This window comes from Bubalus kerabau, chromosome 3 (genome assembly GCF_029407905.1).
Source record: "Bubalus kerabau isolate K-KA32 ecotype Philippines breed swamp buffalo chromosome 3, PCC_UOA_SB_1v2, whole genome shotgun sequence".
Classification (NCBI taxonomy): Eukaryota; Metazoa; Chordata; class Mammalia; order Artiodactyla; family Bovidae; genus Bubalus; species Bubalus kerabau.
Window position 1 is genome coordinate 149,344,631 of NC_073626.1, and position 144,179 is coordinate 149,488,809.

At 41.7% G+C, this 144,179-nt stretch overlaps 1 protein-coding gene across 4 annotated transcripts; it reads right to left on the bottom strand.

Annotated features, from left to right (window-relative positions):
* Positions 1-15,801: 15,801 nt before the first annotated feature.
* On the bottom strand, positions 15,802-119,538 carry KLF7 (KLF transcription factor 7). 4 transcript variants are annotated; one of them, XM_055573271.1, is made up of 5 exons: positions 119,428-119,538; positions 118,037-118,276; positions 76,520-77,153; positions 27,806-27,929; positions 15,802-19,950 (listed from the first exon to the last, which is right to left on the bottom strand). In XM_055573271.1, the coding sequence occupies exons 2-5, from the start codon at positions 118,136-118,138 to the stop codon at positions 19,899-19,901; spliced, it is 912 nt and encodes a 303-aa protein (XP_055429246.1). In that variant the 5' UTR covers positions 118,139-118,276; positions 119,428-119,538; the 3' UTR covers positions 15,802-19,898. The 4 variants fall into 4 exon arrangements, with proteins under 4 accessions (XP_055429246.1, XP_055429247.1, XP_055429245.1 ...); XM_055573272.1 differs by lacking the exon at positions 119,428-119,538 and adding an exon at positions 118,495-118,605 and having other exon boundaries at positions 76,523-77,153; XM_055573270.1 differs by lacking the exon at positions 119,428-119,538 and adding an exon at positions 118,495-118,605.
* Between the last annotated feature and the right edge of the window lie 24,641 nt (positions 119,539-144,179).

Here is a 144,179-nt window from a genome sequence, read left to right on the forward strand (position 1 = left end):
CTGTGCAATGCAGGAGACCTGGGTTCGATTCCTGGGTGGGGGAGATCCCCTAGAGAAGGGAATGGCAACCCACCCCAGTATTCTTACCTGGAAAATTCCATGGACAGAGGAGCCTGGTGGGCTACAGTCCATGAGGTTGCAAAGAGTTGGACATGACTGAACAACACACATTAAGAAACTCTGCCCTGAAATATGTCAGCTTTCTGTTAGTACCGATAATGACTCCAGTACCTAGTGAGTAGGCAACATTCACCAGGCCCCACTCCCATCATTGCCATGGATTCATCTGTGTAATTCTTGAAATGATCTTCAAGTGGCTCAGAGAGACCAAGACAGTCCATGTGGGGAATAATTCGTAATTAGTGTCTGCTGGTGTTTCACAATGCTTTTATATTTATCCTTGAATATAAAGGCTTCCAATGTTTTTGGAACTTCCGAACCTAAAGAGAAAGTCTGCTTAGGAAGACCTGATACTGAAGAAGATGGAAAAGCAGGGAAATTTCTCTATCTGGTCATGGCCATGTTTTTCCTTAGCAGCTGAGTGTTAGGGTTTCAAAGTGTCTCACTGAGAGAGGGAAGGCTTCTAGCCCAGTTAGACAAAGAAAAAGAAGCCATATATCATCAATGTATGAAGAGTGCTACAGGAGAAAACAGCATTGTATTTACATAAAAGAAGGTTTATTGCAGAAATACTGCCATGCAGATGATAAAGATTTTCCTTAATGTGCTAAATTGTGCCTTTGGTGAGTATAGGGATCATATTTGCACATTGCCGTTTGCACATCTAGAGCCTAGCCCAGAGATGAGCTAGCACTAAAAAATTCCAGGCTCCTCTGTCCATGGGATTCTCCAGGCAAGAATACTGGAGTGGGTTGCCATTTCCTTCTCCAGGGGATCTTCCTGACCCAGGGATTGAACCCAGGTCTCCTGTATCTTAGTCAGGCCCTTTACCATCTGAGCCACCAGGGAAGGCCCTAATTAAATGAATTAAAACATGAAAAAACTAATTTTTGCCTAGTGAATTAAAAGAATGAAAGGAAAGAGGAATACCTCCTTAGAACCAATCAAATTCTTTGGCTGTCCTATAATTTCTGTATCAAATATTTCTTGAAGTTATATTATCCCAGAACTGAAGAAGAGGAAATGACTTAAAAATTCATCTAATTTATTCTTTTTTATTTTTCAAGAAAAGAAAAGTGAGGCCCAGAAAGGTTAAGTGATTTGCCTCAGGCCACACAGCTCATCAGAGGCCTAGTTAGCACCAGGAAAAGGTTTCCTGACTCCTCCCCTGTCCTTTCTGCCTGACCCCTTTTATGCTGCTTCAGAGATGAACTGATAAGGAAATCCATCTTTGTCTTTACTGTCATGGAATTATGCATTTTTTCCCTCTCATTGCTGCAGCTCTTCTCTTAATTCTCAGAGATCTGTCTTGAAGGATCTTCTGATTCCCGCTCTCCCCCTGCCTTTTAAATCTTTTGAAAGGAGATCTGGCGGAAGTATAGGTGGAGAGGCATTGGTTCTGGTAAAGTAAGTGGGTTAATGCAAGTACTGAACTATATTAAAAATTATGACACAGAAAACACAGAACTGTTTGCAAGGTCGTGTTGGATACTCTGAGATAGTTGATCCCAAAATGAAGAGGTTGGCTCTTGGACATTGCACCGGGTCTGCCATCTTTTCTACCTCCCCACTCTCAGCTCTGGAAAAGTGAACACTACATGCCTTGCCTCTGTTCCCCACTCCACCCCAGCAACAGCTGATGCAGCTAGTGACGAGCCCTAGATCTGAGCCTGGCCCATTAAATTCTTTCTCATGGGAAATTAGAATTAGGACCCTGAGACCATTGTTGGTTCCTGTGGGAAGCCAGGGGATAGGTTCTGCTGAGGCTGGAACTAAGGAATTTTTATTAATATTTGGGGGTGGCTCAGGTGAACGGGACACTGGACAGTATACAATGGATGAGGAAGCAAAGAAGCTTGTTTATGGAAGGAAGGACAGAGCAAACAGGCAAAGGAAAACAGAAATGAAATCTGAAGGAGGCTAAGTCTCTCCCGTTCTCTCAAGGACTATTTTTCCCACAGTGGGTTTTCATGTAAACCTCCTACAAAATTTTATTCCTCTTTTAATGTTGATACAATTCTACTGTTTTTGTGGTTTCCAGAGAGAGGCTGGCTTTTGAGTTAGAGAAAGCAAGAGAATAGAAGATTGTTTGCTTTTAAAGGGGCAGGCGAACTGGAGCTGGAAAGGGAATGTGACCTGGAGAACGAGGGGAAATGGAAGGGAAGAGAGCCTACAGAGACAGGAAAGGGGCAGAGAAGACAGGGCACTGGGAATGCCAGCACGTGAAAGGCTGGCGAGGCTGAGGGGAATTGGGTGACGGTGGCCGCCTTCCAGATACCCCATTGACTCGGTGCCCAGCCAGGCTCATTTTCCAACCCCAAGAGCCAATCAGCTGCTCATCACTGCTGCACAGGGAGAGCATCAAAGGGATTTAATAATGGTTGGCAAATGTCAAATTACATTGAATCTAAACCAAATTCCAGACATTTAGGGCTGCGTAGTCATTAACAATCAATTAGTGCACTCAGCTTTCAGTCAAAGCATTTTTCACACCCTTCCCTTTGCGTGACAAGGAAACACAGGCATGGCTTCTTCTCCCCTCGGGCTGAGCAGGGCCTCACTCCTTGAGTGCGGGCAGTGGAGGAACAAACCGCCTCCTGTTTTCATTGTTTGTATTTCCTCACTTTCAGGAGTGGAAGGAAGCGTTAAGTGCCATTTGTACATACCGTCCTGCAAGCAAGGGCTAAGGAAAGAGATGTTGGTCATTTTTCTCTTTCTGTGGAATCCTGAAGTAATAAAAGGGTAAAGAAGATGTCAAGAAACATCTAAAACCTTCTTTCTAGCTGGAAGCCAGGGACGTTGGGCTGCTGTTTGTGGAGGAGGGATGCATACCAATTACACACCGAGGGCATTAGGTGAACTCATTTCACCTCTAATGGTCCATGTTCTGATGCGGCAGGATTTCATTCCAGCAACAGAGCCGTAAACATTTACCGCAAAACAAGTCGTTGCTCTATCGATTGCTGAGTATCTGCTTCATCCTTCCCTTTCCAAATCAGCTCAGATTTATGGTGATTCCCTTCCCCCTTCCTGTTCCCTGAGTTACTCCCCACCCCACCCCACCCCCATCGGTGGGGTGCTGCAGGTCAGAGGAAGAAGATAAACAGGAATCTGTATCTGTACATTTTCAGGAAGAGATTTCACAATCATTTTTTAAAATGCCTTCTTTGCTCCTATTTTCCCTGCTAGGTCTTCCACAGGCCTATTTTTAGAACAACTTTCTCAGAATATAGAAAAGCCCATATTCTCCAACTGTGACATGGATTCCTTCCACTAGTTTAGTTGATAAAATCTGGATGGGAAACTGGGCTTAGCTCATGGGGCTTTGCTGACAGACAGCGAATTCCTACAGGCTCCTCCAAGCCCTTAGTCGCAGGGGACTTCTACTCTATGCATGAACTTCAATGGTGTAAAGGCTGCAAAGGTTTTAGAAACAAATAAGGCTTGATTCAGAGAGGGTGTCGTTGGTGTCTCAGAAGCCAGGGACAGGGCCCAGACTGGGGCCTTAAGCCCAAAGTGGGTAAGTTGTTAGGTCCTAATAACAGGCTGGTATTCCTATACCCCAGTTAGGAACTCTGCCAGGGACTGTCTCAACACGGGGCATGAGCTGCCAAGGCCAACTGAGAGGATTGAATCAAAACCAGCAAAATCAAAATGCACTATCCCAAAGAATTACCAAAGGCCTCCATCTCAACACATTTTCGGGAGAGGCTTCCTGGGACTTAATCTGATCTGCTACCTCCTTGGAAGTCACCCAGTGTAACTGATGACAGACAGGCTGTCCTTACTGTGACAGATCCCAAACATATGCAGTGTGATGAACAGCCATACCGCACTCGGAGCAAATCAGTCATAGGTACCTATGAAATCCATATTTTTAAGAATCAAAACTAAGAACATAGTAGCAAATCATCTACTTTTAAATGCGGCTTTGTTTCATATGTTTCTCAGACTCTGAGATGCTCTGAAAATGACCTTAAGAAAACCTCTCAAAGTGCAGATGTCCAGGCCTTCCCCCAAAGAATGTAATTCAGGTTTGGAAGGAGATTCAGAAAAGTGTCTCTTTAAGAAGCACACTTGGTCATTCTGATTCAGGTGGTCATTGGTTTGCACCCTGAGTAACACTACACACAGCTTCCGTGTACATTTAAGAGTCAATTTCTATTGTGGGGCCCTGCATCAGGAAGATTTCCCTGGAGAAGGGAATGGCTATCCATGCCAGTATTCTTGCCTGGAGAATCCCATGGACAGAGGAGCCTGGCAGGCTAAGTCCATGGGTCATGACTGAGCGACTAACACTTCTATTGGGGGTGGGGGCGGGATAATTATATTGCATAATCAAAACCCACCTATATTGTAGCGGGAAAAATTTATATTTGGTATTCTACAATCCTGACTGTCTAAGATTCATCAAGTAGTTATTTTATTATTATTTTATTATTGCACATGTGTCTTAGAAACATTCAAGTGGGTGTGTATATGGCTGACACGTCTTACACAATACACACAAAGCAGTCACTGACCTACTGCCTGGCAGATCATAGTGTTTAAAAAATGAGGATGTTCTGGAAACTTCCATGTCATCCTATAGTTTTCTGTTTCTAACTCTACCAAGGAAACCAGGAAAACAACCACAACCATTCTCTTAGTAGCACCATCTTAAATAATGCTGAACATGGATGCCATCCAACTGGGATATAGTGATACTACAAAGGAATGTAGGAGGGGAGGAGGAGAGAGGAACTTATGGGATGATGGGTCAGGTCTTTGGGATAGAACCAGAGAGAAGTCCAATATGGGCTTGGGAGCTACTTTCTAATATCAGATACTAGGAGGCAGAGAGGAGGGAGAAAGAAAAGAGGAAAAAAGAATAAATAGGAACAAAAATGAAAAGAAAAACATAAAGATTGGGAACAGAAAGATATTAAAAGTTCCATGAACCAAAGATAAGATTCAAATTTTGGCCATTCATTAATATAGTCATATTAACATGAGAAATAGAGTGTGGTTAGATATTTCTAAGCAGGAATAGAAAATGACTTTGTATGGATGTGACACTGAGTCAACTCATTTAAGATTTCCAGTGGCAAATCTTTCTTTATTTCTGTGAGCTCACCAGAGCATGTACGATTAGATGCTTATTTCTTACAGCCTGGGCTCTTTGAAAGTTAATCCCATCACCATGTACTTCTCAGAACAGTCTGCAGACTTAACCTTAAGAACATAGTATGGTGTAGAAATGCAGAATATATATTATCATTGTTTTGTCTCTTAGTGTCTGTTAGTGATGATTTTTTTAAAACTAGTTTCACAGAGACTCAAGTACATTTCCATTCTCATGAAGGGACCTTGACTTTCTGCTTACAAGACCAGGCCTCCAGAAGTAGTTGCTTCAAGGAACAGAATCAAGCCCAGCAACCAGTAATCTCTCATTGCTGTTGTATCTAAGGAGCGGCCACAAATTTGCTGGTAGCTGTTTCCTGTGTTTAGTTCTGCAGACCCAATTTCCTGCCAACTTTCATTTTGATCACATAGGAGACTTTTCTGGCAACAAAATAATTGCTTCCTTCTCTTTATGAAGTCATTTGCCTACCCTGTAGCTCTGCAGTGATGGACAGAGAACTGCTTGACTGACTGCTTCCCCCTCCCTACTCTTGAGTCCTGAGGTTAGCCACCGACTCTCCTATCCATGGGCCCCATGTCGCTCATCTTCTTTGCACTTGAAGTCTTTTCTTGTGAAATGACAGAATGCACTTATTCACATTAAAGTACAGATCATGGATAGAGTTACCTCCTCCTGGCTGGCTAAAATTTTAAAATGGAGAAAATAGAGAAGTGTTCAGGCAAATAAAAAGATTTTAATAGTGGAATATCAGGTGCCTGAAAGCCGATTGGAAGAATATTTTGGGGGTTGAATCGTGTGTATATGTACATATACATGTGGTGGGCAGGGAATCCCAGGAAACATGCCGTGAAGTTAAACACATCTTTGATGCCATATTTCATGGCATGCATTTGTTTCTAGGCATTGATTGTTGATTGAGGGACACAAGGAAAGGGTGATTTCCTTGATTCGGTCAACGCATGATGTTCAGGGCTCCATTCCCAGAATAATGGCATGACCTGGCCATGAGCCCGTCCACTGACAGTGCATTTCCATGAGGGAAGATGGGTGTCCCAAGGATGGGAAAGCAAGGCAGAGAATGCACTCACTCCACTCATGGCTGCATTATCTTCTTCCTCCTAAAAGACCTCTGGGTCCTTAAGTAACTTCCCAGTCATCAAATCAGTCTTTATTAAATTTTCACATGCACTTAGTCTTAGATTCAATTTGAAATGTGCTCCAAGGAGCATCATATGGACTAAATCATTAGCTAAAGAGAAATGGCACAGAATAGATTTTAGAGAATGGCACAGAATGATGCCTCTCCAATACTGCCAGTAGTAATTGAGTCTTACAATGTAACACAATTATGTGAATTTTTTTATTTTTGAGTTATACATTTATTGTCAATTATACTTAAAGGGGAAATAGTCAAATCAGTGTTTTTACTTAGGACAAAGGAAATTTTTGCCTAGGACAAAGCTAAAATAGGTGTTTACGATTTTAAAAATGGGGTTGACTTGAAGAAAAATATTAAGGAAGTATTTGTGCAAGGATATCACAAGAATCTCAAAGGCCATATTCAAGCGACTAAAGTTTAAGAAGCATGGCCAAGGCTAGTTGATCATTACTGCATATCAACAACCCTGGGTTGCCTCCTGTTCTGCAAAGGGTGTGCTGTATGACACTGGGAGGGTAAAAAACCTCTCTGAGCACCAGTATGTGCGTGCATGCCTGCCAAGTTGCTCTTTGCAACCCCATGGACTGCAGCCTGCCAGGCTTCTCTGTTCATAGGATTCTCTGGCAAGAACATTGGAGTGGGTTGCCATTTCCTCCTCTAGGAGCACCAGTATACTCAAACACAATGGTGGCATTAAAAGAGATCACCAAGATCTGTTCCAATTCTAGCAAGTGATGATGTATCTACACTATAGGTTACCATCTGTGACTAAAGGGAAGGAAACTGGGAAATTAAGTCATTGTTGTCAATGGGGATGTCATGGCTAGACATGCAGAAGCAGCAATTTGGTTCCTGGGTCACCAAAGAAGAGTAAGGGGTAGAGGAAAATCCAGAGTGAGAAGACCAACACTATGTGCCAACGCTGTCCCCTGGACCTTCATAAAGTCACATGCCCTCCATCAAAGTCACATGTCCTCTATCTATTGAGTCTTAGTGTCTCTGTTTAGGCAAAGGGCCATGGTAGTGAATGATACCTATGCCATTATCATGCAGTCTTGTTGCATGGCTCATATGCAGTGTATGTGAAGGGAAAGTTCTAATCAAATATAAATCTTGTTCTCCACTACCTCTTGTAGCTCTTTGTTGTTTCAGTATTTTTATTTTTTTTTTTTCTTTTTTTTTTTTTTTTAAATTTTATTTTATTTTTAAACTTTACATAACTGTATTAGATTTGCCAAATATCAAAATGAATCCGCCACAGGTATACATGTGTTCCCCATCCTGAACCCTCCTCCCTCCTCCCTCCCCATTCCATCCCTCTTGGTCGTTTCAGTATTTTTAAATATAGTGGGGTGGTATCTAACCATATAATGGTTAAGCAGGATTTTTAAGAAAACAATAGGTTACATTCAAGTGAGTCAATATTGATAGTTTTGAACAGCAGGGATAAAAGGTTTAATGCTGAAGAAGGAATCACCAATTGGTTCATAATGGGTAACCCCCAAAACCTTCATCATTCACCAATCACTTCAAAATCCTCTTTCAATTAAAAGTTTTAAACATGTCCTCTTCTAAACCTATAATCCTAAGTAGAAGATGAGCTAGCTATACTAAATTATTTATCCATTCCACTGAGCTTTGCTTTTTACAAGGCTCCTTTCTATTAGCACAGAATTTCCAATCAAATACATAACCTCAGATTAGAGCAGTCACAAAACCTATTCACTTTACTCCCCAGGTTACCCAGGGTACACTTTGTGATTACTGCCTATGAAATTAGAATTATAGTTACTTTTTGCACTTACTAAGTTATCAAGCTTGCTTTCTTGATCTGTGAGTTGAGGAAGAGATAAACATTGGTAGAGGGAAACACAAAGAACTTGTAATTTACAAATAGGGAGGATGTAACAGAGGAAGTAGAATCACTCATTGTTAAGACTGGAGTCATTTAGTGTTGGGTCAGACAACCTGACAGTCTGTACTCATACCTGAATTTACGTTATATGATAAAAACAGATGCTTAAAAGTGTTGTGAAGTGGGTAATGTATTTTTAGACATATTTTAAACAAAAGTTATAGCTCTAAATATGGAAAATTCAGTCATCTAGAATATTCAGACTAAGAAAGACTCATAATACTGGTGGTGGTGGTTTAGTCACTAAGTCCTGTCCAACTCTTGTGACCCACGGACTGTAGCCTGCCAGGCTCCTCTGTCCATGGGATCCTCCAGGCAAGAATACTAGAGTGGGCTGTCATTTCCTTCTCCAGGGGATCTTCCTGTCCCAGGGATTAAACCCAGGTCTCCTGCATTGTAGACAGATTCTTTACCAACCGAGCTATGAGGGAAGCCCTATACAGACGTCCATCAACAGAAAATTGGATTAAAGATTTACTGAGCATGGCCCTACTCATCAGAACAAGACCCAGTTTTCCCCCTTGGTCAGTCTCTCCCATCAGGAAGCTTTCATAAGCCTCTAATCCTTCTCCATCAGAGGGAAGACAGACTGAAAACCACAATCACAGAAAACTAACCAATCAGATCACATGGACCACAGTCTTGTCTAACTCAGTGAAACTATGAGCCATGCCGTGTAGGGCCACCCAATTTGAACAGATCATGGTGGAGAGTTCTGACAAAACATGGACCGCTGGAGAAGGGAATGGCAAACCACTTCAGTATTCTTTCCTTGAGAACCCCATGAACAGTATGAAAAGGCAAAAAGATAGGACTCTGAAAGATGAACTCCCCAGGTCGGTAGGTGCCCAGGAGATGCTACGGGAGATCAGTGGAGAAATAACACCAGAAAGAATGAAGAGACGGAGCGAAAGCAAAAACAACACCTAGTTCTGGATGTGACTGGTGATGGAAGTAAAGTCTGAAGCTGTAAAGAGCAATATTGCATAGAAACCTGGAATGTCAGGTCCATGAATCAAGGCAAATTGGAAGTGGTCAAATAGGAGATGGCAAGAGTGAATGTCGATATTTTAGGAATCAGAGAACTAAAATGGGCTGGAATGGATGAATTTAACTCAAATGACCATTATATCTACTACTGTGGGCAGGAATCCCTTAGAAGAAATGGAGTAGCCATCATAGTCAACAAGAGTCTGAAATGCAGTACTTGGATACAATCCCCAAAACAACAGAATGACCTCTGTTCATTTCCAAGGCAAACCATTCAATATCACAGTAATCCAAGCCTATGTCCTGACCAGTAATGCTGAAGAAGCTGAAGTTGAATGGTGCTATGAAGACCTACAATACCTTCTAGAACTAACACTCAAAAAAAGATGTCCTTTTCATTATAGGGGACTGGAATGCAAAAGTAGTAAGTCAAGAAACACCTGGAGTAACAGGAAAATTTGGCCTTGGAGTACAGAATGAAACATGGAAAAAGCTAATGGAGTTTTGCCAAGAGAACGCACTGGTCATAGCAAACACCCTCTTCCAACAACACAAGATAAGACTCTACACATGGACATCATCAGATGGTTGATACCAAGATCAGATTGATTATATTCTTTGCAGCCAAAGATGGAGAAGCTGTATACAGTCAGCAAAAATAAGACCAGGAGCTTGACTGTGGCTCAGATCATGAACTCCTTATTGCCAAATTCAGACTTAAATTGAAGAAAGTAGGGAAAACCACTAGACCATTCAGGTATGACCTAAAGCAAATCCCTTATGACTATACAGTGGAAGTGACATACAGATTCAAGGGTTAGATCTGATAGAGTGCCTGAAGAACTATGGACAGAGGTTCGTGACATTGTACAGGAGGCAGTGATCAAGACCATCCCCAAGAAAAAGAAATGCAAAAAGGCAAAATGGTTGTCTGAGAAGGCCTTACAAATAGCTATGAAGAGAAGAGACGTGAAAGGCAAAGAAGAAAAGGAAAAATCTACCCATTTGAATACAGAGTTCCAAAGAATAGCAAGGAGTGATAAGAAAGCCTTCCTTGGTGATCAGTGCAAAGAAATAGAGGAAAACAACAGAATGGGAAAGACTAGAGATCTCTTTGAGAAAATTAGATACCAAGGGAACATTTCATGTAAAGCTGGGCTCCATAAAGGACAGTGATAGTATGGACCTAACAGAAGCAGAAGATATTAAGAAGAGGTGGCAAGAATACACAGAACTATACAAACAAGATCTTCACGACCCAGATAATCATGATGGTGTGATCACTCACCTAGAGCCAGACACCCTGGAATGCGAACTCAAGTGGGCCTTAGGAAGCATCACTACGAACAAAGCTAGTGAAGGTGATGAAATTCCAGTTGAACTATTTCAAATCCTAAAGGATGAAGCTTGAAAGTGCTGCACTCAAAATGCCAGCAAATTTGGAAAACTCAGCAGTGGCCACAGGACTGGAAAAGGTCAGTTTTCATTCCAATCCCAAAGAAAGGCAATGCCAAAGAATGTTCAAACTACCACACAATTGCACTCATCTCACACCCTGGCAAAGTAATGCTCAAAATTCTCCAAGGCAGGCTTCAATCGTACATGAATTGTGAAATTCCAGATGTTCAAGCGGGGTTTAGAAAAGGCAGAGGAACCAGAGATCAAATTGTCAACATTTGTTGGATCATCGAAAAAGCAAGAGAGTTCCAGAAACACATCTACTTCTGCATTATTGACAATGCCAAAGCCTTTGACTGTGTGGATCACAACACACTGTGGAAAATTCTTAAAGAGATGAGAATAACAGGTCACCTGACCTGCCTCTTGAGAAACCTGTATGCAGGTCAAGAAGCAACAATTAGAGCTGGACATGGAACAACAGACTGGTTCCAAATGGGGAAAGGAGTACGTCAAGGCTGTATATTGTCACCCTGTCTATTTAACTTATATGCGGAGTACATCATGAGAAACACTGGCCTGGATGAAGCACAAGCTGGAATCAAGATTGCTGGGAGAAATATCAATAACCTCAGATATGCAGATGACACCACCCTTATGGCAGAAAGTGAAGAAGAACTAAAGAGCCTCTTGATGAAAGTGAAAGAGGAGAGTGAAAAAGTTGGCCTAAAACTCAACATTCAGAAAACTAAGATCATGTCATCTGGTCCCATCACTTCTTGGCAAATAGACAGGGAAACAGTGGAAACAGTGGCTGACTTTATTTTTGGGGGCTCTAAAAATCACTGCAGATAGTGATTGCAGCCATGAAATTAGAAGGCACTTGCCCCTTGGAAGAAAAGTTATGACCAACCTAGACAGCATATTCAAAAGCAGAGACATTACTTTGCCAACAAAGGTCCATCTAGTCAAAGCTATAGTTTTGCCAGTAGTCATGTATGGATATGAGAGTTGGACTCTAAAGAAGGCTGAGCACCAACGAATTGATGCTTTTGATCTCTAGTGCTTTTGATCTGTAGTGTTGGAGAAGACTCTTGAGAGTCCCTTGGACTGCAAGGAGATCCAACCAGTCCATCTTAAAGGAAATCAGTCTTGAACATGCATTGGAAGGACTGATGTTGAAGCTGAAACTCCAATACTTTGGCCACCTAATGTGAAGAACTGACTCATCTGAAAAGACCCTGATGCTGGGAAAGACTGAAGGCAGGAGGAGAAGGGGACAACAGAGGATGATATGGCTGGAGGGCATCACGGACTCAATGAACATGAGTTTGAGCAAACTCTGGGAGTTGGTGCTGGACAGGGAGGCCTGGTGTGCCGCAGTCCGTGGGGTCACAAAGAGTCAGACACGACTGAGTGACTGAAGTGAACTGAGAATATTCAATTATGTAAAGCATCTCCTTTCCTTATGGCAAAAAGATTAGACTTACCAGCTTCCCCTCTTATTATCTCCGCACAGTGATGCTGTTGCCCACTTGAAATGTTCAATTTGATATGCTTTGACATGTCAGGCTCATCCTTACAGAAAAATAAGCCTTGTTCTAAGTAATACAGCAATGTTATCCTATCCTTCCTTGAACAAACTGACTTCTAAGCCAATGACTTTGGTTATGAGACGGTTGAATGACTTCACAAGTCATGGATCTACTAAATGACCAGAGACCAGGAGGTAGGGCCATGGACTCTGGGGCCAGTGTTTTTTTCCCATTGGAGCCTGTAGTTTTTTGTCAGAAGGCTTTGAGTTGCCCGGTTGCCTTGTTGCCCAGCTCACCTGCCTACTTGAAAGATGTGGGCGCAGATGTTTACAACGGTCACAACCATTTTCCTGACCCCTGAAGCATCTACTGTTCTTTCCCCTTCAGTTTTATTAGAGGGAGGCCACAATCATTCAGTTTCCCTTCCCAGCTCACTGCAACACTCTTCACACCCATGTTCCTGTTCAGAAACATGCCTGTGCCCACACAGCAAGTTCAGTCACTATAGTCACGATCTTCAATGGGAAAATAGAAAACTCTCTCATCAGATTCATTGGAGGAGGGATAGAAGTGATTCGCCATTGTATTTTTCTGTAAACCGAAGTGTGAAAAGAAAGCTTGAGAGCCCTGTGGCCTTGGTAGGTGACAAGCGAGGGGTTCGTTGTTGCTCCCAGTTAACGATAGCACTTTTTCCAGAGATTTGCTCTGTGAGGGGTCCCAGGATTCTAACATCAACTAGGTTCTCTGCCTTCCTGCTAATGTGGATGTTCTTTCCTGGAAGTGTATGGAAGAAAAATTTTAGAAAGTATTGTTTTCTATTCTGAGACTCTTTCCCAGGCTCTCCAGCTCCTCCTCTTCAGTGTTGGAGGCTGCTTATGCTGGCACCTACCCTCTTGTACTATGCCTAGCCACATACATGGCTCCGTCTCTCGTGAGCCATCTTGTCCCCACTTTGTCATTGATCTTCCCCTTCAATTTATATTGACTCTCCAACCCCTTACCTCAATTATTCCTTCTCACTCACCTCTGTCCTTCTTCCCTCCTCCACCAACTGCTTCAAGTTATCCTTTCCAAAGCTGCTGTATTTAATGTCATCCCACAACAATCTTTCCCCTTCTCTCACCAAATAAACTGCTTTCAATAAGTTGCTTCTAACCCCCAAAACAAGTAACATCCCACAATCCACTTCGTTCTAAAATATTGCTTTTCATAACTTCCAACCATTTGCTGTCTTCCTCTCCTTGAAGAAATAAACTGCCTTCAGTGTTCCTTCTTGTTTGGGATCTGAGCTACCTCACTGAAACCATAAAATACACACACACACGTGCGCGTACACACACACACGCCCAACAGCCTCCCAAAACGAAGACAAATGATCTAATACAATCTTTCGCTTTCCTTTTCTCTCTCTGAGAAAGAAAACTCTCATGAGGCATATAAGGGCCCATTTTAGTCTCTTTGAGGGTTTTTTTTTCTCTCCAATGAAATAAGCTAAGGAGAAATACAGTAAGGCATTCCAAGGCCAAACACATTCTACTGTTTATTACACATATTACATTCTTAAATAAAAATGCGTCACATAACATTTTTTGCATAGATATCTTACAATATACCAATTTAAAAAAGAATTATGAAACAGACCAGTAACAAAAATAAATTTTTTCTTCATTAATAATTTTGTAACATTAACATACCACCATCATATAATACAAATAATAGTTTTAAATCTTAAGACTTTTGTACAGCAAAAAAACTTGACAAAGTAATATATTTATATATATATATATAAAAAGCTTAAAAAAAATAAAATGTCAAAAAAAGGCATAACCGAGGGCTATAAGACTGGGTACTTCTGTGATATATTATAAATACCAGAGAAGGCCTGAGAGCATGTGACCGAGGGAGGTGGGGGAGGGGTGGGGGCTGGGAGTAGGTCTCTCCAAACACACTTGTTAGACACATCTGGCAAAAGAAAATGTATAGTGCAAAAACAAAGTTCTTCAAGCAACTGTTAAGAGGATAAGAGAGATTTGAAAGAAAAGTGGTGGTGGCTAGGAAGCCATGTGGTGTGGGAGGAGGGAGCGGGTGACAAGAGAGGAGTTTGGGGAGATTTATGGAAAGGAAGGGGGAGGCTTCAAAAACATTAAACATTTATTTTTGCCTCTGTGTTATCAAGGAGATCTTGGCCATAACAGGTGTATTTTTCCTCCCTGGAATGAAGCAGAAGTGAAAGATAAAGAAATTCAACTAAGTCTGGGTTCAGATCGAAAATGCATGCTGAGAAAAACAAAAATGAAAAAGCTTGAGGACCAGCCAATGAGCCCCAAAGCCTTTCAGGACCGAGATCTGCAGAAATCATTCTGCCTGGGGTCCAAAGGCCTAGGGTTAAAATGTCCCCTCTCCCCACCCTCAGCCCCTCCCCTCTATGTGGAACTCCCAGTGTGTTTTCAATATACTGGCAATTATAAGCATCCATCCCCCCAAAAGATATTAGGCACTGGTGGCTACTCCTCGTAAACGTCAGTAGCCTAACTGTTTTCCTTCTGCGAAGGTACATTAGGTACACGTGCACACGTGTCTAGCTGCGTGCACACATACCACCCTCATTATTCTGATGTGGGGTCCTTTTTTATGGCAGTAGACAGAAGCTGGAGTCAAAGCAGTTTACGATTCCAAAGCTCACAGTTGAAAAAAAATTGTATAAACAGTCCCCAACAAAGAACGCATCAACGTCCCCTCGTGACTGCTGAGAGGGAGCCCTGTTTGAAAAAGAGTATCTCGTTTGGGATATTTGTGAAGTGACGGCCTGGGATTTCTCTCTCCATTTTTGATACCTGTTTCCCGAGCACTTATACGTAAATGCAAAACACCTGAAGAATACAGTACTATCTTGGAAGGGTGCACGTAAGAAAGTTAAATTGCAGCTTTATTTTTCCCTTTACCGGGATCCATTAGGAACCAACAGAGGAGATTTAAGCGAGTGTTAAAAGCAAGAGAAAACCCTGAAGTCTCAGGCAGTTAGTCATGGGATCTCACATTTACAAGGAGTTTTTGCTTCCTTTGACACATTTTCGTTGTTCCATCTCAAGTATTCCCAAAGATCCTCACTGAGGAAAGTAGACCATCAAAGAGGCATTGATGTATACTCAGAACAGCCCCTCTAGTTTTCAAACTGAGATATCACCATGTTTACCGAAACACATCCAGAGCTGGAATGCAAATTCTCTCCTTCTGCCTCTACCCCCGACTCGGCAGTGGCCACTTCAGGAAGATGCCAGGGAAAGCGTCCCCAGGTAGATGTCAACCAGGTTCTACTTAATGAATTTTCACTTTGGCAAAGATCTGGGTGCAAAACTGTGGCCAGAAATGCTGGACCTCATAAGATTTTTTTTTTTTAAAGAAACAATGAACCTGGTTTTTGTAGTTAATATGTTCCATCTCTGACTTTCCCAACCTTCCTTCTCCTAAAACCAACTCATGCAAAAGAGAAGCCATTTTGCACTTTGCACTGTATTTTATATTTTATGAAGTGACTTCCATACAGGAAACCATTATGAACCAGTAACGTTAATCACTGAGTCCTGTTGTTCTTGCCATTTGAGTTCACGTCTTTTGACTTTGCCATAGAATTCAGGAGTTGGGGCTATAGGCAGACATCCTGAATGCACTGGGTGAGCCGCCCTTTAAGTCCCATTTACTTCCCCTTTGATGCAAATAGACATGGCTAATCTGGAAGCTTATCCCAAACTGAAGTCCTTAAAAAAAATCTTCTCTGGCTTCTAGATTCAAAGAAGATTTTTTTTTAAACATAGGAATCAGTTCTACTAATCATGCGTGAGGTTGGCTGTCTTTTTTACCCTGTTATCGTCAGGCAATCAAAGATGTAAAAAGGGCACAAGAGGTGCAGGAAGGGTGGACAAGGGATACTTGAAGGGCTTTGTAAGGAAGAGCACAGAGAGGAGAAGGAAATGGTCAGCATGAAGTTCATTTTGGGGGGTCTCCGATATATTTATAAAATGCAGCTTTGTCATGGAATCCAAATATCTCTTTTTCTGGACATAATACTCATCAACCACCAGGCATTAAGCTGGGCCAATGAACCATCAGTGGGGCAGGAGGCCAGTAGCTAGGAGCAACATTATAATTTCAGGTTTCCACATCTTTGACTTACAGTCATGTGGTAGGAGAAAGAAGCACAAATTGAAATAAAGAAAACTGTCAATGGCTTCGAAACACTCTTTTTCTATACATTACACTCTGAACCCTGGATAAAGCGTGCTTCGGAGGACCACTACAAGAAACACCATGACAGGTTTTTCCTTTCAAATTGGAGATATCCTGGAATGCTGGGAGTTACCAATTTAAACGAGACAATGGTTTAATATGTTTCAACTGTCCACTAAAGCACTGCTTTGAATAACCTGTCCTCTTGGAAGCAAACTAGCTTCAGGTTATTTCCCAGAAAGCCTGTTCACTCCAGCAGGCTTCTTCCAACCATCTCTGCCATTTCAGAGAGGATGGATACTTGATAACATGCCCAAATGACTGGGGCTACCGCTCTCCCCACCCCACAACAGACAGGACTGGTTAGCGTTCAGAGGTGTCAATCGGGCTACACAAGAACAGTTTCAAAGCCATACGCTTAGCACCCACCAAATTCTCAGGCCAATTCTCGGTCAACAAATGCTTGGAGCCAGCAAGCCCCACCATCAAGGCTCAGTGCACCCTGCTTGGAGAAAGGTCAGGAGCAGATTACAAAGGACCTCACTGATATAAGAGAGAGAATTGCCCAATATTTCAGACACTGATGAAGACCCAAGGGCCTTTGTTCTGTCACATTCAAATGAGATCTTTTCAAGACCACAGATGACAACGGGGAGCGAACAAGCAATGATTACTCTTTTGCATTTTTTTAAACTTTCTTTTTAATAGAGCCTTGCATTGGTCAGTTCAAAAATTAAATTAAGTATTATAAACCCTTAATAATAGCATTTCGAGAGGCAAGAGCAGCTCCAGCGGGGGAGAGAACATTTGTAAATCGTGGCAGCCACGGCTAATGCCATCACTGGGACTGTGCGTGCAGTCATGCTGGAGGCTGCTCCAGAAAGGGAAATCAACGAACCAACAAAATCTGGGGTGTCTAAAGTTTCGTCTAGTGCACTGACTGGAGGCGCTACAGTTTAATACAGCTGAGGTTCAAGGTCCCTCACACATCCTTCATCCAGAAAGGATGAACCACACATTCAAATATAATCCCATGGTCCGCCCTGATGGACTGGCTACAAACGCACTCGAATGCAGTCGAGAACTACGAGATTGTCAGCAAGCAGTGCTCCAGAAATGTTTCTAAGTCATGTCTAGTTTTAAATCTTTGGAATAAAACTGATTTTTTAAAATACCCTCTGACTAACATATACATAATTGCCCCTGGCAAATGGGCAGATTTTGTGTGTGTGTTTAGGGTGGTTTTTCTTTTTTGTTTTTGTTTTTGGTCTAAATTGAAAAAAGGAAAAAAGAGAAAGAAAACTTGAAGGGCCAGACCTCAGAATGCCCCAAGTGTCCAATTGGCAGCTACAGCATTTGTGATAAGGAGGCTCCTCTGCCCTCAGACGAGTAGTTTCAACATTTCAGTGAAATCAAAGTTTGCAGAAAGCTGAGAAACCAAATGCCAAGGATCTTGAAGTTTGCTGTCATAAATGAATCTGTGTTTCTTATATTTCCTTTCAAAGACTTCAGTTTTGCATCCCAAATAGGTATGGGGTGGCATTTTAACAGTCAATGAGTCAAACAGTCAAAGGAGGGCAGGAGAGGAGCCAGCTGGTATGAAGGAGCAGCAACCATGGGCGGACCAAATGCCATTTTTGTTTTTTTAGACGTGTCTTGAAGGGATGGTCCCAGAATATACAAAATATACAATCTGCCCTAATAACCACCCCACTTGCTTGCATAGGCCATTTAATGGTCCTAAAGGCAGTCTTTGGAGTTGAGGCCAGTGCCAGCTAGCTAAGAATGCGGGTAGATGATGGAGACCGATATTGGATGTGTGTGGGGGATGGAAAGTGAGGCATGGAACCCCCTCGGAGTCAGCTTGCAGAGTAAAAGTGAGGCCTCTGTTGATCCCAGGTGCTCTAGGGCACAAGTCATGGTGGGCCTAGCCAAAAAAATTAAAAAATCAGAAATATGTCTCTCCTTTTACACAGACCATGAGAGAAATATCTCAACCCTTTCCTTAAATGTCCACCCTTTATTCCCACAACAGCATTTTGAATTGTGTGTTTTAACAAGTGGGGTGACATGACTCTGTGGGTATGAGACAGGAAGAGAGGGTGATGGTTTTTGAAGCCACTAGACTTGGGAGGCATCCTCCATTCTCCCCATTCCTGGAAAGAGGGATATTTTTGGCTTTTTTTGTCAGGTCATAACCCAGAGTTACGTTCAATATGCAGCTGCCCTTCGAGACTAGCGACATCTATGCTGAAACTGGTTGTCAGGGTAGCAGTGATACACAGCACGGGGCTGATCACTATGAGCTGAGGTCAGGACGCCTCAAGGGGGATGAAAAAAGTGTGATGTCCCATCTGATTGGCTGCTTCGAGAGCTGGACATCCAGGTGACGAGAGAGAGAGAGTCCTGGAGAGGTTTAGTCCATGGAGAAAAGATAAAACATTTAAGCTTCCAAATAAGCTTTTCAAGTTTTCGTTAGCAAAAAACAGAGAGATTAAAAAGAAAAAATCTAGCACTGGCAATAAGGTGAGGCTCAAGGGATACACTGTGATTGATCATCAAGGACTTTATTCTCTTGGCCACTTTGCAGTCATGCTAGAAGTTTCCAGAATCCCTAGTGCATATGGTGTGCAAGAGTCAAAAAGTAAGAAAAGAACACTCTTCCCTGGAGACCTGGAGAGTGAAGTCTAGAGAAATGCAGGCCAGAAAGGTGTAAGGTGTTATTCCGGAGTCTGCCGCCGCTAAGGCCGTTGGTATCGACTGGAAAGATCTCAATAGTACTAAGAACCAAAACTGATCAACAGTTCTGTGAGGAAGTCGGACGCACGGAATAGTAGGACTTTTCACACACAAAGGACAAATAAACCGAGAGTTAATTTTGGCTACCAAACTGCAATTTGGTTTGCTAGGTCATTTTCCCCCAACTATTGAAAAAGAAACATTAGTGCTACACATATGCAACTTTAAGACGTTGTATTCTCCTATCAAGTTGCACTGAGAAGCAAGTTAAATAAGCCCCTCTTACTGCCGTCCACCTGTAGAGACGTCACATCCATTTTCTTTGATTTCCATTGGCAACAGCGGGAAATAATTCCAATAGTGCTGAAGTAAGCAGCCAGACTGCCTTGCTGAGTTCACCTGGTTTCTTTCTTCTTCTTCTTCTACCATCTGGCTAGGGCAAGGCATAAAGATAGACGTATATATTTTAAATATAGCTGAGTGCATGACTGTGTGTGTGTGTCTGTGTGTGAGTGCGTGTGTGTGTGTGTGTGTGTGTGTGTGTCTGTGTGTGTGTGTACACAGAGGTTTAATAAGTGAGAACTTTCTTCTGCGAGGCAATGGGTCCCCGCCTGAAGTCCAGCCCCCTGCCTCGTGGCATTTCCTTCAGACAACGGCCGGCCGACGCCATGGCAACTCTGGCCTTCAGATTTTTTAGATATGTCTCTTCATATGGAGGGCAAGGTGGTCAGACCTGGAAAAACACCTAGGGAAGATAAGAAAAACAAGGATATTACAGAGATCTGCATAAAGAACTCAACTTCCATCACCCCTTAGAAAATGATTAGCCCTAAAAGAGAGAGAGAAGCAGTGCATGTGTACTGGGAAACAAGGTATATAGGGCAGGTGAGCTCAGCAGTCAGACTGCTTGGGCTCACCTCCTGCAATAGCTGTGTGACGGAGCAACTTAACCTCTCAGTGTCTTAAGTCTTAGTCGCTTAGTTCTGTCTGACTCTTTGCGACCCCACAGACTGTAGCCCATCAGGCTCCTCTGTCCATGGAATTCTCCAGGCAAGAATACTGGAGTAGGTAGCTATTCCCTTCTCCAGGGAATCTTCCTGATGCAGGGATTCAACCCGGATCTCCTGCACTGCAGGCAGATTACCATCTGAGCCATTAGGGAAGCCTGGTATCTTAATTCCTCCTCAATAAAATGTGGAAAATTGAGAGCACTTATTTCATAGATTGGTTGTGAGGATTAAGTGAGATGATCTATGTAAAGTGCTTAGAAAACTGCCCAGCCAATGGTAAAATCTTGATTAATATTAAATATTATTATTGCGATTGTCATCATTAAAGAAGAAACTAATGTAAAAGTGTTTTGGAAATAATATGTGTCATGCTCATACACTACAAAGAACGATTAGCCTGTACTATCAAATGATGACACTCTTAACATTTCAACACCCAGATTTCAGTCTTAAGTTTTACAATGGAAGCCCAGAAATGCTGCCTGTGATATCTGCAGGTCTATATAGGCACTCCACATTCAAAGGGAGGAAAAGCTCATGTTTATTAATAATGGCGTCATATGCAGGCATGTGCTTGGTGTTTCTCCAGTACTACCCTAGACTCAATGGACATAAGTTTAAGCAAACTCCAGCAGAGAGTGAAGGACCGGGAAGCCTGGCATGCTGCAGTCTATGGGGTCGCAAAGAGTCAAACACAACTTAGCGACTGAACAGAAACAACAACAATATCCTCAGCAACCTTCCATGGTAAATCTTCACACTCTTTTCGTGGGCATGCATGTGGTAGGGACCCTGAGGCTGCGGTCACACAGCCAATGAGTGGCAGTAGTGGGGTGAGAAGCCAGGCAGATGTGTAAACCCATTCTTTGAACTGCTTCTGGAACCCAAGGTTGGCCACTGAATCCCTTTGTCAGCCTCAGAGTGAAAGCAGTGGCTGTTTTCACTCCTTCCCTGCTTTAACACCACCCACTGGATTTTGCCCTGGGTGGTAACTCTTCCACATTCTCAGTTGTATGTGGCTAACCCACCTCCTAAGGCTGAAGTGATGGCCACAGTCATCTGCTGAGTGACAGTCATGTGATCCACAAAGGTCAACGGGAGTGAGTTCTGGGACATTTGCTGAAACTACTGGAAGAGAGACGCCCTCTTTCCACTGGGGCTTAGACACTAAGATAGGAGCTGCGGGTGTCCATGCGGCCACGGGGGAAAGAGCCTCTTTGAGAATGAAGTTAACAGAGAAAAACAGGCGAAGGGGTAGGAAGGAAGAGAGTTTCTAGTCCTGAGGACAACATCTAAGCAGCTGGACTCAGCCAAGTGTGAAGACAAATCGAATTCTGTTCATCTTAGTTATAGGAGCTAATAAAAAAACCCTGGAAGCTAACTCAAGACTGAGTCAGGGTTCTCTACTTATAACTAATAGAGTGGCCATTTCTGCATCTCCGAGGCCTACATACAGTCTCAGGTTCTTGGGCTGGAATCCCAGGGAAGTCAGTGCGTCAGACAGCAGTCATTCTGAGTTCTGGGTGTGAGTCCTCCCTTGGATCCAGCTCTAGACACTGGTCTCCATCCTACCTGGGAGAAAGTTACCAGGTCCCCCGAGACACTGCCTGAGCCATCCTTCCAGTTCAAAACTCTAGCTGGTGTGTTAGTAAGCTGTTCTGCTCAGGTCAGCAAGGGTTCCTGTTCAGGGCAGAATTTCCCTCTATTTGTTCATTACTAAAACAAAGAAAGAGAAAACCCCTGGCCCTATCTGCTGACCCCAGCACTCTCCACGCACTGTTTGCATTCATTTCTCAGATACACATGCCGGATAGAACCTCAAGAAAATGAAGCAAAATAGAACAAAGTAAAATGAAAAAATTATCATAACAGGAAAAATAAGAGTAGAAAGTGATCTAATTCAGTAACACATTGAATAACAGTAATTCTAACCATAACTGCTTATTTTGGGCTCTGATTTTGGTATAAGCAAGATACTTGAATAAATCCTTGGCATAGCATCTAAAGGGGATTTGATTTACTATAGAAGAGTGGTAAATTTTCTTTAAAAGCAAGTACTTGATGTCACCGGTATAAGAAAAAGCAGTACAGCCTGCGGGGAATTTTGTATTTGACTGTCCTGTGCCGAGGGCACACTTAGTACTATCCACTGCCTCTTCTCTTTCTTTCCCTTTCTCCTTTCCCTCCTCCTTTCTTCCTTCTCTCCTTCCTTCATCTCAACAGCGTAGAGAAAGAAGATCTAAGTCTGGAAGTTCTTTTTGTAGGTATTTCTCTGAAGTTAACATTCTTACAAGAACTCTATAAAGAAGGTACCATTCTTAGCCCCATTACCAGATGAGATATTCATCAAAAAGAAGCAAAGCCAAAATCTGAACCCAAGTAGCCTTGACTCCAGAGCCCATGCTTTCAGCCATATCCAGTTCTCAGGAGGCTAAGCAGAAGGTCAAGCTGAACTGTCCGTTTAAAGAACTGGTAGTAGTCAGAATTGATGGACGGTCTTCCCCAAATACCTGCACCTCATCCCCAGAACTTGTGAATATGTTATGTTCAAAGGCAAAGGGGAATTAAGGTTGTGGGTGGAATTAATTTGCTGGTCAGCCGACTTTCAAATGGGAAGCTTACTCTGGATTATCTGGGTAGACCCAATGTCACTTCAAGGGTCTTTAAAAATGGAAAAAGGAATTAAAAGAGAAAACCAGAGAGATGGAAGCATGAAAAGGACTCAATAGCTTTGATGATGAAGAAATGGGGTCAGGAGCCAAGGAACATGTACAAAGCTGAAAGCTGGAAAAGGCAAGGAAATGGGTTCTTCCCTTGAGCGTCAGGAAGGGAATGGAGAGCAACCCACATCTTGATTTTACCCCCAGGGAGATCTGTGTTGGACTTCTAACCCAAGGAACCGTAAGATGATAAATCTGTAAAGATAAATAAGGGTGATACTAAACTTGTGACAACTGGCAACGTCAGCAACTAGAAAATGAATCCAGAAGTTAATCTGGTCAAGCCTGAGCAGCAAGGCCCTGCAAGAAAGCCACAGAGCATGTACCAAGAACCCTGTGTGTTCAAAAGAGGCAAGTGGGGATTCGAGATGGTAAGGAGCAAAGCAGAAGTCTTTGCTACTAGTACAAAATCTTTCTCTTTTCTTTTCCACATCCTGAGAACATACGGGACAACAGTATTTTTAAAAAATTAATTAATGAATTAATTTTTGGCTGTGCTGGGTCTTTGCTGCTGCACGTGGGCTTTCTCTAGTTGCAGCAAATGGGAGCTACTCTCTAGTTGAGGTATGCAGGTTTCTTACTGCGGTAGCTTCTCTTTTTGCAAAGCACGAGCATTATTAGGTTTCATGGGACTCAGGAGCTGCTTCATGGCATGTGGAAATCTTTCCAGACCAGGGATTGAACCCATATCTCCTGCATTGGCAGGTGGATTCTTAACCACTGGATCACCAGGGAAGTCGCATGGGACAACAGCATTCTTGATTTAGGACTTCATTTGAAATAACCACTCAGTACTGTATGTGTTCCATACTTTCATTCTCCTTTAACCAACTGCTTAACCTGTGCTGAGTACCTAGCAATCTGTATAAGCATCTATCTTTACTCTTTAAATTCTTTCAGGAAAAAAAAAAAAAAGTGAAAACCCAACCAACTCTTTAACATGGTATAAAATATGATCACACCCCTCCTGAATCAAACTAGCATCATTATTTGTTAAAATTCTAGGAAGTGCATGGATTTAGAATGAGACTGGGTCCCTCACCATTGAGGTCTTATTTAAATCCAATATACCAGTAGGATACTGAGTCAAGATTAATTTATATCTATTAAATTATACTTACTGAGTTCCACATAGGAATAGTAAAGTAAAAAGTAATAGATAAACTCTGCATCTAGAAATGCAGAATCTAGTAATTCTAAGGGTAAAATACCCCCAGAGGGTATTTAGGACTGTACAGCAGTCAGATGACCTTAAATAAGAAAGTTCTTAATGACTAAAATTTGTTTACTGCAGAGAACTAGCTAAATCCCTATTTTCATTTCTCTTGCTGATGAAAAGGGCCCCCTAAAGTCACATGGGCATTGAGCCAACAGCAACGCACCAGGGCCCCAAAGGGCTAGATATAGGTTGATGTTGCTCACCACCTATAAGTGGGCTGACAAAGAGATCAAAGATCAAAATGCCTCCTCTGAACTTCTAGGATCTTGGAGGTACTACCGTGGGAGCAGGCTCCTTGGGTTATAGCTGCATATGGCTACCTGGGGAAACAGCCCTGCTTACTACCATCAGCAGCCTCTTGCTCTATGGGCTGAGAAACAACACTCATCCCTTTAAGCACCTGATCACCGAGTGGGCTGTACTGCGTAGTTTGATGGTAAGATAGCAGAAACACTTCATTGCTTTCTCCCCAAACCTGAAGCCAGAGGTCACAAAACTTAATGTCTTTATTAAGGCCAAGCAGATAAAGTAAATGGGTGCAATGGGTCAAGAGTAAGAAACACACAGCATTTTTAAACCATCTGATTCTACTTCTGTGAATATAAAGAAACGTTGCTCCTCATTAAGAGGAGATAACTGGACATGCTACACAGCAACTGATGCTCTGCCTTCATGCTGGGGAGACCGTGGTGAGGGAGGGGGAACAGAGAGAAACGAGTAATCACAGGACCATTACCAAAGGCAGTGATGACTATTCAGCTCCAGAAAATTATGGCCACCTGGGAATGTGAGTCCACTGTTACCAGATCTTCCAGTTTTTCAAAGCCAGGAACAGAGGTTTTTGTGACATTTAGCAATTTGAAATGTTAGCAAAACAAATAAGAACTCATGTATTTTTTAATTTACCCTATAGGCAAAATAAAGTATAAGTTAGACTTGGTACCTGCTTTAAGGTCAAGAAACCCCAATCTTACTTAGTTCAGCCTCTAAGTAGCATAGTCTGAGGGCTTCCCAGGTGGCGCTAGTGGTAAAGAACCCACCTTTCAATGCACGAGATCTAAGAGATACAGGTTTGATCCCTGGTTCAGGAAGATCCCCTGGAGGAGGAAATAGCAATCTGCTTCAGTAATCTTGCCTGGAAAATCCCATGGACAGAGGAGCCTGGTGGGCGATACAGTCTGTGGGATTGTAAAGGGTTGGGCATGACTGAAGTGACTTAGCACGCATGCTGACAAGGCAGTCTGATTATTCAATTATATGAGGCAAGAGATAGATTTCTCAGGCTCATACACATTGTGGCACCAACAGGATCCAGTGCTCTGCTAAGGGCTATAAATGTCCTCTTTTTCTGAAGGTAAAAGTCTTCTAAGGAATGCCAAGTCCACGGTCACTCCAGGCTTTCCTTCCATCACTTTGGGACCACTCCAGCTCCCTGCGCCACCTCCCAGACCTGCTCTATTTTCAGCACAGCTCCTGCAGCTGAAGTACAAGGTGCTGCCTGTCAGGAGACACTAACGAGGCTCCACCCCCTGGTTTCTGACACTGGTGAAAGGCACTGACTCTCCTGCCACAGAAGTTCGAGCTACTCGCCAGCTGCCCCAAATACCATGTCACAGAGTTTGTACCATCTGCTCAGCAAACTTCTAGCTCCAGAAACCAGAGTATATTTTGATGAGGAAAATCAAGCAAAAGACTAACTGAACTACCCATCCCTGACATCTCCTACACTGAAATATCCAGTCAGTTTGAAATTATTTCTCCATATACATCAGTCAGGTTTAATCCTAATAGGTTAAGTGCTGGAGAGATGCATTGCTGTTGTTCAGTCGCTCAGTCGTGTCTGACTATTTGTGACTCCATGGACTGCATGCCAGGTTTCCCTGTCCTTCACTATCTCCTGCAGCTTGCTCAAACTCATGTCCATTGACTTGATGATGCTATCCAACCATCTCATTCTCTGTCATCCCCTTCTCCAGCATAGACAGTTGAATACTGCTTAATAACTCAGTTGACTTAAGAGCAATACTAAGTCTGGCAATTTCCCCATAACAATTCGTTGCCTGTTTCCAAGGCTTATGGCTATCCATAAAGCACGATTTCCAAGTAATAGCCTCACCACCTTTCAGGGAAGGATGACTCATGTGTACCTACTACCACCACGCTCTGATAACTCACAAAGGATATATCTTCATCCCCACTGATATATTGCCCTTCCTCATAGGACTGTGGAGCAACATCAACATCACTGAAATATAGTCTATAGGAGAATAGCTGCTGATTTCTATAAATTCAGGGGGACTCTGAGGTGAATGGGGCAGAAATGACAAACAGGTTGTATTTTGGAGTAGCAGAAGAGAGCTCTAAGGGACGGACAGACAGTAGCTTCATGGAGTATACTTCCTCAGCCTTGGGTAGGAGGTTATCTTTGGGCTCCAGGAGGCATGGGGGCTTTATTTAGTTCTTCGAGAATGAAGATAAGAGGAAAATAGGCTCTTCAGGGAAAAGGAAAAAAAAAGGGGGGGAAGAACAACATGAATGCTTCTTTATAAGCATCTTAAAGGAGCACCAAGGCACTGGCCACCCATGAAACGTGGCCACTCCTGTCCTGCTCTGCACCAGAGGAAGGTCTGGTGAGGGGGCTGGGGGAGGCAGGATGCAAAAGCGATCGCATTTCCTCCACCGGAGAGCCAGGCCTCTGCGGACATCCTGCACACCCCTCCTGCCACCCTGCGAGCAAGGGGCTGAGCCGGGGAACCCTGAGGCTTTCAGGGCTTTTATCGTATTAGAAGCATTTTTCTCATCATAACCGAGACCTTTAATATTGCATTAAAAAGATGGTTAATTTTCTTAAGCTTCCTTTTAAACACAGAAATAGGATTAGAAGGATAACACGCTCAGATGCAAGCCCATTATTTGATTACGTCTAAACCTAATCCTGCCTTCACCTTGGCCTGCAGAGTCTCCATTTTGGGGTTTATTGGTTGATAATGCCAGGGCTGTCAGATACTATTACTTGTGTAGTGTCTGTTGCTACGTGCTCTTTCTTCCACTATCAAATGCTGAAGGTTTGAAATTGAATTATAGGATGAGTTCTCAAAGCCTCACCATCTTTTAGACCTTTGTACCTACTTTCAAAGAAGAAAGGATGGCTCAGGCCCCCCAAAACAATGGGAACTCTCTTCAGTAAATTCATTTCTAACAATGCTTCAAGAGTCTTATAACTAATTTCCCCTCCTTCATGCAGGCTTTCTACTTCTCACATTGAGAAAAATGGTATTGATATTAATAAAAAGATCAGAAACTACCAGCGACCATTCTCTAGTCTATTAATTTTCTTATTATACTAAAATTATCTGTCACATTATCCCCTCGAGGGTAGGAGTTAGGTCTCACTGATATCTAGAGACCATCACAGTTCTGGTGTTCATGAAATACTCATGTAACTGGCCTGAGAATCCATATCATCTCTTGATTGTATGCAAGGAGGCACCCTTATCTAATTGGTTTTCTCCATGGAGAAGTAAGAGGCATCCCCAGGCCCGATCTCTTCGAGAGAGGCTTGTGATGAAGCCAGGAGCGCACGACCAACCCAACCTCCCACCCACTTCACCATCTCCCTTTCCCTTCCCGCCAGCTTCTAAGTTTCTTTACCTGTCGCAGTGGTTGCATTTAAAGGGCTTTGCACCTGTGTGTTTCCTGTAGTGCCTTGTGAGCTCATCGCTTCGTGCAAAACGCCACTCACACCCTTCCCATGAGCACTTATAAGGCTTCTCACCTGCAAGGAGAGATGGAATGACCATGGTCAGTGACAGGAACAACATGATCTGGGTCTGTTACCTACTCTTCAGTCTTGGAAAAGGGCTATAAAATCATTCCTGAAAGGCTAAATTTCCTAACATAGCGTGTCACATTTTTTTTAAGCCTCTTAGTGCTTTTGTTGTTGTTATTTTTTTTTTAACCTTCAAAAGTGATTTCACAAGATCTTCAAATCTAGAGCTGTCATTTCAGTTCCCAGAGTCAAAGCATTTCCTTCGACTGGAGAGGGATCAATTTTTATTTATTTTCTACTCTCTGGAGCTCTCTGACCCCCCACATTCCAAGCAGAAAGGAAATGTGCTATTTTCATCAGAACCACAAATGCTTCTAATTCTATTTTTCTCCAGAACCTAGAGTAATTTACCATTTCAGCCTTTTTAGTCTTCTCCCCTCTCTTCTCTCCTACCACAAAGTGTAGCCAGGCAACTGACTGACAAGGCAAAGAGCTCAGGGCTCCCAGAACCTCGGTTCCTTCCAGTAAATGTGAGTGGATGGACACTCATGAGGAAAGGCTACAATTTAAGAGTAAAACAAAAAATCACTTAACGATTCCTGGTATTTATGTAAAATATAGTCACAAAAGTCCCATTTAAGAAGATCATCATTTAATGACTCCAGCAAATTCATATTCGAGAGCGATATGCATTATTACAAAATATTTTTAAAGTCAATTTGTAGAGCAAGGTTTCAGGCACGCTGAAGCTGCTTAGAAGCATGAAATCCAAGCTCTGTGCTCAAGTGACCTTTCTGAACAGTAAATACAGATGGAGGAATATGGGAGAGAAAGTACATGACTTTTCCTAAGACCTTTTTTATTTTAACCCATCAACGTCTGTCACCAAACATGACAAATATTTACCCTTCCAACTGTATGGTGGGCTGGTTCTAAAAAGAAGAAAAGTGATCTTTGAAATCATGAGAGTTACCAAGCCCTGTCACTGAGAGGCCGGTTAGCATAGAGGTCAACAGCCCTCTGAAGCCAACTTTCCTAGGCTCAACTTTTGGTTCTGCTCTTAACTATCTATCCTTGGGCAAGATGATAAACTTCTCTGTGCCTCTGTCTTCTTTTACAAATAATAGTAGTATGTACCTCAAAGGGAGAGGATAAATTAATATACACATGTACTATATATTAATCAGAACAATGCCTGGCATAGATACGATTAACATAACTGTAAAACAGTATAAATTACCAAACCCGAAATTTCCAGATACACAAGTGCCAAAGTAGTACGGCTGCCCCATTATTTCTCCATTTTTAATAGCTCAATCTTTCACCAGGCAGCAGTTTAGGAGACCTTGCCCAGATACTATACTTGACCCACTTTCTTCTTTCCACCTTTCTCCTTCCCTTTAAACCTAACTACAAAGTGTTCACAATTCTTTATTTGTATCACCTAGAATTGAACCAAACAGGATTGAAAATGTTATTTCATTAAATCGGTGCCCTAGTGAGCCGCTGCTCTGTAAGACCCATGGAGAAGAGGAATGAGAAATACAGGCATCTCTTTTCAACTGAACCAAGAGGACATGAAGGTGGGCCAGAGGCGCAGGAGGAAACCCATTCAGTTTTGGAAACCAGAAAAAAAAAAAAAAAAAAAAAGAATCACTAAGCGGAGTTAAAAGTTCACCTTCTAGATCCTTACAGCAACAATTTTAGAAAAGTGTGCCTGCTGCAGAGAGAGAAGGTGAAGCGTGATGGGGTCAGGGCAGCTTCAGAGTTAGCACACCTGGGATCTTATTCTGTTTGTTACAGACGGGAGGCCTCAGGGTCCCCATCTGTCAAATGGGGGTGAGATTCCTGTGTCTAATGTGAGGTTGACGTAAGGTGTTGTGTATCAGGCATTTCTGGAGCCTGGAGCAAGGTAAATGGTTAGTTAATCTGAACCCCCATTCCTCCCCATTCGCCTGTATTCTCAGAGGCAGCTGAGGAGACAGGTCTAAGTGGCAGTCAATACAAACTTCTAGGACTCAGGCTACAGCCTGCTGAGCCTGGAGTCACTCTGGGCAACCTAAATACTGAAAAATGGGAGAGTCTTTTTAAGTCTGAAGTGTTACCTCAGTATACTGACGGAGAATGGACCAGAAAGACCGTGCCCTTTAGATCTGCTCTGAATGAGTGGGATGTTGAAGGGGAACTAAAAGACCCAAGTTGGAGAGAGAAGTACCAGAGAGGACTGTTGGCATCATTTACTTAATGCTACTGATCACCCATGAGCCTCTGTTACTTCAAGGAAATCTGGCAAACACAACAACAAGAAATGGAGAATGAGGCACCAAAGACTTCAGAAATTCCAAATGCCCCTTACTCCCAAAGGCCTTCATGTACAAGTAACACTGGAGGGTCCTGGAACCTTGGGTACCAAGCACACCTCAAAAGCAACAACAAGGCATCTGGAAATGCCATGACATTCTGCAGCAACAAGCAGAGACATCCGGTCCCCAAAATCAATCCCACAATCGAACAGACCCATCCATCATAGGCAACCACACTCTGAAGGACACAGGAAGGACAGAGACAAAATGGAGATTAAAGTGGATGTCTTTGGGATTTTTTATTAATTTCTAAGTGTTTGCTTTTTCCCTTGCTGAATTTTTTAAAATTAGTTTCGTTCTGTTTTATGCTGACAAATAATGTCAAGGATTTAGTTATTTCCCAGAAGATAACGTGGATGCTCTGTTAATTCCTGGCACAAACCAAGCACCCTCTCCCCAGTAGCTATTTCACAGCATACTTCCAGTGGCTGTGTCCCTGTTGCAGCTGTAAGACAGAAACTACACGCAGCTGGACTTGGCTCTGAACCGTGTCGCCTAACACTGTCTCCTGCTTCAGCAGGTACTACACAGAGCAACACTGAGGACAAGCCCCCCCGCCCTGCCAGTTTAGCCAAGTTACGCTATCGCGATTCGTCAAGCTATTTTTCCAACATCTGATTGATTAACCCACAAGTTGCCATTTCTGCAAATGCTCATAAAAAATTTAAAATAATCAAGAAAAAACTCAACCAAATGAAGGAGTAGTGCCTGAAACAGGGGGAGTTCAGAAATCAGAGGGACAAGAAAAATAGAATGGGGAATGCAATTTCATGTTTAAAGCTCACTCATACTTCAGGGCACAAATTAATGCTTCCTCACAAAATGGCCTCTGAAATGCAATGTGGTCCAAAGCAGAGTGGCCTTCTACTCCATTTCTTACAGAGTAACTCTCCCTACATCGTGATCATCACATTTGATCAAAAAATACTGTCACCTTTGCCTTCTGAACATGCACCTCCAATACATGTACATTAATCCACGAATTATATAAATGTACTAATGTCCTACTACATTAGGACGTTATAAAACATAAACTCAATATAGACATTTAAAAGAATTAGGGTCATTTAAATATAAACAGGGTCTTCCCCGGTGGCAGAGCAGTAAAGAATCCACCTGTAATGAAGGAGACGCAGGTTCGATCCCTGGGTTGGGAAGATTCCCTGGAGAAGGAAATGGCAACCTACTCTAGAAACTCACCTGGAGAATTCCATGGACAGAGGAACATGGTGGGTTACGGTCCATGGGGTCACAAAGAGCTGGTCAAAACTGAGCGACTAACCGCCCCCCCCTCACACAAATATAAACAGAATTTATCAAATTTTCTCCCTGCATTCAAAACGACAGTGTTGCGCAACTGTACTTCGAGACCACTGCCCTACAGGGTAAATGAGAAGATCTTAGCTCCCTGCTCACTGGTGTCTGTGCTTCCAGCCTTAGTCCCTACAGTTTATTCTGCCTGCAGCAGCCAGAAGAACCTTTTGAAAATATAAATCGGAGCATGTATGTCCCTTACAGGGGACTTTAATCTTTCTATTTCCATATAATTATTTTCTTTAACACCCTCTGGGATTTTATTTTATGCATTGAAAAACATTATTCTGCAGAGGGTTCCACAGGCTTCACCAGACTGCTAAAGAAGTTCATGACCCAAAAAAGGTTAAGAAGAAATTAAAATGTAAATGTTCCAATGGTTTCCTATTGCTTTTAGGATAGAAGTCAAAAGCTTTTAAGGTCCTATTGTATAGAATCCCCATGATCTGCCCTGGCCAACTCGATTACTCATGCCCTACCTGACTGCTCCCACCTCAGAGCTTTTGCACTTGCTCCCTATTCTGCCTGGAATGCTCCTGTTCCCTCACTGCCATCAGGTCAATGCTCAACTGTCTCCACTTCAGAGAGATCTACCCTTGGCATTCTCTGTTGAGCAGCAGCATACTCTGTCACCTTCTGGGACCACTTAGTTGCATCAGATTTTGTTTTTGGGGGCTACAAAATCACTTCAGATGGTGACTGCAGCCATGAAATTAAAAGACACCTGCTCCTTGGAAGAGAAGTTATGACCAACCTAGACAGCATATTCAAAAGCAGAGACATTACTTTGCCAACAAAGGTCCGTCTAGTCAAGGCTATGGTTTTTCCAGTAGTCATGTATGGATGTGAGAGTTGGACTATAAAGAAAACTGAGTGCCAAAGAATTGATGTTTTTGAACTGTGGTATTGGAGAAGACTCTTGAGAGTCCCTTGAATTGCAAGGAGATCTAAACAGTGAATCCTCAAGGAAATCAGTCCTGAATATTCATTGGAAGGACTGATGCTGAAGCTGAAGTTCCAATACTCTGGCCACCTGATGCAAAGAACTGACTCATCTGAAAAGACCCTGACGCTGGTTAAGATTGAAGGTGGGAGGAGAAGGGGATGGGAGAGGATGAGATGGTTGGATGGCATCACTGACTCAATGGACATGAGCTTGAGTAAACTCCGGGAGTTGGCGATGAACAGGAAGGCTTGGTGTGCTGCAATCCATGGGGGTCACAAAGAGTTGGACACGACTGAGCAACTGAACTGAACTGAGTCACTTTGAAATGAGATTGCAAATGTTTGTGTGCCGTACTGTCTGCTTCCCCTAGGAGGGTATAAGCTTCATGCAGGCATCTCTTTTGTTCATTGTGATACCAACAGTACCAAAGTGGGGCCTGGCTCAACCCTGCAGAACACACTGCATGAATAAAGCATCTTTTCTGATTTGCAACGAAGACCCAAGTCCACACAGAGGAGCAGGACAGTCTAAGCGATCTCAGTCCCTCTCTATGTTCTGACCTGACTTAAGAGCAGAAAATAATTGCTGGCTTATTTAAACCCGGCCATACCTCTGTGTCAGGTACCACAGTGTGAAACTCGACCATGGATTAAGTATTCCTTCACCATCATAGATCACTCCCCACTTCTTCCCTATCCACCTGAGCCTAGAAAAGGAGTATCCTGAAAATCTTCCTGTAACCTTCAACTCACACCTGGGATCGGTCTCCTGAGCAACATCTCCTCTGGGAAACCACGTGCGTCATTTTATGGAATTCATTTGTACAGGTTCTCACTGAAGAAGACGCTGGGAGAGTGTAAGTGATATGTCAAATGTATTGCACTATACATTTGCCTCTAAGACAAAGACTGTAGCATGAAGTATGAACAGGGTCAGAATCTTGCATTAAAAGTCTTTTGAAAATAAACATCGCTAATGCAAATTTTCTGCATTCACATCCTGATCTGAAAAATTTCAAGTTCCTAATCCAATTCCTAAGGAGACTAGGACCTTGATGTACCCAGGTTTCAGTTAAAACTAATTTCATCTATTTACTTTTCTTTTTTAAAAAAATGTAGCTACTAGATTTCTGTTGTCTGGGCATGTTAGGGTCCTAGTTCCCTTAGGACTTGGATTAGGAATTTGTAATTCTGTGGATCAGGAAATAGAAAAGCAAAATAGAAAGGAGGAAAAACACTCTGTAATGGGTTTATATTGCTACTGAGTACATCTAGAGGGAACCAGCAAAGACCTATCAATTGCTTTCACATCACACTCAGCAGCACTAGAGAATTTAAGCTACCTGGGGAATAAAGACATTGAGAGAGAAAATGTCACTACGCTTTCTTAACATTGGAAAAAGAGTAACCAGTAAACATCACTCCATAGTTTGGCAATTCCTTCTCAGGGGGTACCTGCTACAACAAGAGAATACTCCAAGTTCTTAACTCTGCTTTGGAAAACTGTCTCAGAGTTCCTCTTAGATTCCAGATGAATCTTAAATACTTTCTTTAGCTGACTGATGGAAAAATGAGACACTGACTTTATTTCCCATAATTTCAAAAGCATTTATAATGACTACATAAAATAAAACACATACTCTTTTATTTACACTACATGTTGATTCTTTTCATTCATTAATTACTTGCTCATCCAAAGGCCAAATAGATGCTATGACCCGAGTTACTGAATTTACAAAAAGCACTTGTCACTTTACAGAGCATGTAAACATTTACTCTATTTTTTAAATTTTTAAAACAACTAATAAAATAAAAACTGGCCTAGGTTAGGTTAACTCCTCATCGCTTGGCGTGTGTGTGTCCTTAGTCGCTTCTGTTGTGTCTGACTTTTTGCAACCCCTTGGACTGTAGCCCATCAGGCTCTTCTGTCATGGGATTCTCCAGGCAAGAATACTGGAGTGGGTTGCCATGCCCTTCTCCAGGGGATCTTCCCAACCCAGGGATAGAACCCTCAACTCATGTCTCCTGCATTGGCAGGTGGGTTCTTTACCTCTAGTGCCTCCTGAGAAGCCCCTTCATTGCCTGTACAGGTTAAAATATATCTTCTATGTGGAATTTCCACCATTAATTCAAGTGTAAGGGCTCATCCTTTCTAAACTCTTCCCAATGTCCAGCCCAAAAGCTACATTCAGATCAGATCAGACCAGATCAGTCGCTCAGTCGTGTCCGACTCTTTGCCACCCCATGAACCGCAGCACGCCAGGACTCCCTGTCCATCACCAACTCCCGGAATTCACTCAGGCTCACGTCCATCAAGTCAGCGATGCCATCCAGCCATCTGATCCTCTGTCGTCCCTTCTCCTCTTGCCCCCAATCCCTCCCAGCATCAGAGTCTTTTCCAATGAGTTAACTCTTCACATGAGGTGGCCAAAGTACTGGAGTTTCAGCTTTAGCATCAGTCCTTCCAAAGAAATCCCAGGGCTGATCTCCTTCAGAATGGACTGGTTGGATCTCCTTGCAGTTGAAGGGACTCTCAAGAGTCTTCTCCAACACCACAGTTCAAAAGCATTAATTCTTCAGCGCTCAGCCTTCTTCACAGTCCAACTCTCACATCCATACATGACCACAGGAAAAACCATAGCCTTGACTAGACGAACCTTTGTTGGCAAAGTAATGTCTCTGCTTTTGAATATGCTATCTAGGTTGGTCATAACTTTCCATCCAAGTAGTAAGCGTCTTTTAATTTCATGGCTGCAGTCACCATCTGCAGTGATTTTGGAGCCCCAAAAAATAAAGTCTGACACTGTTTCCACTGTTTCCCCATCTATTTCCCATGAAGTGATGGGACCAGATGCCATGATCTTCGTTTTCTGAACGTTGAGCTTTAAGCCAACTTTTTCACTCTCCACTTTCACCTTCATCAAGAGGCGTTTTAGTTCCTCTTAAGTTTCTGCCATAAGGGTGGTGTCATCTGCATATCTGAGGTTACTGATATTTCTCCTGGCAATCTTGATTCAAGCTTGTGTTTCTTCTAGTCCAGCATTTCTCATGATGTACTCTGCATATAAGTTAAATAAGCAGGGTGACAATATACAGCCTTGACGAACTCCTTTTCCTATTTGGAACCAGTCTGTTGTTCCATGTCCAGTTCTAACTGTTGCTTCCTGGCCTGCATACAAATTTCTCAAGAGGCAGATCAGGTGGTCTGGTATTCCCATCTCTTGAAGAATTTTCCACAGTTTTTTGTGATCCACACAGTCAAAGGCTTTGGCATAGTCAATAAAGCAGAAATAGATATTTTTCTGGAACTCTCTTGCTTTTTCCATGATCCAGCGGATGTTGGCAATTTAAACTCTGGTTCCTCTGCCTTTTCAAAAACCAGCTTGAACATCAGGAAGTTCACGTTTCACATATTGCTGAAGCCTGGCTTGGAGAATTTTGAGCATTACTTTACTAGCGTGTGAGATGAGTGCAATTGTGCGGTAGTTTGAGCATTCTTTGGCATTGCCTTTCTTGGGATTGGAATGAAAACTGACCTTTTCCAGTCTGTGGCCACTGCTGAGTTTTCCAAATTTGCTGGCATATTGAGTGCAGCACTTTCACAGCATCATCTTTCAGGATTTGGAATAGCTCAAGTGGAATTCCATCACCTCCACTAGCTTTGTTCGTAATGATGCTTTCTAAGGCCCACTTGACTTCACATTCCAGGATGTCTGGCTCTAGGTCAGTGATCACACCATCGTGATTATCTGGGTTGTGAAGATCTTTTTTGTACAGTTCTTCTGTGTATTCTTGCCATCTCTTCTTAATATCTTCTACTTCTGTTAGGTCCATATCATTTTTGTCCTTTATCGAGCCCATCTTTGCAAGAAATGTTCCTTTGGTATCTCTGATTTTCTTGAAGAGATCCCTAGTCTTTCCCATTCTGTTGTTTTCCTCTATTTCTTTGCATTGATCGCTGAAGAAGGCTTTCTATCTCTTCTTGCTATTCTTTGGAACTCTGCATTCAGATGTTTATATCTTTCCTTTTCTCCTTTGCTTTTCACGTCTCTTCTTTTACAGCTATTTGTAAGGCCTCCCCAGACAGCCATTTTGCTTTTTTGCATTTCTTTTCCATGGGGATGGTCTTGATCCCTGTCTCCTGTACAATGTCACGAACCTCATTCCATAGCTCATCAGGCACTCTACCTATCAGATCTAGGTCCTTAAATCTATTTCTCACTTCCACTGTATAATCATTAAAGCTACGTTACTACCCTGCTTTCCAGATTCACAAACCCTAACATGCATCATCTCCAAAACACCTCATCTCTGTTCACGTGTGAGCAGGTCAAGTCAAATAATGAAACTTCTGATCTAACTCACTGATGGTGAAAATACCATCGCCCTCTTTGGTGTGACAATCTGGATGTCACTAACCTTGATTGTTGATTCTATTAATAAGATGCACTGAACAATGACAGTGTTGGAGATTAAAGTGAAAAAGTCTCAGCATTAGAGGCATTCCCAGGTTGGGAAACCCCATGTGTACACACAAATAATACAAACCCAATGTGTCTGATAAACACCTGTGTATGGATATGTGGAGACCATCCCTAAGACTCTCTAGGACCATCAGGGTAGGCATCCCTTGATGTCTCAGTGAAACCTGAATTACTGGTTTGGTGGAGAAAAATGGACTAGACATCCAAAAACAGATTCTTCTAATTCTGGCTTTGCTACATATCAGCAATATGGCCTGTACAGTCAGTTAACTTCTTCATCCCGACTTACTGCTCTTCACTGTGTGGAAAAGATATTTTAAAAGATCTGTCCTGCTTCCCTTGTTGTTATGAAGATTCAGTTGAATCCAATACATAGAAGTGATTGGTCAATTACAAAGTCCTAGATGGATAAAAGGTTTTGACGATGATGGCGCTATCAAAAGGGAGTTCACAGATGTGCAGGAGGCCAGGGAAGACTATGGGAATAGAGACCATTGTCACCTCTATGTGCAAGGCAAAGGCACAAGGGCTCCTCCACGAGACTTAAGCTGGAGCCTAAGCATCACACCAAATTACTCCTCAGACCCACCAAGCTTTGTGAATCACAGCCAGGAAATACACAGGATGAAACAAATCTTTGGGGACTTCTTCCCAGGTGGTGCTAGTGGTCAAGAATCACCTGCCAATGCAGGAGACATAAGAGACTCGTGTTTGGTCTCTGGGTGGAGAAGATCCCCTGGAAAAGGGAATGGCGACCCACTCCAGTATTCTTGCCTGAAGAATTCCATGGACAGAAGAGCCTGGCGGGCTACAGTCCATGGGGTCACAAAGAATCAGACACAAATGAACAACTAACACACTTTTTCCAAAACATTCCTTTTGGAGGTGAACTGTTAGATTCTTGGTGAATTTGTCTGAAATGCTGAAGGAAGAGTGGATTGGTCATGAAACTGGCAACCATCACAGATGCTGGAGCAAGTACAGCTCTCAGCAATTAGAATTTTTGCAAGTGTGCAACCTGTGATTCCAATATAAGTATTTTTAGATACTGCAGCATGTTTCCCATAGCTCAGTTGGTAAAGAATCCGCCTGCAATGCAGGAGACCCTGGTTTAATTCCTGGGACAGGAAGATCGCTGAAGAAGGGATAGGCTACCCACTCCAGTATTCTTGGGCTTCCCTTGTGGCTCAGCTAGTAAAGAATCCGCCTGCAATGCGGGAGACCTGGGTTTGATCCCTGAGCTGGGAAGATCCCCTGAAGAAGGGAAAGGCTACCCACTCCAGTATTCTGGCCTGGAGAATTCCATGGATTATAGTCCATGGGGTCACAAAGAGTCAGACACGACTGAGCCACTTTCACTTTCCCCTAAGGCTAGGGGTATCATGATATTCTCAAATTGATTTTTTTTTAATTTCATCAAAATGTGTATAGTATTCTAATATTTTCAGTGAGGTACAATTAATTCCGTTCCCCCAACAAAACAAACTCCTGCAACTCTTAAGAGAATAATTCTCATATGATTATAAACTCATTTAAAAATTTAGACCTCAACACTCATACCTTAAATTATATGAGCTCAAGTTTTAAAACAAGTAGTTTCTCATATTTTACTCATGGGGATCTAAACTATTTTCTGGCAACATGGTTAATGTTTTCTGTATTTTTTTTTTTGCTTTGATTCTCACTGGTTTAATTTGGTTGCTATCACCCAATATTAATTTTTAAAAATAGTTTTATCAGCTTTTTAAGGATAAATTCAAAGAAAGTTTAATACCAATTTGAAAATTGAAGTACATTTTAGTGATTACCAAAGTTACAACAAAGTTAAAAGCTAGAGAGAAATTAGATTTGAAAAGTTGTTAAAACATTCCTCTCTTTGTCACCATAACTACACATAATTCACATGGTGATGTGAATTATTTGAAACTAATTCATAGGACATTTCTTCCATTTAGCAGTAAAGATATTACTCTGTAAATCAGGTTCCTACAATTCAATGTGATATTTAGGTAGGAATTTGATTAAGACCTATGAATCTCAAACTCAAGGCCAATCTTCAATTTTCGCATTCAAATATAAAGATAGCATGATTGCAAAGGATACATGCAGGAACAGTCTATTACTACAACCATGACTAAAGTATTCATTTTTTAATCATTTTAAAAAATTTAAAGAATGACATGGAAAACACTGTAACTTTAGCCACAAACAACATGTTCCAAGCTTAAGTGACATGAAAAGTATCACCAAGCCACTGTAAGAGTAACAGTATTTCTAATACAAGAGTGTGCCCTTCAGAAGCAAACCTAGACCAGGACCCATTCCCCCCAAAGATCCAGTATGTTTCAGAGGCTGGGAACTCAGGTGTAAAACTTCAAGTGAAAATCGGCAGGAATTTATTCTTCTTGCATGGAGGGAAGTAGTAAGACAAAGAGTAACTGTGGAGCACAGAGCTTTGAAGGAGAGTAGACCTGATATTGGGGAGGATTTGGGGGAGCCTGAGGACAGTGGGAGAGGATTGTGTATCTGGGATTCATGGCAAAAATAGATATATGGAGGTCCAGTACCAGTGTGTAGGCAGGGGAGGCTAAAACACATCTGACCAGATCCCAGACACACGGCAGTCATCAATTGGTACATATCACATTAGTTGATGATGCCCAGTCTACTGTCTTAGAATAACTGTAATTTTCTGTTATTCCTAATGAAAAATTGGATAATATAAGCTCAAAACACTTACTATTAGAATACAGAATTAATTTTCTGCTACACAGGTTGTATACATGAAAAGAGAGGAACCAATGGTATAGAAAACCCATAAAAGTGGATAATCCAAAAACCATGTTAGGTCTGACTTTGGTAGTTATCTAATGACTAGTGTCAGCATTTTGAATTTGCTCTGATTAAGCTAATGCAATCATTAATTGTTATTCCCTAATGTAGATGGTAGAGATGGTAGAGAAGTGGCCTAAGCAAATCAATATTTGATAAGGTAATTTGCCTTAAATCAATAAACAAAAAGGTAACTTTATCAATCCTCAAAAAGCCCAAATTTGATCATTCACATACAGGTGATGGAGATATGGGCCCTCCCCTGGACCAGTTACCATTCAAGTTGAATAGATATGAATCCAATTCCCTAGAGATTTTGAGTCAAGATTTAAAAACGTCAATTTGTCTATATAACTTAACTCTCTTCCAAGATTAACCCCAGGTTTGTTTGTTTTTTTCCCCCAGAGGCTGAATTTTCCCACTAAATAAGGCATCCCAAATATATACCTTATCCAGGTATAAAGTTTAAGAAAAGACTAACACAAAAGGAAAATATTAGTTTCTTATTTTGACAACTGATAACTTAAACAAGATGCTCTTCAAATACCAATGCCTGGATTTAAGAAGAAATGTCCACAAAACCATCTTACTTCTTTTTCTACCCTCATCTATCCACTACTCTTTCCACAAACCCCTCACTCTCCAGCATCCCCAAGCAGCCTTCCCCAGCGCATCCTGCTTACTGGGATGTCATCTACTCAGGACATGTCTTCTACACGTCACCCCAGCCCAAGCATTTCTTCCCCTCAGAAACCTATAGCTTTGTCTAAGCTTTCATTCTCTGGCAACTTTTTGCTATTTCCTGTAGATATTTACCCTTTTATGCCTTGATCATTTGCCCTACTTTTCCCTACCCACATTACATGGAAATTGCTTTTAAAGCAGGGACATCCTACACCTCCAACTCAATAAATTCAACTGAGTATCCAATGTGTATCTGGGTACAGGGCCGGATGCTTTCTCACTTGCCTCTTCGTCATCACCCACTGTCCAGCACCAGCTCAGGCACATTATATGCACTCAGTATGACACCTGTTAATGAATGGGTCCGTGATCAATCAGAAATCAACAGTAACATACTGTCTTCCAGATGAACAAACCCTAACATGCATTGTTTCCGACACACCTCATCTCTGTTTGCAGGTGAGCAGGCAAAGTTAAATAGCAAGACTTCTGGTCTAACTCACTGATGGTGAAAAATACATTGGCCTCTTCAGCGTGACAACATGGATCTAACCAATATTAAGTCTTGATTTTAATATGCACTGAGCAATGAAAGTGCTGGAGATTAAAGAAGCAAGGGTCCCTGTGTCAGAAGAGTTCCCAGGTGGGGAAGCCCTACAAGTGCACACAAATGACACAAGGTCAGCTGTGTCTGATCAGTGCGTGGATGGGTGGAAAAGGCCATCCCCAAGACTCTGCAGAACAATCGGGGAAGGCTTCCCAGAGAAGAGACGTCTCACTCAAACTTGAAGGATGTCAGGGACAAGGGCAGTGGACATTTCAGGGAGCAGGAACATGAGATGCAAAGGGCCGGAGATGAGGAACAGGGGCTTGTCACAGCTGAGGTGAAGGATGAGGATATGAAGAATTGCAAGAATGACCTGGAGCGGTGGTAAGAACCACACCCTTCGCGGCCTTGATGACACACTCCCACCCCCTCACAGGAGGCTGACTGCCTTGAGGACAGAGCCCATGTCTTTACATAGCCGGATCCTCAGAGCTTCATCTAATGTGCAGCACAAGGACCTCACAAAGCACCTTCTTGGGGAAGTGATTCTATGTCAGCTCTGATAGAGGTGGGCACCCCTTCTTCTCTGCTCCTGTAACTTCTTTTAGAAGAGTCTTATCTTACTACTTGAGTGATTTGTTTACATTCTGTAGCTTCACAGATTGGTCTCTTCAAGGGCAGAGGCTGGGTGTATTCACCTTAGTATTTCCAAGACTTAGAATACTGGAGACATTCCACACACTCTTGATGAATTTGATTGAACAAACATGCATTCTATGACTAGTCCTTATTCAAACCTTCCTTCAAAACTCTGTAACCTAGATCCTCCTACACTCTCTTTCTGTTGCTCTGTAGTAGGAATTAGGAAGAAAACACAATGATTGAAGCTACCCATGGAGTCTATATTCACACACACACACACACACACACAACCACCTCCCCTCAAATCCGCAAACAATTCAGCACAAACATATTGACACCCACATACGTAAAAACACCCCCACACAATCTGTCAGCCTATATACCCCTAACCTCAAACAGTCTTAATTTTGTCTGTGCTAAACCCATAGCTACAAAATACTTTTCATTCTCCTACTACATTTTCATCCTGGGACGAAAATGTCAATGCAATGTGACTTTATACTTTGGAAGGGAAAAAATGTGCAAGAATATTAAGATGAGGTTAATTTGACCCTACAGGCTTACTATCTCAAAGTTATTCATTTCCCAGTCGCTTCATATTATGCCAATAATGCAATATTCTCATAAAATGCAAAATGTAAATTAAATTTCCATTCAGAACTTCTGGCATATCACAGGAACCTAGTTTTCCTGCAGTTATTTGGATTGTGCAATGTGCTACAAACTAAAACGCACTAGGATTTTTTTTTCTTACCCTATTATACGTTTAGAATTTCTGAACCCAAGTGACTCATGCTTAAATGTCTTTAAAAGAGACTATTCTTAAGACTAAGGGCAGAGAAGCAACAGCCAGTTGTCCTTCTATATTCATTCTCCCCTTTTTTTATCATAATAGACTCCCCAGATTTTAGCTGGGCTCCTTGCCACCTACAATGAGGATTCCATTTCCCAACTTCTTTGCAGTTGCATGTCAACATATAACCAAGTTCTGGCCAGTGAAGTGTGAGTGGAAGTGAAAAGTGCCACTCCATGTTGTACCTAAAGGCTGGGACATCCTTTCCCCTTCCCACTCTCCAAATAGTTGCATGAAAACTAGATGCCTGGAAAGCAGGCCTGGGAATAGCCATCTTGAACTGCATGGATATTGGCTATTTCTTAAGGGCAGAAACCCCAGGGATGGGAACCAACAGGACAGAAGGAGTCTGGGCTTTTGACTGCTTCTCAGAAAACACCTGTCTGGGAGCCTGGACTCTTATATGAAAGAGAAAAAAAATCTTCCATCTTCTTTAAAATCTCTGTTAGCTTGGGTCTCTGTCACAAATAGCTTCATTTATGTTCTTATTAATTCAAAGGGTAACAGAAACCAATGAATGAAAATGATACATGCCCAAATGGAAAACCCGCAGTACAAACCTTATTTTACATCTCAAAATTTTTTTAATTCAGAAAGGTTGCCACAACTTCTGAAAATGGAGTATCATGCTTTCAAGTACAGTTTAGCGTAAATACACACATAACACACTTACACTCACATACATGACTTGCAATCAGGAGACCTGGGTTCTAACCTGACTCTTTCTACTTACTATTTCATTTTAGAAAGTTACATACTCTCACTTTCTTCCTCTGTCAAATGGGGCTAACTTCTTTGATTTTGGCCTCACAGGATACTATGAAGTCTAAGACAGATGACGTCCGGGCAAGTGCTTTGTATACTATAAAACACCATGTAAACAAAGTTATCGGAGAAGGCAATGGCACCCCACTCCAGTACTCTTGCCTGGAAAATCCCATGGGTGGAGGAGCCTGGTAGGCTGCGGTCCATGGGGTTGCTAAGAGTCGGACACGACTGAGCGACTTCACTTTCACTTTTCACTTTCATGCATTGGAGAAGGAAATGGCAACCCACTCCAGTGTTCTTGCCTGGAGAATCTCAGGGATGGGGGAGCCTGGTGGGCTGCCATCTATGGGGTTGCACAGAGTCAGACATGACTGAAGTGACTTAGCAGTAGCAGCAAACAAAGTTATTATTAAAATATTCCCAAATAAACTTCCTTCTTTATGCAAGGTGGCTCATACCAATGCTGAGTGCCCAGACATACCATCCTGGTAAGTAAAAGGCCTGCAATCACCTGTTTCTACCTAAGATGGTTAGAGGTCAGTGTTACAGTATTACGAGCAGACCACCTCCTAGGGCTAGTCTTTCATTTAATGATCAGAGATATCACCCTAAGCCCCCCCTTCTCAACTGGTACTGTGTCATTGATTAGAAAGACAAAGTGTTTGGACTAAAGAGCAGAAGTTTTTTAATAGAAAAAGAGTCATAGTCCATATACCACTAATACATAGTATATATTTCACCATGTCTCACATCTCATCCACTGAAATATGTTTGACTTGTTCTACTGGATACACAGATGGCAGAATCAAACCCTGATGAGATGTCTCTATTTCCCTTCCTCACACACACACACACATATATATATAGTAGGGAACCAAGTGAGAGAGAAAAACACAAAACATTTGTATATACAATCAATAAATGTATCTTCCCTGAGAAAACATCTTGAATGATCATCCTGAGCCAAGACTTGTGGCCCAATTCTATCAATCTTCAATTGATAATGATGGTTTATAAATCCTGGGGAAACAGGATTGGCTTATATTTACTATAAACTATTGGCTAATATTTACTGAGCACTCATGATGTGTTGTCACTTCAAGGCACCAAGGGCTATTCTCTACTTTAATCCTCTCAACAGCCCTGTGAGATACAGGCCATTATCCTCCCCCATTTTATAGCTGAGAAACTGAGAGTCCAAGAAATTCAGCCCAAGTTCATCAGCTTGAAAGTGGCACAGATTTAAACCCAGGCAATCTCACCTTCAGAGTCCACATGATATCTTCTATCTCACTCGGCCTCTTATTTAAATGTCAACAATAAAGATAAATGTTCATATTCCTTTTGGAAATATTTTCTGATAAAATAAATCTTTCAACTGAAAGAATGTCACAAATCTTTAGAGGCACCCACACAATAGCTGTTCTAACTATTTTAAAATGAATAAATGAAGGAATATTATCTATTGAAACTAGAAGCCAGAGGTGTGAACCACCCCTTGTTCACTCCTGTCAGGTCCCATGGTCTCATCTTTAGCTCATATAATGCTACTACTCACTGCAGGACCTCTGTGTGGGGTAGGCAGTCAAAGTTGATACCATGTATCAACTGTACCAGTGGTTTTCCATTTCATTCCCTTCACTTTCCCCAAAAAGCATCAGTTTAGCCCTAGATAAACCAAAATGGAAACCCACAAGGCCAATGACAAGGGAGGACTTCATTCTTAACCCATACCTCTGACTTTCTGAAGGCCCTGCAGGTTCAAAGGTAGCCTGAAGAAGGCTCCATATTGGGCTAGTTCCTCAAACTCTTACCTTCTGGCATATCTCCCACATCTAGCCTAGAAAGCCAAAGACAGGTATGTGGAGTGTGAGTCCAGCAGGGAGAGAGCGACACAACGGGGAGAGAGAATCAGGCAGCGGCCAGACCGCTTGGTCCAATTTGGAAGCCATTTATCCCATCTGGCTCACATTTGAAATGTGAGCAATATGAATAAAGATCGCTCTAAATGTAATATACATGCTGGATATCAAAGACTTACTATGGCAAGAAATGTAAAGTGTTCATTAATAAATGTTAATATTGATGATGTGGAAATTAAAGTCTAGTACTAAAACTAATTAGTATAGTTAATTACTTTTTAAATAAAGTACACGTGGCTTATATTACATATTTCTATCGGACAGTGATCTCATACACCACGTTTAAGAATCTGGACAGGATCCTAAAAACAATGGCAGCCACTGTGAGCTGTTAAGCAGAGGCATAGAGCACAATCAGATTTGAATCTTTAAAATATCACCCTGGCTACAAAACGGAGAAGGGGCTGCAGAGGGAAATGAGATGATGAAATAGACGCTCTTGGATGCTCTACAACCATCTGGGAGAAAGAAGATGGTGGCTGGAACATGGATGGCACTAATCCTAGCAGCAGAGAGGCAGAGAGCTGAACAAATAAAAAACAGTTAGAAAATAGTGCCAACAAGCTATAGAAAACTACTGAATAAGGGGGAAACAAAAGGTTGTGTACAGGGATGCTTCCCAAGGCTCTGCTATGAATAGAATGGCTGGGCCATTTGGTGCCACCCTCTAGTAATTATACATCCAAGAAAAAACGGCCCATCCAGTCATCCCAGGGCCTCAGCGCTGTGGCTGCATGAAGCTTCCTCTGCAGGAGGCATGAATCATGGATGCTCTGAGTACTTGGGAACTAGCGCATGCTGTTCCAAAGTGCTTTCCTTCTGAAGAGCTCCCAGAAGAAGTAACTCAAGATTCTGCCAAGATGAGAATCACTTGGGAAAGCTGTAGGAAATGATGATAATTGCTGCTAAGATCAGGAAATGGGCTGAATGCAGAGCAAATGGGATGGACTGCAGTGGAGGTGGGGGAGGGGGGGAGGTGGTTTGCTCCTGTGCCCCTTCCTGGCTTCTTTCCTAGAAAACCCTGCAGAATATTGCAGGAGAATGGGCTCTGGAGTCAGACTCTGACTCAGAAGTTAGCTCAGCCCCTCACTAGTTGGGTACCCCTGGGCTTTCCCAGCCTTCTGTTTCTCATCCCTTGGATGGGAAAATCACCACCCACCCTGGGAAGGTTCAGGGTGATTTGATTTGCACAGGAGTGCCCCAAACTGGGGCTGGGACCTCCCCTCTTTTCTCCTCTCCTCCAGCCCACTCAACACCCACCATCCCCAGACCTGTCTTCACCTCTCACAGATGAAAGCACGATACCATCTCAAGAAAAGCTGGGCTGGGTGTTTTGGCATTAATCTCCCAGAGCACCCAGCACTGAGCCAGGCTGCCAGGACACGTGAGGGACACTCCTCTCAGAGCAAGCATTAGCGTGAATAATTAAGGCGAAGCTCTGCTTATCAAAATAAATGAACAAAGGATGCCTCTGACATAGCAGCCACGTTTTTTTTGGTTGTTTTAGACCATTTTTTCTCAGTTACTGCTCCTTCCAGTTTGATCTTCTTCAGAGTCCTCCCTATCAATTTGGGTGAATTAGCAAGTTTCTCCTCCATACAGAGCTGCAGCCATAAATCACCGATATGAGTATGTGTAAAATTATATAGCATGGGGCCCAGTGTAATAATAAACACATTTATATTTTATAACTGCTGTTTTCTCCACGCTCAAACCAGTTCACTGCTTGGGCCCCATGGGCCGGGAGGCACCAATGTCTTCCCCGCTACACACACACCCCCATGCCCCGTGGGAAGCATTCCGGCTTTGTGTGCTGGTCTCAGACCCACAATCTGCCAAATGCCAGCCGGCTCCTCTTTGTGCCGCAGGGGGGAAAGGAATCAGACCCGCTCCTGGCCCTGTGCGTGCAGCACAGCGGAGACACAAATGAGCAGGTGACTTTTCAAACCGTGTCAAAATGGGCCCTTGACCCAGAGACCTCAAAACTTCAGTGGTTTCACTGTCTAAATCAGCCAAGTGAAAAGACCCATGTTTGCACAATATGACTGTGTTTACACAAAGGTTTAACGCCTCAATAGAGCAAAAGCTGTTCAGTTAATTTTAATTATTGCTTTATTCTTCTCACAACAGATTTAGAAAAAAAAAATGTTTAACAGTGAGCTCGTTGTAATTGATCCTGCAAACTTGGTGCCCATGGTTCTTCTAACTTGTGCAATGACAGCAAGTGGGAAGGATGCATGAAAGGTTTTCCTCAGTTGAAAGGATTATTTCCAGTTCCTGTCACTGCTTATTTAACATTCTTTGGGGAGAAGATGGACACCAAGGAAAATCACACAAAAAAATTCAAGATCTGACTGTGGGGGAGTGGAAAAACACACATGGGTTAGAAAGCATTCTAATGCTTAGCAGCAAATTCTAAGTAAGCAAGAAACGCATATTAAGTGAGGATGAGGGCCCTGCCAGTTCTAATGATTTATTAGGTTAATTCTTTGGCAGGTAGAATAAATAGAAGGGGGAAATAAATCTGAAAATATAAAGATGCACAGGAACCCAGTGTCAGACAAAGGAAAATCCACAGGCAAACAATCTGCTAAAAGCAGAGCCCTCTGGGGTCACGTGTGCTGTTCCCTCCACCTTCCAGGAATTTGTCTTTCAGTGTTGAAACCATTTCATTCTTCAGATCTCCAGAAGACAATGCAAGTGCCTGTCACTCGGAGGTTCCTGTAGATCCTTAAGGCAGAATGCTAGAGAGCAGCTATTCTTTTCCACCACATGCTCTCCTGAATACAGAGGGAAGATCGTTGCACACCGCAGCAGAATCTTCACCTGCGTTGGGATCTCTGCTAACTAGAGGATTTCTAATTTCTGTATCGACCACGTGTTTTTCTCCTTAAGATATTTTACACATCCATAAACATCCTCCAAAAAGTGTGGCCAAAAAAAAAATAGATAAACAGAATTATTTTTAACTCCACGAGGATCATACAAATAAAAATGAGAGCACAAATTATTTGTTCAAACTCCCCAAAGCCCTGGTATGCTTAAGACAGCAACGTGCAACCTACACACCAAGGTCTATCCATCCATAGCCTCTCCCACCTCTTCTCTAAGGCACCTCCACTTGGATTTTCCAGCTTAGTTAAGGAAAGAGGACTGCTAAGGTGCATTCTTTTAAGGGATTGGAGAGAAGTTCCTATTTATGATTTATTTCTCTCCTCAACTTTTCTTAAATATGTAAGTGTATTAGCACTGGGCTATCATCTCGAGAATCAATGCCTTGCATTTGTTGGGTTCTTCAAAACTAGCTTTATTTCTTAAAATAGAAAAAAAAAAAACCACCCAAAAACCAAGATCAAAGATCGTTAAGTTCAATCAAGACCGAATATAGGACTAGATGAGACAATCATTCAGTTTTCTTAACTATTCTAACTTTGTCATATTGGATCCAAGATAACAACTCATCTCTCATATGTGTGAGACAAGAAGGATGGTAAGTATTAGGCCATTTACTTTGCTAAACAACTAAACTCATTTATATTCTGTCTGAATTTAGTCCCTTCCCTCTAGCCCCACAAAAAACCTGATTTCCAAAGGACAAATAGAATGGGGTACGCACTAGGCTTCATCACAGAAATCTTTGAAAAATCATTCTCAGAGCCACAGTTTCCTCATCTATAAAATGGGAATGCGAACACCTCACAGGTGAATGAGGGTTAAATAAAATGAGGTAAGTGAAAGCACTTGGTGAGCTGCGACCATCAGTGTGATATCTTCCCGCTCACTTCCTTGGATAAAGCAATCAAGCGCAGGCAACCATTCCCAGGCTTGGTCCCCACCTGCCTTCATCATTTCCAATCTGAGTAGGAATGTCTCAGCCTACCCTTTCTTTAGCACATCTGCTCTGGGGAGCTGACTAAATAACCCTGCCTCTTCAGGTCATCAAGATAAATCTTACTAATTCCCTACTGAACCTAAAACTAAGGTCCGATAACAACTGTGATCCAAAACATGGCACTCACCATGACCCCAGGAGGCTAGCTCACTAATCGCAGTCCCTCCAAGTGGCAAGGGATAAGCTAATCTGTGTGAAAGACACAGATGTCACGTCCTCCCTACAGCCACATTCACATGTATGAGAGGAATAATGTCAGCAGTATTATCTCCAAACAGCAAGGACAATGCCACACAATTATAATAGCATATTGTCCATTGTATCTGGGGATGACACGTCTGACAATGTTATTTTCTATGCATGTGAATGCAGCTGAAAGGGCCAATGCATAATTCACATCTCCTGACAAAATGCAAGCCTGAAGTATGTGTCCATTAGATAATGCCACTTAAAATCCTTTTACCTCAGGTAGCACCTTTCTCCTTGAGAACTCAAAATGCCTCACGGTACTGGTGTGAACCCAACAGTGAACGACAGGAAATGCACTGAGAGAGCACACATCAATTTTTCCCAGTAAAATTCTGGTCTACTTTCTGACTAAAAATATTTATTCTCAGCTTTATTTCTGCCCTAACAATCAACCTTCTCTTTGACAATAAGGAAGCAATTGTTACAGTTGGGCGAGACTGCTGTACATGAGAGGACGGGTAGAGAAGGATCGTTAGTGCCTGGTCAGATGGACCCATTTCCTGGCTAAAAGCCTCTCCTCCACCTACCAGACCAGCAGCCCATGTGATTTAAACCCCTGCCTCAGCAAAATCTCAAATTATTACAGGTCAGAAGCCTTCAGCAAGAAGGGAGGGGATGTTGCCTGTGAGCAGCTACAATAATGAATGTTAATTCAAGGAAGTTAAGCATTGGGTAGAGGTGGAGAGACTTCCCTCATATTGTAAGGGGAGTGGGGGGACAGCCCATCTTCTAAGACCCAAAAGAAATAATTATACAATAGACATATTTCGTCGATTTTTAAAAGAGCACAAAAGGGGGACTTCCCTGACAGACCAGTGGTTCGGGGCTTCGCCTTCCAATGCAGGGGGTGCAAATTCGATCCCTGGTTGGGGAGCTAAGATCACACATGCCTCTCGGCCGAAAAACCAAAAAAAAAAAACAGAAGCAATATTTTAACAAATTCAATCAAGACTTTAAAAAAAGGTCCACATCAAAAAAAAAAAAAAAAAAAAGCACAAAAGGGAAGGCAAGACCTGGTCAGTAACCTTAAAAGGATGAAGAAATATTTTGCAAGTGGTGCAGAGGAGCCCAAAGAGAAGAAGCGAAAGCCAGCTAAAGTTGCACGAGGCCAGGGTTTCTCAATCTCGGCCCTGTGGACACTTGGGGCCCAGCGAGGGTCTGCTGTGGAAGCTGTCCTGGGCACTGAATTGCACTGTGTAGTGGACTGACCAGCATCCCTGCCCTCCACCTACCAGAAGCCAGTAGCAACCACCTCCTCCTCAAAGATGTGAAAATCCAAAGTATCTCCAGACATCATCCAATGTCCCCAGGGGGGGAGGAAATGGGCCCAAGTTGAGAATCACAACATTAGGTAACTAATGATCTCATATTTGGGGCTAGTGGCTGGGCTGAAAGGTTTGCTCTCACACATACGGCCGGCCTCTTTCGCCACTGAGTTTCCTACGTGCTCAGTTGTGTCTGACTCTTTGAGACCCCTTGGACTGTAGCCCACCAGGCTCAGGCCAAGGCTACTGGAGTGGGTTGCCATTTTCTACTTCAGGGGATCTTCCCGACCCAGGGATGGAACCTGCCTCTCTTGTGTCTCCTTCATTGCGGGCAGATCCTTTACCACACTGCACCACCTTGGAAGCAAACCACTGAAGAGAAGGTCCCAATATCCACCCTTGAACAGTCATGGGACTTTCATGTTCCTGCCGGAACCTCATTAACTTCTCAAGTTCATGGAGGGTTAGGGAAGGCCGGCCAAGTGGATCAGCTCCTGTGGTGAGGAGGCAGCCATGTGAGGCAGTGGGCACCGGGTGTCCAGCTGAAGGGTGGAGCGGGGCTGACCCTAGCTCTGCCACCCAAGTACAGGTTGCACCTGCTCCACGGAAGGGCACCTTTTTCTGATTCACACAAAAGCAAGATCTGGGACAGCAGCAGCCCTGCGGGGTGGCTAGCAGCCATGGGATTCCTCTTCTCCAGGTCTGTCAACTGATGCACCTCATACAGGAAGTAATACTGTTATGCAGATGAGAATTAGCAAAGCCGGGGTGTTTTGTGATTGAGGAGAACGCAAAGTTTGAAATAGCTTTGTGGAATATCTCCTTCCCTCAACCCCCAAAGCATGCTTATGTGTGTTGGTGTGTGTGTGTGTGTGCGCTCTACGCCGCTTTAGTCATGTCCAATTCTGTGCAACCCCATGGACTGCAGCCCTCCAGGCTCCTCTGTCTACAGAATTCTTCAGGTAAGAATACTGGAGTGGGTTGCCATGCCCTCCTCCAGGGATCCTCCTGACCTACGGATCGAACCCGCATCTCCTATATCTGCTGCACTGGAGGTGGATTCTTTACCCGCTGAGCCGTGGGGGAAGCCCTAAGAACTATAAACACTGCACTCTTCTCTCCATCATCCTTGTGTGAGGCCTTCTACCTATTTTAAGGATAATTTGAGCAGAAATGATTCTATAGAGTCTGGTCTGATCTACTAGTGACAAGGTTGCTGCTCAGAATAGAGCTTCTCCTGCTTCACTTTCAACAGTGGAGGGTAGATCTCATTAATATGGGAAGCCAGTACCAGCCATTAGCGCCGAGTAAGAGTTGCCTTTGCTAACTATTTCTGTGCACAGTCACACAACATGCTCTGAGTTTTCTCAATAAAACAGCTCCTTCCCAGGGGGACAAAGTTGCCTCTTCAAGGGACCTCAATTTACATACACTTTCTCAACCATTTAAAGTGAAACCTCCTTGAAGCGTCACTTCACTTCTGAAGAATCTTCCTTCCCACACTTCCAGGGAGAATTTCAATAATGATGAAATAGAAACCTCTACTTAGACAGGAAATGCAATGATATGGAAAGTAATTACACTTAAAAAAAATCACAAAACTGACTCTAGGTTTACTTTGCACCACATTTGTTTGTTTCCTATAAGGAAAGACAAATAAGGTATGCAAACATATTTATTTCTATGTCGATGTAATGTATCAGCAAAAAGCACTTAGGACATGTGCTGCACACATCAGACGAATGATATCCATAATGGAAAGTCATGGGTCTGGAAGCTTCTCTCTACTCCTTCTTCATGAATAAAACAGTTGGGAAAATCCTATAGTTGCTTTTAGTCCATTTGATTTCTTACTTTATACTCTGTGTGATATATCAAGAATGTCTATAAAAAATTTGGTCCATTTAAGAGATAAAGCGGCACTCTCCTTAAGATGTTAAAGATGCTGCTTTGTTACTAAGTTAGGAAAGTTCACGTTTGCGCAAATTCTATTAGTGCCCGTATCAACTATAGATGTGTAATGACTTGCCAGTTCTTTCTTAAGAAGATCCAATCCATCATTGAAGTAATAAGTCTTCAAATGTCTTGTTTCTTTTAAACGATATTCAAAAGGTAAGCAGAAGAAAGACTTCAAGATTCTAATGTGTTTTCACAGCAAAAGGATTTAGTTGAGAAAGCAGGCTGAGGGGACGCAGGTGCCAGACACTGTGTAGAATTTGCACTTATGCTCCATTAATTGCCAGCATATCTTCCTTTCCCTCTTTCCTCCCTTCCCCCCATTAAATCCCTTTGGAAAACAGCAGAGCAGCAGGCCCAGACTGGTACCCAGCAGCAACACCAGGAGCAGAAGTAGCCAATTAGCCTCCAGAATACAAAGAGGGAGAAAAAAATTGATGCAGTTACCTAGCAACCAGAAGGAGCAGAAACAGCTGTGTAGCAGGCCCAGGCTGGTACCCAGGCAGAAAAAGGATAGCCAATTAGCACACTGTATTTAATGCTGATGTGGTTTCCTAGTAACAGGCTGTACAAGTCTGTCTGTTGCATTTTCTCCCTCCTTTCCTCACATTTTCCTCAATCATGCACAGTATTACTATTTGCCCTAATTACTGTTTCTCCACTGCTTCAAGCAGCCATTATTTTGTCCCCAGAGAAATTGGAAGAACTCAGAAAAAAATCTTCTGTAATGACAGTATTTAGTTTCAAATTCAGATTAGCTGTAAGCCTTGAGACACTAAACAACAACAACAAAGAACGGAAAAAACAAAAAAGCCAGCAAATCGCCTTCTGCCTAAATTCTTAAGTAACCCATGGCACCTTTTCTTCATGCTAATATCTACATGTGAGTGAAGCAAAAAACATTTAATAATGCATACCGTCATTCTGCTACACACATTTTTGAAGAGGCTGAATCCTCTGTGTACTTGAATTTATTCATATTGATTTTCTGACACTCTCTCCTGAGCATGAGGAACATAAAATGTCTTATTACCTATATCAGAGAAGGGAGATGTATCTTTTGTTGCTCTTTTTAAAATACCGATACTGGATTCAATAAGCTCATGACCAACTGAGAATTCGACATGAGGAATCATTCTTTCCTTGCTACAACAGAAGCGGAGTACAGATGAAGAGTGTGTATACTGCAGTAAGGGGATTCAAACACCATGTGTAGGTTCATAATCACACTAATGAATTCCAGTGAGGTGATGTTAAACCACACGAACATACAAAATGAAGACAAAAAATGTTTAAACATGCCTACTGCACCACTATTCTAAAACATTTTCTACTGCATGCTGCGCCTCTTATAAACTAGGACATGTAGTGGCATCAACCATTTTCCTGGGTTTTAGTCATCAGGGCACAGTTTATGTAAGTCTACATTTTATTTAAGGCATCCATTAGACTCCTAGAACCTCTCTCACGTAACGGTGTCTTCTTAGAACCAGCTATTATCCTCCTTACAAAATTATCCTGTTCTGAACACTGCAAAGGCTCCAGAAGATGTTAGACACGGTAACACACTTAACCGGGCAATGCTCTCCCATGAAGGAAAAGAACCTTCCCCACTGAGGACAGTGTTTAGCTTCCTGCCCACCACCAAAGGATTGATGGCTTTTGTCAGCTCTAGCTCACTAGTGAAATGGTTCAAACTATTCTATCCCAATAAATTTGGGATTTAAAAAAATTTTACCTTGTTTGACAACAGTATGCACAATGCTGAACTCCATAAATTAAATGTCAAACCTGTTTCTAAAACAGGGAATTTTCACTTTACTGAACTCCATAAATTAAATGTCAATTACAGTAACGGAGAGAAGATACACTCTAAAGACAGAAACAACAAAAGAAGCTTAAAGTATATGTCTGCTGAAAGCAGATGAGTGACTTACAGAAAATGAATTTTAAATTATAAGTTCTATTTATTTTTCAAATAAAATAAAAGGAATCTAACCTGAATGCAGATAACTTTTGAAGGGAAGAGAGGAAAAGACCCAAGGCTCAAAAAGGAAGAAAGTCTGCCAAGCAGGCCTGGTTTAAGACAAAGCTGGACCTAGGCTCCATAAGGAACTAGTAATGGGGTGCCCTAGTCTTCTACCTGTAAAATCTTATTGGGTCCAATCCTGCATCTGTGACCAACTCACCTACCTCAATAAGCATAGATGGTAAAGGAGGAGGCAAAGTGAAGAGAAATATGGGAAAGACCAAGGAAAGCATATTCTCTCTGCAGACACCCTTAAATAATTTAAATGGGCTGACCTCCATTATATAAGCGAGGCAGGTCCTTACACTGGCAACCAAATATGGGGACACTGCAGAAATGGGCAGTGACTCTGTCACTGGTGGCCCAAATAGCCAGCACATTAAAAAGCCACTACCCTTCTGATTATTTTGAATGGTCTTGCTTCTATTAACATTCAATATATTATTTTTTCAAATGGCTGAAAATAGGTTACTCTTAGAAAATGTAGAAAATCTGGTAGCAGGGGGAAGGGAATGAGTGGGAAGTGGAGAATGCTGCTCCAGCTTCGAACAGCTCCCCCCGTCTTGTCTGCCTACTTGCCTGCAGATTCCTGAAATTCCATGAAGAGGCTCCTAGAATTGAAGAATAAAAAAGTAATAAAAGATTTCTTATTCTTATTTTATAAAATACTGGTTAATGGATATGTAATCTATCAATCAATAGTGTACCAAATACTTTCTGATGTAAAGGAGAGTGTTGCTGCTCTCAGTCGTGTCCCACTCCTTGTGACCTTGTGGACTGTAGCCCACTGGGCTCCTCTGTCCATGGGATTTTCCAGGCAAGAATACTGGAGTGAGTTGTCATTTCCTCCTCCAGGGGATCTTCCCAACCCAGAGATTGAACCCTCGTCTCTTGAGTCTCCTGCATTGGCCAGAGGGATTCTTTATCACTGAGCCTCCTGGGAAGCCCCAAAGAGATCAAAGGCAGGCCAAAAAGGCAGGAAGTGACCCAGTATAGGAAAGCATCAAGTATAAGATTCTTGGGTGGGCCATGAAGAAGGAAGGAACTAAAATTTTTAGGAAACAGGTTTGCCCAAGGCCAGCGAGTTCACCTCCATTGGTGCGGGAAAAACTGAAACTGCCTTGTTGGAAATGGCCAGACCTTCTTCATCTGGTACCTGAGGAGTCTGGCTTTGAGTCCCACTACTCCAGTGTTCTTGCCTGGAGAATCCCAGGGACGGGGGAGCCTGGTGGGCTGCCGTCTATGGGGTTGCACAGAGTCAGACACAACTAAAGCAACTTAGCAGCAGCAGCAGCATACATATAATGCTGTACATATGCTGTACATATAATATACATATACATATGATGCTGTGAAAGTGCTGCACTCAATATGCCAGCAAACTTGGAAAATTCAGCAGTGGCCACAGGACTGGAAAAGGTCAGTTTTCATTCCAATCCCAAAGAAGGGCAATGCCAAAGAATGCTCAAACTATCGCACAATTGTGCTCATCTCACACGCTAGTGAAGTAATGTTCAAAATTCTCCAAGCCAGGCTTCAGCAATACATGAACCAGGAACTTCCAGATGTTCAAGCTGGTTTTAGAAAAGGCAGAGGAACCAGAGATCGAATTGCCAACATCCGCTGGATCATCGAAAAAGCAAGAGAGTTCCATAAAAACATCTATTCCTGCTTTGACTATGCCAAAGCCTTTGACTGTGTGGATCACAATAAACTGTGGAAAATTCTGAAAGAGATGGGAATACCAGACCACCTGACCTGCCTCTTGAGAAACCTATATGCAGGTCAAGAAGCAACAGTTAGAACTGGACATGGAACAACAGACTGGTTCCAAATAGGAGAAGGAGTACGTCAAGGCTGTATATTGTCACCCTGCTTATTTATCTTATACCCAGAGTACATCATGAGAAACTCTGGGCTGGAAGAAACACAAGCTGGAATCAAGATTGCCGGGAGAATTATCAATAACCTCAGATATGCATATGACACCACCTTTACGGCAAAAGTGAAGAGGAACTAAAGAGCCTCTTGATGAAAGTGAAAGAGGAGAGTGAAAAAGTTGGCTTAAAGCTCAACATTCAGAAAACGAAGATCATGGCATCTGGTCCCATCACTTCATGGCAAATAGCTGGGGAAACAGTGGAAACAGTGTCAGACTTTATTTTTTGGGGGGCTCCCAAATCACTGCAGATGGTGACTGCAGCCATGAAATTAAAAGACGCTTACTCCTTGGAAGGAAAGTTATGACCAACCTAGATAGCATATTCAAAAGCAGAGACATTACTTTGCCAACAAAGGTTCGTCTAGTCAAGGCTATGGTTTTTCCAGTGGTCATGTACGGATGTGAGAGTTGGACTGTGAAGAAAGCTGAGCGCCAAAGAATTGATGCTTTTGAACTGTGGTGTCGGAGAAGACTCTTGAGAGTCCCTTAGACTGCAAGGAGATCCAACCAGTCCATTCTAAAGGAGATCAGCCCTGGGTGTTCTTTGGAAGGAATGATGCTAAAGCTGAAACTCCAATACTTTGGCCACCTGATGCAAAGAGTTAACTCATTGGAAAAGACTCTGATGCTGGGAGGGATTGGGGGCAGGAGGAGAAGGGGACAACAGAGGATGAGATGGCTGGGTGGCATCACTGACTCGATGGACATGAGTTTGAGTTAACTCCCGGAGTTGGCAATGGACAGGGAGGCCTGGTGTGCTGTGATTCATGGGGTCACAAAGAGTCGGACACGACTGAGCGACTGAACTGAACTGAACTGAACTGAATACATATAACCAAAGTAGCCTGGACTCCCAGAGCTCCATTTACTGCCCAGAATTAGTTTCTTTATATGAAAAGCTTGTTTCCTCATGATTTATTTATGGGGCTTCAACTATAATTTCTACAGAATTGAAAGTGTATATTTTTCAAAGAAAGACACATCATTTAACAAATATTTTTTCATCTGTGCTTGTATTTCAAATAATTTTTTTCAAAAGTTATTCCAAAGTTTAAGGGAAAGAAGGGTTTTGGTTTTATTACACATCACTGTCTTACACTCCCCTTGGTTTCCTGATTCAAACAGAATCACTCCACTACTGTTTCAGCTTCAAGAGACAGAAGTATTGCCTACCACCAATGGATTTTAACAATATTCTCTTCACCTGTAGTCTTTACAAAGGCTCTATTTAACTTTCTCCCAACCTCTCACTATAATATATACACGATAACCCTGATGGTCATGGTTATTAATACTCTTATTATATTAGAAACAACTTCTATACATTATTTATTTATTAAAGGGAACACTTTAAGTTGGCCTTCCCAATGCCAAGCCGTCATTGGCACAGACTTCTTGTGACCCTCTTTTCCTCTTCTAGAGCAAACAGAGCTGGCCTAACTTTTAAATCTTAGAATTTATAACATTCCATTACTTCCACAGCCTTTTCTAAAATGAGGTTCCTCTTTTCCCTTTTCCTACCTCCCAACCCCAATCCATGCTCTCTTTTGAAATCAGGTTCTAAATATTATATTTAGACTTTATGAAACCATATTTCAGGCTTTTGCATCAAAAAATGAGGTTCTCAGAGATGGGGAAGGAATAATGTCTAGTACAGTGAGTGTTCCATAAATACTGTCTATGGTGCGGTATTTATTTCACGGTTTTTCCTTTCTCTTCAATTCTTATTTTAACACTTTGTGACTACCAATTATCCTTTAAAAGGACATCTGGAACAGGCATCCTACAAAGCCTATGTTTATTACTGTATTATAATAATAAAATAAATGTGTTTGTTGTGTATATGCTGAGTTTAAGCCATTCGACTCGATATACATTTACCTAAATTTATCTTCATAAATAGTATGAAGATTTAGCATATTGCTAAATCATCATATGGTGAAGCTCTAAGATTCTCTCATCAATTGTTTTCCACCACCTCATTCACACCCCTTCTTTCAAACTCTTTCTCCCAAGTCCCTGAATATGCTAAATCCAAACTATCAAACCCTCCTATTAAACTCTCTCCACCTTGTGAACTGAACAGTTAACCCCTATGCTAGTTTCCATCCCATAATAGGGGTTTAATGAGTTTCTGTCTCAACACATGGATAAACTTCATTAGCAGCCATGTGTCTCAGCATATTAAAGGCCTTTTAATGTCTTAAAATTGCCCTATTTCAGTTGCTATTGTATAAATTCAAAGAATTCTTATCTATAGAGCTGAGGAGGTTGAAAGTGGTCGATGGGCCCCCTACAGTTCCAGACTGAAGTATTTAATTTCATCCTGCTGATATGCCTGACCTTGAATTAGGGCTTCTATTTATATAAATTAATGTATTATCACATTGGCATAATTTTAAAAGATGAACAGCATCAATAAAAAACACCCTTTCCAGAGGAGAAAAGTGACTTTGTATCTCAGAATCATCCATGCTGCTTCTGACCACTGACAGGAGCCCTAATCTCATTTAATGTCCTGTCTTTCTTTAGCCTTCCTTATCTGAACAGCCCTTCCTATCTTACCTGCTGGTTATTCCATAGCACAGCACCTGAAATCTACGGGCACTTAATACCTAATTGTAAGATGGCTGAGTGAACAAAGTAAGAATACTACTAAATTATATTAATGCTAAATAGAATACAAGCTGAAGGGACATGGGACAAATTTTAATTTAATGGAAGGTTGTATAGCCTGGGTTAAGGTATTTACATATTTTTGGTCCTCAGTTTTCCCTATAGGTGATAACGCTTGTTTATATTATTTCATATGAATAGAGTACTAACATTTATCATTTTAATGAGTGAATTGAGAATATTACAAGAGTCTCTTTAATACTAAAGTAAAAAAAATGGTTTCATAGTAATGATCATAATAATAGTAACTATTGCAGCAACAATAATGGGACTGGAAACGGAAGATCATTCCTTCGTAATTTCCTTGTTCTGGTTCTTAGTCACTTGATGAGGCAATATGTTTAAGGATCCTCCTAGTTCTTATCTGTTTAGAAGATACTTAAAGTAGTTTCACTGTCAATTTGTATTTAAACTATAAGTTTCTCATTTCCTCTAAATAATGGGTTATTAAGAAAAATATCTAAATGACAGCATTTCCCCTTATGACTTAGCAAAGAAGTTAAAAGCTCAAAATGGAGAAACAAAATCAAACAGGATTTGATTCAAACCCTGGCCCAACCACCTAGGAGCTGTGTGATATTGGGCAAGTTACTTGACCTCTCCTGGTCTCATTTTTCTCATCTGTGAAATGAGAATAGTACCGGTGTCATTAGATTAATGTGGCTTAAAGGATTATATTCATAAAAAAACTTCTGTTTAGAAAAAAGACAGCAGGCCAAAATGGAGTCATTTGTGCTAAGCCCCGTATCATCAAACCAAGACTTAATACCTAACTTAAGTACAGTTTCCTAAAGGAAATCAACCCCGAATATTCATTGGAAGGCCTGATGCTGAAGCTCTAATACTCTGGCCTCCTGATGCGAAGACCATGAAGCTGGAAAAGACCATTAAGCTGGGAAAGATTGAGGGCATGAGGAGAAGAGAATGAGATGAATGAGACAAAGAATGAGATGGCTGGATGCCATCACCAACTCAATGGACATGAGTTTGAGCAAACTCCAGGAGACGGTGAAGGACAGGGAAGCCTGGCATGCTGCAGTCAGTGGGGTCGCAAAGAGTTGGACACAACTGAGTGACTGAATAACAACAACAACAACAACAAAGTACAGTTTCATCCTCCTTAGAGAATGAAATCTCAAACCAGCCAATCTGGAATTACCTGGTGAGCCCTAGCGAGGTCATCCGCTTGATAGACCCCAGCCATCTTCTGCAAGGAAGATGATGACCTTGCCATAAACAATCAGCTCTTTGCTGGTATAACTTCCTTGTCCTGCCATCTTCTGCCTATAAAAGTCTCATATTTTGCTCAGCTCTTCAGAGCTCCTTTCTATTTGTTAGATGGGATGCCACTCAATTTATGAATCATTGAATAAAGCCAATAAGATCGTAAATTTACTCAGTTGAATTTTTTTGAAAAACAAATTTGGGGGCAGTGGTGGGATCCAGTGGAAACTTCAGCCAGTTTCAGAGAACGAGAAACACAGGTGCTGGTACCTGTAAACTTCGAGTTCTTTATCTTTCTTATAATTTCCAAGTGCTGTGGGTAAGTTCCTCTGGGCTCTGAGGTCCACTTTCTTTGCGTTGAGCTCCTGATCTAATTAGCTTTCCAGACTAGGGTTAATGGGCCAGTCTAGACTGACAGGGGGCTTCCCTGGTGGCTCAGCTGGTAAAGAACTGAAGTGAAAGTTGCTCAGTCATGTCCAACTCTTTGCAACCCCAGGGACTATATAGTCCATGGAATTCTCCAGGCCAGAATACTGGAGTGGGTAGCCATTCCCTTCTCCAGGGGATCTTCCCAACCCAGGGGTTGAACCCAGGTGTCTCATAATGTGGCGGATTCTTTACCAGCTGAGCCACCAGGGAAGCCAGCTGGTAAAGAATCTGCATGCAATGCGGGAAGCCTGGGTTCGATCCCTGGGTGGGGAAGATGCCCTGGAGATTGACAGGAGGCTCTAACAGGGTGTCAGTCCTCAGCCCTTGGTGAGTCCACGGTCCCAGGCCAGGCCTTAGTGGGTCACTCAAGTCCCTAGCCCTTGGCTAGTCCACAGTCCCCATTTGTTAGGGTCTGTTAGTTTAGCCTGTAGTTCCTCATTGAGAACAGCTGGAGGTGTGCACCTAAAGCTTTCTCTTGGCCAGCTTACTGTACCATCAGTTTGGTTACTGCTGGTATGTTAATGTGCATGTAAAGACTATTGTTGTCTAGGTTGGTCAAAACTATCCTTCAAAGGAGTAAGCATCTTTTAATTTCATGGCTGCAATCACCATCTGCAGTGATTTTGGAGCCCAAAAAAATGAAGTCAGCCTTACTCCTTGGAAGGAAAATTATGACCAACCTAGACATCATATTAAAAAGCAGAGACATTACTTGGTCAACAAAGGTCCGTCTAGTCAAGGCTACGGTTTTTCCAGTAGTCATGTAGGGATGTGAGAGTTGGACTACAAAGAAAGCTGAGCGCCAAAGAATTGATGCTTTTGAACTGTGGTGTTGGAGAAGACTCTTGAGAGTCCCTTGGACTGCAAGGAGATCCAACCAGTCCATCCTAAAGGAGATCAGCCCTGGGTGTTCATTGGAAGGACTGATGTTGAAGCTGAAACGCCAATATTTTGGCCACCTAATGTGAAGAGCTGACTCATCTGAAAAGACCCTGATGCTGGGAAAGATTGGGGGCAGGAGGAGAAGGGGACGACAGAGGATGAGATGGTTGGATGGCATCACTGACTCAACGGACATGAATCTGGGTGAACTCCGGGAGTTGGTGATGGACAGGGAGGCCTGGCGTGCTGCAGCTCATGGGGTTGCAAAGAGTTGGACACGACTGAGTGACTGAACTGAACTGAAAGACTATTGCTAATGGGAATCTCAGAAGACCAAAGTCACAAAATTGATGGGTATGGTTGAGCACTTAAAATCTGTTAGAGCACTTGTCACCTACCTCAAAAGACTCCTGTGTTAGGACAAACTGGTCACAAAACGGGTTAGGCTGATACCAGGTCACCTGCCAATCCCAAGGAAATTTCCACACAACAAGGTAGGCTGTAAAATACCACACAATCCCCAGTCCAGAGCCCCATTCCTCTTAGGTATTAATTCTGGCTGCAAGAGACCCAAGGCTTAGCTAAAAAAACTGAGATCCTTAAGTTTCAAAGAATTAAGTACACTACATTCTGGCACACCTGCTTATTTTAAGTCTAAGAACTGTGGTCCCAGAAGCTATGAATATCTTACAACAATGGCTGCCAGGCTCCTCTATCCATGGAATTCTCCAGGCAAGATACTGTAGTGGGTAGCCATTCTCTTCTCCAAGGAATCTTCCCAACCCAGGGATCAAACCAGCATCTTACGCATTGCAGACATTCTTTACTATCTGAACCACCAGCGAAGCCTGCAGATGGGTTTATGGGAAAACTGGGAGACCAGCAAAGGGTGAGAATGCTTAACAGAATCAGCTCTCCTGAATGCCTGTTATGCCCAGATGAAAAAGGAAACTAAAATTTAACATGGTCCTTTCCTTTCTAAATCCAGATACATTGGTTATTGATTCTTTCTCTCCCAAGGACAGCTGTTACCTTCTTGTTTGTCTTGTTTTACATCCTGAGAGCTTGGTTTGTCAATTTGGTGGTGGTTTAGGCTTCCCCGATAGCTCAGTTGATAAAGAATCCACCTACAATGCAGGAGACCCCAGTTTGATTCCTGGGTCCGGAAGATCTGCTGGAGAAGGGATAGGCTACCCACTCCAGAAGATCCCCTTGAGAAGGGAAAGGCTACCCACTCCAGTATTCTGGCCTGGAGAATTCCATGGACTGTATAGTTCATGGAGTCACAAAGAGTCGGACACGACTGAACAACTTTCACTTTAGTTACTAGGTTGTATCCAACTCTTGCGACCCCACAGACTGTAGCCTGCCAGGCTCCTCTGTCCATAGGATTTTCTATGCAAGAATACTGGAGTGGGTTGCCATTTCCTTTTCCAGGGGATCTTCCTGACTCAGAGATGGAACCGGGATCTCCTGCACTGCAAGCAGATTTTTACTGACTGAGCTACCACGGAATTTGGGTGCCCCAAAATATGAGCAGGCAAAAAATGTAGGTTATATCCCCATTTGCAGTTAGATATGGTTGGACAGAAATATGGTTGAACTTCATTTGCAGCTCCAGTATATGGCCAGTCCTCAGGGGAATTGTATTTTTTTTTTTCCCTTCTTTTTTTTCCTTTGGCTATCTTTGGCTCTGGATCTTGGGAGGGTATATCTTTTGCCCTCTCTTTGGGGACATCTCTTGAGTCCATAGGATTATTCAATACTGCCAGTATTTATTTATTTATATTTATTGTTTGTTTCAGCTGAAAATTGACAAAATATTTGAAAGCATTTTTTAAGTAGCTCTGTGATCAGAGGTTGGCCAAACTAGAAGCTTATATTCAGAACCTAATGGAAAAAAAATTTTAAACTTTCTCTCCTAAGATTAAATGAAACCATGTACCCAGAAGGAGGAAAAAAATTAAAAAAACAAAATTCTGATGGTTTTATGGAAGGATTTACTAAAATGTTCCAAAGATTTTCATTTCCATCTTAGTTGGAAATCTTCTCCCCAATATAAAAAAAGTAAATTGAAGATAATGTGATTGGATAAGCAAATCAACCCTTTAATAAAATCATTTAGGCTATAACTTCTTTAGAGAAATAGAAATTAAAAGCAACTGTCTACATCTTACAAATTTTTGCAAAACCAGAAATGCAGCTCTAGAAACAATATGAAGTCCAATCCCCAAACCTCTCTTATTCATCTCAAAAGACTTGCAGGTTCCCCAGTCCTGGCCTTCGAAAACAAGAGTCCTTGGAGGAACTTGCATTCTTTCCCTGGGCTTTGAGATGTAAATGTTCTACCTGGTCATCTCTAGGAAATCTTATCTAGGCCATCTCTTTTAAATGAAAACTCCAGGGAGGTAATTCCTATTAAAGGAAAAAAAGGGGGGAGGGGTATGTAGTTATTTGGAACTTAGACAAATGAAAAACCCTAATTGTCTTCTCCACCAATATTAGTAAAAAGCTTTAGCCACTTGAGCCGTTAATTTATTTCACCTGGCAAATACACAATTTGGATCCAACTTATTTTATATAACTAGTGAGTTTTATATTATTGTACTTGATTCGTGGCTAAAATTTGAGAATGGAAGCTAGACCCTGATGATGGGAAAGACTGAAGACAGGAAGAGAAGGGGATGACAGAGGATGAGATGGCTGGATGGCATCACCGACTCAATGGACATGAATTTGAGTAAACTCCAGGAGTTGGCGATGCACAGCGAGGCCTGGTGTGCTGCAGTCCATGGGGTCGCAGAGTCGGACACGACTGAGCGACTGAACTGAACTGATCTGTCTTTATGTGTATCTACACACACAGTTGACACTTGAACAACACAGATTTGAACTGTGTGGATCCACTTATGTATAGGTTTTTTCCAATAGTTGGTATTACAGTACTACATGATCTGCACTTAGTTGAATCTGCAGATATACTGGAACCATGTAGAGAGGGCAGACTATAAGTTATACACAGATTTTAGACTATGCAGAGAGTCAGCTCTCTTTAATCCCACATTGTTCAAAGGTCAACTGTATATGTGTTATAGATGTGTGGTATTATCTACCTTTGGATAGTAAGGCTAAAATTAATTTGTAAAGGGCTTTATTCAATTGCTTTTAAAACAAACAAATGCTACATAAATTAAGTATAGTCTCAGAAATAAAAAAACTATCCCAAATGTTTCAAGTTCACAACCTAGTATTATCTCCACTAAATAAAGGGTAGTTTAAGTTTGTTGGTTTAATTAAAATAGACATGTCTATAAAGTTATCAACACTGAAAATAATGCAGGCATACCATTTTTATTCTACTTGGGTTATCTCTATTACAGAATTTTTCACCAAGAAAAATAATTTGGTATACTAAAATTTTCATGAGTAATCTAAACATAACTATTAAGAACAAGTGATTTGAATAGATATAAGTGTGATAACTATTTCCACTTTCCAGTAATAACTATAGTTTATGGTATGTTTATTTAAATATATTCCCCAAATTTTTTTGGTAACTTGAAACCTTAGAGTTTTTCTATGTTAATTTAAATGATGAATATTTAATTGAATACCTAGATTGTTTCCAAATAAATATTGGAACATTAGTCCTGAATGTAGGTTTGTCTACTTTTGGCTTCCTATTACTGAGAAACTTAAGATATTTGGGTTTATTAGTAAACTTTTTTTTTGTTTGCCACATTGGAAAATTTATTATGAGGAAGAATGTATTTCTAGAAATTATGACGTGTATTTCTAAATTTGCCAATCCACAGAATGCCCATGTAAGAGATAGTCCACAACTTCCTACATCTCAGTTTTCACTATGAATTAACCATTCTAAGAGTCATTCTAATCATGTATGTAGTTAAAACTACTTAGAAAAATAAAGGTGAAGGAAAATAACTGTGTATGAAAAGTAGGTAAGGAAAGTAAAATGACTCATTGTTTTAGAATAAGAAAGAGGAAAAAAATGGAACAAAATTGTAGACAGTTTGTGTAAGAGGAACCTTGGTTTTATGTGTAGTCAGGATGGCTAGGATTAAAATAAATTTATTTAATTGTTTAAAAAATGAGTTTTACTATCAAAAGTACACTGGTGCAAAATTAGAATTTTATTCTCTGTTAACATTACTAAGGTGTTGGACTTTTGGTCTACTTTTGATAACAGACTGTGAAATTTTCTTTATTTTTTAAGTAATCTGCCTGAACAGTGAAGATTTTATGTCATACCAAAATAACTTACTGTGCTTCACACTGTCTTTATCAGGTCTTTTACTTAAGAAAACCCAATCTTCTCAAAATTAAAGAGCTAAGATTTGCTCACAATTATGTAACTTTCTGTTTTGCCTTTAACAATATCTACTGTCATTTTATTAAATGGATATTTTTGACAAACTTCCCCCAAACCAAATTCTAAATGAAGTTTTTTGACTTCAAACTTTTTTGGAATTTTCTAGAGGGCTCCTGGAACATCTCAGGAGATTTGTTCTCTTTCTTTATAAAAAAAGAGATGTTAAACTAAATAGGCTTATTTACTGTGTTAAATTAACCAAGAAGCACTGTCAAATAGGTAATATTAAGTCTTCTTTATTTTGTACTTGTATAGGTATATGTTATAAGTGTTCCAGAAACTGTGTAACATTCCTGGAACTCTCATATGTTCTGGTAAAATATTATCAGTCACAATTTTAGTTACTATCTTAAAATGCTGTATATCACAGAAATAAATATACTTCTTTAGCAAATGAGTTGGCATCAGATCTTCAACAATGGGCATTTTAAAGTCTTTTGTAACTTACAGACAGCTACTGTTTTACTCTAATATTTTCGCAAAAATGAGACTCATGGAAAGGACTTTACCAGGTGCTCCTGACCACTGACACTGCTACAAAACTAGAAAGTAATAAACCTTGAGTACATACCCTACAGCTGAAGAAGGCTCCACATGACATCTAGAATTGGGCAAACTCTGGAGACAGCAAATAAAACTGACTAGGAAGAGAAGTAGCTGAAATCAGTGTAGACTGCCTCTACCCAAGATGCTGGATCAAGACTTCATACTTTAACTAAACAACAAAAATCTTTTCTTCTTTTCTTTCTTTTACTTTGGCATTGTCCTAAAAAGATAACACTATCATCCATATCTCCCAGGCCATTACTAAGGGGGATAACCTTTTAGACTACTGGATCTGCCAGTAAAAATACCAATCTATTGGTAATACTAAAGAACCATTGGTCTTCCCTATGACCACTTTTTCATCTATTCCGAATGTCCTGTAAACTACCATTGAACCTCCCTTAGAAATCATTTAGAGGGTCTGATTTTAATGGCCAGAACAACTAGTGCCTCATTTTTACTTTTCTCTTATTATAGGTGCACTAGACACAACTATACACAATGCCTAGAGAAATCACAGTATATCTGCACTCCCATGTTCTATCTAACTATGATTCTTCCCCAGTTATGAAAAGATCTTACCAGCAGCACCCATTTTTGCCAGAAATTTAGAACAACATTTTATTTTGAGCTAGATTTACTTTCCAAATGCACTGAAAACCTAACTGATCCCTGGTTTGAATGGGCAAATGTAACAAATGCCTGCAAATGAATCCATCAGTAGGAATGGTTTGTGCCCCAACATGATTAATCTTTGTCTGTGTTGATTATCATTCTCCTTGGGCTTATACATGCCTTGATGGCTGGTGTGTAACCAGGCAATGCCTCTTAGGTTGTCTCTCTATGCCCGTGTGTGTGTGTATGCTCAGTTGCTTCAGTCATGTCCGACTCTTTGCAGCCCTATGGACTATAACCTGCCATGAATTCCAATTCATGGAATTTTCTAGGCAAGAATGCTGGGGTCGGTTGCCATGCCCTCCTCCAGGGGATCTTACCAACTCACAGACTGAACCCTACTTCCTTGGTTAGGAGTGAGTACAAATGATCAGAAACTGTCATTAACTCAGAATCCACTGCTAAAGCTGCCCCCCAAAAATCCTTAGACAGTCTGACCAATGTTGCTGTTAATGATGGGATGGCCACTGATTATCTTGTAGCTTAACCAGAAGGTGTCTATGTCGCATCCAACACCACTTGCTGCACTTGCACTAACCCTTCTGGGGAAGCTGAAACTCAGCTTCATAAAATCACTGAACAAGCCACTTGGCTTTAAAAAGTGATTGCTTTAACAAGATCTTTCTTTGACATATTTAGTTTTGATTGGCTTGGGTCTTGGGGACCGTGGCTCTGAAGTGCCACTCCAGACACTGGGAAGTGTCTTGCTTATAATAATCATAATAGTCTTCCTGGGGTACTGTAAATGTGTGTTTAAGTGCATGTTTGTAGCCACTAACCACCAAACAATACCCTAAGACTGAAATGTCAGAAAACGCATGAAGAGAATGACCAACTTAAAACATGTGAACCTTAAGTCATGATCTGTGAATAGCACACAGAGAATCAGCAAAAACTGGGAGATCTTCAGAGCAGTAGCTGGGAGTGGCATTTGATGCCTTAAATTTTTATCACATCTCTCAGGCTAAGTCTGATCAAAATAGGAGAACTGTTAAAAAAGACACAACTGGCCCAAAATGGAGTCACTTGTGCTAAGCCCATGAAATTGGAAGGAAAGTTATGACCAACCTAGATAGCATATTCAAAAGCAGAGACATTACTTTGCCAACAAAGGTCCGTCTAGTCAAGGCTATGGTTTTTCCAGTAGTCATGTATGGATGTGAGAGTTGGACTGTGAAGAAAGCTGAGCGCCGAAGAACTGACGCTTTTGAACTGTGGCGTTGGAGAAGACTCTTGAGAATCCCTTGCACTGCAAGGAGATCCAACCAGTCCATTCTGAATGAGATCAGCCCTGGGATTTCTTTGGAAGGAATGATGCGAAAGATGAAACTCCAGTACTTTGGCCACCTCATGTGAAGAGTTGACTCATTGGAAAAGACTCTGATGCTGGGAGGGATTGGGGGCAGGAGGAGAAGGGGACGACAGAGGATGAGATGGGTGGATGGCATCACCAACTCGATGGACGTGAGTTTGAGTGAACTCCGGGAGTTGGTGATGGACAGGGAAGCCAGGCGTGCTGCAATTCATGGGGTCATAAAGAGTCGGACATGACTGAGTGACTGAACTGAACTGAACAGAACTGTGCTAAGCCCTACTTCAACAAGCTGAAACTTATAAATTTAATATAGATTCAGCCTCTCCCAGGAATAGAATATTAAACCAGGCAATCTGAAATGGCCAGGTCAGAACTAGTGAGGTTATCTGCCTCACAGACCCCTACCATTCCCTCAAGGAAGGTGACCCTGCCACAAACCATCAGCTCTTTTCTGGTATAACTTCCTTGTCCAGGTTTCCGCCTATAAAAGTCTTTCACTTTGCATAGCATATCAGAAAGAAAATGAAGTCATTCAGTCGTGTCTGACTCTTTGTGACCCCATGGACTGTAGCCTATCAGGCTCCTCCGTCCATGGGATTTTTCAGGCAAGAGTACTGGAGTGGGTTGCCATTTCTTTCTCCAAGGGATATTCCCAAACCAGGAATCAAATCCGGGTCTCCTGCATTGTAGGCAGACGCTTTTACCGTCTGAGCCACCAGGGAAGTCCCTTATAGCATTTCAGAGCTCCTTCCTATAAATGCTAGATGAGATGCTGCCCAATTCATGAATCACTGAATAAAGCCAGTGAGATCTTTAAAATTTACTCAGTTGAATTTTGTTTCTTAATACTCTGAACATTATCTGACATATAACAAGTTTTTATAAGTGTTTGTTGAATAAATAAATTATATTTCAAGCTTTCATTAAAGCACTTTCGTTTATCTCTTAAACACTATACCCATCCTGACACTACAGGAGGCAGGGATCAAGACCATCCCCAAGAAAAAGAAATGCAAAAAGGCAAAATGGTTGTCTGAGGAGGCCTTACAAATAGCTGAGAAAAGAAGAGAAGCAAAAGGCAAAGAAGAAAAGGAAAAATATACCCATCTGAATGCAGAGTTCCAAAGAATAGCAAGGAGAGAAGAAAGCCTTCCTCAGTGATTAGCGCAAAGAAATAGAGGAAAACAATAGAATAAGAAAGACTAGAGATCTCGTCAAGATAATTAGAGATACCAAGGGAACATTTCATGCAAAGATGGGCTCAATAAAGGACAGAAATGGTATGGACCTAACAGAAGTAGAAGATATTAAGAAGAGGTGGCAAGAATACACAGAAGAACTGTACAAACTAGATCTTCATGACCCAGATAATCATGATGGTGTGATCACTCACCTAGAGCCAGATATCCTGGAATGTGAAGTCAAGTGGGCCTTAGGAAGCATCACCATGAACAAAGCTAGTGGCAGTGATGGAATTCCAGTTGAGCTATTTCAAATCCTAAAAATGATGCTGTTAAAGTGCTGCACTCAATATGCCAGTAAGTTTGGGAAACTCAGCAGTGGCCACAGGACTGGAAAAGGTCAGTTTTCATTCCAATCCCAAAGAATGCTCAAACTACCACATAATTGCACTCATCTCACACGCTAGAAAAGTAATGCTCAAAATTCTCCAAGGCAACCTTCAACAGTATGTGAACCATAAACTTTCAGATATTCAAGTTGGATTTAGAAAAGGCAGAGGAACCAGAGATAAAATTGCCAATATCCACTGGAGCATCACAAAAGCAAGAGAGTTACAGAAAAACATCTACTTCTGCTTTATTGACTAGGCCAAAGCCTTTGACTGTGTGGATCACAACAAACTGTGGAAAATTCTGAAAGAGATGGGAATACCAGACCACCTGACCTGCCTCCTGAGAAATCTGTATGCAGGTCAGGAAGCAACAGTTAGAACTGGACATGGAACAACAGATTGGTTCCAAATAGGAAAAGGAGTATGTCAAGGCTGTATATTGTCACCCTGCCTATTTAACTTATATGCCGAGTACATCATGAGAAATGCTGGACTGGATGAAGCACAAACTGGAATCAACACTGCCGGGAGAAATATCAATAATCTCAGATATGCAGATGACACCACACTTAAGGCAGAAAGTGAAGAACTCTTGATGAAAGTGAAAGAGGAGAGTGAAAAAGCTGGCTTAAAACTCAACATTCAGAAAACTAAGATCATGGCATCTGGTCCCATCACTTCATGGCAAATAGATGGGGAAACAATGGAAACGGTGAGAGACTTTATTTTGGGCGGGGTCCAAAATCACTGCAGAAGGTGACTGCAGCCATGAAATGAAAAGATGCTTGCTCCTTGGAAGAAAAGTTATGACCAACCTAGACAGCATATTAAAAAGCAGAGACGTTACTTTGCCAACAAAGGTCCGTCTAGTCAAAGCTATGGTTTTTCCAGTAGTCGTGTATGGATGTGAGAGTTGGACTATAAAGAAAGCTGAGCAGCGAAGAATTGATGCTTTTAAACTGTGGTGTTGGAGAAGACTCTTGAGAGTTCCTTGGACAGCAAGGAGATCCAACCAGTCCATCCTAAAGGAAATCAGTCCTGAACATTCATTGGAAGGACTGATGCTAAAGCTGAAACTCCAATACTTTGGCTACCTAATGCAAACAACTGACTCATTTGAAAAGACCTTGATGCTGGGAAAGATTGAAGGTGGGAGGAGAAGGGGATGACAGACAATGAGATGGTTGGAAGGAATCGTGGAGTCAATGGACCTGAGTTTGAGTAAACTCCAGGAGTCGGCGATGGACAGGGAGGCCTGGTGTGCTGCAGTCCATGGGGTCGCAAAAAACTGGATACAACTGAGCAACTAAACTGAACTGATACCCATCTTTTTGTTCATAATGTTTTTAGCCACCTTTCCATTTAAAAATAAACTATTTCCCTAAATCCTAATTAAACTTAGAGATTGTGCCACATTATGATTCATTATGACCTGCCTCAAAGCAGGTATCAGATACTAAGAAAATTGCACGGTCATTTTATCTTTTCACCTAAAAAGCATATCTTTACATCTTTCAGTGCAAAACCTAGAATGTTCTATCATCACCCATGGATTAGGCAAAAGCAACTCCAGTCTATGGAGAGCCCTTGTCCAAGTAGCAGAAGACAGGACATGGCCTCTTTGCTCCTTCCTTTATGACCAACAATCAGAGATTTCACTGCTGGCCTCTGTCCTAACTTTACCAACATGACTCATCTTAACAGTGTAAATGTGAATGTGATTTTATATGAATTTTCATATTAGAGAAGTCTGCCCACTTAACATAAAGCTCCATTTCAACCACAGGCTTTTTTTCCTTCTCAGAAATGATCAAGAAGAAATGTGGAAAATTATTCTTTGTTTTTTTGAATAGAAACTACCAACATTTTAGCAAATTGATTTTTGCTGAAAATAAACATAATAAAGTAGTATTTTAAAACCTGAAAGTGAGGGATTCCCCTGCAACAAAATTTTAGGATTATTTAGCTGTCTCCAAGAGGACAAATAAAACTGTGAACATAATGGCTGACTTACTGAGAAAGAAAAATATATTATACAAAGACCAGAAAACAGTGGAAGAGAAAGGTCTGTAATGGCTTGGCTGCTAAAGGACATTTCTACCCTCATGCCAGCACTAAGTGCTCTTCCCAATGAATAAACCATATGTCCATTTTTATATGCTTCCTTTCACTTAGATTCTGCTACTTCACAATATTCCCTTTGTCCCAGCCCCTGCCTCATCTTCAGCCATCCCCAGCCTGGCTCCCCCATCCCTCACTTCAGCTCCTTGGGCAACCAGTATTTGTGCCCTAGCTACCAATTTGAACATCTGCTACCTGAAAAAAAGAAAAATCACCTCATTGCCTAACATCCTCCAGGGCAAAAAGTTTGAAGGATTCAGCATCCTCAAAAAAACAGCCACAGAAGGACAAAAAAAGCAGCAGCAGCAGCATATCTTTTCCAGCTCAGTAAATTCTATCTATATAAAGATGAGATGAATAACACTTTTAAAAATTATTCATTGCAAGGAAATCCATGTTACCAACAACGTATTGTCTGTCTTTATGCATAGACTGAGACCCACACAGTTTATTTCATTTTTGCAAGTGTGTCTCTTTTTCAACATATTACCATATAGAAGAGATAGAGCATATATATAACTCCAGAGAACAAAATGCCAGTATTTCCTCTCTTTCTCTTGGATTTTTTTTTCCCTCTCTCTCTCTTTTTTATGTCCCAAAACACTTCCCCAGCTGAAAGATAAGAAAATATTTTCATTGAATTAAAGTGAGCCCTGTGTTAAAACAGCTTGCCTGAATCCAACCAGAGCTTCATTTCAACACTTGGTCAGCAGCCCTCCCTTATTCATTTCTTTCTATCAATGGCCTCATCTCCAACCTGAATTCTCATCACCATATACCTCTGCCCCCAAGCTTTTGCTAGTCCACTTCCTTGATATGTTTGCACTTAATTTGATTCCATCCTTCATGCTTTTTTCATTATTCTTAGTTCATCCACACCACATAAATTATCACTTGTGTTTTCAGTTCCCCTGTGCCCCCTTCACACCAATTCCAAATAAATACTTCTGATTCTCATCTATTTAATCCAAATTAATTCAGATTCCCTTTCCTCATTGCCCATCTCCACCTCTGCCTCCCCTCCTGTCTGTTTCTCTTTCTTATAGCACCTACTTTTCCCTCCATGTTTGTCTCTGCAGAAGGTTTTACTGGCAAAACGCTTCTGGAGGGTGCAAGGTCATTGCTTCCTGTCTTGTTTTAGGAAAGCTGTGCTCTACATTACTGCCAACTTCAGTGGGTCAATGCCTGCATGTCCAACTTAATCCTCTATGACGAGTGGCTGTGCATCACCACCCTGACACTGAAATTACGGAAGTAGGAAAGAAAAGCTTCTTGCTTTTTAGTGGGATTTAACTTTAAGTGATTTATTTCTAGTTTATATAAAGCTGTTTTTCTTTTTTTCCACAAAATCATCTTTAATCAATATCATCAGCAATAGTCAGGACTACAACCAACCCTATTACTCTCTTTAATGAGCTCTTACCATCTGCCAAGTAATTCACATATATTTGGGCTTCCCTGGTGGCTCAAGGTAAAGCATCTGCCTGCGATGCAGGAGACCTGGTTTCAATCCGCGGGCTGGGAAGATCCCCTGGAGGGAAGAAATGGCGACCCATTCCAGTACTCCTGCCTAGAGAATTCCATGGACAGGGGAGCCTAGCAGGTGACAGTCCATGGGATCCCAAAGAGTCGGGCACAACTGGGCGACTAACTTTCACTTTACATATATTTACTCATTTAATTTTCAAAACAATCTAGGAGGTAAATTATCCCTGTTTTACAGATGAGGAAACTGAGACTCAGGGAAGATGCATCAGGTATCCAGGTCATAAATCTAGGAAGTTGTAGAGCCAGAATTCAAACCTGAGTCTCCCTGACTGCAAAGCCCTGCTCTTAACCGCTCTGCAGTACTGCCTTTCCAATAATGCAAGGTGCCTTCTTGGCTAAATTCCCCACAGGGAGGATTCTTTCCACTTTAATCCACTATAGGGCAAGTGGTTGCAGGTGCTGGGAAACATAATGAGCTCCACCTTGATAATCACTCTGAGTAGACAATGCCCAAAAAAACAAACCACAGAAGATGCATCACTTCTCAGAGTTATCCTCTTAACATATCCATTAGAAAAAGGGGACAGGAAAAGGAAGCAAATGCTCTGGACTCACCCCCCCAAAAAAGAATCTCTGCTTTCCCAGAGATGCCCAGCCTCCAAACTAGGCAGGACATAGCCTGTCTTCGTGTCAATAATTTAAAAAATGTGCTCATAATCATGAATTCCATACCCTCAACAAAGCTCAACCTTCTCGCCTCATCCTGCCTTCTCTGGTTTCCTGGGGGGAACAGGAGATGAGTCACGGCCGAAGCCTGGGAGCACTGTAATGTCTTCTAGTTATTTTACTCACCGACTTGAGAAAGACAAATAAATGAAACTAACCTCCAGAACAATACCAGACAGGTGAAAAAAAGCAAAAGCTGACAGTAGCAAGAAGCTTTTGCCTTGAAGTATGTGGACTAGAGGACTCGAACTCAAACTCCAAAAGGAACCATGAATGGGACTTGAACCTGAGCCATGGGTTCAAAAGTAACCTTAGGATAACTTTCCATGAAGCAAGCAAGGACCACAAGCAAAAGTCAGTTTGAAATGAGAGGAGAACATGCCTAAGTCTTATGCTGTGAGGAAACACTGTCCGCTATCATCCTCCCATGGGAATGACTTTGAAATTCAAGGTGGTGATGGTTTCTACACACACATTATACACTCCTATCTCAGGGAAGCTCCTCTGTTCTACACAAAGACATTTCCCAAAACCGCCTCCCCCAAGAACATTAGAGCTGAGTGGGGCCTCAAAAGCCAAATTGTTTGGAAGATGTAGAAAATGAGGCCACCAGTGAGGTAAAAGGATGTGCTCAGGGTGACAAAGCTAGTTAGGGACAGCACTAGAACTAGAACCTAGGTTTCCCCGTTTTCCAACCAGTGATCCTTGCACTGCACACTTCTCTGGTGACACAGTCCTCAAGTCACCACAGAGCACCCGGAAGGCCAGCAGCAAGCCCAAGAAGAAGAACGCTCTCCAGACACATCTCCCAGCCTAGATCTAATCACCCATTTCTTCCCAGCAACACTCTGATTCTACTGCTTACACTTTCGGAGCTCTTCCCAGTTCAGTTGGTATTGTGCAGCAGATTGAAAAAACCATACTGGCAATATACTTTCAGGGACTCATTTAAAAACCACTAAAGACAGTAATTGCTCCTACAATGCTAACCCCAAGAAGAGACACCAGCCCTAAGTTTCTGCCTCAAAGCAGAGGACAAAGACCAGATTCAAGGAAAATGCTAATCTCATTCTTTTCTTCACAAACCCCCCTCTTCTAAATTATCCCATTGCTCCCAAGATCAGTATGAGTCCTGGGAGTCACCACAGAAGTCCTGAGTAAACTATACAGTCCCTGCCGGTCCCCACCGCCCTTACCACACACATAGCAATGTAATCACTTTAGCAACTTCGCAGTAACAAGCTCATTAAAAAGCAATTCTGCCATCTCTCCATAAAGCACGCGCCAGAGAACAATGCAAAAGAGGAGATGCCAATTAATTACAGAATGATCACATCTAATGAACTCTGAAACCCTCCTGCTGTTGGTGACTTTGATGAAAAATCAGGGATGCTGGAAAAAGAGTAAATAGGGACACCCTGGCTACCTTGTTCAATTGCAATTCTCTCCAAGGTAATGTCTCAGATTCCAGTGTTAATCAAAACCGCCGAATCACACCGGTAAAACAACGAAAAGTGTCAGGGAAGTGACAGGTGCATACATCACGTACGGCTGTGAGTCACACCACCAGAACCCCTGTTCAGGCATCCTCAGCAGTGTCTGATACTACACCAAGGCTGGCACTGCCCTCTGAAAGAATCTCCAAGCCAGCGAGTGACAAACCCATGTCTGGTGTCCAAGACACCTGGAGATCCTAAGGTTAATGGGTGAGTCACTCAGCTTCCCTCCCAGGCCTGCCTGCCTCTCTATACCTCCTCGTTGGCATGGATGCCACTTCTCAGAACAGAGAGAAGCCCTCCCCCCCTCCCCCCGAGGCTAAAGGACGAAAAAGAAGAAACCACGTGCGGCCAACTTGTACCACTACCTGTGTGAGTCCTCTGGTGGGCCTTTAAGTGGGAGCTTTTTGTATAAACTTTCCGGCACCCGTTAAACTGACAGCGATGAACCCTCTTCTTGTTTTCGGGGCACGCCTCAGCCCCTACCCCTCCTTGCTCACTGTCGCTGTGTCCACTCTTAACTGTCCCAGCTGCTGCCACGGCTGCCGCTGCTGTTGCCACCCCTCCCACCTTGACTGAGCCGAGCGCAGCCTTCTTGGCCACCAGTTTCAACGTCACTGTGCCGTCCACGGCTGAGAGAGTCTGTGAGGTTTTCACCAGATGGCGGCTGAGCTCAGGGGACGATGGGGGCGTTAATGAGGTCACTGCGTTGAGCTGGGCCTGGTTGACGGCTGTGTAGCTGTCTAGAGAAGAGCTGGTTGGCTGGAGGCTGAGGCAGGTCTCAGATAGCAACTTGTCCCGAGAGAGCAGAATGTCCACGGCCGAGCTCTTCTCGCAGATGGTCGCTTCCACGGGGAGCAGCAGGGGGTCTAAGCGCCGGAAGCTTTCTTCGATGCACGGGGGAGGAGAAGCACGGAGGAAACAGTCCAAGTCCTCACCGAAGGTCTCCGAGATCCTCCTGGGCTCCGTCTGCAGGTAGCGTTCCAATTCAAGGCATGTCTGCAGAGGGCAAGGAGGGAGGGAGAGAAACAGCCATCAGAAGCAAAGAACACCAGGGGACCACATGTTGACAGGCTGAGGAGCAATCTACAGGAAGGAACAGAGGATGTTTCCTGGCTCATATCTGAAATCTTCCTGGTGAAAGGTCTGACCTTGTTATTTTTCTCCCTGGACACTTCTGAAGGGTTCACAAGGGTCACATCATATGAGCTCAACTACTACAGTTAATGGGGAACTAGAAACCCAGAAGGGCTATCTCACACCATCAAGTTCCCTGAGAACATTCAATGTTAAAATGATCTCATATCCCACAATCCAATTCGGTAGGTGAGATGCTCTTAGCCTCCCTAGGAGCCCCTATGCAAGCAGGAAGCAAACAAAATCAGATGAGGTTTTCATAGCAAGTGACTCCCCACAGTCCAACTTCATTTTTCAAACAGACTTTGGCAAATCACTAAGCACAATCATTACGTATTGCAAGGCAAGAAGCATGAGTCCCATTACAATAGTTTGACATCTGTCTACGTGATAAAAATAAGTTCAAACACAGCTATTTGAATTGTTAAAGAAAAAGACACTAATCTATTTCAATATAAGTTTTCACCTGGTAAAGAAGTGAGGCAAGAAAAATATAATCAGAAAAGTTCAGAGTTTCAACAAATCTTCATCCACGGCGCTCGTAAGTCTTTGTAAGATGGTAGAAGTGTTTTTATGGCAAAAATGGATATTTAAGTTTATAACCTGAAAGCTCTCCTCACTTAATCCTGCTCTTTCAGAATCTGGTAGAAAACCATAGTCCTAACTTATGTGTTTTGGAGAAGGCAATGGCATCCCACTCCAGTACTCTTGCCTGGAGCATGGACAGAGGAGCCTGGTGGGCTGCAGTCCATGGGGTCGCTAAGAGTCGGACATGACTGAGCAACTTCACTTTCCCTTTTCACTTTCATGCATTGGAGAAGGAAATGGCAACCCACTCCAATGTTCTTGCCTGGAGAATCCCAGGGACGGAGGAGCCTGGTGGGCTGCCGTCTATGGGGTCGCACAGAGTCGGCCACGACTGAAACGACTTAGCAGCAACTGATGTGTGCTAAGTTACTTCAGTTGTGTCTGACACTTTGTGACCCTATGGACAGTAGCCTGCCAGGCTCCTCTGTCTATGGGATTCTCCAGGCCAGAATACTGGAGTGGGGGGTCATGCCCTCCTCTAGGGGATCTTCCTGACCCAGGGATTGAACCCGTGTCTCTTATGTCTCCTGCACTGGCTGGCAGGTTCTTTACCACTAGTGCAACCTGGGAAGCCCAGTCCTAATTTATGCCATCAGTTCAACTTGTTGTAACTTCTGGGGCTTCAACAAAGAAACACTGCTGGCAAATTTCAAACCTGACTAGCTCCTAATTCTCTGGCTCTCTAGCACTTCTATGTTTTCAACCGGTGTTCTGATTCTAGGCTTTTATTCTGTTAAGAATATATTTTAATGATATACCTGGTTGTGTTGTATCTGTCAACGATTTTATTTTGGTGACATTTCAAAAGATTGGTTTTTAATCAGCCTTCTGGTAAAACTGCATTACTGAATAAGAAAAGCAGATTTTTAATGATGAATCACCTTTGGGTCTCACTGCTAATTTTTAATAGTATAAACTAATGAATGGTTCCAATCTTCATTCAATACTTATGTCACAAGTGTTCATTCAACTACTGTGTTCACAGCAAGGTGCAAGGCTTTCTGTGTTAGAGGATGACACAGTAACAGATCCATGTGACGTACATACAGAGTAAACAACTGCAAGCTAAAATTTACATGCATTTACAAGCAAAGTGATACCAAATAATACAACAATAAAGTATGTTGACAAGTTCTTAAAGGATGAGTGGACAATGAATTCTGTACTCTTATGTTATGTAGGTGTTAATCAAGGAAAGCTTATTGGAAAACTAAGCTTGATTCTATTTTGCTTATTGATTAAATAATAGCTCTTGCTGAGTAGCTTTCCACCACTTTATATCTAAAACCAATACTGCCACCTTCTCAGGTCTAGAAATTTCTCTTATCCTTATTTGTCCCTTTTCTGAATTCTATGTTTCAAAGATTTCTCCTTTCCTTTTTCCATCTCATTGCTAAAAATTATCATTTACTTCTTTCCAGTATTAAAACCCCCAGTCTAAGCCCCAGTCAATTCACTTCTGAATTATATTACCCCCAAAAAACCTCCCTTTAATCTTCCCTTCTCTTTTTAAACCATCACCTACCAAGAACAGTGTCTGGTACCCATCAGGTACATAATGTCTATCAACCAAAGATAAATCAACTATATACTATTATTTTTAATCATTCTATTCCACTCCACTGTACAAAAGCTACCTGCTGACCTTAATCTGGAATACGAGGAAGCTAGATATGACCACTAATACATGTCTTCTAGAACATAATGCTCCTTTAGCTTTGTTCAAAGAGTAGAACCAGACCTTTGAGACACAAATACGTTCCAGGGGGAAGTCAGCCGAACCATGGGTTAGAAGAGGTCCTTGAGACAGGTCCTCACACACAGGACTATTTCACAGTCACCAGTGTCTATCGACAGGGCTTTTGGATGTCATATCCTCTTTTATAGTTTTTAGCTCAAAGGTTCAAAAGTCACTAAGAAATTGTGATTGTTACTAACAGGAGGCTTAGATCTCTTCATATTCAAAGTTCTGAGGAACTGAGACATTCTAAAAGCATTTACACATGCTTCAGGGAGGATACAAATTAACCTACCCAGTATGCCCTAGTTTGAATCCCAGAACACATGGATCATGCTAATCATCTAAGGATGGAGATACTTCTCATCACTTAAATATGGGGAAATTTGGATCACTAAGAGAGGCTATCTCTTGCAATCCTAATACAAGGCATTCTATTCCATCTGAGAGCTATAGAACCATGAGAACCCGTCAAAATATGCTGGATAGCCCTCTGAAATCATTATGGAATATTATTGTCTTGAGAAATCTACTTCTTGTAATATCTGCTGGTAATGAAGCTTAGATAGAAAAGAAGATTTTGTCAATTAGAAACTCATCAGGAGTGCTGGAGAATAAAATGTTAAGGATGAGGATTATTTATTTCATTGTTAGATTATTTCCAAGCAAAAGAGGTAGTTTATCTCCCATATTTAAAAAAAATAATTACAAGAAGTCCCATAAGAAACACCTATGATGTTTAACTGGAATTTGTGGTTTCAGTATTTATTTAGAGATTTCAATACATATACACACAGAGATTTTTATAGTAACAAAGGTGTGTTTGCATGTATGTGTATACATGTATGTACTTCCTGGCTCTGTCAATCAGAAGAATCCACAAGCAAAGACACCCCAATAGTAGTTAGCACACTTGGCATCAAGATCTTGGTTTCTAAATATCATTATCCAATAAAGAGAACCTGGGAGGGAAAAGTTGATTGAAAGGCCTGAGGCAAAGAAAATAAAGATGAGTCTGGAATATCTTGTTGTATCATAAGGTAAAAAAGTGCTCATAAAGTGATGAGTGTATGTCAAAAAGACACATGAGCCAACTTGAAGGAGTTCTCAAAGCCCAAATCTAGGGAATTTGAGCAATAAAAATGAATAATGATACTAACAGATTCTAACCCATGGAATAAAATTAATATTCAAGAAATTCAGTGACATAAAAAAATGGTTGAATAAAAAAATGGAGGAGACAGATCAGCTCCTCCTTATAGTAAAATAACAATTAATAAACATAAGTATTGATGGAAATAGAAGATCACTACTAGTCAAATAACAAAGAAATAATGACTTCCAGCAAGAATCACCAAAGGATGTTCAAATTAATAGATGAAGGTATAATGAGAAACAAGATATTTGTCTAGTCTCAAAGTATCCCCTCCCAATAAGACATTTATTAATTATAAGGACAAAACATAATAATTTTATAGCAGAGAAACCTGGCATGCACCATCTTAACCATATGATGAAATTTAGCAGCATATTGATATCATATTCCACTGGTATGATAGGCTGAAAAGGGCATAACATTACTCTATGCCACTCTTGCCAAAAGTTCAATAACCTCAATCTTATCATGAGAAAACATCAGACCAATACAAACTGAGGGCCATTCTACAGAATACCTGGCCAATATTCTTTAAAAGTACCAAGGTCATGAGGAGCAAAGATTGAGAAGCTGTCACATACTGGAGGAAACTAAGACGATAAGACAACCAAATGCAATAGGTCCCTGTCTGGATCCTGGATGAGAAAAAGAACAGGGGTGGGAAAACAATGTAATTCAAAGAAAGCATATAGATTTAGTTCATGGTATTTTATCAGTGTCAATTTCTTATTCTGATATCTGTACTATGGTTATGTAATATTAAGGTAAGCTAGGAATATGTATACAGCAACTCTATGTACAATTTTTGCAACTTCTGTAAATGTAAATAATTTCAAATGAGAGAGAAAAAGGAAATACCGACTGGCAAACCAGGAGTGTCTCCAGATTGCAAATTTTGATACAGAGTTTGAATGTCTATTTTTCTATCAGAACCAGAGATTTGCAAGCATGCATGAGTGCGTGCTGTCGCTTCAGCGGCATTCAACTCTTTGAAACCCTGTGGACCATAGTCCATCAGGGTCCTCTGTCCATGGGACTCTCCAGGCAAGAATACTGGAGTGGGGATGCCATGCCCTTCTCCACGGGACTTGTACTACAGTTATGTAATATCAAAGTAAATTAGGAATATGTATACAGGAATTCTATGTACAATTTTTTCAACTTCTGTTAAGTCTAAATTATTTCAAATGAGAAAGAAAGAAAAAAAGAAATACCCATCAGCAAACTAGGAACATCTCCAGATTGTCCATTTTGATATAGTTTGAATACTTGTTTTTCTACCAGACACAGAGATTTACTCTGTCCCGAAGACACTCTAGCCAGCAAACTCCAAACTGGAGTCAGCAGATGTCAATTTAACGACATAAATCATGGCTGTCTGGTACCTCACCTTGGAGAAATGAGGCTTTGCTTAGCCTGAGCTTACAGTACAGCTAAAGGCTTGAGACACTGTATCAGCCTCCACCATCTCAAAAATCTACTATCGTCAGCAGTGAGAAGGAAAGGTGCGCAAGTGCAAAGTGACTTTCTTATTATTTATGAGTCACAAATGAGTCACTAATATCTTGATTTCAAAATGTATGGCTTCTTTGAGTTTTCTAACAAATATCACCTGAATTTGGCTTTGAACTGATCACTCTGAAATATTTTAATATGCTCTCTCCATTCTCTTCATAGCCCTCTTGTTGAAACATGCTTATTAAAAACCATCATCCAAGACCCATTGTTATTAGTGTTATTCGCTCAGTCGTGTCTGACTCTTTGTGGCCCCAAAGACTGTAGCTGGCCAGGCTCCTCTGTCCATGGAATTCTCTAGGCAAGAATACTGGATCGAACCTGGGTCACCTGCCTTGCAAGTGGATTCTTTACCATCTGAGCCACCAAGGAAGCCCCAATCCAAGACCTAGTCTCTAAAAAAGAAAAAAAAATTCAAATCTATTACTGCCATATCTGCAACTTCTATGATAGGATCCAAAGGCATAAGTTGATAGAAAACAAGATAATCCAAGTCTTGCAGCACAAATTCAGTTCACCAAAATCTCCCTGCGGTAGTTACTTTCAGAGGATCAAGAAGTATGCAAGAAACTTGTCATATGCAGGCAAGATGATGCCAAGGTTACCAAACGGCTCTTTTTCAACCAGTCCTTATCTTGACATAATTTACACGAAACTTGCCAGGGAAGACGACAAACATCTCCAGGCACTTTTGCCATCTCTCCTAAAGGGTTTTCCTCACCTATTTTTCCTCTCCTTAACTTTCCCTCAGGCCTATATACCTGACACAATCTTTCGTTTTCTCCCCAACTAATTATCCTTTCATTCAAAGTTCAACATAAAGTCTATCTCTTTAAGGAGCCTGGTCTAGGAAATACAGTTATGAAAATATGCTGGCTGTCAAGTGCTTAAAAACATTCCTCTTCAATTCTGGGCAATTAAATAGTATCTCCAAAATGAATCTAAGGGGTCACAAATTGGTGACATGTCTGGTTTATTAAGATTTATGATCTCCTTAAAAGCAATAATCATATTGTTTAAATCACTTAAGCCTCAAACAATATAAATAATCTTTTAGAGCTAAACACTACCTTTGTTATCTCAGATGGGAGATATATCTAAGTATCTGAAGTGGTGTAGAGTTGTTAAGAACTTTCTAAAAATTAAGCTGACCTCACAACCCCCATCCATCACCACCACTGTAAATATTTGTCTTTTAATTAGAACATAAGACAAAGTCAGTGGTCCAATACTCTTGGCACTGCTCAATAGCTGTGTCATTAGGAATATTTATTTGTAGTCTTTGTACTTTTACTCAAGTATCCACACATACTTGAGTTAGTGAGTAAAAAAGAAATTGCATTTTGCTAATGATTTCTTTCTGGAAACATACAGTCATCAAAATAAAATGCTACCTACTACTACCTATGTTTATAATCAATCATCAGTCATTTGTGTTCCCGTTAGCCATCTGCCCTTCATTCTAAGGATCCCACTTACTTCATTCATCTAAAATACAAACAGATAAAACAATCTGGGGAAAGAATATAGATGCAAAATATGGGGAGACACAGCATTCTCCTTTGCAGAAACTTGCAAAGTCATGCTTCTTCTGAGATCAGACCTTGACCTGCAGATGTTGATGGTTATGATGATGACGATGCTTCTAGGAAGAAAGGGGTAAACTTTGGTTCCCAGAAAGAATGCTCACCCAGGTAACTGCACACACAAGTGAACTGTACTTGGCTGCCCGTGAGAGTCCCTCCCTGTGACATTTATTATGTGTGGCTTTGTCACATGCTATTAACCATGGTGCCATAGTCCCCAAAGAATCTGAAGTGTAGAAACAGGGAGAAGAACCTCTTACCTTTCTCCTGGGAGTATCCCAAAGCTTAATTACTTTTCTGTGATTTGAAATCGTCACACACATCCCAGAATGGAAATTCAAAGTGACACAAAACAAGCGACTTGTAGTAGGGTAATCTGGCCTTCTTCTGTAAAGCAATCTCTTAAAATGCTCATTCTTTCTAACATATTATTAGCTATGCTCACACTTTACACTTTTTAGCAAAATCTTTATTCTTCTAACTCCTACAGCCAACTTGAAAACTTTATAGGATTGCAAAGTTGATATTTATGGGAACTTTGTGATTTCTTTTTTCCCTTCAAAGGATGATATGATGTAATGGTTCTGTCATATTTCTAGTCTTTTAAAATTAGGTCAGAGTTTAGAAAAGGAAGTGGAAAGCATGGCCAGAGAGTTCTGGTACCATTTTTCTCAGGAACTAGAAAGGGGAAAGAAAGCACCATGATTGATAAGCTCTGTAAGCATATAGGAGAACCTTACAAAACAAGCACCTCAACTCTTTGCCCATCTTCCTGGGTTTCAACATTTCAAAGCAGGTTTGAGGAGGAGAAGGTAACACTGAACCTAATTCATGGCAGGCAGGATGCATGAACCAGTGACAAGAATTAACCTTGTAAGATCTAGAAAGTGATTTCTTTGATGATTTTAAACCAACATCCACTTTTTCTTGACTTCTACTGGGGGAAAACATTAGGGTGGAAGGGTAGGGGAGAATAAATTTTATCTAGATATTGTGGGTAAGCAAGTATATGGTGTAAGTGAAAATCTCTTACTGCATTTTTCAGTTATTAGGTTAAAAAAAAAAAAAAGAACCCACATCAATAGCACACCCCAGAGGTACAACAGAATTACACATCACTACCAGAACTGCTGAACTCCACAAAATAACCACAGTACTAAAATCACTGTTAACATCGCATTCCTTTCCACTGTTTCTCACATCAACTGGTTGCTGGAGCTGAAACCAAATTAAATATTTCCCTCTAGTAATTTGTACACTCTGAGAGACAGTACTATGAAAATTAATTGAATTCTAAACAAACATCAAAGTTGGGAGATTTCTACCAAAACCTCTTCAGTGTTTCTCCTCCCCAAACTATTTTCAACATACAAAAAAAGTATTTATTGTATGTTTTTCAATGGGGAGTCTGGGGAGAAAGGAGACCAGATTAAAGGCTTGGGGAGAGGGTGATGTCTTTGAAATCAACAGCCTCAAATACTCGTTTCATCTCCCAAGGATGTCTTAGTTGTGGTACATTAAAAACAAAACAAAACAAAACAAAACACCTCAACATAAATCCAAATTAAGTGTTAAGGCGAGTTTTAAAGTCACATAACCTAGGCAGAGTTGGGATCCAGGTCTTATGCTCCTTGAAGGAAGGCTCCCCACACCTCCAACAACTTAGAATAGCACTTTCTTCCTTCAGTGTCTGTAATCCTTAAAATTAAGTGTCCACTAGGGAGAAGGCAATGGCACCCCACTCCAGTACTCTTGCCTGGAAAATCCCATGGACGGAGGAGCCTGGTAGGCTGCAGTCCATGGGGTCGCTAAGAGTCGGACACGACTGAGGGACTTTACTTTCCCTTTTCGCTTTCATGCATTGGAGAAGGAAATGGCAACCCACTCCAGTGTTCTTGCCTGGAGAATCCCAGGGACAGGGGAGCCTGGTGGCTGCCGTCTATGGGGTCACACAGAGTCGGATACGACTGAAGTGACTTAGCATAACATAGCATAGCATAGGGATAAGGAGGTCTATGCATAAGAAGTCTTCCTATCTTGGCTCAGGGTTTTTTTCCCACACGTTACTTTTCATAACACACCAATTAGAAGTCTATCACTCTGGCTTCTATCCACAATTACTGCAACTACCCTCTATCAGCCCTTTAGGAGAGGCACTGAACTGAAACTAAATTCAACTTACAAGTGGTAGAAAGACACCACTGCTCATCACAGCTATATCACTGAAGATGCTTGGGTCTGCTATCAACATACTTATACTTCCCAAAGTAGCCTCAATTTAGCTTGACACACACTGTAGGAAATCCCATTTGTTACTTTATAGCTTGAAAAGAAGTTTCATTAGATATCTCTGCTTCAGTCATCACACTTTCATGGACAAAATAAAATTCATGCCTTAATAATAGTCAATTAAAAATCATCCTCCATTAGAGCAAAGACCTAGCTCTGGGCTGAGTGTGTGGATTAAGAAAGACAAAACTGCAGAAGAGATACCCCTAAAGGAAAAGCCCATCCCCATGTAGGGGAGTGCCAACAGTCCTTGCTTTAAGTCCTGTCCCAGCAACTCACAAGAGCCCACGGACCTGGGAGAAGGCATGCTGTCCAAGGAGTGATGCTTCCTGGGAATAACAGTGATCCTGACAGTTGCTCAGCTTCACCATTAATTTTCCATAAAGAGCAGTTTTTGCAACGAGCGCTTGTGTCAGGAGGGGCCTGATGCTTCAAAAACCTGTAATTATTCTTGGCTCCCCACCCCCTACAGCCTCTGCACCTGCGTCAGTTCAAGGCACCAGCTGGCCATGTCTTGCCTCCTGCCTCTTAAAGGGGTGGGTTGGGGCTGAGGGGCGGGGTGGGCAGGGGAGCCTTCATTGAAAACCCAGACTCACATTACTTGCCTCTTCTTCCAAAATGCAAAAACAAAACAAAAATGTTTCAACTCACCAATCTCATCCCTTCCCCCAACGGGTCTTGCCAAAAGAAACAAATAAACATTAATTGGCTAGAGAGCCTTCATTCAAACCAAGATTGCTGAAAAACACAGTAACAGAGAAAGGTCTGACAAGGGGTTATTAATGCTGTTTCACAACCGCACTCTCACTCACTCCCCCACTCACTCCTGTAAACTCTGCACACACATGCACACACCCTCCCCAAACTCCCCGGGCCCCTCTGCACTGAGTGGCCAAGATGGGAACATGCCGAACCCATGACATCATCTCCCCTTCCTCTCCCAAATCACTTGCACAGGCTGACTCAGGCTACTGGGATTTTTTTTTTCTTTAAAGCAAACTCATTTTATGGACTCCCTTCTGGACAATTGTTATATCCTCCTCAGTCGGGTAAATTAAATATATCCTTTCTCCACCTCCCATAAAAATGACATGTATGTACATATATGATTGCTTCTTTTTACCCTGAAACACAGTTGCCCGTGTGTACAATGTACACACACATACACATACCCAGTCAAAGCTTGAATTTCCTGAAAACAACAGGTTCAGTTCTCATCAGGGCCCTCAGTGGTAGATGCAATGTAGTGATTGGTGATCACAGAGGATATTTTCAAAACCAAGAGAGTTTTCAACAACTTCCACTGTGGAATGTTAAAGGTGGAGGTACTAAGGAATGTTTGTTCTGCTCCTCAGACTGCAAAAGTGACAACCAAAAACATAATGAAAACCAAGCCCTGAGCTGCTTTTCCTGACACAGAAGGTTGTACATTGACTTCATTTGAGGTACTTGGAATCCACTTCTCAAAATATTTCAGGTGGCAGCGGGGGTGTGCCACATGGCTGCTCACCCCAGTTAAAGAAACTGGCCCCGTGTGCTCTGAAAGGCAGAAGAGAAGGAGTGAAGAGTCGGCCCTGGAGAGAGACTGCCGAGGGCCAATATCAGGCTGCACTACTTACTAGCTCAACTCACTGCTGGGCAAGTTACTCGACCCCTCTGCCTCGCTTTCCTCATCTGTAAAATGAGATAACAGAAAAACCTACAGCACAGAAGTGCGTGCGAGTTCCATCCCTCTCAAGTGCCGAGTGCCTAGAACAGGGCCTGAAACACACACTCTCTAGCCAGTATAATGTGTTCTTTTTATTACATGTCTAAGAACATTGAGGGCATGGAAAGGGAAAATAAAAACAGCAAATAATTATCCAAGTAAAGCAACGCTGTTTAGTAGGAAAGATTAAGTGATCTACCTCATGGGGCTGTTTTCTCACCTACCAGGTGAACGGATGGGGGGTCTTAGGAACCTACTCGTCTGGCGGTTCCAGGATGCCATGAAATAGTGGTGAAAGGGTAAAAGTGGTGAAAGGTGGGAATGGCTCATTGAGAACAGGTTCAAAGGAACAGACACGTGGCTCTGCTGCCCAAGTGGCTGGTGAAAGGAAGGAGGCTGAGAACCCAGAAAAAAGGCGGTCTTTGGCCTCTTCACAGGGGACTCAGGAAGCTTATGACACTCTCTAACCCATGTTTCCAGATACCGTGAAACTAATCCTCTGCTTCACCGTGGGTATCGGCCTCACTAGCATTTAGTCTTCACTAGAATGTGGATTCCTCAGATACCTGGACTTGTTTTTGTCTCATGGTCCGTTTGTCTTGTTGAATGAATGAATGAGTCAATGAATAAATGAATGAAGCAACTTTCAAACAATTCCATCAAAATGTCAACATATTTGAGCACAATTCTTGTCAGGCAGGGGTCCAAGAGTATGATAAAAGCCAAAATTCTTCCTCCTTCACCAAAAGAACATCAGAAAAAGTATGTATGCATATATAATCAACAACAGTCCTTGTAGGATTCCACAGTATTTTAATGATTAAATTTTTCATTAAAAAAGTAAAGTTTTAAATGCTTACTGTCTGGGATACACCCAGCATTCCTAAAGGAGAGGCATATTTAGATTCCTAAAAGGCCATAGCGCAGCCCTGTGTAGGAAGTAAAAGTCATTTCATCATCTCAGAGAATGTTCCTCTTCCTTTGGCCACTTCATCTTTTCTCCTCTGGCCTCCGGAAACCACCAGGAAGAGACGCCAGAAAAACACAAGTGGACAAGCTGCTATGTCCAATTCTTGCTTTTTGTTGGTAAAAGGGCCTGGTCTGGGAATCAGGTTCAATGTCTCCCTTTCTGATGCTGCCTCTCCCCTTCCCACTAAACTACTAACCCGGAGCAGAGAGTTCATTTCCTTCTCTGCAAAATGAGTGAACCATCCTCGCAAAGACTCCTTCCAGCTCAAATTCTTGCTGACAATCCTGGCCTGCCATCACATTTACTTACTTGCCATGGCCAGTCACTTGTCTTGCCTTCCTCACCTCTTACCCTTCTCCCATGCACACAAACACACCAAGTTCAGAGCCGCAGTGCCTGCTGTTACCTGCTTTCTTTTAACCTATGATGTTCTGGTTTAATTGCCACCTATTCAGAGTCCTTTGATCTGCCTAAATAACTCAAACATCCTATTCATTCTCTATCAGACTTACCTTGTTTTATTTGCTTTTCAGTTACTTGCCAAGCCCTGGAAAGATCCAAATTATTTGTTTTCATATTTACTGTCCATCTTCCCTACTATTAAGGAAGTTCCAGCAGAGTAGGGACCTCCAGCTTATGTGCCAGTGAATCTCCACACTCAGCACAGGGCTTGGAAAAGCCATCTACACATACTAGTTTAATGGGTAAAGGAATCAATGAAGCCATTAGTCAATGCCGAATTCTACGGAGAATGATAGCTGGTTTCTCTAGCCAAGAAATCTATTCTAAAAGGTGTACCTTACTAAGTCAAAGGGCTCCATCAACATTTCTCCTCCATTCACACATTAGCACCGAGAAAGCATGTGCTGACGATTCATTCTCATTGGACTGAGCAGAATGGAGTCTCTGCTCAAGACAAAGGGGATCAGTCTTGGGTCCTCACACTTGCCCATTTCAAACAGATGCAAGGAGGGCATTTCTTCTCAGAAGTCGGTATTGCATCATGTGTTCCGAGTGTCACTCAGATGAGCAAACCCACCCTCTCCTGGCTTTCCGCACCAGGAGCTTGTTAACTGGTGCCCTGAGGGAACAGACTTAAGGGTAGAGGCTCAAGCCTCTTATATCATTTATTCCCATTTCTACACCCAAAAGGGCCTCCCTGGGAAAGGCAACTCTGGTCACTGGTCTCTGCAGCCCTTGAGGGTCACAACCATTTGGTCCCCAGTGTGGGTCTCCCCATATTCACTGGTCTTTCCACAAAAGAGTGTATTCCAATTTCACAGGCAGTGAGGATCCTGTTTTTTGTCATCTTAAATAGCCTCACACTCCACTTATATAGGTGAGGTCCTGGGAAATTCCTGTTTTGGCCCCTTCTGGTGACTTTCCCATAAATTCCTAAACACAAAACATTTCGTTCCTCTCCATTCCCTTTAAGAATTTTACATAAAAAGATATCTCTACTGAGAGATGCTATTTATTTCAGGATCATTATCTCAGAGATACGGAGCTCTCAAATACTGAACCTGGAAGTAAGCCAAAATCCAATTAAGAGGGTATGGCGTTTGAACTAGGCAAGAGCTAAGGGTGAAAATATTGAATATAAGCTGTACAGGGTCCCGTTGTATGTGAGCGTGTGTGCACATGTCACTGACAATGAAATGTAGATTCTTTTTCATGTCTTTCAGATGCTTTTCCCTAAACTCATTGTTGTTTCCAGAATCCCAGAGCCAGTCCCTTTCTTGTTTATTATGTTAGGCAATAGGAAGCTTTCAATGATGGCTGGGAACAGAGGAGGGAGAAAGGAAGAGACAGTTTTCCATCATGTAAAGAAAAGAAAAACTGTGCCCGGCCCATTTCTGAACCACAATCCAATGTTGCAAATTTCAAATTAACAATTCAACCCAACTTGACAGGGAAGAATCAAGTGTTGAGGCCCTGAAGTTTGGTTTCCAGTAGCTCTGGCATCTCATTTAACCCTAGGTGGCTCGCCCGGTACGGCATGACATGCACTTTCAGGCGCACCCGTCTTCTCACTGAAGAAGAGACACTAATTTGAATCATCACTGCCATCCCCTCTCCTCTTTGTTCCTGTCTGAACCAATTTCCATACAGTTTCAAAGAAATCATCAGCCCATGCAAAGGGGAAGTCCCAATGGAACAAGAACTACATTAGCAGCATAAGGGGGAAAATCTAATTTCCAATCCAGTTGCTTTGTTGTTTCAACCTCCAAGGAAGGTTGCTACATATGCACAACATAAATTAAGTTTTAAAACGCCACCGTGATTTAAAATTAATAAAAACTCTCATGGGGAAAAGGTGGTTTTTGGTACAAATCTCCTCACACAATTGAAGGTCAACTCCACCAGAGCTTGTGGGTGGTCTCGGTCTTTGAGATCTCAATCATATCAGCCAACAAAATATTTCAAAATGGCATATATTCACTGACATCAATGCACATGCTTTTAAATAGTTTATGGTGGATGAAATCTCAGTGTAAGGTGGTATCCACATTAAAAATTCTTCAACTACCTTGTTGACAGACCTCACTGAGATGTATTTTAATGCTTCAAATTAAGGATTCCATTTTGGCATGACAGGATATGCCAATGAGATTTCCTAGTGCCCTGCTTACTGGGATAAAACTCATGGCAAGACACCAGTGTGACTACATCATTAATTAACCTGAACCACATACCGGAACATTGCTGCTAATAAAACTCCCCTATAAAGAAAACATGTTTTCTCAACTGAGAATCCTGGAATGTGGGCCCCAGCAGAGCCACAGCCTTAATTAAGGAGCTTTCTGATGTTGTGTCTATATTTGCAATTGTCATAAGATTTGGTCATGTTTGGCTTGCTCTTCAACAAATTGAGATCTTGAATGTGCTTTTTGGAAAAAGAAAATAAAAATGACATCTACACCATCAGGATTTGCAAACAACTATATGAAAGAAAGGATTACTTTTGCTGAGGCAGGGATGTACTATCTCTGTCGTTCTTGAAAACACACTCTGAGCTCTGAAACCACGATTCACTGAATCAGAGATCCATAGAAACCCTCCATTTTCTCTAGAAAACAGGCTGACAGAATCAGGAACAAATCATAAATATAGCAGCCAGGTGAAACTGGGACTTTTCCAATCCAATCCATATGAAATGACATATAACTTTTTTATAGAGAACTGTTTTGCGCAAAGCTTCTGAAAATGGTTGTCAATGTTTTCATGTACCCTTCAAGTCCTCCTATGAGTCTAACTAGACAACAAGGATTAAAATTCCCTTCCTATTAATGGGGAAGCCTTTCTGGTAAAGAAAACTGGGTTTTCCATACGTCTATAGCCGTACTACCAACAAAACCAGAAACAGAACCAAAGGATTCTTGGGCTTTTCCCTTAGGCTCTTTTTCTGGTCCAACTCTGAACCCTCTATCATGATCTCAAAACATAGAAAGTTCAACAAACCATCTGCAGTAAGCTTGAAGGAACAGATTCCTGACAAAGGCTCAGGATCTTCCCAAATTGTAAGCACAATACCCAAATTTCATTCCACAAGCTTTTCAAATATTTGTGTAATTTCTGTGTAATTTCTTCTGGTAAGAAGGAAACAAGAGGTCTTAGTTTTGACGACATCCTTTATTAGGAAATGTCTGAATTTTCTCTGGCTGTTCCAAACCTTGGTTGGATTGTTAAAAGTAATTAGAATTTTAGTCATTCCAATTTATCAATATCAAGTGTCATCAATGAAACAGAAAGAAATGGAATCAGTATCATTAAGATCTGAACTAAGAAAATTTATAATTATGGTTTACTAAGAACCTAATTTTATTTTTTTATTGGATTAATGACAAGTATATGGAAACTATAAGTGATTCATTTTTTTAAAAGGAGTAGTTGAACCTGCCATTCAACATCTTTTTAAAAATTTTCCTAGTTTTAATAAACATAAAAATGCATATTTGACCAAACCAGATTCAACATCCCTCTCAACCAGTGCCCTTCAGAATACTCAAGCTATTTTCAACACCAGTACTATCAATCACTCATTTCTTTTGTTTAAGATTCAAATAAAAAATGCAGCCTGAAAAAGGACATAGAAGGAATAGAAGCAGCAAGAAGAGGAAAAATAGCAGCAAGCAAAACAGATGAACAGCAAGCATTTCACTCCTGTGTAAAAACCCTGGATGCCAATACCTCTTCTCAGGTGACACACCTCTAACCAAGGAGATCCATCAAACTTTGGGCAGCAAATCAACTCAAGGGTAAAAGAGACACTTGGCCCTGCTCCCTACATGGAAACTAAACCTTAATTTTAAAGTGCTTTTGTCTATAATCATTTGGTAGTCAGCTAAGAAGAAAGATGGCTGGAACATTATTGTGATTCAGAAAGGCGTGGTTGTGGAAGACCATCTTTATTAAAAAATCAAGGAATTAAGCATCTTATTGGGATGGGCACCTAATCAATCTTGGATATCACAACCTTTCCACTTTGGGACTTTTTACAGATATCAAAGGCAATGTGGGGTCACAGAGAGAACACAGACCAAAGTCAGGAGGACTTTAACCAGCTCCTCCCATGTAATTAGCTTTGAGGCCTTCTTCAAGTCACCTCCTGTTTGGTCCTTGCTTTCTCATGGCCAAATCTTGCTTGTCTAAAGGAAGCAAAGCATGTGGAAGATGAAATTTTACTATTCGGATCCCTCCGCTTATAGGAGTCTTCTGGTATCTCCATTTCAGATTGTGGACCTCAGTTTCTGCCCAATCTCCCACGTGAGATCCCAGGAAACAAGGCCACACAGTTGTCCTTGAGGTGATGGGGTAGACAGGTGTTGTTTTTAAGGATCCCCAGGTGACTCAGTGGTAAAGAATCCGCCTGTCAATGCAGGAGCCGTAGGAGAACCAGGTTTGATCCCTGGGTCAGGAAGATTCCCTAGAGGAGGAAAATGGCTACCTACTTCAGTATTTTTGCCTGGGAAATCCCATGGACAGAGGAGCCTGATGGGCTACAGTCCATACAATCACAGAGAGTCGGACATGACTGAAAAACTGAGCATGCACGCGGGCATACACACACACACACACACACACACACACACTTCAAGTAGGTATCAATGCCCTTCCTGATAAATCTAGGTCAGGATTCACACACTCAAACACCTACAGGGGCCAGGATTTAGTGGAAAGAATATGACAACAGAAATGGGTGGGAACTGCAGTAAACCTTCCTCCAAGTTTTCCTATGAAACTGCTCACTTGAGGAGAGACCCATCTGGAGGAAATCACAAATGAGCAGCACTTTCATTCATCTTCTGCTCAGCTACCCTTGCCCAGCACCACACAGCTGGAATCCCTGCTCTCGAGAAGAATCTTGACACAAGAAAGGGAAATGTGCAGAGACGTCACCAAGAAATGTCAAGCAGGAGAGGACAAGCGTGGACAAATCTACAGAAGCCTGGAGGCCAGGCACCAAGTTTTAAACCTCCCTTGGGCTAAGCACAGCGCTCGGTATCATCAGCAGTTGCTCAGTAAATTCTTCTTAAGTGAATTTTTTTTAAAAGAAATCTTGATTAGGAGCCACTATAACTTATCATTCTGTGTTCTTCTCAGAAGTGACCAGATCAAACTGGTTGCTTTGATGAGCAGGATAACAGCCAGGGAGAAAGAACTTTGCTGGGATATGCAGGGTACACCCATTTGAACTCTGCTGGCCTTTCAGGGGCAGGTACTGTGTCTTGTCCTTCTTTTAAATTAATTGAACAATTATTTACTGAGTCTCCGCTTTACATCAGACACTTTACTAGAGATTTCGGGGAGTCCTAGGGCTCAAAACCTGCCTACAAGATGCCCACAGTATAGCAGGGACAGAGGGATAGAAATATGCTCAACTCTAAGAGAGTATGTGTGTGACTGATAATTAGGACAAACCACGTATGATGGCACCGCAGCAAAAGAACCAGCTCACTTTCCTGGTGAGGTTGGTAAAGGCCACGTGAAAAAGTCACATTTGAGCTGGACCTTGAAAAATGAGCAGGCTTCTGTTAAGTGGAGAAAGGGGATCGTGACATTCCAGAAAGAGCACACGGATACATGAAAGCCCCACTGTGTGCCTGGAAGAGGATGAGCAGACTCATGGTTCTGATACACAGCGGTAGCTATAAAGGTAGCTATAAAGGGGCAGCAACAGCATCCCCAGGGCCTAGAAAATGCAGTTTTCGGCTGAAAATGATGTTGCCTGTTTGCTCTGGGCTCAGTTTTACCAGTATAATTTACTAAACAGCAATGGCTGTTTCTCTAGCGCATCAGGGATAATTCAGGGAAAGATGAAGAGCTCAAAAAACACTAGTGAGGCCCACTGGTCATATTAATGCTACCAAGTAATACTTCCGAACCAAATGTTTTACAAAGTCCTCTGAGGCTTTTTCCATTTCAGATTTATACTCCTAGTTTAAGACACACATATAATAAGCCTTCAAATGAGAATAAAAGAAGAGATAAATATTATTAAAAAGAAAGCTTAAAAAATGCTAGTATATCAAGCACAAAATGAAATTCAGCCCTGAGTTTCCTGGTAGCCAAGGTAAAATGATCAACAATAAGTTAAGAACTTCTCATCATCAAGAAAAAGAAACATCAGTTCCTCAGAAATCAGTTGATCTGTGTATGCCAGGTTTAAAGCAAGAGCTGGAAGAAGACAAAATATGGAATAAAAGAGAAAGAACAAGAGGAAAAAAGGAGATGATTAAAAAGTATATCTCCCTATTTTTTTAAGGAAAAAAAAAAAGTGGAATTTCCTCACTAAAACCATCAAATGTTTTGCTGGTGAGGGGACCAAAGGTTCAGCGCCTGGATGTGTTTTTCTCCTTTGTAGCCCCTTTCTGTTGATGTTTTTCTGGCTTTCTAAGCAAAGAGGAAACCTCACCCATTCCTGTAGACATGCATTTATGACCACATTCTCCTGGCCAATAACACTAAGCGGCTCCTTTTGGCACCTCTCAAGGGTGGAGCGTCAAGCAATTGGACCTGGTTATGAAGTTGCTGTTGCTACCACTCAGGTTGAACGCTGGCAAGTTCAGGGAGGACTCCAGGGCAGAGCTAACTCATTAAGGACAAAATGTGCAGGCACATTTGACCTTTGGAAATCCAGCCCTGGTTAGAAGCTTCCAGATTCAAAACAACAGCTCCAGGCTGGAAAGAGAGCTGGAGGAAGCGTACTATGAGCGCTGGACCCATCCCCGCCCCCACATTCCCCTGTGACTGAGAGGCTCACAAAATCAATACAGCAGCATTATTAACTCTGCAATATCATAAGAGAAGGCTCTGCTCTCTGCCTTAGTGGAGAGTGAAGACAGCAGAAAGGCAGGCTGGCTCCAAGGGAAAGGATGCTTCATTAAAGTATGAACTCTCGGGAGGCAAATTCATCTAAGCTCTACAGATGAACCCAGTATTGATATAGCACCTCCTCCACTCCCATAAAAATTGTGCCCTTGGTCAAGGAGAAGTCACAGAGGGAGACAAGCTAGTCTGAATGACAAGGAGTTATTGTTTGGTTTAGATTTCCAAAAAGTCACGCCAGGGGGCTAACCCAAGGCAAAAGTTTCAAAAACATCATAGATATGTTCAGTCACAAGCTTTATAGCATCCCACCGTTGCTAATTTTTCACCTTGTTTTCCTGGGTCACCGACAAGTACCAAAATGAACATTTTCAAATGTCAGCAGAGGAGAACACAGAGCCTCTGTTATACCTGCAGGGAAATGAAACCACCAGCCCTATCCTTGCGTCCCTTCTGATTTGCTTAGGACTCCCAACCAGCTGGGTCACGGCTTCCCTCGCATCGGTCACATGACCTAGTTCAACTGCCTCTATCACCAAGTCAGTATCAGCAACACATTTCATGCATGCCTGAGGGAACAGGGTTCATTTCAACCTTCCCTTCATGTGAGGCTGTACCTTGGTCTCTACAGTATCCTGCCACCATCCCTCAGGAATGCCTGTAACTGTCACTACAAGGCTGAAAGGTGCCTCAGACGCCCGGAGCAGGGAATGGCAATCCACTCCAGTATTCTCGCCTGGAGAATCCTATGGACAGAGGAGGCTGGCGGGCTATATATAGTCCATGGGATCGCAGAGTCAGACACGACTGGGCGACTAAGCACACAGCACAAAGGTAAGCAAAGTAAGTTTTCAGATGCATCTTCATCCCCAAAGCCTTCCTCCAATCATGCAGATTAAGCAAAAGTCTTCTCTGTAAAGTCGTTGTTATCTTCAGCGTCTCTGATTCTCGCATTTGATTCTAGATAGAAGGTTAAATATCCCTTGTTGCAAACCATACTTACATCAATTCAATCCATTTGCTATTAAAGAAGCATCACTCTTTCCAGAAAGGTTTTTTTCCTTTAGCTGGAATCAAATAAATACGACCTGATATGTTTTTCAGTATTGTTCACATCACTCAACACAATGGCAACTCACCAATCAGTCCTAAGGCAGAACTTAAGGAACAGAATGCTTATCACATCTATATTTTTTAAAACTGCCACCACTGATGACCATAAATTACCTACTGCTTTTACGTATACAGATTTTAGAAGGAAGTGCTGCATAGTAACGTACCATTAAAGGTTTAACTGATGTGCTTAGTCAGAATCTCCTGGCTGCCATGATTTGCTATGACATGAAAAGACCATTAGCTTTTCCTTTTCTTTACTTCCCTCACTTTTTCCTATGAAAGGAATAAAACAAATCTATTGGAAAAGAAGATGAGGTTAAAAAAAACAAAACCTTCAAATGATAATACAGTTACTCAAACACTGACAATACATACAGTATATGGAGTGTGACAGCCTTTTTGTTTAGCAAGATTAAAACTCCAGCTACATACACAGAAGAGAATTTACACACTCAAGAGGAGACTCATGATAAATGAAATATATGCAATAAACGAAACAAAGATCATAAGTATATTAAACCCAAAATGTTTGTTCCATTTTAGATTTCTTTTTTTTGATTGTCAACTACATACTTCCAGGAAAAAGTTTTGAGAACATTTTGGGGAGTATATAAAAAAGCTATGAGATGAGCAGGAAAATTCCTTAACTATTTCAGATGTGACTGGGAAAATCACTGAAGAAATATTCTCTCCTGACACCCTGTTCTTTTCCTTATATGCCAATCACAATGCATACGTCCATATGTATTTATCTTGTGGGTCCACTCTAGATTCTAGCAAGGACAGTATCTGTTTGGGTCATTAATACATTCTCAGCACCGAGTACAATGCTTGGCATATCAAAAGCCTTCAAGAAAAGAAGAGAGGAAGGAAGAGAAAGAGGGATGGATGAATTAAATTAATCAATTAAAGAAAAGGAACCAAGAGAGTGATGTCACCAGGATAGCAACATAGGTGGTTCCTGGCTTCACAAGAAGAGCAACTATCAACTATTCATGAGATAATAGTCGTTATCTGAGAAATCTGATAGAAACTGAGTAAATCACAAAGAAAGAGAACCAAACAAAAATCATAGAAGAAAAATGAGGCATAACTACAAAACTGAGCACTCCCTACTTCCTTCTCAAGCATCCCAATGGTTAATTACAGAGGAGTGTGACTGTTTCGACTCCTTCACCCCTTGTTAGTGGATGACAGACTCTGATCAGCAAGAGCCAGCTGACTTCCGGGACTAGGAGTGAGTTCTATTCTGATGTGAAGTGGCCAAGAAGAGGCAAGTGGACAGGTGGACAGGTAAGGGACAAAGCAGTCTCCACACCAGCATTTTTGGAGACTCAGGATTCTTCTGTTTTCATCTCTCTACCTCCACCACTCTTCCTTGAGGCTACCTGCCTGCAGTCCTCAAATTCTTTCCATTTTTACTTGCAGGGTGAGGTTGGGGGAATTCAGGACAGACTAGAACTGAACACACCCAGGGTTACTCCCCTTCCCTAGCTGCTCCCAGTCCCTTTCTGGCCAGTGTTCCTCAAGGAGCAGGGCCTAGGACCAAGGTCCCTTGAGCCCCTTCCCCTGAGTCAGACCAAGATACAACTTCTGTCTTCCTTCTACCCTGGATCCTGTCCCCGTGCTATACTAGACTCCTCCCTTCCTCCGCTGGAATTCCTCAGAGGCACAGGGCTCCCTCTTCCAAGTAAGTATCTCCCAGGATGTCCTGCAAGTAGAGCTTCCAAACTTCTTTTTATCACCTTCCCTCACTCCTGCCCAAGAAAGCGATTATAAGAGAAAAGATTAAAGAAAAGAAAAAAGAAAAAAACACTATAGCCCGTGCTCCTCTCTGGTCATCCTAAGCCCTTCCTGGAAAGCTTTGCCCCCTGCTGTGGGGGAAACCCTGAGGGGCCAGGCAGGCAGTGCGGTGCTGGACGCACATTTCCTTCCCCTGGATGAGCAGCCTACAAGCCGTGGGGTGGGGGTGGGGAGAGGATTCCACAGTAGCTACTGGGACACCAGAATGAGATAGCACTTCCTAACTGGGTCTCAATCCAGTTTTATCCACTTGAAACCTGATATTTAACCTCTAATCTGTCTGGTTCCTGTATCTATTTTCTCAAATGGGTTGGGGAGGGGAGAAGGGGAGTTCATTTATTGGCCCCACTAAAAGAGGAGCAATCATGGTATAATTATAGACAATTGTCAGCAGTCCAAATTATTGATCCTCTCAAGAGGCTGGGTATTCTTTTAAATGAACATAAGACTGAAAGAAAAAAAAAATCACAAAGAAAAGGCAAGAGGCCCATCACTTCATCACAGGATCGCTCTTAAAAAAATTGAAAGTAATGAACACAGGTGAAGGTCAAAAACATTTAAACAGAACAGAAAAGGTTTAAAAAATAAAATCTCCCTTTCTAATTCCCAGCACCCTCTCCTCCTTCCCCCTCAAACTGTCAATAAGTATATCCTTTTATTTGAATGTATATAGAGAGAGACAATTGTATTTCTTCTTTTTTCTCATTTACACAAAAGCTAATTGGCTTTTTAACAGCTGAGAGGCCCCAGCTACAAACAAGCTGGGGAGGTATGACCTGGATTCCTTCTCAATTCCCCCTGCCTTCAGCCCCTTTTGCCCCATAAGAACATCATCCCTGTATTCCAAGGTATCCCCACTTACCACACCCACCCCACTCCCTCAGAGCAAGTCCCTCAAAAAGAACTAAGTCATCTGATGGCTATGGAGTAAGATGCCCTCACTGTGGGGAACACAGGACTCTGTATTATTTCTGCAACTTACTGTGAGTCTATAATTATTTCAAAATAAAAGGCATTTCTAAAATGAAATAAGTTACCACTCGACAGGGAAAACCACAGTGGAAGAACCTGAAAGTAAGAGGACAGTAAGCAACAGATGATGGCAAATTTCTCTGATAATACAATGTGCCAACATCAGCCCCAGCCTCTGTTGCTTCTTTCCACCGTGGTCACTGGCCAGGGTTGTAGCATCGGCCAGTTCTTGCAATGTCTTAGGACAGGTTTGATTTTCTTTAACAAACAAAACATTATTTTCCAATAAAACTGTTTGTTGCAAACTTGAAAATGTTACCACTAGATCTGAAGCAATTTTTGTTTTGTTCTGTTTTTTTCTTAATAGCTGATAAAGTTTCTATCCTCTTTTTTAAAAATCAAAACTAAACTTTAAAAGTACATAAGTATTTAAGTTTGCAGAGAAAGGTATGGCTCTCCAGATGGGGAGTCCATCCAATTCATGATCTCAAGCATTTTATGGCCACACTTCCCTGCAAATCATATTGATGGTAAAAATCCAGCTGCATACTCAAGTGTTTTGTCACATTCCTGACCCCAGAATCAAATTTCTCATGTGGGAGGTTGAGCCAAAGGTATGTCCTGACAAATCCCTACAGAAGTAGATTCCTGTCCCTCTCCATCTCCACTTCCGCTTAAAAGTCCGAAGAAGCGCAAACTGGAAGCTCCGAGTTTTAAGAAGCCCCTTAACAGAGAAGGCAATGGCACCCCACTCAAGTACTCTTGACTGGAAAATCCCATGGACAGAGGAGCCTGGCAGGCTGCAGTCCATGGGGTCACGAAGAGTCGGACACAACTGAACAACTTCACTTTCACTTTTCACTTTCATGCACTGGAGAAGGAAATGGCAACCCACTCCAGTGTTCTTGCCTGGAGAATCCCAGGGACGGCGGACCCTGGTAGGCTGCCATCTATGGGGTCGCACAGAGTTGGACATGACTGAAGCAACTTAGCAGCAGCAGCAGTAGCAGTAACTCTATCAAGGCTGAGAAGAGGGCCATGTCTGCCATCCAACCCTGATGAGAGAGAGAGAGGCCTGTGCTAAGCCACTACATGGGCTGCTCCTGAAAACCTTCGCTTTGAATGGAGGTCTTTGAATAAGGACAGAGCTACTCAATCCCCTAAAACAGGGATGGGCTAAAACCCTAGTGGCCGTCTCTTAGACAGGGATCCAGATACTCCCTCATTCCCAACTTCAGGATGAGGCAGTATGAGAGAGGGCCTTTGGACCTCACACTCTGAGTTCCTAAATTCTTGTCAAAATGGCACCCATCTGAAGCAGCATGGAGATCTGAGCATCCTGAGTTGAAGAGTTCATGGAGCTTGACCAACTCAGTCAGTGTGGTCCTCAAGTCAGAGAGATCAACCTCTCTTCTTATCTACAGTTATCTCCGACCTGGGTTGTCTAGGGTGGGATAAAAGTCCATGTCCCTGAGACCATGAATGCTGCTCTGTCACTCCAATCCCTGTGCAGCATAAGCTAGGCTTTTCTGGAAGTCAGCTGAAAGGTCCTGGTAAGTCCAGGACTTCCTAACCAGGCCAAGTTCCCATCTTATCATTGAACCACATGTGACAGACATTGTTAATGAGTCACTTTAGCCACACAGACTTCTACTTTCAGGAGCAAACTGTCCCCAAGGTTCTCCTTTCTACACAAAACCCAAACTTCCTTCATCTCTGGGCATCAACTCACACACACACACCCAATTCTTTCATGAGTGTGATAAAATATTTTAAGTTTTAAAAATTTATCTGGAAAGAATCAATTAAGCTAAACGTATTATCTTAATCTAGCTTTGACATACTATAATATTTACTAAATTTACTTTTTTCAAAATTTATTTAAAAGCTAACACACACACAAAGAAATTAGAAATTATGTCCCCACTTTTAGAAAACCAGTAGGAAGATTTTTCAAAGTGCTGCAAGTAAGGGACAAGAGCCCACTTGAACAAGTAAGAAGCTACTATATCCATGCTCAGAACACTGAATAGAAATCATAAGAAGAAGAAAGTCAACAGAGAGTGCTAGTTTAAGTCTGAAACTAAAGCCTCCGCTACCACAGAATAGAAAACAATAACATTATGTAGCATATGATAGTTTACAAAGCACTTTCACAGCCATGTATCATTTGATTATAATAATCCTATTATTATAAACCCCACACTGCAGATGGGAAAATGCAGTTTAGCAATTTGCCCTGGTTTATATTTACAAAGTCAGGACTAAATTCCAGTTTTCTGACTCCAAGTCCCTTGAATTCTCTACCACATGAGTGTTCTTCATATTTCACTTCATCCCACGTTCATACATTTTTACCAAATCAGCTTTCCATCTGTATAATCATTTCCCTATTATTTACATTTATAACTGCCTCATGAAGGCATTGAATCTTGTAATGATCTGTAACAGAAATGTGTCTGAAAAAGCATACGTGTGTGTATGTGTGTATAGGTATCTGAACCGCTTTGCTGTACACCTGAAACTAACATCACATTGTAAACCAGTTATACTACAGTAAAAATTTAAGGCTGCATATATTTTAAAATACTTTTCCTATAAATGATCATCAATAAAAAATAACCACAAAATTAAAAACAATATAACCAAAATGATAATATTAACTTTTAGCTGGACGTTTGACTGTCAAAAACTCTGGGTTTGGTTTCTGTTTTCTCTTCATTAAAAATAAAGAAAGGAAGAAAAATGAAAAAAAGGAAGGAATAAAGAGAGGGCAGGATGGAGGACAGGACAGACAAGAAGGAGGAAGAGAAGGAAAAGATTATCAAGCCTTAAGGACACAAAGCTGAGACTTTCTCCTAGAGTTAGTCAGAAGGATTGAAAGAAAACTGAAACGGGAATAATAATAAGGCCTCCCAAGGTGATTCTGTAGTTATTTAACGCTGTGCTCCTGAGCCCACAGAGGGTAGCTCACCCTTTGAGAAGCACTGCCTTGAGCCATGCTTCACCACACATTATGTTAACATGGGAAGACATCTGAAATATTGAAATGGGATAAGTTAGGAGTTTGGGATTAATATATACAAACTACTATATATAAAATAGATAACCAACAAGGACCTACTATATAGCACAGGAAACTATACTCAGTATCATATAACAATCTATAATGGAAAAGTGTCTGAAAATGTATATGCATGTATATATGGATATATATATCTGAACCACTTTGCTATACACGTGAAACTAACACCACATTGTAAATCAACTATACTACAATAAAAATTTAAAAATAAAGTATTTCAAGTAAAGCAAATTACTTGAAGGTCCAATACTGGCTTGGACTTAAATAATGCTCTCTAAAGCTCAGGCTTTACAGCAAACTCCGGGAGATAATGGAGGCCAGGGAAGCCTGGTGTGCTGCAGTTCATGGGGTCGCAACGAGTCAGACACAACTTTGCGACTGAAACAACAGAGCTCAGGCAGGTTATCTGCAAATCGAGGAGAAAGAAAAGAGATTGCGATGAGATGGCTAATAGTCCTCAGATTCTAATATTTGTAAAATCTTAAACTCTTTGAAGAGGGTGCATAAAAAAAGAGATCATGAATGCAGAAACAAGAGGAAAAGACACATCTTGGATAGGAAGACAAACGATTTGCATTCTGCTTCTCTTTCACAGAAGAACTGTGACATTTGTCACAGGACATTTGAGGGCCACATAAGGTCTGCCTGCTTTTTTCTTCTTGCTTTTATTTTCTACCTTTCTTTCTTCCTTTCTAAAGATACTTTCCAGAAATATTTTAATAGCTGTCAATTCACATAGTAAGATAAACAACTATTTAGTTTTCAAAAATTAATTAATACATATGCTAACAAGATAATAAGGCTGGACCTTTACTTAACCCTCAGAGTTTTTTAAAAAGAAAAAGTAATTGGAGATTGTAGCAAAGGAGGTATACCCAGCATCAAGTAATTCAATGGAATGACTGGCTTTTTTAACAGGAAAAGAATGACTTGAAAATCACCAGCCAGTCAACCTAAATGATATCCTTAGTAATATCAGGGAACCAATACAAAAGAATAAATTTTTTTAAACACCCCTAATGCAGAATAGCATCCTGAAAGCATTAGAAAATGAAGGCCAAGTGCCTTGCTGGCAGTATTTGAGTGCCAAGGGCCAAAAAAAAAAAAAAGCCAATTACTTGATTCTCAGGAAAGTACTTTATTATAATGCCCTAGAGTTCTTCACACAAAAAGCATCACTTCCTCAGTGAAACAAGTCATATAAAATCCACTTCCACAAAAAATTAGCAGTTAAAGCAGATAATGGGGTTCTATACAACATGCTTCTATATCAAGACTATGAAACCTCAGCAATGGATACACGTTTTTCTTCCACAAAAAGGACTTTTCCCCACCACTGATCAGTTGTGTGTCATGAGTGACAAAAGAAACCCAGACAATGGCAGTCATTTGTTAATGAGGGTTGTCTGACCAGAAGAACTTTTTTTTTTTGGTATTATTTCACTCCCATTTCCACCAAGAAGACGCTGCAAGCTCAGGAAACTTAAGAGTCAGTTTCCAAATTGGAAAATGTTGCAAATACCAATAAGGAATAAACATGCTCGGCAGCAACTGCTCAGCCCAGGCGGGGAGAGGGGTAAACCAGATGGTCTTTTCCAACCCAGATTTCGATGATCTACAACAGAACCTGGATGACTCGGAGAAATTGAGATGCAATTTGGAATCTGCTTTATAAAATAGAATCCCAAACAAAGACATTCAACAAGGCAGCGAAGTCTAAAAAGGAATGAAAATGGATTCCGGGTAAGAACAGAAATCAAGCCAGCTTGAGACTCCTGAAGAAATAACGGCTGTCCCCCAAATCACAGCATTTTTGGAGGGGAAGGTGACTTAGAGAGCTGACAGTCTGGGGGTCACAAACTCAAATGCATGCTCACCTGGCTAGAGATCAGAAACAAAGCAAGGTAGAAATAGTGGAGACAAGGTTAATTGAAGAGTGCATGATGTGTCTGAAAGCATTCCAATTAAAAAGAAAACTGAAATAGGTATGCTGGCCAAATAAAACAGCTCTTGAAGCCAGTTTAGCCTAGGAGCTTCCTGTTTGTATCTGATCATCTGACTGTTCCTAACTCTACCCTACTGTCTACACATGAGGAAACTGAAGACCAGAGAACTCATATCATTTGATGATAAGCATGCAATAGTGTTTGCTTGTAGCAGAGCCAAAATGCTAGGATTATATTACACACTGAGATGATGTTAAATGGAAAAAAATGAAATGACATTAAGGCAAAAATCCTGCATGCCTTTAGGTCAGGTGTACTAAGTTCACCGAGTTTATTTTTTCAGAGGCCAAATTATATCATCTAGTTAAAACATAAAGCTACTGAGAATTGATGGAAGATGTATGCAAGCAGAGGTTGTGCAAAAAAACAAAACAAAAATCCTAAGTAGTCAGAGTCAGATATTCAGTTTTTCAAAAACCAGTGTTAAGTCCATAATTATCTTTGTCACAACAGTCCTGAGTAAGATGGCAAGTGGAGTTCCTGACTTCTATTTTCCAGGCAGTAAAAACGAGGGACAAAGAACCCTCACAGTTTTATTTTTAATGGATTCTTTAAAGTTACATGCTCAAGGTTCCTTCTAGATACTCCTCAAAAAGCAAGGTAAGAAAAATCCTTTCCATTCTTGGTATTGGGGAAAGTACATTTTTAAAAAATTGGGTAAGCTTAAGACTCTTATAAAAAAAAAAGTGAAATTCCAAGGGAAAAAATTTCATTGAGATATATTAAGTGGTGTGAAATCTCCCTAGGAAATTCATGAAGTCCAGAGAAGGATGACGAGATCCTCCCCTAGGGCAGCTAGAAGCAGATGAGACAAAGAACTGGAAATCTTCTTTCTGGGAGCCCCCCCTTCTGTCAGCCAACGGGACTTTCCTTCCCTGGTTTCTGTGTGTCTAAGAAACACACAAACACACACTCCTCAGAAGGAGGAGATGCAGTCTGTACACACAGCTGGCATCTCTTGACATAAATCTCTCCATAGGTACTGGGCTAAACCTTCAATATGAGGAAATAATCTTCAAGTTTTATAGCAGCATATGCATGATTCTTCCCCCTCCCCCATAAAACTCCCAACATGAACAACCACATCATGAACAACATCAAATTATTGCTTTTCAGAGGCCAATTCAAAAACACCCACTTTATCACAGAAAGAATATTCCTTGTGTATTTGAGTGCTTCCATTATGTCTTATTTGAAGGGGGAAAATGAAATAAAAATCCTATCGGAGATATTTATAGATCTCATAAAACCTGATTCACTCTCATAAGCTGCTGTAAGCTCAGTCATCAGGTAAGGCAGAAAAGGCAGGTGTAGTAACCGGCACTGTATTACAGTGTATGTGCCTAATTCTGACTCACAAAGAAAAATATCCACATGCCGGGAAAACTTAGGAAAAGTCCTAAGTAAGACTGGAAAGAAAGGGAATGAGTTGGACATGGGCGTGAGCAAGCCAAGCAAATTCCAACAGTATCAAAAGAAGCTGACTTTTGGGGGGCAATGGATATTGCGAGTATTTCCCTACTACTAAGCGCAAGTGATTTCATGAAAGCTGCTCTGGTGGGATGGATAAAGGATATACCATGCCTTCCCATCATTCACCTTCTCTTAGACACTCAAGGTGACTAGGGCCTTAGAGAAACCAGTGATACTATTTAGAAAAAGAGCACTGTTTTCAATGGAAGGAAGAATGGTTGAAAATGGGAAAAGAATTTGTTGAGTGGATCCTATGTGTCAGACACTGGGCCAGAGAGCCAACATGCCTGCTCTTACTTAGGCATTATTGTCTCCATTCCACCCACGACAGAATAGACTCAGAGATGTTGGATGACTTTCTCAAGGCTCCAGCTCTGCCTGATTTCAACACCTCATGTAATTTGACTAATACAAACACTATGATCTTAAGGAACCCTAGCAAAAGTGTTAGTCACTCAGTCATCGACTCTTTGCGACCCCATGGACTGTGGCCCACCAGGATCCTCTGTCCACGGGATTCTCCAGGCAAGAATACTGGAGTAGATTGCCATGCCCTTCTACGGGGGATCTTTCTGATCCAGGGATCAAACAAGGTCTCCTGTACTGCAGGTAGATTCTTTACTATCTGAGCCATTATAGGGCTCTTTTTCAGATGAGAAAACCAAGTCCCAGAAAGATAGGCCAGAAAGCCTTCAAATCCATACAGTTCCACTGAGTCCCAAGCCATGACCTTCGGCTTCTGCCTTGGTGTCTCCTTCCTAACTAGGAGTCAGTATAAATGTAGAAATTCAGAGTCCTGAGCATACTGCTTGGGCTCATTCTGAGACCAATCTGGCTCAACCAGACTTACAAGTTGTGTGACTTTAGGCAAGTCATTTAATAACTCTCACCTCAATGTATCCATCTGTAAAAGGAGGATTAAGCAGAACATGTATCTCACAGGGTTGGTGTGAGAGTTAAATGAAATGATGTATATAACGTGCTCAGATGAGATCATCTCTAGGAAGTATCTGATATCTATTAGATATTATTCCTAGAGGAGGGCATGGCAACCCACTCCAGTATTCTTGCCTGGAGAATCCCATGGACAGAGGAGGCTGGTAGGCTACAGTCCACAGGGTCACAAAGAGTCGGACATGAGTAAAGCAACTTAGCACAGGTATTATTATGATGCTTGTTATGGTGACAGACAGAATGGCCAAGTTTAAAGAAGGAAGAGGAAAGAATGTTCCACCATGGGTTTTGCAACTCATCTGCTTTGCAGCCACATGAATACAACTTGCTTCATCTTCCTCTGCCCCATTTTTCTCACCTCTGAATGGGAAATTCTGTAATATCTGCCTGTTCCTTAGTTACAGAAAGAATGTGCCAGTGACAAGAGATCCTGATCAAAACACCTTGAGTCCTTGAGAACAAAAGCTCAATACAGATGTCTGCTAGACTCTTACAAGCCAATGTGAACATCCCCATCACAGAGGAAACCATCTCTTGGTCCATATTAAAGAAAGAAACTTAATACAGGGAGGTAAATGCACAGGGCAGGGCTGGGTCATCTTGGAATGCAGAAGGCAAAGCCAAAGACTCAGTGTGACACTGAGCAGCATCTCAGGGAGCTCACAGGAGAATCAGCTCTGCACAAGGGGCTCCTCGCAGATGACATCCTTCACCTCTTAGACAGGAGCTGTGCTCTATGAACAGGGTCTACAGTGGCCCTATGAACAAACACTAAGAGCTCAAAAGGGAGGGATGGGGCCATCTATTTCCACTCCTTTGTATGCCAAGCAAATCTGCCGCCTCTCCAAAAATAAGAGCCAGCACTGTGACCAGTCCATTGAATTCCCGCAACCTGAGCTCTGGAAGGTGAGCATGAACGCAGGGTCAGGAGCAGGCAGGCACTCCCTTGCCGAGCGATTGCTCCACAGCTAATTGCCGTTTTCACAGCTGGGTTGAGCTTTCCAAAAGATATCCTTCAACCCTGAGCTCTGAGCTCCTCTCCTGATGTTCTCTCTTGCCAACCATACCCCCATCAAAGACAGTTTATAGATGAAAGGATGCAGCTACAGTACATACATTTTTGCAAACATCACAGTTTGAAATCGAGGCCTTTCTAAGGTTTCTTTGTGAAAATCACCACATGCCCACAGTCATTACCACAAGAGCTAAAGCCTTCTATGGACAAGGAGGCGGCCTCCTTGCCTGAATGTCCTCGGTGGCAATTCTTCTACAGTTTATTTTTGCTCCTCTTACTAGAAACATGGGTCCTTTGAAATTCTTTATAAACAGAGTCTACTTGCAAACAGTGAGGTCAGGAAGAAATCTGTTGAACTGGTAACTAATACCTATCTGGCATCATCCAACAGATGTTCATGCATGCATCCATCCCTTTAAAACCACAGAGCGGGCTGAGGTAAGTGGAAAATCATGGTCGAGAGCCTGCGGAGAATGAATTATTTGAAGCACGGCACGGCTGGAGTTTAGTGCCCACCACCACAAAAGTACCAGAAATGGAATTTGACCAGGTTAAGCAAACCTCTAGTGGGTCAGAGCAAGTGTAAGCTAAATGAGACTGTACTCAACACTTTAGGGTAAAGGAAAGCAAAACAAGAAAGATCAAACAACACTTGGACAGTTGCTATTAACCAAGGAGCTGGATGAAGTATACCCACGACTATGCTGCTTTATTATAAACCTCTTTTACACTTAACTTCCAAGTTATACAAGAAATAAAATATTTCCATATAAGGAATAGCCAACTACAACTCTGATATATCTGATATTAACCTTCCATAGATTAAGAGCTCAAAACCTTGGCTGCATATTGGAATCACCCAGATTATTAAAAAAAAAAAAAAAAAAAAAACCCACTGATGTCTGGGTTCCACCCAAAGGAATACTGATATAATTGGTCTGGGGTACAACCACAGTTGTGAATCATTACTGCACACATAGTCAAATCTTAAGTCACAGTCATATCTTAAGTCTTAAATATCCACTGATTATCTACCATGTGCATGGCTTTCTAAGAACCTGAAGGGTTATGTATTAAAAGTTTATTCTCAGAATTATAACCAAGGCATGGACTTTGCTCCAAATCATACAACCTAACTGGAAAAACAGGGGTAATGGGGAAAAAAGAAAAACTATATTACAGGACAAAACTGAAAAGCATCACAAGGAAGTAGAAAGTTCTACACAAGAGTGTAGAAATAGTAGCAATTACTGTTGGCAAAGGGAAAGTGAGGGAGTTTCCTGGACGATGTGGCAACCATCTGAAAGTCAAAGGATGGGTAGAATTTGGACAAAAAGACTCACGAGGGAAAAGGAAAAAGAAGGGAAAAGTCTGAAGGAAATGACATAAATGAAGACAGAAGCAGAAAAAGCACAATCATTCAATTTGTATGGCAGCGCACACGGTAACAAGAGGGCAAACTTGTAACTACTACCTAGCCTCAGTCTAGGAATACTGTGACTCTTAGAAGTTTGGCGTCATCATACGCAAAAGAGGGAAACACCAACAATCTGAAACACGGTGATTGAGGTAGAAAGTCAATCCAGGCGAGGTGGCCAGGCTGCCCTGGGGCAATGGCAGAACAAGAAGAAAGCAGACCAGGTGCCCTACAGTAAGAACCAAATCAGGGGGATTCTTCAACCGATTACAGTCAAGGGAAAGAGAAGAGCCAAAGATGACAGAACCTTCAAACCTGGATCCCAGAAGAAAGGCGATGAGTACAAGAAACAGGGAAGCCAGGAAAAGGAGGACAGACTGGATGAGCTCACACTTCGGGGTATATTCAGCTGAGGTCATAACGGGACAATCCCAAAAGTCTTTAGTGTCAGCCCCCATGTTTCCAATTCCAAACTGTGAGACTGAACTCAGGAAGATACCGGAGCTGGACATGTAGATTACAGCTTTGATGAAATAAAGAAGTCTCCATTTGGGAAGCAAACTTCAATTTCTAAGATCTTAGAGGTGTAGCCAATCGGTGAGCCAAGTTCCAACAGAGAACTTTCACCATCATCACTACCAGAGATTGGGTGGAGACGGGCCAAAAGTTGCTGGGAAGTAGAGTGAAGAGCGCCCCAAGTTTCCTTTCCTTGCTAGAGTCACTCAAAATTAGGCCAGCACAATCCTTCCAGCCCCACAGGACTTTTTTTAAAACACACAGAAGTTGACTCTCTTCCCAACTGCTTATCACAATGTGCAATATTTTTTTGTTTAAATTTGTAAAACATTACAACTTCACTGCCCATCCAACCCTCTCAAGAAATCTTAAAACACTTCAGAAAAGCTTTTCCTGAATTGGCACATGATAACTGCTACAGTTTCATGCAGTCTCTTAGTTGGCAAGTTGTCAGAGACAAAGCATTTCACCATTTCGCACTTGATGCTTTCCACATAAAACCCCAGTTCCACCATCCATCCAGCTCCCTACCACATCCATCTCAATGCACCTCCTTACTCTCACTCCATTTGTTATCATTTAAGTGACAGCGCTTTTTTTCATAGGGCTGGAGTTGTAATTGGGGGCTTTTGTTTTGTCTTTTTAGTACAGTGTACATTTTCCAGGTTACCACACATTATTAAAAGTGGAAAAGAGATAAAATGACACACATAAGCTTTCTCCAAGATATCAATAGCTTGGTTTAGGGCCCAGACAATTCCCAAACTCCATGTACAAGGGCTGTTCAAAGTAAAAACAGGATTTTTTTGCCTCCTTTTAAGGGGAAACAGGGAAAGAAAGAGGAGGAAAGATGAGAAGCAACCCAAAATATACTCAGAACAACATGATGAAAAGCAAGCAAATGGATCATGTGGACATCTGAAAGAGTCTGGGGCCTAGGACTGCCATCCATGTTAACAACAGCTGGACCTTGGAAGGTTCAGTGTTCCATCTGGCTTCAACAATCACTTGGTCCTAGCCTAGTGTTTTAAAGAAACCAAGAGCCTTTCAGGATTTGAAACTCTAAGATTATCTGCACCTAGCTTTGATAACAGGCCTGGGGCCTGACTTTTAATATGACCCTTAGGAAATGTCGATAAACCCATATTCAGAAATAGATACTGCATACGGCTCTACATTAATTATTTTAATTACCTATAATCATTTCCGAATGACACAGACAGGGATGCTGTTTCCTGGCCATTACGGACATGTGTATTTACACTGTCTACTCATCTGCCCTCAAAGGGCCACCAGCCCCATTACCCCATTAGCTAAAACAAAAGCACAACAGAACTTAGTAAATCTCAAGTATGTTCTATAAACAAGATTTTAACAAGGTGAGGCTATACAGAGAGGCATGGGTCAATACTCAAATTCAGGACTTAAAATCTCTCTTTTTGGCAACAGTGTTCTGATAGTGCATTACTGAATTCTGAACATGCTCACTCTCCCCTACTGGAGTCAAGCTCATACAGGGCAGAGCCTATAGCCAATTCAAATTCACATCACCCAAACAGTATTTTGCACATAACCAAAGTAAAGGAATGAAGTACTGACTGTGAAATATTTTCCATATTTTCATATAAATAGAGAAAAGCCCACAAGGTGTGACTGAGTGCCTCGGACCAGCTCAGTCAGCAGTGTGAATCACTATGAAATCATAAGTCACTCCCATGTCAAGCAGGCTGATCCTAGATGGATCTCGAAGCTGCTGCTGACCCTCAGCTGTCCCTCTGTATGTCACGCACGTGGTGGATGGGGACAGCTGGAAGCTGCTCTAATGGAGAGTGCAGCAGACACAATACACTCAGCAGGACCAAATTCTCAGGGTCACAACAAAATACCAAGTGACAAAAACAAAAAGGTACCAAGGCAGGAGAAATGATTCTCCAAATTAGCAGCAGAAAACAAAAGTGAAAGAACAAGAAGGGAGAGGAACAAGATGATGACCAATTTTAGGTAAAAACCTGTTCTAGTAATGCAGGACTTGATTTGGGGAACACTTAAATTGAATGAGGAGAGTTTCTCCTGTGGGTGTGTGATGTTCTAAAATAAGCACACAATGTATCTGGGCAGAGGAGTATTTCTTAACTTGCAGGTGTTGCATGTAACATTAATGATTAGCTGCTCTATCTTGTTCCACTGACTTTAACACCTTTAGTGCTTGTAGAGCTTCCTAATCACTGTTCTTGGTAAGACCTGGCGATCTGGGTTAAAAATTTCTACCTGTTCATGCAAAGCAAGTACTCAGCTCATCTGGGAAAACAAAGGGGTGTATTTGTAGAGAGATACATCTCCGCCCCTCACCCTTCTGGCACTGCTCAGGTTACGTTGGGGAGCTGTCCTAAACTTTCAGCAAATCTCGGTCCCAACATACATGCTAACTGATAGACTGAGTGAACCGGAATCACAGAGGCATTCTCTGCATTTGCCAATCATGGAGGCCAGCAAAGGTGACTGAAAACTCCTGGCATGCTATTGCCAAACTGCAGAGATAGGGGGTGTCTGCCACCCCATGTGGCCAGCTACCGTCTCAACATGAGTCATTTGGGGCTGGCTGGAGGAAACTTCCCTCCCCAATAAGCATAGGCTAATTAAAGAATTCTGCATTGCCTTCTTGTACGCACAAAGTTAAAATGCAGGAATTCTCTGATGGGAGAAGACTCTGAAGATTTATAAGAGAATGGCAACTAAAAGCTCCATTAGGACCCTCTCTAAACTATTCCCATTTAAGTGGAGAGGCAAATAGCCCCCACTGGCATTTATATTTAGAATGGGCTGAGAGAGAGGAAGAGCGCATTTTGAACACTGAAGGTCTCTGACATACCCATGCATAAATCATTTCAGGGTAAGGTGTCACAGTGCATCTTCTGCTCTGCCCTTTAAATGGATTGGACCCCAACATCACAATCTCCTCAGGGTAGGGAGTGGGGGTGGGAGTTACATGGAGAACAAAGAAGTCACCACTTCCTTTACCCCCTCTCCCCCAACTAAAGACAGATGTAGTTAAAAAAAAAAATCTGCATTGTAACATTCATTCACTTTAAAATACCAAACTGAAACAGGTAGACTTAATGATCATGTTTAGAAACCCTAAATCTACACAGAGATGTATCTATTCAGAAGAACATGGAAATGAATCTGTTAAAGAAAGGCTAAGTGTGTGATTGATGGCATTCACATGTGCTTTCATTTGTAAAGCTACATTTATTTAGTGACTGCATCCTTATAAAGGAAATCTGGGTAACAGGGGCAGTTACATTTTTTTTTTTTTTTCAGTCTGCCAAGTCACTGTTTCAAATTTTTTTAAAAATAGGCTTATGGTAACTAAAGAACGCACAAATCACATACAATAAATAAATAAATAAATAAAAAGCCAGCTATTTTATCCGTTCAGTGTGGTTAGCAAGGCTCCTTTGTGTCTACAAATTTCCCTGGGTGGTGCTGTTGCCAAGAAATTCTAATTCACGACAAGGTTTTCTGCAAACTGGGGACAGAGGCGAACCTGCGGGTGCAGGGACCCTACAGTTTGCTTTGTCTTTCTGGCTGAGACAGCACCTGGCTGCTCGGGCCTGTAGAAGGCAGTGCGAAGGCACCATCCCCATGTAGGAGAAGCAGCGTAGCTCACGGACCAAATCCTGTCCCTTGCACCATGAGGCTGTTCTTGGAAGGCAACCGTTTTTGTAGGCTGTCCCCTAGAGATGCTTCATACCAAAGGCCCTTATAAAAAGTGGTTCAGGGTGCCTGTCACCAAGACGAAATTGCAGTGTTATGGGGACGCTGCAGTTCTCACAGTAGCCAAGTATGCCATTAGTTTAAAACAATGGGGGAGTGGGGGAGGAGGGAGGAATGTTCTATGATTTATTTATTTGTTTCCAGTAGCAGTGGAAAATTTTCTCTGAGCACAAGGGAGGCCTGAAACTGACCCCATCTGCCAATTATGAATCAGCATTAACAACAAACATAATCCTATAAGAGTTTTCCAGTAAACACACCATGCTCCTCAATGGCATGAAGCAAGGCTAAGTGTAAATAAGACTTAGAACATCATTACTTGACCTGTACTCATGAAACAGCAGTCTAGGTGTGAAGCATGTATCAAAATTCTAAAAGTGCTTGTAGCTTCCCAAAGAAAAATAACCATCAATATTGTATTAAATCCTTCTTCATCTTCCAAATCAGCAGCGCATCCAGAAAAATCATGATTTCTGACAGCGCAAAACTCATGAATGGGTCCCCCGTTATCCATCAAGTGGTACCCTATACACTATGCTAGCTTCTGTCCTACCTTTGACTTTTTTCTACTTTTGCTCAGACAGCTCTTGGAAAATTTCCTGCAAGTTTCCGAAGGGCTTAAGGCTGGTGGCCGTAGGAGTTGTGCGTCAGCTGAATTCCATAAAATAATAGACCACATAAGCACAGCGTAATTTACAGTTATATGACAGGCAGGGATGATGTTACTTGAGCCAAGTGCTTAAGTATGCAGTCAGAGCCCAGGAATGGAGAGCTGTTAATGTAGGATGTCCATCTGGATTTAAAAATTATACCGGCAACGATTTTCAGAGTTGGCGCTGGATGTGGAGAAAACATGGTTGTCCCAAAACCCAATGTCAAAATGATGACCCCTGTGACAGGAGATCCATGACAAGCTCACTGACTGTTAAGCAGGACAATTATCTCAGGCAAGAATTTAAAGTAAAACCTCCATCCTTAATTTTCAAATGCACAGATGTTCTTGGGTTTATCATCCAAGCCAGTCTTTCTTAGGAACCAAATCAGATTACTGGAATCTCTGCATTTCGCTCATCTCCTCAAGGTGCACTGTTCACTTTCAGAAGTACATCTAATAATTGCTCATTTGACCTCTAAAATCTGATTACCCCAGAGCATCAGCAAACTTCCTCCAGCCTGGGGTTCTTTGTAGCAACCTTCCTGAGCTGATTTGAGCAAAGGAGACTTAAAATTTCACCATCTGATGGTTGATTTGGAACCAACAGTTGCATGTAACCACATTCCCCTCCTTTATACTCAGAAGTGGCGCAGGGGAGGGTGCAGGGAGAGAGGAAGAGAGAGAAGTTGGAGATATGTCACCAGTACGAACCTGGGAGTCCCAGTCACCTTAACAGAAAGCATCTGTGACTAAGGAGTCCAGAGAAGAAAGCTCCTTGGAGTGACGGCTCATTTAGGACTGTGTCCTCACAAGTTATATTTCAGTATGGACTATGAGCATGCTTCTGAAAGAGCGTGGTAAAGGATCTGAAGGTGAGGGTAACAGGCAGTAGGACAGATTAAGGCAAGAAAGAGGGAAGGAGGTGCAGTGGGCTGAAATTCCTTTGCCCACAGATAGAAACTAAACTAGAGGTTCCTCGAAGGGGGTGAGATGAAGTGAGGAGGAAGGGGGTTGGGAGGTGGAGAGAAAAGCAGAGAAAGCTTCTGAGGAAACAATAGATCTAATACATCCTCTAATTATCAAATCAATGACGTTTCTTTATAGATCTAGATGTTCTCATGGATGGTCTAACCAGATCTAGAAAAGCAGGTTTCCTCTGGAGAGGCCTTCCCCAAAAAGCAGGCTTTACTACTGTGAAAACTTGAACCAAAACAAAGTTGGGTGATTCATCAGGGGGGAACGTTGTAACAAATAAAGCCAACTTTCTTTCCTCCAAGCCTACTTAACAGTTAGTCACAAACAAGGGCTGCCTAAATCAACAGATTCTCTTCCCTAACCAGTCTAGACAGTTGTTAATAGGCAACCAATTCAGCACCAGTGGGCTGACAGTGTGAAATGAAGACTATTTCTGAAAATGAAATTCTGGCAACCTTTTGGTTTAATTAGCATGTGAAATAAAAGGAGGAAAAAGCTCCAGTGAGACCCTTCATGAGGCAGTCTCATCAAGGATGGAAGAAAGGATGCACTGGAGAAATGCCTTATGCTAAAAAAGTGTGTGCGCTGTGTGTGCCTTTAGAGAAGGACAAAGTCAAACACATCTGCCAGCATCCTCAGGCAGGAATGCATGTGTGGACCCACAGACACCAGAGACCAGTATCCGGAGAAACTCCAGCCTGGAAGAATCAGGGGAGTAACGGCAATTAGTAACAACGGTACAGAGGATCACCTTCTTAAACTGAAAACCAAACCTCACTCGCTAAAGCAGCGACTGTTACATCCTTAGACTGAAGCCGGCAAATCCCGCTTTGGATCCTGGCAGAGGAAATCCAGCCGTTCATTAGCCTTAACAAGCTGCTGTCACGAAGCAGAGAAGTTACATGAGCAGCCACACACCAAGCCTCTCGCAGCCCTCCCCAAGGGCAAGCACGTTTCTCCAAGACGGATTGTGCACGTTCACACTTCCACCGTGCAAATCTGAATTGTCTTCTTGGACTTTCCATGATACACATTGTAGAATTTTGAAAGAATACTAAAGCATACTCGTGTCCCTCCACCTTCCCCCCATCCACCATCTTTCCTGAAGAATGTCCCCTCAGCAGCTCCCAATCCTTACTGCGAAAAACCACTGTTTCTGCAGCAGATCTGGCACTTTCCACTGACCAGCACTTTCTTTATTCCACTTCACAAAGCCCAGTGAACTTGTCACCAGCCCCACTTCCCCCTCCCTGGGACACCTAGCCAACTTGGCATTGGTGCCCTTCAGCATCTTAGGAGTTTCTTAACTAGTCCTCCAAGACAAAGTCAGAGGCATGGAAGCACACACCACCCTTTGTCGGAGGTTGTGCTAAGTGGAGAGGGACACCAAAGGAGAGAGGGAAGCAAGGACACACGCAGAGAGTGATCTCTTTCCGTGGATATTGCACTGGGGAAACCTACAATGCATGGTCAGCACTAGATAGATATATCTTCCCGTCCTCCTCCAAGATATCCTTGAGTACCTTTTATAACTGGGTTCCTCGCCCTCCTGCCCACCTTCTAATCTCAAAATCAAGTTCCTATTCTTTATTGACACTCGCTAATTACTAGGAAAACACCCCGCTTTGCTCTTACCACCCCCCACCCCCCGCATCTGACGGCCGTCAGCACCAGTTGAGAGAAAAACCTGATTTAAGGTACCAAGTACGTACAGCTAGTGCATGTAGGGACGCGGTAGCTGTCTGCGATGGCTCGTTAAGCCTCAAACCACCTTCCCACCCGGCTCCTCCGAACCCCATAAGTTAGGCAGGTCTCTGCTGGGGGACAGTGAGCCCAACAAAATGTGCACAAGGATGTGTGTTGGTGACTGAAACGCAGGCAGCTCGGACCGGCTGCTCAGCTCTGCACACTATACGGGGTTAGGGGGTGGGTGGAGAGGTAAGCATATGACTGTTTCCGAAAACATTTTCAACAACAAACAGCCAAAGGGGGGTAAAAATTAAACAAACAAACAAAAAAATTCAACCCCAAGCCCACACCAACGCAGCCCCTGCGAGTCCGCCGCCACCACACGATTTACACAAGTAATTTAAATCATTCACCTGCTGCCAGGTCTCCTCCAGGGATGGCAAAGCTGAGAAGTAGCCGGTGTCGTGGACAAGTTGTAGCTCCTGGAATATACTATAACTAGCCAACACGTCCATGTTGCTGCTGCCGGGCAAAACCGGAGGAGAAACCCTCCCCCGAACACAGTTGGGTCTGTTTGTTTGTCAGTCTGTCTGGCTCACCCCCCAAGAAGGCAGACATCCAGTGGCCCTTTTGTTTTGTTTTGTTTCAGTCAACTAAAAAGGAAAAAAAAAAAAAAAAAAAAATCAATGCGGGAGAGAGGGAGAGAGGAGGTGAGAGAGGAGAGACTGAGTGGGGTGGATGGAGAGAAGCATCCAGCGTGTACAGTGCAGACGGCTGCCAGGAAAAGGGGACTTCTCCACGGGAGTAACAATTCCCTTCCAGGGCTCTAATCACTCCAGCTCGTGGATCAGGAAGGGGGATGCAAACTCACTGATACGAAGCTGCCATCTATTTCTGCAGCGCTGTTCGCTCCTAATGCAATCTTTGCTCTTTATTTTGGGAGGTTGCATTTTTTTTTTCTCGCGATCGCTTCTCTCCCCCCCTTTCCTTCCCTCCCCAACCCCCACCCCATCCTCGCTAGTTTGTAGTCTCTCCCCCTCCTCCTCCTTTTCTCCTCCTCCTGCTCTTCCCCCTCCCCAAACTCCCTCCCTCCGCCCCGCTCTCCGCGCAGCCGTGGGATCTCGGAGGAGGGCGTACATTAGGCCGCGTGTGACCATGTAAGGTAAACAGGGGGCTCATGAAGTCACTCAGGACCAATGGGGAGCGCGGAGCGGAACCTGAGGCGGGGCTCGGCCCTGGCGGCGGGCGCCGATTGGCGAACTGCGAATCTCCCCGCTGCCTTACAAGGCGGTGCGAGGCGAGCTATTTTTAGAGGGCTATATAACAGGGTTGAGGCGGCCGCACAGCGGCCGGGTAGCGTGAGCGCGAGGGACGGGGAGGGTCGCGGCGACACTCTCGCCGGCTCCCGGGACGCCGAGGCAGCTGGGTTCGGGCCGCACGCCGGCCTTCGACCTTCGCTTTGGTGCCAGATGGAAACGGGCGGCCGGAGCTGGTGCCCCTCAGAAGGGAGAGGGTCGCGTATCGCCATTCTGGCGTGGACGCGGCCGGTCAGGAGGTGAAAGTCCAGAATGCGGGGTTAGGATGCCTCCTGGAGGAAGAGCAAGGTGGGAGGACGAGGAAGCCGGCGTGGGGAAGAGGGCCAGCCACTTCCCACTCCGCCTCCCTCCCAGGCCCGGGGGCGGGGAACCGCGAGGGAGGGGCAGCACAGAAGAGTTGCACACTTCCTAAAAAATAAACCGGAGCGGGGGGAAAAGAAAAAAGAACAAGTCACCAAAAACCCCTTCACGAATTCCCCACCAGCTACCAGAATGCAGAGAAGAAGCGCCGGAGGAGGAAGTGCCACACAATGGAACAGAACAAAGGGGAGCGGCGCGCAGACAGCGGCCCAGGGCCCGCCCCGCGCGCAGGCCCCGCCCCCAGCCCGCCGGCGCCAAAGAGCGCGCCGCCGCGCCCCCAACCCCCTGCCCAGCCCTCTGACCCCGCGCTGGGGACCCGGCGAGGGTCGGAGTGCCAGCTAGAGTTAATTGGAAGGGGAAGTATTACAAGAAGTGTGTGTTAAAGACAATAGAGGGAATCCGGGTAGACGTGAGGTGCTGGCAGAAGTAGGCAACTTGTTTGGGGTCTTAAACGTGAGGCCCCTCTTGTGACTTGAAGATAAAGTGTCAGTCAGCCAAGCTGCGGTGGTGAGAGGAGGACCCAAATTGTGTTTTCGATACAGCTAGCGTATAGAGATGTGTAGATCTAGACCCTATTATCTCTTAGCTGAAAGCCCTGCACTATGCCAGTTGCTAGGGTTGACCAGTTGTTTGCTTGACCTTAAATGGTTAGTGCGGCTGAAGCTTCCCCAAAATGCACTGTGAGCTGAACTTCCACTTTTGGAATGATTGCAGAATTTGGTACTTAGTCAGAAATGAGAAACTTAATTCAACTCATAATGGAAGAAACACATCCATGTTAATCACCCTTCTCAACTCTCTCCTGACAATGTGGAACTCCATATCACAATATTTGAAAGATTCTACTTTATAGGACAAACACAGTTTGAAATTCAATATTTGCCAGGGGAAATTAAACGGGAATTATTGAGTTGAGGAAAGTTTATTTACTTTTTGATGTCCTGAATTCTGTTGGTCAGATCTACAGCATCCAGTGTATGTGTATAAAATTGGTGCACTTACTGCAAGTGTATGCACAAGAAATGCACAAGGATCTTGGTGCGCTTAGTGTTTTGTATACACATTCGTGGTACTAGGAGATAAATGGTATAAAAAGGTTAAAAGTCCTACATGAATAAGGTGATATTATGATAGCATACATATAAGTGCCAGTATGCAAAGGCTATGTGGGCCTTTCCTGTAAGCAGAAAACCACTTAGAGCCATCACACCCCAATTAATGCATTAACTGGATCCTTATGACCATTGATAGTACCACTTACTAGCTGTGTGTCTTTGAGCCAATTACTGGCTCAGACCCTCAGGCTACCTTTCTCAGAAACAGGAATAGTGGTATCTACTTGCCTGATTCTTATGAACAGTCAAGATGTCCTAAAATAATGTTTGTAACTCACCTGACATACTGTATCTGGTGCTATTAGGTGAATACTAAATGTTAGCTGTTATTATCTCCTGGCTTTAGCTGAGTACATATATCTGAACTAATCAGGCTCATGGGGGGGATATACCAGAGTCTTAAGGAAGGAGGAAGATAAAAACCTCTTGCCTATTTGGAATAATGTCTCCCCTTACCCCCCACCCCCACCCCACATGATATTCTGACTGGGTGGGGATAGGGAGGAGACCACCCAGAAATACTGGGGCAGAAGATATGTTCAGAAGTAATAGGGGAAGAAAAGGAAGCTAAATATAGGAAACTCAGGAGGCAAAAGACAAGGGAAGACCAAAGAACCTAATGTTTGATGTTGGAAACTCAACTGAATTTTTTTTTGTTTTTGCATTATGCTATTACCATTTTGAACAAAATATGACATACCTGTTAACTTAGGAGTCCAAAGATTTTACAAGTAATATTTATTAAGCACAATGTACCAAGCTGCAAGGGCACATAAACATTTTATATGCAATTTCACCTTTCATCTTCATGACAATCCCAAGGTAAGTGTTTTTGTTATTCCTAACTTTATGGATAAAGATACCCAAGGTTGGAAATACTAAGTTGCTCAAGGTTAGACAACCAGGAAGCAGCCAAACAGGGGTTCAAACCTAGGAGCACCTGACTTCCAAGCTTGTGTTCTGAATGGGGCTTTCTGCACGGTAAAAGACTGGGTTTCTTGGTTTTAAGTCAAGATTTGTTTATAAAAAACTTCTTCAGTGTGGAAAAGGGAGGCTTCCATTGAGGTTTTTCTCATGTAAATTGCCATACTAATAGAAGAATTCAACCAAAATTTTAGTGTAAATCCTAAAACCCTCATTATGACTTTTTTCAAAGTTTCTAGAATTCATTCTAAGAGATTTTTCCAACAAGACTCTTCTAAAGGCACGTTTTCAAAATTAGTCATGTTTAGCTAACTTTAATAGCCTAAAGACACTTGGTTCACATTGCAAAGCACATGCAAAGGATCTGAAGGTACAAAATAATCAACAAATTAAGATCACAAGGGAACTTTGGCAGTCAAAAAAACAAAACAAAAATAAGTAGCACTGCTGTAACTATTGCGTACTGAATGCTTTCCCTATACCTGGGATTTTAAACGTGTTCAAGTCTGATCTTCACCACAGTCTTTTGAGGGGGCTATTATTGCTCCATTTTCACAGATGAAAATACCAAAGTTCAGAGGGTTCACATAATTTGCCCATTGTTACATGTCTCAGTGGCAAAAGCTGATTCAAATATAGGTCTGACTCCAAGTTCACTCCAAAATCTATGTCTCCCGCATGTGTTGCCTTAGAAGACACTGATGATACTTTTAAAAATATCAGCCTTTGAAAATTATCGTATAGGAAACACCTAAGAGTAAATAATAAGTTCATTTTATTATGAGGATATTTATGACCAAAATAGTAAAAATTTTATATGTAAATAGAAGCAGCCAAGACATCAGACTGTTACTACCAGAAAAGTTCTGTGCCATAAGCACAGGAAGTGCTTATTATCCTAGTGTGATTAGCACTGAGAAAGCTTCCTTAAAGTAAGTCTACTTAAAACAGGGACCAAATTTTAGAGCAATTAGTGAAAAAAGGTTTGCCAAGACTTTTTTTGAAAATAAAACTCAGCATTTTTAAAACACATCCTATCTTGGACAAAATTTATAAGTACAACTATGTGCAAATTGTGGAATGAATAAATAGTACATCAAGATGATTATCAGAGAAGGCAATGGCACCCCACTCCAGTACTTTTGCCTGGAAAATCCCATGGACGGAGGAGCCTGGTAGGCTGCAGTCCATGGGGTTGCTACGAGTCAGACACGACTGAGCAACTTCACTTTCACTTTTCACTTTGATGCATTGGAGAAGGAAATGGCAACCCACTCCAGTGTTCTTGCCTGGAGAATCCCAGGGATGGGGGAGCCTGGTGGGCTGCCGTCTATGAGGTCACACAGAGTTGGACACGACTTAAGTGACTTAGCAGCAGCAGCAGCAAGATAATTATTGTTGGCTTAATTTTTCCTGGACAATATGAAGCACCTAACAACATGCTTTATTTCATGTTTGACTTTTAGAGAATAATCAAAAATAGGATCAAAAACATTTGTAAAAATGTGTGAGCGCTTCTTCAGTTTTCCCAAGGGTCTCAGTTAATCCTTTGATATTCAAACTATTCTCTTCTGAAGCACCCATGTAGTCATCCCAGTTGATTTTACCTTCATTTGTTTGTTTAACTGTAAATCCTCATGTGCCAGCTTTACCGATCTCACTTTTATTGATCTTATACCTTTTGCAAGATTTGCCCCTTCACTTTGTAATAGAATTGAGTGTATTTGCATTGTACTAGAAATGGCAACCCACTCCAGTATTCTTGCCTGGAGAATCCCACGGACAAAGAAGCCTGGTGGGCTATAGTCCATGGGGTCACAAAGAGTCGGACACGGCTGAATGACTAACACACACACACATAAATGTTTACCATCATGGGGGAGGGGCGAGGAGTGTGGTGTTTAAAAGAGATGTTTGACGGGGGCACTAATTTATAAGTGGCCATATCATTAATAATACTTTCATATAGTATTGACTTTTGCTTCTCTTTACAGTCTTACTATAACAGGAGAAAATGTGAACTTAGGAAGCAGGCTTTACTTGTATCAGAGAAAACAAGAGTGCCAAGGAGATGGAAATAGAGATGCCAAAGAGGCTTTGTGAGAGGCAGTTTGAACCTGAAAGAAAATGTCTGGTCATACACAGAGTGACATACATACATTCATACAACCAGAGAGTTATTTCATGATTGAAAAAAGAAATGGCAGCTTCATCAGGCCTCTCATGTTCTGGACAAAATATTCCTTGAGAATACACATCTCTTCTTATTTTCATTCTTTACTTACTCTCAGCTCATAATTTGGCTTCCTACTTGTTCTGCCTCCAGGGAAAGAATGTGCTGGTTACAACCACAGGAGTCTGGTGGTCATTGTGACGGTTCTGGTTGTTTTGTCCACACACAGTCCTTTTAGTTGTACATGTGTTCCTTGTGAGTTTAGTTAGTATGGGTCTGATTCCCTGGGTGTGTCCAGTTTTGAGACTCTTAACATGTTGAGGTTTCTGGATATGATGAGTAAAAAAACAAACAACAGAAACAAAAAAAAATTCTTGGTAAATTAACATGTAGCCTCTTGCCATTGACTTTTCAGAATTCTGTGGGTATGTCATAGTTTAATAAAAACATTTCCTTTTTTTAATCAGATGTTAAAGTCAGCCCTGAATGTTGAGTCTGCACTGCAGTGGATTATACTAAAGGAATTAAAGGGGACACCTGAGGTACATCACCAGTGTTGGGCATGTTGCTCTGATTTAAGTAGTCAATTTATTGCTTAATAAAAATTGACTTACCGTAATGATGTAGGTAGGGAATTCAAGAATTCAGCAAGAAATCACTGTCAGGAATGTCCTGTCCAGACCTTAGACTGTTGGACATGTAATGCCATTATGACCTTTGGTACATAAAGCCTGTGAAGATTAATGTCTACAGCCACTTTTCCAGTCTGAGCTACCAGCACTTAGAAGTGTCAATATTTTCTAATGAAAAGCAAAATCATCATCTAAATTCAATCAGTCATTCAACATATATTATGTAAAGCATTCAGTCGTTCAGCATATCTTATGTAAAACATTTAGTCATTTAACATATTATACAAAGTGCATAGGTTGAAAATAGAATGGTAAGCACATACACTTTACCAATGTCAGATAGTTGAACTGTATCTCAGACGTGAGAAAAAAGCATTTGAAGTCTCTAGTCCTACTTTCACAGAGCTACCACTTCCCTCAACAACATTCCTTCCAGGAGATGCTCCAATGATGGGTAAATCCCAGCAGGCACTGGAGTAAACCACTACGATCAAGTCTGGCTAATTTTCCCCATCTGAGAATAGAGTCACAAGCTATTCGGGGTTTCTGGACAATGATTTTGGAAAAGAGGCCAGTAGAAAATGAGAAAAGATTTTAAATAATGAAAAGAAGGATTTCTTTGGCTATGTAATGATAGAAATGCCAGGGCAGTTGTGAAGCTAGTGAAAAATTAAGTTGCTCATGTTTTAGGGATTATTGCCCTTTGCAGTATGTGAGGCAATTTATAGGATTGTGTCATGTTTCATCCTGAACAATTTCTATTGTGACATGGTGAATACAGCCCAACATTACTATTAATATATAAATATCACTGTCTATGTTTTTCAGGATATTATCATTTTTCTTTTAAACATGCCATTTCCAAAGGGTTTGGTATACACTTAATGGGATTTAACAGCAGAATGCATCTCAGATTTAGTAATGGAAATCAATGGGAGAATAAGATTGATTTGATACAAAGTCTGGACCACAAACTTTGCTGACAATGCCCATTCCTTTAAGTGAGGGATACGTATTCCACAAGTGCCCAATGATGAGTTTTTATGTGGATGATAGATCTGAGTAGTTTGGAAGATTAATAATGTCAGCAGCAGTTTTTTGCTGACTGGTTGCTCATTTGAATTTCACTGAATTTTCTTTACCAGAAGGATGCTTATTTGAATGGTTAGGAGAACCAGCTGAGTCACAGTTTTTAATACTGGTTACCACTTTTCTCAGGAGTAAGCAAGTCATGTCCACTGACTCAATGGACATGAGTTTGAGCAAACTCATAGAGATAGTGATGGACCGAGAAGCCTGGCATGCTGCAGTTCATGGGGTCGCAAAATCGGACCCAACTTAACAACAACAACAACAACAACAAGGCAGATACCCTAACCTCCCATTTATGCAGCCCAGAAAGGGGGGAGGTATGTGTAGGAAACACCTCAGTGTCCATTTCAGAATGCTTCACAAACCCTCTCCCAGCTCTCATCATCTCCCCCTGCTGCTTTGCAATGCTCAAAGATTTTTCTAAGCAGTCATCAGGGTCACCACATTTTGGTTTCACTCAAGCTGGTCCCATATACGACATGCTCTTCCTTTTTGCTGGGAAGCTAGGGAAATCCCATTTGATGAAGACCAAAATTCAGTATAATTGAGAGAGACTTACCCAATTTATCTAAAATGTGAGATTCAACCTGGCTCCTTTGTGCCATACATTAATGTGTCCTTTGCTTTTCTGCAGCGTCCATTCTTGATCTTTGATGGAGGTCCCTGTTAAACCCCTCTCAAAGGTTATTGTCCTTTCCCCATGTTCATGGGCATCATTGTGCTTTTGAGATTATAAATTCCTAAGGAACATTTGTCTGATCTCCCTATAGAGAATCTAATATCTGTTACAATAAACACAAGCTTAAAAAAAAAAAAAGCTAACTTTTAAAAGATCATGCAAAATATTTTTAGTAAAATTTAAAAACAATATTACTCTTTCCCCAATATTGTTAGGGCATTGTATTGTTTGCACTGGTTTCTGTTAGGTTGGCCCAAGCAGGAGAAAATGGCATTATCTCAAATGATGTCAAATGTAGTTGAAAGAGAAAGGAAGATCTCAGGCTCCTGGCAAAATTCTCTGTAATTAAAATAACAAAATCTGCATAAAGTATATGAGATATATTGTCAAAGAACCCACTTTACAGGGTGATTCAGAGATAATATATTTTTGAGGGGCATCTAGTTTAATTTTTTAATTTTTACAGTTTGTGTTGGTTTCTACTGTACAACAACTCCAATAAGCTGTAATTATACATATATCCTCTCCCTCTTGAGCCTCCCTCCCCTCCGCCCCACCCCACTCCTCTTGGTCATCACAGAGCACCAGGCTGAGCTCCCTGTGTTACACAGTAACTTCTCACTAGCTGTCCACTTTGCACATGATAGTATATATATGCTAATGCTACCTTCTCCATTTGTCCCACTCTCTCCCTCCTCAGTCGTGTCCAGAAGTCCATTCTCTACTTCTGCATCTCCATTATTTCTCTGCAAATAGGTCCATCAATACCATTTTTCTAGATTCCATTTATACACGTTAATATACAGAGTGAAGTAACTCAAAAAAAATATGTTATACAGAGATAAAGTATATTTTAAAACAAGGTTCTACCTGGTCTATCAGGAAACAGCCAGTTACATTTGTTACATTTTAAGAGAGACTGTAATCTTGACTATTGTAACATTTCACAAAGTGGAATATATCTGAAATAATAGACTTTTCTGGGAACTAGTAACAGCGTTAGCAGAAAGAAAGCTGGAGAATAGGAATTTGTTAAATTTGAGTTTCTTGTATACTGACCTGGGGTAAAGGATGCCTTGATGCTAAATGACCTTTAAAGATCACTTAGAATAGAAAGAGATCTACTTTAGCAGCTTGAAAGTAAGTGATTTGTCAATCTTGAATTTCCCCTTTCTGACTTGTCTTTACCATGGCAACCTTGTGATCTGTAATTTGGTCTTCTGAGTGGACTAACTTATATAAGATTGCCCTTTGTAAACATATGGTATCAATGGTATTTATTTACCTACTTTTTATTATTTCTTCTACTTCCAGAGGGGAAGTATGTATAAAGATATTAAAACACAGGAAATATAATACAGAAAACTATTAGCATTAAAGAAAAGACAGAAGTTAAGTACCAAAGTATCAGGGAAGAAGGAGATAGCTCAGTTGGTAAAGAATCCACCTGCAATGTAGGAGACCCTGTTTCGATTCCTGGGTTGGGAAGATCCCCTGGAGAAGGGATAGGCTATCCACTCCAGTATTCTTGGGCTTCCCTCGTGGCTCAGCTGGTAAAGAATCTGCCCGCAATGCGAGAGACCTGGGTTCAATCCCTGGGTTGGGAGGATCCCCTGGAGAAGGGAAAGGCTACCCACTCCAATATTCTGGCCTGGAGAATTCCATGGACTGTATAGTCTAGAGGGTCGCAAAAGAGTCAGAAACAACTGAGTGACATTCACTTCACTCCACTTCATTATCAATCCAGCTGTAGCTCCTATTAAGCGGTGATCAAGATTTATTTACAAACTAGTTCCTTGTAAATTTGCCTAGTCTGAACTAATGCACAGAATCTTGTCTCTGTGAACATAGTCATTTGCTTTTTAAGCTGGCAAAACTGAACTTCATATGTTTCACTTATGGTGGACCCACTAAGATGTGCCCAGAGGGTCTCATTTAAAGCTTCATCATTTCATTTACTCAACAATTATTGAGCACCTATTTTGTCAAGCACTGGCTGGGGAAAGGGACTAAAAGAAACATGATTCTTGTCCTTCTGGAACTAGGATGTTAAGTGAAAAGAGATTTAAATAAAAAGTAACATGAGTGATATGGCAGACTAGATTATTGGACCAGACTCCTTTTACGTAAAAACAACCAAAATACTAGGATATAAGTCTTGATGAGCTGACAAGATAATAAGGAATTATTGAGCTAAAATCTAACCAAAAGTGGGATTCAACATCGCTGCTGGCAGTGAGCACTTCTAAACTCAATAGTCTCAGCACTGGCTGTATATTAGCAAGAGCTTAAAAATTGTCACGTGTGCTTCCAGCAAAGGTCAACTAGCTGGTATTGGAGAAACCCTGCCCTTCTCTATCCCGAGAACAACTAGAAAATCTAGACAAAAGATAAAAATTACGTGATGAAGTAACAATGCAGCAATAACTCACTATGCCTAGATCCTGGAGAGAAAGGAAACAAAAAGCAATAGACCAAAAAATCAGTATGGTTTTATCCCAGTGGAAGTAATTACCAGAGAGAAAGCTGAGAGACTCTGAAGCTGAGCAGAAAACACAACTGAAAAGGAAGGTGAACAGAGGATTCAGTAAATTCAAAAGGCTGGGAGTATGAATATTACAGTTCAGAGGTGACTAGGAGGTTAAGGGGGGGCAGGTGTAGAGGGCAGAAAAAGACAATACTTTACCAGGGCTAAAGTCTGGCTTTGATATATCACAATACTTGATTGGAGTAAAGTAGTCTGCCCCTAGTCAAGCTGTCTTCAGAAGAAAAGAGGAAATCCTCTCTGCCAGAAAGATAATCCAAAACCTTGAACTAACCTACATTAAAAAAAATTTTTTTAATATCCAGCTTCCCAGGTGGTTCAGTGGTAAAGAATCCACCTGCCAATGTAGGAGATACAGGACATCCAGTTTCCATCCCTGAGTTGGGAAGATCCCCTGGAGGAGGAATGGCAATCCACTCTAGTATTCTTTCTTGGAGAATCCCAGACAGAGGAGCCTGGTAGGCCATAGTACATGGGGTCACAAAAGAGTTGAACATGACTTAGCCACTTAGCCACTGAGAATGCACACATGCACTCATTTAAAAACAAAGAGTTATACAAAGGTAAAATTTCCCTGAAGCCAGGATTTTAAAAATTGGATAGTAGAAATAGACCCATAAGAGATCCAGACATTGTCGTTTTCAGACATACACTTTATTTTTTTTTATTTTATTGGAGTGTAGTTGAGTTACAATATTATGTTACAATATTGTGTCAGGTGTATAGTAAAGTGATTCAGCTATAAATATACATATACACTTTCTTTTTCAGATTCTTTACCCATATAGATTATTACAGAATATTGAGTAGCATTCCCTGTGCTATACACAGTAGGTGCTAGTTGATTGTCTATTTTATATATAGTAGTGTGTATATGTTAATTCAAAGCTCCTAATTTATTCCTTTCACCCCATACTTCCCCATAGGCTTATTTTCAAAACCCATGAGTCTGTTTCTGTTTTGTAAACAACTTCATTTGTCTCATTTTAAACATTAGATCCCACATATGAGTGATATCATATATTTGTCTTTCTCTGTCTGACTTGTTTCACTTAATATGATAATCTCCAAGTCCATCCATATTGCTGCAAATGGCATTATTTCTTTCTTTTTATGGCTGAGTAATATTCCATTATATATAGTGCCACATCATCTTTATCTATTCCTCTGTCAATGGACATTTAGGTTTCTTTCATGTCTTGGCTATTGTAAATAGTGCTGCAATGAACATTGGGATGCATGTATCTTTTTGAATTACAGTTTTGTCCAGATACATGCCCAGGAGTGGGATTGCTGGATCCTATGGTAGTTCTATTTGAAGTTTTTTAAGGAAACTCCACACTATTATCCATAGTGGTTGACCAATTTACATTCTTACGAACAGTGTAAGAGAGTTCCCTTTTCTGCACACCCTCTCCAGCATTTATTATTTGTAGACTTTTTGGTGATGGGCATTGTGACTGATATGAGGCGATGCCTCACTGTAGTTTTGATTTGCATTTCTTTGATAATTAGTGATACTGAGGATCTTTTCATGTGCCTCTTAGCCATCTGTCTGTCTTCTTTGGGAAAATGTCTGTTTAGATCTTCTGCTCATTTTTTATTTTATTTTTTCAATTTATGTATTTATTTATTTTACTTTACAATATTATATTGGTTTTGCCATACATTGACTTGAATCTGCCATGGGTGTACATGTGTTCCCCATCTTGAACCCCCCTCCCACCTCCTTCCCCATTCCATCCCTCTGTGTCATCCCAGTGCACCAGTCCCAAGCACCTTGTATCATGCATCAAACCTGGACTGGCGATTCATTTCACATATGATAATATACATGTTTCAATGCCATTTTCCCAAATCATCCCACCCTCGCCCTCTCCCACGGAGTCCAAAAGACTGTTCAATACATCTGTGTCTCTTTTGCTGTCTCGCATACAGGGTTATCGTTACCATCTTTCTAAATTCCATATATATGCATTAGTATACTGTATTGGTTGCTTACTTCACTCTGTATAATAGGCTCCAGTTTCATCCACCTCATTAGAACTGATTCAAATGTATTCTTTAATGGCTGAGTAATATTCCATTGTGTATATGTACCACAGCTTTCTTTTCCATTCATCTGCTGATGGACATCTAGGTTGCTTCCATGTCCTGGCTTCATTTTTTATTTTTATTTTTTGACAAAGAGCGGCATGAGTTGTTTGTAGATTTTGGAGATTAATCCCTTTTTGGTCACTTTGGTTGCAAATATTTTCTCCCATTCTGTGGGTTGTCTTTTCATTTTGTTCATAGTTCCCTTGACACTTTAAAATAACTATCATTAATATAATCAAGAAATTAAATGACAAGATACACACACACACACACATATATTGTTGTTGTTGTTCAGTTGCTCAGTTGTGTCTGACTCTTTGCAATAAACTGCAGCACGCCAAGCTTTCCTGTCCTTAACCATCTCATGGAGTTTTCTCAAACTCATGTCCAGCAATGCCATCCATCCATCTCATCCTCTGTCATGCCCTTCTCCTCTGGCCCTCTATATTTCCCAGCATCAGGGTCTTTTCCAGTGAGTCAGCACTTCACATCTGGTGGCCAAAAGCATCAGTCTTTCCAGTGAATATTAGTCAATCCTTTAGAATTGACTGGTTTTATATCCTTGCTGTCCAAGGGACTCACAAGCCTTCTCCAACACCACAGGTTGAAAACATCAATTCTTCAGCCATCAGCCTTCTTTACGTTCCAGCTCACATCCATACATCACTATTGGAAAAACTGTAGCTTTGACTATATGGACCTTTGTCGGCAAAGTGATATCTGCTTTTGAATATGCTGTCTAGGTTTGTCATAGCTTTTCTTCCAAGGAGCAAGCGTTTTTTAATTTCATGGCTGCAGTCACTGTCCACAGTGATTTGGAGCCCAAGAAAATAAAATCTGTCACTGTTTCCACTTTTTCCCCATCTATTTGCCAAGAAGTAATGGGACCAGATGCCATGATCTTTATTTTTTGAATGTTGAGTTTTAAGTCAGCTTTTTCCCTCTCCTCTTTCACCTTCTTGAAGAGGCTCTTTAGTTCCTCTTCACTTTCTGCCATTAAAGTGATATCATCTGCATATCTGAGGTTGTTATTATTTCTCCCAGAAATCTTGATTCCAGCTTGTGATTCTTCCATCCTGGCATTCCACATGATGTACTCTGCATATAAGTTAAACAAGCAGGGTGACAGTATATAGCCTTGGCATACTCCTTTCCCAATTTGGAACCAGTCCATTGTTCCATGTCTGGTTCTAACTGTTGCTTCTTGCCCTGCATACAGGTTTCTCAGGAGGTAGGCAAGGTGGCCTGGTATTCCCATCTCTTGAAGAATTTTCCACAGTTTGTTGTGATCCACACAGTCAAAGGCTTTGGCGTAGTCAATGAAGCAGATGTTTTTCTGGAATTTTCTTGCTTTTACTGTGATCCAGCGCATGTTGGCAATTTGATCTCTGGTTCCTCTGCCTTTTCTAAATCCAGCTTGAACATCTGGAAGTTCTCGGTTCACATACTGCTGAAGCTTAGCTTGAAGGATTTTGAGTGTAATCTTGTTAACATGTGAAATGAGTGCAATTGTATGGTAATTTGAATATTCTTTGGCATTGTCTTTCTTTGGGATTGGAATGAAAACTGACCTTTTCCAGTCCTGTGGCCACTGCTGAGTTTTCCAAATTTACTGGCATATGAGTGCAGCACTTTAACAGCATCATCTTTTAGGATTGGAAATAGCTCAGCTGGAATTCCATCACCTCCACTAGTTTTGTTCATAGTAATGCTTCCTAAGGCCCACTTAACTTCACACTCCAGGATGTCTGGCTGTAGGTAAGTGACACTATAAAACAATAATAATAAGGTCTATCAGATTTTAAATTATGTGGAATTAAAATAGCACAAAAGTAGGGAAGTAAGTAGAGTTAAAATATTCTCATATCTTTGCATGGTCCCAGGACATGTAAAAAGTTCAAATGTATATCAGACTTTAACAAATCAAAGAGAAATGTGACTTCTAAGGTAACCACCAAAAGAGTAATTTAAGGATATCAGATAACAAGCTAATAAAGGAGGAGGAGTAAAATTATTAATCTAGGAAAGGAAAGAAAAAAATAGAATAGTTGGTACAAATAGCAAATAGTAAGATGGTAGCTTTAGGCCCAAGTATATCAGTTTATTTCAGTAACTGAAAACAGCTAAACTGCCCAATTAAAAGGCAGTGTCAAACAAAAAGCAAAACTCAAGTACAATGAAATTTCTATTTTTGCAGATCAGAGTGGTATAATATTGACCATTTGAAATTTTTCAACCAGAAATATATGCTGCTTAAAGAGATACTTAAAGGAAAAAAAAAGGTTGAGTATGAAAGAAAGAAAAATGATAAATCTCACATATGTAGCCAAAACAAATCAGATCTAAGATTATTAGACAAATTAGACCCTATGTTAATAAATTAGGCATAAAAAGGGTAGCTTATGAGTCCACTGAAAAAAGAGAACACTTCTAAAACTATTAATTTAGCCTCAAAATGATAAAATAGAAGAATAAAAGTAGAAAAATTTGGAACCATACTGAGTTTAATTTTTATTATTTTTTTTTTTGAGTTTAATTTTGTTTGGTAACTGATAGAACAAACAAACAAACAAAAAGTAAAGAGAGAAAGAATTTTATCAACAAAATGTCTACCTAATTGTCAAATATAGAGTATGGCACTTAATGCCTATAGAAAACATATTTTTAAGTGCATGTGGAACATTTACCAAAATAGGCCATATGTTGTGCCATACACAAATCTCAGCAAACTCCAAAGAGTGAAATTATGCAGAATAGATTATTTTACCATAGTTGGAATTAAGCCAGAAATCAGTAGCTAAAGATAACTGTAAAGACCCCATGTGTTTGGAAATTAAGAAATAAACTAGTAAACATCCTATAGGTTAAAGACAATATCACAATAAAATTTTAATGTACCTTGAGCCACTTAAAGATGATATTTAGATAGATGTGTAACAAAACAAGTATAGCAAAATGGTACTGATGGAATACTCACTGGAAAATTTTGTTGTATTCAGCTCAAGTTTCCTTTCTGTCCAAAAATCTAAATCTAAAATGTTCTTGATTTCATAATTAACACATTTGCTGTCCCTCTCAATTCCGTGTCACCTACAAATTGGTTAGGCCTAATAATAACATAATGGTCATCTGAGTTAAATTCACCCATTCCAGTCCATTTTAGTTCGCTGATTCCTAGAATGTCAACATTCACTCTTGCCATCTCTTGTTTGACCACTTCCTTTGCCTTGATTCATGGACCTGACATTCCAGGTTCCTATGCAATATTGCTCTTTACAGGATTGGACCTTGCCTCTATCACCAGTCACATCCACAACTGGGTATTGTTTTTGCTTTGGCTCCATCCCTTCATTCTTTCTGGAGTTATTTCTCCACTGATCTCCAGTAGCATATTGGGCACCTACTGAGCTGGGGAATTCCTCTTTCAGTATCCTATCATTTTGCCTTTTCATACTGTTCATGGGATTCTCAAGGAAAGAATACTGAAGTGGTTTGCCATTCCCTTCTCCAGTTCTAGGAATCAGCGAACTAAAATGGACTGGAATGGGTGAATTTAACTCAGATGACCATTATATCTACTACTGCGGGCAGGAATCCCTCAGAAGAAATGGAGTAGCCATCAAGGTTAACAAAAGAGTCCGAAATGCAGTACTTGGATGCAATCTCAAAAACGACAGAATGATCTCTGTTCGTTTCCAAGGCAAACCATTCAATATCACAGTAATCCAAGTCTATGCCCCAACCAGTAATGCTGAAGAAGCTGAAGTGGAACGGTACTATGAAGACCTACAAGACCTTTTAGAACTAACACCCAAAAAATATGTCCTTTTCATTATAGGGGACTGGAATGCAAAAGTAGGAAGTCAAGAAACACCTGGAATAACAGGCAAATTTGGCCTTGGACTACGGAATGAAGCAGGGCAAAGACTAATAGAGTTTTGCCAAGAAAATGCACTGGTCATAGCAAACACCCTCTTCCAAAACACAAGAGAAGACTCTACACATGGACATCACCAGATGGTCAACAACAAAATCAGATTGATTATATTCTTTGCAGCCAAAGATGGAGAAGCTGTATACAGTCAACAAAACCAAGATCAGGAGCTGACTGTGGCTCAGATCATGAACTCCTGATTACCAAATTCAGACTTAAATTGAAGAAAGTAGGGAAAACCACTAGACCATTCAGGTATGACCTAAATCAAATCCCTTATGATTATACAGTGGAAGTGAGAAATAGATTTAAGGGACTAAATCTGATAGAGTGCCTGATGAACTATGGAAAGAGGTTCGTGACATTGTACAGGAGACAGGGATCAAGACCATCCCCATGGAAAAGAAATGCAAAAAAGCAAAATGGCTGTCTGGGGAGGCCTTACAAATAGCTGTGAAAAGAAGAGAAGTGAAAAGCAAAGGAGAAAAGGAAAGATATAAGCATCTGAATGTAGAGTTCCAAAGGATAGCAAGGAGAGATACAAAAGCCTTCTTCAACAATCAATGCAAAGAAATAGAGGAAAACAACAGAATGTGAAAGACTAGAGATCGCTTCAAGAAAATTAGAGATACCAAGGGAACATGTCATGCAAAGATGGGCTTGATAAAGGACAGAAATGGTATGGACCTAACAGAAGCAGAAGATATTAAGAAGAGGTGGCAAGAATACACAGAAGAACTGTACAAAAAAGATCTTCATGACCCAGATAATCACGATGGTGTGATCACTGACCTAGAGCCAGACATCCTGGAATGCGAAGTCAAGTGGGCCTTAGAAAGCATCACTACGAACAAAGCTAGTGGAGGTGATGGAATTCCAGTTGAGCTATTCGAAATCCTGAAAGATGATGCTGTGAAAGTGCTACACTCAATATGCCAGCAAATGTGGAAAACTCAGCAGTGGCCACAGGACTGGAAAAGGTCAGTTTTCATTCCAATCCCAAAGAAAGGCAATGCCAAAGAATGCTCAAACTACCACACAATTGCACTCATCTCCCATGCTAGTAAAGTAATGCTCAAAAGTCTCCAAGCCAGGCTTCAGCAATATGTGAACCGTGAACTTCCAGATGTTCAAGCTGGTTTTAGAAAAGGCAGAGGAACCAGAGATCAAATTGCCAACATCCGCTGGATCATGGAAAAAGCAAGAGAGTTCCAGAAAAACATCTATTTCTGCTTTATTGACTATGCCAAAGCCTTTGACTGTATGGATCACAATAAACTGTGGAAAATTCTGAAAGAGATGGAAATACCAGACCACCTGACCTGCCTCTTGAGAAATCTGTATGCAGGTCAGGAAGCAACAGTTAGAACTGGACATGGAACAACAGACTAGTTCCAAATAGGAAAAGGAGTATGTCAAGGCTGTATATTGTCACCCTACTTATTTAACTTATATGCAGAATACATCATGAGAAATGCTGGATTGGAAGAAGCACAAGCTGGAATCAAGATTGCCGGGAGAAATATCAATAACCTCAGATATGCAGATGACACCACCCTCATGGCAGAAAGCAAAGAAAAACTAAAGAGCCTCTTGATAAAAGTTAAGGAGGAGAGTGAAAAAGTTGGCTTAAAGCTCAACATTCAGAAAATTAAGATCATGGCATCTGGTCCCATCCCTTCATGGGAAATAGATGGGGAAACAGTGGAAACAGTGACAGACTTTATTTTCTTGGGCTCCAAAATCACTGCAGATGGTGACTGCAGCCATGTAATTAAAAGACGCTTACTCCTTGGAAGGAAAGTTATGACCAACCTAGATAGCATATTCAAAAGCAGAGACATTACTTTGCCAACAAAAGTCTGTCTAGTGAAGGCTATGGTTTTTCCTGTGGTCACGTATGGATGTGAGACTTGGACTGTGAAGAAGGCTGAACGCCAAAGAATTGATGCTTTTGAACTGTGGTGTTGGAGAAGACTCTTGAGAGTCCCTTGGACTGCAAGGAGATCCAACCAGTCCATTCTGAAGGAGATCAACCCTGGGATTTCTTTGGAGGGAATGATGCTGAAGCTGAAACTCCAGTACTTTGGCCACCTCATGTGAAGAGTTGACTCATTGGAAAAGACTGATGCTGGGAGGGATTGGGGGCAGGAGGAGAAGGGGACAACAGAGGATGAGATGGCTGGATGGCATCACTGACTCGATGGACATGAGTCTGAGTGAACTCCGGGAGTTGGTGATGGACAGGGAGGCCTGGCGTGCTGTGATTCATGGGGTCGCAAAGAGTCGGACATGACTGAGCGACTGAACTGAACTGAACTGAATAATAACATATATGTAGCTTCCCTTATGCTCAGCACTGTTCTGAGTGCTTTACTTGTATTATTTCATGCTCATAATAATACCCTAAATTAGCTACTAATTGTATACCCATTATACAAAACAAAACAACAACAAAAAAAACAACTGAACCTTGGAGAGATTAAAGTAGCCAACCCTGGGCCACACAGCTCCTAATTGATAGGCCAAATATGAACCAAAAGTCTCCATGCTTAGTCATTACCCTATGGTTTGCCCCTTTAAATCTCAGGGCAATCTAAAACAGACAAGATTAGAATGCTGAACAATTTAAAGACTACACTCTAAGTTAACCCACTTCAGTTCAGTTCAGTTCAGTCGCTCAGTCGTGTCTGACTCTTTACGACCCCATGAATCACAGCATGCCAGGCCTCCCTGTCCATCACCAACTCCCGGAGTTCACTCAGACTCATGTCCATCGAGTCAGTGATGCCATCCAGCCATCTCATCCTCTGTCGTCCCCTTCTCCTACCCTCAATCTTTCCAAGCATCAGGGTCTTTCAAATGAGTCAGCTCTTCAAATCAGGTGCCCAAAGTATTGGAGTTTCAGCTTCAACATCAGTCCTTCCAATGAACACCCAGGACTGATCTCCTTTAGGATGGACTGGTTGCATCTCCTTGCAGTCCATGGGACTCTCAAGAGTCTTCTCCAACACCACAGTTCAAAATCATCAATTTTTCTGTGCTCAGCTTTCTTTATAGTCCAACTCTCACATCCATACATGACCACTGGAAAAATCATAGCCTTGACTAGACGGACCTTTGTTGGCAAAGTAATGTCTCTGCTTTTGAATATGCTGTCTAGGTTGGTCATAACTTTCCTTCCAAGAAGTAAGCATCTTTTAATTTCATGGCTGCAGTCATCATCTGCAGTGATTTTGGGGCCCAAAAAAATAAAATCTCTCACTGTTTCCACTGTTTCCCCATCTATTTCCCATGAAGTGATGACCAGATGCCATGATCTTAGTTTTCTGAATGTTGAGCTTTAAGCCAACTTTTTCACTCTCCTCCTTAACTTTCATCAAGAGGCTCTTTAGTTTTTCTTTGCTTTCTGCCATGAGGGTGGTGTCATCTGCATATCTGAGGTTATTGATACTTCGCAATATCAATATCAGTATCAAGATTCCAGCTTGTGGTTCCTCCAGCACAGCGTTTCTCATGATGTACTCTGTATATAAGTTAAATAAGTAGGGTGACAATATACAGCTTTGACGTACTCCTTTTCCTATTTGGAACCAGTCCATTGTTCCATGTCCAGTTCTAACTGTTTCTTCCTGACCTGCTACAAATTTCTCAAGAGACAGGTCAGGTGGTCTGGTATTCCCATCTCTTTCAGAATTTTCCACAGTTTATTGTGATCCACACAGTCAAAGGCTTTGGCCTAGTCAATAAAGCAGAAGTAGATGTTTTTCTGGAACTCTCTTGCTTTTTCAATGATCCAGCGGATGTTGGCAATTTGATCTCTGGTTCCTCTGCCTTTTCTAAAACTAACTTGAACATCTGGAAGTTCACTTATGGGACCTATAATGTCAGTAGACTGGTTATCACACACATCTTTCATCTTGTCCATGAGGATACCATGAACGATTTCATTGGCTGCTTTGCATAGATGTCTGCAGTCCCTCTGCCTCTGGCTAGCTCATCACTTAAATGAGGACATTGGACTGTTTGGCCTGACTCCATCTTGGGGCATAGATGCTGGATCCTGGGGATTGTGGCTTCTCTTTTTGGGTCCACACAAATTTTTGGTTTAATAATTCTAGAATTTTGCTTAGAAATGGTGTCAAGATTTAAAATACAGTCTGAACCAGGAGGAGAGTTGGTAAACCCCCAAATACATTTTTATCAGGACACACAGGTATTAAGGGAAACAAGATTCTTGGCTATGGGTCTACCTCATGGGTACACTAGCATTGCTTTGCAAAATTTAACTAATTTTAAAATAACATTAAAATAACTTTTAAATAATAGTTCAGTCTGTCCTAATTCCATCTAGACAAGTCTATACCATTTGCTTATAATTGTCCTTGATTATACGTTTCTCCTTCCAACTTTTACACATTATTTTAGAAGCTGAACTTATTGAAGCTACTCTAGGACAGTCAAAGCAGTATCTTTAGATTCCTTACAATTTTTTCCTTGGTGGAGTCCTGCAACCCCATGGACTGTGGCATGCTAGGCTCCTCTGTCCATGCAATTTTCTAGGCAAGAATAATGGAGTGGGTTGCCATTTCCTACTCGAAGGGATCTTCCCAACCCAGGGATTGAACCCACATCCCTTGAGTCTCCTGCACTGGGAATCAGATTCTTACCAATTGAGAACCTGGTGCCACCTGGGAAGCCCATTCATCAATATGTTGTCAGAATTTCAGTTCTGAAAAATTCCTTTCCCTTTTGGGTTCAGCCTTCCTTTCAGTGATGTAGATATTGCTATTCAAAGTGTGATCCTTGGACCAGTAGCACGGACAACACCTGAGACTTGCAGAATTGCCACCCACACCCTAGACTTACTAAACTTGCAATCTGGTTTTTAACCAAATCCCTGGATGACTTGTATGCATGTAAAGTCTGAGAAGCACTGTTATACATCAAGGACTCATGACTTCTCTTTTTCTGCACTTGTTAAAAATGGCTGCCTGAGTCCTACAGCTAGTTCTATCTGGCTGTACCCACCTGCCTGACTTCTATTTACTCTGAGATAATGGGGTTGTTTCCTGTGGTGTCACTTCATCAGATGGTGCCTTCTTTTGGCAAGAATTAGATTTAGAGAAACTGCCGTTCCCCTTTCACTTCCTCTAACTTCTAAGAGAAGTCTGTTTTTGTTCCTACTTTCCTTTATTTCCAAGACACAGAAGCTGAAATATCTCCTCCTTAATTATCCTTTTATATTGAACAAACAATTTACAATGTACTATATGTTAATTCAAAGGCACTTTCATATTGGCTATTTTATTTGGACCTCACAACTGTGATGTAGCTAGCATTAAAATGCTCAGAGCATAAATTACTATTCCCGTTTGTCGGATAAAAAAGCTGAAGCTTAGACGCTAAAGCAACTTGTGTGAAACCATACAGTAAGTAGTGGCAACATCACTGCTATTATGCGGACCCCTTCTATTCTTGCCACTACTTGTATTCGCTCAAATCTCTGAGCTGTGTCAGAGGGATAACTCCCCACCCCAGCATCACCTACTAAGATAACACTCCCCTATGAAAAGTGCTCTGGCTTATCTACCCAATGCTCAACTTCCTTTTAAAATTTGCTAATTTTAAATTAGCAGAATCCTGATGCTACGGATGGATTGTGTTCAGCTGTATACATATTGCTCGGCCTCCCTTTATGTTAGGGGTGGCCAGGGACACCCTTCTGGCCAAGAAGATGTAAACAGAGGTCATGAGGCATGGATTAGTATGCTGGGGCTGCCATAACAAAGCACTACCAACTGGGTGCTTAAACAACACAAGTGTATTATCTCACTGCTTTGGAGGCTTTCAGTCTGAAATGAAGGTGTCGGCAAGGTTGGCGCCTTCCACGGGCTGTGAGGGAAGGATCTGTTCCAGGTTTCCCTCCTCAGTTTGGAGTTGGCTGCCTTCCCATTCCCATGGTGTTCTCCCTGTATGTATATCTTGGTATCCCAATGTGGTCTTTTCATAAAGACATCAGTCACATTGGGTTAGGGCCCAATTTTATTACCTCTGTAAAGACCCTCTCCAAATCATGTCACATTCTGAGATATTTAGGAAACATTCTGGGGTGTTGGAAAAGACCCTGATTCTGGGAAAGATTGAAAGCAAAAGGAGAAGAGGGTGGCAGAGGATGAGATGTCTAGATAGCATCACTGAATCAATGGACATGAATTTGAGCAAAGTCCGGAAGATAGTGGAAGACAGAGAAACCTGGCGTGATGCAGTCCATGGGGTTGCAAAGAGTCAGACATGACTTAGTGACTGAGCAACAACAACTCCAACATACCCTTTTTAGGGGTGTGCAGTTCAACCCTGACATGGGAGACCATGGGCTTCTGGGGGAGACTTTGCCTTTCTCGTAAAACGGGACAGCCAGAGGGTGCCGTCTTTCTGCCTTGTATACAGTCTCAGGAGCTGGAGCTGCCCGTCTTATTGGGATAAATAGGGAAAAACCAGGAGAACTAAGGAGTTGAACCAACGTTAGGAACTTCCTGACTCTTCATCTTTTAACATGAGACAAATTAACCCCTATGCTAAAAGTCCTTGTAGTAGGTTTTCTGTTATTTATAGCCAAACACATCCTAATATATCACATTCTCAAAGAGCTAGCTTTACGTGATTTTATCAAATAATACCAATTAATCCAGAGTAAAAGTGCTAGTTATTATCAAGCTATGTGTACAAATGATTTAGATTGAAAATGAGATGGGCTGAATTGAATAATGAAAGTACTGTACCTCTGCAGACATTCTAGAAAACAATGTCTAAGAAAAATATGTATGTTGGAGGCTGTCCACCAACTGCCAGCCAACTCACTTTTGTTGCTAATTCTTGAAGGTGACTGGGTCTTCCAGCCCTCAGTGATGTTCTTGACAGGCCAATAAAAAAGATCCTGCTTGCTATTCTTGCGTTTATACTAAGGCTGCAGTGTGAGAAAACGAGGTCATGACTTGTAACCTTCAACAGCGGAAGTTTCAGCAAGTCCCTCCTTGTACTCCTTTGATGGCTGAACATGAGATCACCTCTGCAGTTAAAATTTAGAGTCTTAAATGCACCTCTGTCCCCTTTCACAGGCGGGCATCCTGTAATGATCTCTTTTGGAATTCTTGGGGAAGTTAAAGAAGTCTGATAGCAGTGCCTGTTGTGTTTCCAGATACTCTTTAAGTGTAAAACAAAACACTGGGGAGAGAGCAAGCTTCAGTTATCAAGGCAGGAAGGATCTCTCTGAAGGGGAACAGGCACTAGACTAAGGCAGGAGAGGAACCTTGGAAGAAAAATTTAAGGAGGCGCTCATGCACAGCGCAGGGCAGCAGAGGGTAGCCCCTCTTAATGTTTGCCCTGGGCGTTTCTCCTTCCTTACTCTCTTCCCAGCCCTGCCCATCAGTAAGAATGATTTCTAACGGACACTGTTATCCCCTTGAATTCATTTCAGTTGCTATACATCTGCTTTTTGCTTTTAGCCTGTATGTTTTTATTAATTTCAGTTGACTAGTTATACTTTTCACCATAATCCTGATAAGGACACAATCACAGAAAAAGATATTTTCTTTCTACGCAAGCATTTAATGTTTTACAATGATAACTCCAAATAAGTGAGTACCTATGTGACCAAATATATTATGTATAATAGACACTGAGAATTTCTGCAGTCCAGGCATCCGCATCCCACTTGGTAGATGAGTCTGTGCTTAGCATGTGTGCTCAGTCATTCAGTCGTGTCTGACTCTATGCAATCCCATGGACTGTAGCCCGCCAGGCTCTCTCTGTCCACGGGATTTCCCAGGCAAGAATACTGGAATGGGTTGCCATTTCCTCCCCCAGGGGATCTTCCCAATCCAGGGATCAAACCCTCGTCTCCTCTCTTCTGCACTGGCAGACAGATTTTTTACAACTGAGCCACCTGGAAAGCCCACAGATGAGTCCCAGAGAGAATAAATGACCGGCCTTCACAGCCCCACAGAAGACAGGGCCACTCCAGCACAGCACCATGGCTGCACTCACTTCCTACACTCTCGTCAGGCCTTGAAATCCCTGCTTTCTAAGCTTTTCTTGCTTTAATTCCCATAATCACCACAAATTCTACCTCTTCATCTCCTGATCAGGTTTTTCTTTCTTGACTAAAAGATTTTACTATTGCTTTGCTTTTGTGGTTTCTTGTTTTCCAGCTTTAAAAAAATTTTTCATTGAGTTTCAGAGTAGATCAGTATGTCAAGTTTTCTTAAAACATTCTTTAAGCCATTTTTTTAATTTAAATGTCTAGAGGGCAGAGCTAAATGGGGCCACTAGGTAAGAAAGCAGGACGGCTCCACACACATAGAGGGAATGAGGAAGGAGAAATGGAAAGGCAAAATCTTATTAGGCTTTGTAGGTCAGGGAAATCCTTTCTAGGCTGGATTTTTAAACCTTCTGAATTTTAATTGGAAGCATTTCTCCAGGGTATTTACTTTAACATGACTGTGCACTCTCAAAAAAATATTCCCTATCCATATCAGAAAAATATTACAAATCCCAGGAAGACAAGGTTGCATTAAAAGGAAGGATTTGATGATATGCCCTTTCTGCTTCAGATGTAACCATGAAATTTCTGGTAACTACAAAAGTTGCCAGACTTCTATTGAGCATATCTGCTGAGAAAAACCCAGTGCTCACGGGTGTGATGCATGACTATCTGGTCCCACCTAGGAATCAGCAACAATTCTTAAAAGAAGTGAGCAGTACTCTTTTTGAGAGATTTATGTTCATCCTCACCAGAAAATACTCCCGAACTAGACAATAAAAGATTAGTTTGAACATATCTTTATTAACCTGGGGCTATTGTTGCTGCCAAGTTGCTTCAATCGTGTCCGACTCTGTGTGACCCCATGGACTGCAGCCTACCAGGCTTCTCCGTCCATGGGATTCTCCAGGCAAGAACACTGGAGTGGGTTGCCATTTCCTTCTCCAGGGGCTATTGTTAGAAAGGTATAAAAATTAATGAAAAAAAAAACTTGAAGTCACCCCAATTTCCAGCTTTGACTTGAATACAATATATTGCTTATTCTCTTTTAAGGAGAATAAAGAATCAACCTGCAATGTGGGAGACTTGGGTTTGATCCCTAGGTTGGGAAGATCCCCTAGAGAAGGGAATGGCTACCCACTCCAGTATTCTGGCCTGGAATGGGGTCCCAAAAGTTGGACACGACTGAGGGAATTTCACTTTCACTTAAAAAAAATTTTTTTTATATTAAGTTGAAGTATAGTTGGTTAGGTCTTCCCTGGTAGCCTAGCAGTAAAGTATCTGCCTTCCAGTTCAGAAGACCCGGGTTCAATCTGTGGGTCAGGAAGATCCCCTGGAGTAAGAAATGGCAACCCACTCAAGTATTCTTGCCTGAGAAATCCCATGGACAGAGGAGCCTGATGGACTATGGTCCATGGGGTCACAAAGAGCTGGGTACAACTTAGCAACTAAATAACAACAACAACAACAAATAGTTGGTTAACAAGGTTGTGATAGTTTCAGGTGTACAGCAAAGTGATTCAGTTATACATATGCATGTATCTTTCCTTTTTCAATTTCTTTGTACAGTTTTACACACACACATATAAATACACATTCCAAAAGAAAATTTCAATTGTTTCCTTATAACAAATGCAAAATCAAGGGA

Excerpts from the sequence above, each read along its gene's own strand:
- KLF7 (XM_055573271.1), bottom strand. The coding sequence starts at position 118,138 with ATGGACGTGTTGGCTAGTTATAGTATATTCCAGGAGCTACAACTTGTC. Across the intron at positions 77,154-118,036 it reads TGGAGGAGACCTGGCAGCAG|ACATGCCTTGAATTGGAACG; the intron begins GTGAATGATTTA and ends TGCCCTCTGCAG. Across the intron at positions 19,951-27,805 it reads AAATGCAACCACTGCGACAG|GTGTTTTTCCAGGTCTGACC; the intron begins GTAAAGAAACTT and ends TATCTTCCCTAG.